We start from the raw sequence: 121,896 nt of genomic DNA, 5'->3' as shown, positions 1-121,896 counted from the left end.
TACCTTAAGCTTTTTTAAAAAGCCAGTAACCTTGGACTCTAATGTCCCAAAATTGCCAGGTAAGCATTTCTTCATTTAAAATGATGACGTACTTCCATGATTCATGCAATGGCACCTAGTCATTCAGTGACAAACAGAGATTGACATATACCTATAAACATATACCTATAAACATATTATTTAGAAAACATCTAAAACCCATTATGTTTCTATCAGATACGTACACTTTAATTCATTCACAGATTATGCTAACTATATATTTAGCTAAGTACTTAAAATTGGCCTCAGGTGTACAATTTTACAGATCGTAATTGAATCTCCCCAGTGATACCCTTGTGTATCTTATCTAGCTAGGGGATGCCACTGTATTAGCATCAGGAATTAAAAGCAGCATGAAGTGAGCGCAAAGTAGGGACTTTCACCCCTCCAGGGGAAAATGGCAGGCCTAGTTTTTTTACTTCTCTCTTCAGTATTTCATGAGATTTGTTCTTCTTTTACTAAGAGGGTTGCCTTTCCCTTCTGATACGGAAAACCTTTCTCTGTTACATTTTGTATTCTTCTGTTCCCCCTTTCTCATCTCTTACTCCCCTTTGTTTTCTCCCATCATTGAACCTCTTCAGATCATCTGCATCTAGAGAAATAACAATATTTTTATCTGCAGCTGCTTCTATGCTTTCCACAAGAAAAACACATCCAGGACACCAGGACCATAAAAGAAGCACAAGTCAGGGAAAATTAAGGCTCATTTCTCTTAGTAGAGTCTGTAATACAGCTCATGATTTATCTGTATCAGCAGAACATGCTACTATTTTCTTAGTATTGAAATACGTCACTTTAGATGCACATTATCACAGTACCTCTGCCAGGGTTAAGGATACAGTTACTTATTTAGGTGACTGTACCTGTTAAGAATTCTGTCCTAAAGAAAATTAACATAAAACCTTTTTCCATCTACTTTCTCTCTTGTGACATGCTTTAGGATCAGTAACAGAATTTCAGCTGCTGAATTTTCACGTTAACAGGGGCTCTCACCTTTGAAAATTTTCACAGGACTAATAATGTCACTCTTTCATAATAAAAATGCCTTCAAACTCCTTTTCCCTCTGGATACCACAGTGTGTCTTGAGCTAATTATGATTAGATACTTGGACTCCAAAATAATATTTTTTTTTCCCTTAAATGCTTTCTGATGAATACAATGAAAATTATATTCCGTGCAAAGGTGTGTAACATTTTGTGTTACGCAGCAGTGGAATCTGGCGTCTTAGCAGTGATTAAATACTATAAACATATAATGTATGTCATGGCATGTATTGGAAAAGGCATAGTTCAGGGAACACCGTTCTCACTGGAATAAGTGAATAATTTAGAAGAATATTCCCCCCTTCACCAAGATCCTCCTTTATGCCTGTAGATATCATAGTCAAACCTAGCAGCTGTCATTGCATTACTGACTGAATTCTCTAAAATATTTGTCTTCATTTGTCTTGCAACTTAGAAAGTCTTGTTGTCAGAGTATCATACTGCTCTTGAAAATGATTGCAATGGATTAAAAATGTAGCATTAAAAAACCCCAATCCCAAAGACACCTGATTTTTTTTTTTTGCAATCAACTACAGTTTACAATTATGTTAAAGGATGAAAGAAAGACAGACATTCCCTAAAAGCTTATCCACCTATTTGTGCACTCTTTGTAAGTTTATCATTTAATAATATTTTCATTATGTCCATTATTGCAGTCTGAGTTAGTTCTGCACTTCAACTGCATTCTCAGTAAAGAGATTTGCTACAGCTTTTTTGTGTTGTCCCCTTTTTCTGCACTTTGAGACTCTCTGAACCTCTGTTCAGAAGTTCTGTTTTTAACTGTCAACATTTAGATGAATATACACAAATATTTCTTAATTTATTTGCAGCTGTAACTGTTAAAGCTTTCTTACATTCAGTATGTTACATTTTGTGTTCTTTCTGTACACCAGTTTGGTATGGGACAGACTTTATACAGGGTATTGCATGGCTCAATCCTAAATATACTCATCTGACAGCGAAGAATGGTGGATCCCAGCTTTGTCTCTGCCACTACCTTGCCAATTTGATCCTGGCACCTTTATATACCTCATTTTATTTAAAATTAATTAAAAGACTCCTTAACTCTATTAAAACATATCCTGAGAATACATTCATGTTTGCACAGCACTGGGAATTCCTTGATTTCAAAGCATCTAGAGCACAAAATCTTTTTCACAGCTATCTTTATAGTGAGAATGAAAGAGCAGCAGTTTTACTCACTGGCAATTCTGCATGTATCTTTCTGTCTGCCAGCATTTTCTGTTTCACAATGTAGATTGAAGGCGTATTTTTAGCCATTAAAAAGCCAGAGTCATGCTGTTTAGAATTTGTCCTTGAGCCTTGTGACCATTTAAAGCATACCTATTATTATTTATTGCATCCATCTCTAAAATAGTTCAGCCTCTTTCTTGTTGCTATCTCCAGATGGTAATTATTAACTCGAAGAAAAACACCTTCAAAATCTCCTAGTTTAAAAGGTACACAAGAACCTTATGAAGTGCCTTACTAGATAGAGCAGTGACTGAATCCCTTGGTGCCAGTGTTTCAGGAATCTGACAGAATCTTTTGGGATTATGCCTTCAGAAGTCCATGAATCAGAGGCAGGTGCCAGTTTATAAGAATAAAGTATCTATTTTGACTTTGTGAGAATCCAGCTTTCTAATCTGACAGGAAAGCAAGTACCTAACACTCATTCCAATCAAACTGCATCTGAGTTTGAAACCAGTTTCCAGAGAGATGCAGTGTTAAGGAAGGACCTTGCAGCCAGACTGATAGCTTACCCTCCAGCCTATGCTGAGATGCACTAACAAACCCCACTTGGAGGGTTGATCACTAGTGACCTGCATAAATTAATCTCTATCTGTATAAATTAATAAATAATCTCCAACAGTCCAGGGTTGCTATCCACTTATATTCTCCAGATGATTCCTAATGCCTAGAACAACTTTGCTTATGTATACACACACTTAGGCACACACACATATATATACATACATGTATATTAGGGTATATATAAAAGTTGCATTTTATATAAATATATTTTACTCACACAAGCATGTATATATAAAGCAGTGATTTCCTGAGTAACTAGAGCTAATAAAAAAAAGGAGAGAATAAGTAAAAAAGAAAAAGAAATCCTTATAAAACATTTTCCAAGATAGTATTTCATGATTTTTCCAAGCAACTATGATTTTGAGCATATAGTGTTACTGTCCTTGATGTTCCTGTGGAGCATTGAAATAGTCCATTAATTACTGATTAGTCATATACATAGTTTTGGATAAGGTCAACTTTCTTCCCAGTGCAAATGTTACTGCCATGTGCAAAATTGAAAAGAAGATGCAACTTTTAATCTGCATCTTTGAGCTCTTTGTTTTTCATTGTCATTTAATACTGAAAATAATCACTGAAAACTAATCACTGAGAAATGGAATTTCAGCTTTTGTATTTTATCTTCTGATGCTTTCACATGTTCAGACAAGAAAGATTAGTGTCAAATATCTACTATTTTTAAAATACTGAGCTGTACTGTGAAAGTGCTGTTTGCTACTACAGCAGTCTGCTTGTATTTTTCTTTAAGTTAATTGAAAGTAAATAATATGACTGAAGTAGTATTCATGGAAACAGTATCACTTTCTTTGAGGTAATTCCTTTCTGCAGCCTGCTTCATCTATGCACCGAGACTCAGAAAATGTACACTTCCCCTTAAAAGGATCCTCTCTGGGATGAAATAAATAAGAATGATTTAACATTTCATCTGAGTAAGTGTGAAGTACTCCCTGTGCCAGCTTCTGGTAAGCTGGAATCCTGCACAACATACAACTGCTCCATAAACTAACTGTTCAGGCAAGGACTGTCTTGTGGTGTATGGCCAGCAGGGATATCTGAGACATGAACCAAGCTCAGGGAGGTAGAATATGATTAGTATTTCTCAGGCAAGAGTCAGAGCTATTCTTTCAACACCCCAGGAGCATTTATAGCCCCACCATTTCAGGTTGCTGTGGCCAAAATCCATTTGAAGTACAGCTAACGGGCAGGATTTTTTCTTTTTTTTTTTTTTCCCCCCATTTCTGTGATCCCTGTTCTCTATCTGCACTGCGAAGTAGCTAACAAAATTGACCAGAGGATACATTTTAGTCATTAATGCTTCCTTATAGGATGCATAAGCATCTCATTTAACACTTTCACTTACTATATATTTTCATATCATTCCCAAGTCAATGGGAATTTTCCCCAAGAAAGGAAGGTGCAATTAATCTGCAATTCTGTTTTATCTTTCTTGTATAATCTCTGACCATATTACAGAATCAAATTGGTGTGTCTCAGCTGTCTTGTCAGTTCAAAGTACAGACTCAACATTGGAGGTATAAATGAACAACTGCACTCTGCATATTGCATTTATTTGTGTGCTAACAGCATGTAGAAGTCTTTGGTTACCACACCATCCAGGTGTCTTTCATAATTTCTAAATATTGTTTTAAACAAGACTCAAATGGATCTTGTTTAGTTCTTCACTTCCAAGTGCTGACTGATGCTGACAGTCTTTATCTTCATACAAATTATGTACCCTGAGCAGCCAAATGAAAGCAAACACGTAAACCTGATGCTCTAACTGTATGTATTCTTCTTGGATATGCTTTCTTTCCTTTTACATTTTATTTCTTAATATGGATAGCTCTGTTAGTACATTATCCACTGTGTCCTGTCCTGCTTATAAGTAGATTAATACTTCTGCAAATCTCAGGATTATAAACTATAATCATATTGTAAAATGGAGGACACTAGCTATACAAACAAAAAAGGCTGCATTTCATCTTTGTTTAACATTTTAAGGACTATAGTATTTGAAATATTATTAAATAAGAAAATCAGAAAGAATACAAGTTACCCACATCAGTTTAGGATTAGGATTTATTTAAAACAGGATCCTTTGTAACAATGTTTACATAAAGTTAAACCACACGATGCCAAATATATTTTAATGTTTTTAATGAATTCTACTGGGAATTCATTGAATTCCAGTCAACTTTTCTCATTCTGTTAAATTATTAGAAACATAAGCCTGTTTCTTCTGTTGTGTAACTGAATGATGACTTCGCAGATTAGAATAAAAAAAAATCCTAAACACTCTAGATAAATTTCTATTAAAATGCCATTAACGGAAGGCTATTTTTTGAGTTGAGATTATCAGTCAAACTTTCAGTTACAAAATGAAACAAAAATGTTTACCTGGCCTGATTTAGAATAATTTTCTAATTACACTAAAGGAAATAATTTCCACACCTGTAAATGAAGCTGAAAGAAGAGGTTTTATTTATGTTTCAGAATCCTCAAAAAAGGAAACGTTAGGCATTTGTATTACTTTGGGCATTCAGTCTACGTGAATACAAATGAAGTTGCAATGGAAAATAAAAGAGAAACTATCAGACTTAAATGAAATATACATTAATTCATTTTAATAGTTAGATACCGAGGAGCACTACGATGTTTAAAAAGAAACGACAGGCAGTGCAATATGGTCTTCCGTGTTTGTAAAGACAATACACATTGTCAGAATAGGGCCAATGAAGATATGCAGGAAAAAAATTGGCAGTGTTTCATGAAGTAGCTTTAATTAGACTGCTGAAATAGTTTAACTAGTCTGCTTAAATAATTTAGACCTACTTAGTTATTTAGACTAAAGTAGTGTTCTGGAGCATCATGAGCGGTCAGCCCTTAGAAGAAAGGGTGACAGCAGCAATAAGGTGTAACGATCGCTCAATGGCAGATTTTAGTGACAGATTTTTACTGAACTGATCCAGGCTACTTCTATCACAGCAATGCGAGAGTAAAGAAAGGGTAACGTCAAGCATGTGATCTTCATCTACATGAATTTTAACTTACATTTGGTACATGTGCCTTGAGAGGGAGGGTCAGAAAGGAAAGCTTTCTGCCCACTTGTTCATTTACATGGCAAATACTAAAAATGAGAGAGTAGTTTAGGCCTGTGAAATTCACTGTTTTTAACCACATGAAGAGAGAGCATAATACATTCTGAGCATCTCTGAATGTCAACAATGCCACAGAGTAACGCATTATGGGATTTTAAAAACAGACATCCTGGACTGATAGTTAAGTATTCTTTAAGCAATGTTCAGAAGAAGAGTTTGACTTAAGTAAGACCCCCCAAAAAATTCCATTTTCTGAAAGGAGAAGGGTAAGATGATTCATCATTCACTCAACCAAACCCTTAAATGTATCAACATTGTCTTTGCCTATCCAAGGTAGATGTCTGAGCCAATTATTTAAATAATGAAGCAGCTGCCAACTGGTAATGAGGAGTTCTTCACTTAAATAGTATCCTCTTTAAAAATTATCTAAATACTATTTAAAAAGTGATAGATAGATCACTAATGCCTAAAATGGTATCAAATGTTCAAGTAATTAATTTGGATTATTTTACAAATGAGTAGGAAAAATACAGGACTTACTTAGTCTTAAATGTGATGAGGTTATCATGTATTTCTGTAAAATGAGTTTGAGCTCATCTCTGTTTTCCCACATGTACACAAAAGAAGATGCAGTGATGGAGAACCACTGTAAAGACTTCAACTTGCACCAAGCAGAATTTCCTATAAATTATCTTATTTTTACCCGATTATTTACTGCAGAATGGCACAAAGTTTAGTTATCTGTGGACATCATGCATAGAAAGAATACGTATACACACATATGATCACAGTCATGTAAGTATTGTTGCGTATCATATAATCATAGAATGGTTAGGGTTGGAAAGGATCTTAAGATCATCTAGTACCAACCCCCCTGCCATGGGCAGGGACACCTCACACTTTTGTTTTGTTATCTCAGTAAACATGTTCATCAATTTGTCATAGTCATTTTAGCACAGAATTTTAAGGTAGTACAAAAATTAAATTACTTGTGTAGTTTAAAAAAGTATGAGAACTTGAAAATTAAATAGGTAATTCTGGAGACAGTGACTCTAGTGTCAAATTAAAACTTGGAAAATATAAAAGATATATTCCTTAATAAAAGAACTATTTGTAGAGACATAGATTAAAAGAGATAACAGTTCATTTTTGATACCCATCAATGAATACATTTTACAGAATGATGTATTTTGAAATGAGGGTGGTGAGGAACTGGCACAGGTTGCCCAGAGAAATTGTGGCTGCCTCATCCCTGGCAGTGCTCAAGGGCAGGTTGGACAGGACTTTTGAGCAACCTGGATTAGTGGAAGGTGTCCCCTCCTATGGCAGGGCGGTTGGAATTAGATGATCTTTAAGGTCCCTTGGTGGTTGGTGTTACCTGTTGCTTTGTCTCTGTTTTTTTGGAGGCAGTGCAACGCTAAATCAGTAAGTGAAGTGGGTAAAACAAATTTGTAGTTCATCTTCCAGTGTAATATAAAGTCCATTTAAATCAGTTGATTATAAAAGCAATGAAATGTAAAGTCCTCAGTCTGCAGACATATCAAATATTAGACTGATAATATACTGCACTTGGTCATCACTAGATCTTAGTCTCTAGTCTTTTGGTAGGATTTTTTATGACTATCTTTCAAGTAGTTAGAAGCCGAATTGTCTATGCAATGCTTCTCTTTTTTGTAGTTATTTTTCAAAAACTATGAATTCTGCTTAAAGAATGGATCTGAATCTTGAGGCTGTATAAGCATTGTAGACATCTGTTAAATGTCGAAACAGATAACGGAGGCTCTCAAATCTGTCCTAAAATATCTCTGGGTTGTTTTCTTCTTTTATACGTAGTTTTCTTTTTAGAGTTTTGTTTCAGAATTATTTTCGGATAATAGAATTATGAGCTTTGTGAGCTGATGGTTAAAGTATTAGGGTTGAAGAAATACCTGTCAGTGCCTGCAGAAAGGCAGTGGGAGGAAATTAAAGGCTCTCCTAATGAGTCTGTAATAACAATTCACCTTCCCAGTGAGTCTACAATGCAATTTCTTCTACTTCTGGGAAGGAAATGGGGAAAAAAGTTTGTTGGAGAAAATGTCAGTGGGAACAGTGAAGTCATTCTGATTAACAGAGTAGGGAAAAATCGATCCTGTGCTAATGCAGTTGGTGTTCACATTAATGCTCCGAAGCTGACAATGACTGAAAAAAAGAATGTGTGGTTAAAGCAGTGATGCCTGACTCAGGAAATCTGAGTTCATTTCCTGGCCTTGGTGTCTCTTTAGCTTTGTGCAAGAGATTTAATCTCTCTGCTTGCTTTTTTTTTTTCTTTTCTTTTTCTTTTCTTCCTGTACCACAGGGGAGTAATTACGCTTCAGATTGGTCTGAGAATAAATGCATTAACGTGGTTGGTCCATTGAAGCTCAGGCAAAAGGACATACAAAGGCTTCAGTTCTCGTTCCCTTACTTGTTACAAAAGGCTTTTTGGCTATCCACAGAGCAAGTGGAGTGCTCACACCTTGTGTCTAGAAAGGTGAGGAGGCACCTGCAGTACCTGGGCTGGCCTCTGTAAGCAGATCTTACACCCTGGCAGTGTGTCCAACTTCCAGTCAAGAGGTGTGGCAAATGATGCTTATCAGTCACAGGGTGGTTGGGTTTTTTCTACATGAACATAGCCTGAAGCTACTGCACAGCTTTCTTCTTCTGTGAGGGTTGGTAAAGCAGGCAGCCAAAATGTGTAAATATTGGTAGTCAGAACTCCTGAGAAAAATGAAACTTTGGAAATCTAAAGCTGAAGCAGAGCAATACGGGTGCCAAAAGGTTCCTGTATGCAAGAAGGTTCCAATCCATGGGAGATGCTGAAACACAAGCCCCGAACAAGCACGCAGGTGGCTAGGAAAAGCATTTGTGGTATAAAAACTGGGTGAAATGATCCTGAACCATCTCATGTAATCACAGGCATGTAACCTCCTGAACCTCGTGTATGATGTCGTCAGTGCCTTCAGACCCCTCGCACAGGCAGGAAATTGGAGGAAATCAAACTCTCAAGTCTTTCCATGAGCCCTGGCATGGAGAAAGCCTACCCTCCTGTGGATCCGCTGTTGACTGCTAGAGTCCCTCCAGGCTTTTCACGTAGCTGCTGAGGCCCCGTTCCCCTGTGAGTACTCTCCGTGTCCCAGAACTTCCAACACTCCCACCCATCACGTTTGTTCCACCAACGGGCACACCAACCGTAAGGGCACACTCTAAAACGCAGCCAGGAAGCCCGCAGGCCTCACGGCCTTGCAAACCCCGGCAGCGCTGCCGCAGCGGGGCCGGCGGGCACGGCCGAGGCGCCATGTCCTTGGCAGCTCCGCTCCCCGCCACCGCGCCACGTGAGTCGCTTAGAAGCAGGACGCGCCCGCGCAGCGCCCTAACGGACGGCAACGAGGGGCGGCGGCAGTGGCGCTGACGTCACGGTGAGCCGAGGGGGCGCGGAGGCAGGCGGCGCGGCTCCCGGGGCATGCGCGGCGGAGCTGGCGTGCCGACCCTCCTACCGCGGGCAGGGCAGGGCCGGGCTGGGCGGGGCGGCGCGCGGCCGGTACCTGAGGGCGCAGAACGCTGCGGCCCTGCCTGAGGAGGCGGCGGTAGTGCCGGCCTGTGCCCGTCCCGGCGGTGAGTGCAGCGGCCGGGGGGGGGGCTTGTCGCGCCGCCCTCCTGTCGCTCTTCCCCTTCCTCTCGCGGTGGGCTGAGCGGCTGGGGGTCCTCTGGACGGCGCCGAGGGGGGAGCGGTCGTTGCTTCCTCCCTTTTCGCCGCCGCCGCCCCCCCTCGTCCGCCGGGTCTGGGATTGTTACCTCGGCCAGGGGATGCTGCAGCATCACCGGCCGCGCAGGCCGCAGGAGGCTGAAGAGGGGCGGGCGGGGTAGCTGCCTCCTGCGTGTCCCTGCCGGGCACAGCCTTCACCTTTCTGGGGGCCTGAATGTCAGCTGAGGCTCCCGCAGTGCCGCTGGCTGCGAGCCGTGCCACACGTGTGGCTTCCCCCAGATGGCAGGGCACTCGCAGCGGTGCCAGCCAGGCTGGTCGTGCCCGGGGCTTTCGCTCGGCTTCGTCAGCTGAGCTGATCCCGGAGGTTAAAGGCAATCTGGCAAGGCAGGCCTGCCGCTGGGTTCCTCCCTCGATTCCTGCTTTGCAGTGGTTTATGCGTCTTTTAATACTGTTTAGTGAGAGATACCTGCAGGTATATTGGGAGCCACCTGCTGAAGGCCCTGGTTGCAAAGATCTCTTTGTAGCCCAAAAAAAAGGGGAAGAAGCAAAAGTACCCACAATGTAGTTGTTCATAGACAACAGTTTAAGAAGAAAAAAAAAAAAGTTGATTATCTAATTTAGCTATAAACTGTAAAGATTTCGATTATAACAACAGGGGATGTTGTGTATGACGATTTCGCTTTGATGATGCCAAGACTTTGCAGTCTTCACCCAGTGCCCGATGTTATCAATGTATTCTTTTAAATGTACTTTGACACACAATGAAACGTAAGCACCTTCAGCCTTTAACTTTGAGTTGGAGGAAGTCGAGCTTTTTATCTTCAGTTAAAGAAAGCAAAACTGAGTGGGAACTTAAAGCTGTAGCAAAGAATTACTGTCCAGGCCAGACAACAAAGAGAGAATTGTAGATCTCGTACTCTGTCCAGATGTATGTGGTATAAAGGTATTTACTGCTTTTCAAGGGAATTGGTTCAATTTGTAGGACTTGTGCTTCATATTTATAGTGCGTTTGTTCATGGTGTTTGTGGGCTCTGAGTCCCAATTTGATGCAAAAGAATTTTTCATTATGAAGATATTAAAAACAAAATTAAGTTGGATCTAAGGTCTCGTTTTGCTACGTTCTGATAATTGAGAAGCACTTTATTATGTGAAACTATAACAAAATCTCTGGTGGACTAGTTGAAAATACAAAACTCTTCATCCCATTAATGTGAGGTATTAAATATTTACATTTTTTAGTGATACTGAATGACAATTGACAGATATTTTCTTACACATACAATGATCACATAACTCAAAATTCTGAGGGCCCGTTTTGAATTTAATGATTCCAAGCTGAAGAGGTTATGGCCTGACATGGAAAATTGGTAATAAACAGCTACCTGAATGTTAACCAAGGATCTACTTTAGCATAGAACTTGAAGTAGAAAAAATGTTTTTAAAGTTGAAGTTATTTTTTGCTTACAGTTAGTACTTTTCATTATAGAAATCTCAGTGTTTGGGCTCCAAAATCAGTTCAGTATTGTCTTCTAATTGTAAAGCTATTTAAACAGTAGAAATATTTCATGTTTAGAAGATTTCTTATTTGATATTTTAGACCACTATAGTACCTTGTGGTTTTAAAGTAAAGTAATAATATATATGGTTTTAGAAAAAATAGTAATGATGTCAATTAACATGATGATCTCATTTAATATATTGTTATACTAATGAGTAATCTCATTTAATGGTACTGTTCATGTAAAAGCTCAGTGGAGTAAAACCTATTACTTTTGGACCTGATCATCCTTTAAGAGGGATTGGTTATTTGGAATAAACCAGTTACAAAGAAGTGTTGGCACTGGCTCTCCAGATAAAAAGCCATCATGCCATCAGCCTTAATGTGAACACTGCTCACCTAAAATTATTAGACTGTGTGTATCTCTGAAAATGGAAGACAGATGAAGGAATAAAAGCCAGTTGCAGCAGTTGTGGTGTTCTCTTTTAGGTGCTATTTGAAAGTGTAAACAGCAGCACCATCTTAATTAGAAGCTTTCAGGCAGAGTTAAATTCTGTGCCACCAGGGATACTAAGAAGATCAAAATACTAATGATACTTTTGATAATTAGGTTTAAAATGTTGTATTGTATTTCAATTGAAGCAATAAAAAAGAGCTTATGTACATCTCTGGAGATCTGAACACATGTATGTTACAATAAAATCCCAACAGCATTAAAATAATTATTCTAGAGTTGATGTTTAGCTAGTCAGTGTAGGTCTTTGCATTTCTTCACACCTCTGGGACACGTATCTATCTCACTGTTAAACTTCTATCAAATAGGTGTGGTTTTGGAAGGCATCCTGAGAATATTGTTTCTTTCTTGATCCAGAGTAGCTTGATTTGCAGAGATCTGGATTTTGTTCACTAGCTATTCTGTATTCGAAAGGAAGGATTCAGCTGGAGCAGTTCTGAAAATATCCTATAGTAAGTGAAGCAAGAATGTCTTGGGGTGGGGAATGCTTATCCCTGGTCACATGGGGAGCTGGTGTCACAAGTTCTCAGTGAAATGCTTTTTTCACTACAGTTTGCTGGGATTTTTATGAGCACTTAGTCCGTGATGAGTTGAGGTAGTCTGCTGCAAAGTGCATTTTATTGGCTTTGATTGAAGCAGAAGTATGGTTAATGTTGGCAGTGTTTTTGCTGCAAGGAGACTCCTTAGCCAGAGGAAAATGGCTGATAAGGTTTTACTTTTATGGGGTGGCTGAACAAGTTAGAGATCTGGAATAACCCTTAAATTGCAAATAATTTCTGAATTCATTCCCTGAAGCAGAAGAACTGTGCTTTTAGGCTAATTAGCCAGATGGCTTGTGACACACACAGCACAAGATAAGCAAAGTGTCAAGGGAGAACTGAACACCCTGAATTCTCTTGACTCAATATTGTGTACTTTGAGCTGGAGATCCAGGAATCTTGTCTAGATGGATATGGAGATGTGAGCACAATGTTAATTTGTGTGATCTTCCACTCATGTTCTTTTTGTGAATCATATTAAAGACAGTTTTTACTTAAATGTATTTTTTATGTTATATGATGAAATTATTACACAGATGTGTTGATCAGTATTTTTTATGATTTGAAGGAAGTTATGTTTTTTAACTAACCTTGATCTTGATAACCAGCCTTGCATAGGTGGAAACTTGGCAAGACCAAAGCTACTGCCATTAGTAACAGGAGACTTGAATAAAGGAGCAGAATCTGTACTCCTGCATAGCCTTGTCCATCAGTAAACAGAGTTTAAAGAAAAATCCTAATCCATCTGAATGTAAATCTTTCAGTCATGCAAGCTCTCTGCAATCATAGTTTATAAAAATAATACTTTATCATGACTAATTTTGAGATCTTGATTAAACAAAACATGATATATATCAACTTCCTTTAAATTCAAGTGGAATATAAGCACAAATGACTGTCTCTTTGTAACTGCAAGCTAATGTGGGAGAAAATGATCACATGGACAAACTGTCACAAGTAACTGAAGTTATACATGTCAGTTTCTTTGAGACTCTTTTTTTTTTTTCAATTGCAAATGTGTGAGGCTATAACAAGTATGCATCTTCCATACTGCAGAAAACTAACCTTGATAGGTATATATAGATAAAACTTTGTGTATCAGAAAATCAGTGATAAAATACAAAACACGCTTTAAAATACTTGCAGAAGGTTGCCAGTCTGTGGTTACAAAATACATTGATATTTATCATGCTGTGGTGAACTTACAAAGTTGTTTGGTACTGAAATGTTTTTAGAGTTTGGTTTTGAGATTAGGAACAAATTTATAGAAATTAAATCATAGGCAGAGGCTTTAGGTGTCTAGCACTACTGAAATTAACTTCAGTAGCAGCCAAATAGTACTTTGAAGGTGTGGGTCAACAATAAGCCAATGATAAGTGTCAACCGGAATCTGTAATGTGCCAGTATATGTCTGTAGTATTTTTGCTTAAGGGTGAATGTTGAAGAGAAGTCAAACTTCAACTCAAAGAATACAAGTAATCCAGTATCTTCTTGAAAGCATATAGATTTAAACAAAATGATCAGTACAACTTGTATGCTTGGTAGCAAGGAGAGCAGAAATAAGTGGCCAATTCTTCCAATGTAGGGAATCTACAAGTAGTTTTCCCTCAGGAATCTGCACAAGGCAATGAAATAATCTTCAAAAGAATTATTAGTAGGGCTCTGGAATTCTGTGCTTAAGGTGCTCATAGGTGGAAAAAACTTGGGGTCTCCAGGACAGGTTGGACAAGATAGCAGAGGAGAGATCTGTGGAGGGTTCCTAAACAAACTAGGTAAAATTCAAGAAATCCTATGAATTGAACGTAGTTGAAGATTGAAGAGGTCACATTTTATGCTTGCCTCATTCATCCTCTTCCTGGTGCACTTTTTTTTTTTAAGACTGCTACAGGTGACAGTGTGACTTTTTATTCATCAGCTTTAGAATAAGGTTGGCTGCTAGAACTGTATGGCTGAGGGCTTGGAGAATTGAATCTGAATGTTGAATTTGATCCAAACCAGTTTTAAAGATTTTCTTTGTCAGTTTCTTTCTTTCATATTTTTTTATATATATTTTTTTTTCTTTTTTTTTTAGTCCAGCAGTGGCTGATGGTTTGACATGTTCTTGTCCCAAGGTTGTGATCTTCTGAAAACTGAACTATGTTGAAGCAACATTGGCAATATGTAGAAAAGAAATTCCAAGAACTGTTTTCTTTTATCATCCTTCTGCTTCATCTTGTCTAGTCTTGCTAAATTATCACCTGTGAACCTCTTCAGGCTTACTGAAGATATCTCAGTACCAGCAAGTTTATGAATAGCATGCAGTCTCCTTCAATTATCTCTGCTTGTCATTCGGCTTAACCTATAACCAGAATTCTTTCTCACGCAGTGGTGGAAAGAATGAGCATGTGTGGCTGGAGGGAAACCAAGATCTTATGTATTAGTGGTGAGCATAGCCTTGTTGAAAATTTAAACTAATGGGAATTTTTAATCTGAAGGTACATCTACATATATAAACTGTTCAGCAGTGGTTCAGACGAGTAGTATTGTTTCTGTCATTAGTCATGATATCATCAATACAAAAATATATTGAACCATATCTCTTTGTACCATTGTAAGTTGGTTTTAGCTCAAGACAGCTCGGTGTTCTTAGATGGAGAAGCTACTTCAGTTGAATAAATAAAGTGGAGGAGTAGGATGGACAAGGTGGCAGTCTCAAAAAACCTATTTCCATTTATAATAGGTTGTATTCAAAGTTTCACTTGGCTTCCAGCCTGCCTGTTCTTATCAGCAAGAAAATCCTGCTACAGTAGCATGCATTACTAAGTAGCAGAAAACGGTAACTGGATGCTGACTTTTTAATTTGTTACTGAATCAGTAGCAAGGCAAGTCTTTCATAGTAGAGTTAAGAGATGGGAGTAGGGTGTTTGAGTCAGTTGGTGACGCTGAGTTCTGGGAGAAACGGGAGGCTCCTCTCTTTTTAAGTGAAATATTTGGCAGACAACAGCATGTAGTTCCTACTTGTTTGCAGAATGACATTGCTTTTATGTCTGAACTCAGAGATAGATTAATCTGTTTTGTAGGAATAAATTTCAAAAGATTGAATTTGCCAATGTGAAATGCTGTTGCTGGAGGAATAATACCATCAGCAAAAGCAGCGGCGTGTTTCTGCTGTCAGTTGTTTTGGTGCTGACATAATCATGAATTTTTGAAAGGAGAGATTGATACCTACCATGTCCCTTCTAGAAAGTTTGGATTCTAGACTGCAGTTGATGTTTGGGACTACTCAGTCATTATTAACTACAGCATAAAATTTATTTTGCCATTTTGATGTAAATATTAATGTCAGCTTTAAAACTTTCCTTGAAAGGCAGCTATCTACATCAGATGGGAAAGATCAGAGTATTTTGGATATGTATGTAAACACACGCATACATATACACAACTATGGGTTATCTTCCAGGATTAAAATCCTGACAAATACAACCAAGTGTTAAAATGGCATAGGAGAGTAATGTAGATGTGCTTTATAGACACAGTAGTTTTCTTTGTGGGGAGAATAATGCTTGAATAATAGTTTAGTTCTCTGTAGCTGTATGACTTTGTCTTTAGGTTGCAGAGCACTAGATCTGTAAGGCAGACACATAATGTGTGTCTCTTCTTAGTTTGGTTTTACACTTTTTCTTTATTACCCTTCCAAATTTGGTAGCAATTTAGACTGAATTATGTCATCAAAGAATTAGAGCAAATACAGGCTCTTTGTATCTCTTCACCAGCAAAGATTTTGAGAATCATACATTTTTGCTGTTTTAAGAGCTGTTAAGCTATTCTATTAAGAAGCTTGGTCTTCATGACTTGTTTGATAAGGTTGAATCTGTTGAATTCATTCTGTTCACAGAAGGCTGTTTCTTCTGCAACATAACAAATGAAGTAATCCACGTAATTCCTTCTTGCTGGAGTGTTTCTGCATTGGAGGTATATTAGTCATGATTACGTCTGTTTTTTCTGCTTATGATTTATTAAAATTTATCCCATCTGCCTCTTACAATGTTTTGAAAGCTGTTCTCTGTTCTTGGAATCGGCAGACTTTATGTAGTGTTTTTTATCAGCTGTACCTTGTGTTCTCTGGATTTCCAATGAAAGCCTTACCATGTTCTGGATCTTGTGTTTTGAAGAGGTGGTTATGAAGGAAGTGCATGGTATTTATAGTGCATGTTATTAATAGTTTATTAACTAGAAAGGATATGCTGCATTTAGATGAGTGGTTGGAAGAATGCACAAAAGGAAACTTAAGGAAAACCCAGTGTCCACCGCTGTCTGAGCTGCATTTAGTTCTTACTAAGGGCATTTTCCAGAATTTTGACCGAGTCAGAATAGACCTATGTTTTGTCTCTGCTGTGGCAAGAAGCCACAAATTCCCTCTTTGAAGAGGGAATTGCGTATTTCCCCCAGGAGGATGTGTCAGATGATTGGCAGCTTCAGAGAGTCGTGCCTCAGCAGTGCTTTATTCCAGTTGCTAGCTGACCTCTATCCTTCAGAAAAGTTAGGCTGTCAGCACTAATGCAGAAAAGAGTGTTGTTGCATTTCGTGTCTCATTTTTGAATTAACTATAATAACCTCTATTAACACTTAAGAGAAATGTGAAAATACACTGTTTCAAGTCTCTTTCTTCCTTTTTGGTGGCCCTGATACTCTCTTTTATTGGGAGTAATATAGCACTGCCACCAACTATCTTCTTCCATCTTATTTTTTTTTTCTTCCTGAAGCTGTGCTTTTGCTGCAGCTGGCTAAGCATCTGCACCTTTCCTCCCTTCTGCTTTATTACATTAAGAATGCCAGAAATCAGGACATATTTTACCTATATGAGAAACCATAATGAAGGCTTTGCTTGTAGTTAAAATTTGCATGACTTTTTATTGAAAAAAAAATAAATCTTACGGGTTTTATAACTGAAATCCTGTTTTGTTTCAACCTTTTTGATGTAAAAATTTGGGGTTTGAAATGTATAGGCTCTATTTTATTAATAAGGAAAGGTAAAGCGGGCAAATTTTTACAAAGCATGTTCTGGGCAGAGAGCACTTAGCCCGTTTTATTTCCTTGAGATGCCTGATACGCAATGTAAATGGCATTATGGCAGAGTGAATTGAGAGTGTGGCTGTAAGGGATGTGGATGGAGTTTTTGATTTTGGAAGTATTCTGGTAGCTGCCTCCTACAAAGAGAGCTGAATTTCCCTATTTCTTTTTCTCTGGTAAGTGCTTGTGTACTCTAGCCTTAGAAAGCATCAGGAAACAGTATTCCGATGCACAGCAACACCTTTAAAGATTGCAAGGAATGTCACATGTTTTTTGCTGTATTGACTACAGATACTGTCCGATGTTAGAAATACAGAAACCCTAATCTCTTATTATGTCTTTCTTTTTCTGTCTTTATCTCAATTCATTATCATGCTCTGCTTATATTCCTTGACCCTAGTGCCTTCTGACTGACAGTAAATAAAATTCAGCACAACAGCAGCTTGGATAAACTAGTTTGATTGGTGTTTGTAGATCAAACTGTTACAAATGGGGAGAACATCAGCATACCTAAGTGTGAAGGAGGAAGTTTAGAAAAAGTGTTACCTCTAAGCTCTCTGAGATCTGGGAACATAATCTGTAAACTTCAAATATAGAACAAGATTATTTCAGAGATAAGGTACACTAAGCATTGAGTGTCATATGTTATGACTATGGTACCTTCAAAGAATAGACTGTTAAAGAAGTTAGTAGTAGTCACTATGCAGATTGGATATAGAACAGACAGTAAAATTCATGGATTACTTCATAAAGCATTGGGAATTGATTTGACAGAAGTGTTTCAGAGGCACTGAAGACAGGAAAAGGAAGGAAGGATTTTACTGCAAAGCTGATAAATCTTACTGGATCTTGGAGATAAGAGAAAGCAGCTTTTTTACCTGGAGCCAGTCTGTGCAGGGTAAGCAACACAAAAGAATCCGATAGTTGTAAACTTTCAGAAGTGTAATCACTCGGAAGATTTAACTCATACACCATATACAATTTCCTCAGAATTCATCATCTTTAATTCTTCAGAACTTGTCCTGTTCAGAGCAGGTGTTTGCTGGCTAGATCTCATGCCGTTTTTTTTTCAGGTGGTAAGCTCCTGTGGACCTCTTAAAGCTGAAAATTGGCTTGCAGCTATGCTAGCATCTTGCAGTGTTCCTAAGTACTTGCTAAAGACGCTTTCTGCTGTATCTATTTCAAGGTCCTCCCTGGAATATTTTCCCTTATAATTCACTACATCCCTATATTGGTATAAATAAGGTATTTTCATGTAACTGCCCATTTTAAAATTTCATTGAGAATGTCACAGTAACATCAAGTACTTAATGGCAGAAATATTAACAGAGCTTCATAGCATTTATTCTGTCAGTCTGCCAACACCAAATACCTCCTTTACCCTGCTCCCCCCAATAAAGCAAAAACCATCCAAAACCTGATTAATAATTGGTTTTTGCTGATACATGGATAATGATAGGCATGATTTCTTTTGGGGTAGGTAAGGAAGCTTGTGTACCGCTGTAGTTGCCAGGTTCTTACAGACCTACATGAAAGCACCATTTTTGTTATCCAGAAGCAGCAAGGTGGTGTTAACTATCTTGGTTTTCCAGCACAATCCTGTTACAAGAGGATTGTTGCAAATGTATCAATCCTGTTACTTTAAGTTTGTCTCTGCCTCAAGAAAAATATTATTCATACTGGGAAGGAAGTTGCTCTAAGGAAAGTGTTTTAAGTTAGCTACTCGGTACTTCTGCTTAAGTGGTCTTAAAATCGAGAAAAATAATGAAACATACATCTGAAACTGATGACATAGCAATAGCTCTGCAGAATTGCTCATCTGTTGCCAGTCTATCAGATGCGTTTCATCCAGCAGCTGTTTATTCCATGCTGCTGCGATAGTAGGAGAGGAGTTTGGTCCCACTCAGAGTAATCTGTTTGGAACTTGAAAATGCTGTTTAGCAATCTGGCGGTGTGGATCATAGGGATCGCAGTATTTTAAGGTGTCCAAACACTGAAATGTGTGAACCTTAAGCTGTCTTCTGCTGTAATAATAATTCCAAAATGTGTAGGGTGGAGTTTCAGATACAAAGCTTAACTTTGCTGAGAAGCTGATATGTAGGAAGCTGCCTTTCTGGTGGTGTTGAAACAGACTGTGAACAAAGTAAAAGTGAATGTTGTGTTTGCTAGCTGACACTAACATTGGAGGAGCTTGTTGAGGTGTAAATAATCCAATGCAGAAAGCACAAAGGAGAGAAAGAATGAATATCCTTTTGCTTATCAGCAGGATCTTGAATATCCTTGAAGGTAAGGATGTAGCAGTTTTTCAGTTAACTTAGGTTATACTTCAGAGAGGGTCTGTGGGTTTAATTCCTTTCCCTGGGTCATTATGTAAGGCTTGGCTCTTTATAATTAGCTTAATTCCTGATTAGGCTTGTGTGCACTAGATAATGTATTTCCCAAGGCAAAACATACAAGACTCATTTTCTAAAAGTCTGGGTTTTTTTTTTTTTAAATGTATAGATTGCTGAAGTCTAAAAATACTTCTATTTTCTTTATAATACGGCAGACTACAACTTAAATTATATTGAACCTGAGTTTTGTGGGATGTAGAAATCATACTATAAGTTGCAGGTACTGTGCTGCTGGATAAAGGAATGTAATGGTTAGAGTAGTTTTATTTCTAATAATAAACATATGTCAAGATTGAGGATGTTTAAGAGAATTTAATAAGAAAATTTCCCATTTTCTGGGAAAAGAAACATCTTCCAGACACCGTACTGTTAAGTTTTGGGTTTTTTGTTTTTGGTGGCATTTTATTTCAGGGAAACAAATGCAACCTAAAATTGAAAAGGTGAGACAGTACTTACGCTTAAGTAGCTAATAAAACACAGACAAGTATTACTTGTCTTTTTAATTTAATTATCTGAAGTGTTTTAAGCAATCAGTACACTTTTGAAGATAATGCTTTGTCTTTCCCTAATCAAGGATAAATGAGCAAGCACCCTTCCTAGAGAACTGAAAGGTCTTCTTTTCAAGTTCAATTTGCAGCATTTGGTGGAGGATTAAAGTAATCTAATTAAATGGCCTCGTTTAAATTTTGCAGTCACCTAAGAGATGGTAGACAGATGTGAAATGGGAATTATCCATAAAGCAGGAAAGTTAAATTAGCAACTTTCTAATTTAACTTTTTTTAATTTGGAAGATTTCTTTGAGACTTGAAGATTTTTGTTAGAGTTGGGGTATCTTTTGATGTATACCCAGTATAATGCTTGTTTTGAATGAATTCATCAAGATATTAAAGGCCATGTTTAATGCATGAGGTTTTTTGTTTTTTCTTTTTTGTTGTTTTTTTTTTTTTTGGAAAAGGTATACTTTATTGCCTTCACTGTATATATTTGACAAATATCTGACATTTGATATTAAAGCATAATGATTTTTTTATTTGCAAGTTATATGGGTATACTGTAGGCAAGTTTCTTTTTTATGATTACAAATACCCAAGCTCTTTTTTATGGTTATAAATACATGACTGATTTGCTGTGAAATTTTTTCTTTTTTTTTTTAGTAGGTGGTCATCATACTGTTTTTGAGAGAGGTCTAACATTAGACACCTAAATCCACATACACGCACTTATGTATAATGAGTTTGCAGTTTGCTGTTGCAGGGAGTGGTGGGGGGAAAACTGTTGTGCTGCTTTGTACACCCAGGTGAGGGTGCCTCTGGTGTGCAAGAACTTTTTGAAAACTCTGGATTTGTCTGTTTCTAAATGGAAATGCATTCCATTTGTAGTGTGTGGATTCTGACATTTTCATTATGTAGAAGCCCCTAAATAGCCATGTCTCTGTGTTCTTCTTCGTATCTTTTTAATGTGTATCTGCTTACAGAAGTACAGCTCTGGGGCATCCTGTTCATTTACAAAATCCTAAGGGTACTTCAGTTTGCATGAATTTAAGGCCACTTTGATTTCTATCTTAAGTGTTACTTTGTGAGGCCTTGCAGACTGGGGAGTGACTCACTTTAAGGTAATACTTGCTGTTACACAAGATATTTTCCGTACCTTGAATAAATATAATGTTACTTGCTGTATGTTGATTCTCATGATTGTTGTGGTTAAATTTTTTTTTTTCAGTCCTGCCAGGTGTGTGTAGGTCTGTGAAAAGAGAAACATGGGTAATAGTTTCAGGGAATAATGTGTGAATAGCTGTGTCTTTACACTGTTGTAAGACCAGCAAGTGGAACATAGGAAAACATGAAGTATAGGCTAGCAAAAGCGATATTCTTTTACAACTGTCTTGGAAAAAAAACAGAAACTTGGTCTTGCAAATAGAAAATTTAATACAAAACTTGTCTTAAGATGTGGCATTGAAACTTGGAGACTTCTCAAGGCCTTACCTGAATTGCAAATCTTAATAATAACAGACAAGTTGTTTGTATTGTATAGTCAGGCAAAATGACAGGCTAAGTACTGTACAAAAGGGTGGTACAGACATTCTCCAAGTAGTAGGATGGATAGGTAGATGAGGGAGGAAGAAACAAAAAGCAGTATAACAAAGGAAGGCAAAAAGATATGTCTATAAAGCAGATATGGCTTTATAAAATAATATGAAATAGACCAAAATGGCATGAATGTAAGTTGAGATATTCATTAAAGAATGTAGTGGAGTCTCTGTACTCCAAATCAGGTTTACGGGAGTGAAATTCAAGATACAAAGGAGTGTGTGCATGCTGTGATTGTGCCTTAATTCATACTCTTGTAGCTAGGGTGATGCATTCATGTATTGCCGCACAGAAGTAAGACTTTAGAATTCACTTACTAACACTGACCTAAACCAACTGTTGCTTTATACCTGAAGTTTGTACATGAATAAGATAATGACCAAAATAGACTATAATTTTCATTCAGAGAGGAAAAGCTACCTAGGAATATTCATCTTGAATGTGGGACATCAATAAGATCTAGAAAAATAATGCTATGGTGAGGATTGTATCTCATACTACAGACATTGGGGAAACTGGAGGGAAAAATCCCAAACAAACATTAGCTCTTAGTCAGATTTTATATATAGTTTTTGCAGTTTTACATTGCTGGCCACAGATTTGTGTTATGTTCTATTTGTAGGATTTTTTTAAAATAAAAAGTAATTTAATAATCATAACACAGTTGAAAAATTCAGTTTACTGCTCAAAATAGGTAAATGGGGGGGGGGAGGGAACTAAACCCAAAAATACCCACCCAACAACAAACCCAATCCCTTTTTAAGCTTATTTTATAGATTTCTAAGGGAAGGGAAAATAAATAAATAAATAGATAAAGGGCAGTTTATCTAGAGAATGAAAGCTGGGAGCTGGGTGTGACCTGAATAACAATTACTGCCAACTAACTGCTGGTGACTGGTATTTCTCTGGAGTTCACAAAATTTGCATGGGCTAGTTTGTGTCACCATACAGGTAGAGTTAGGCACAGGAATGTAATAAATTTATAGATGCAAATGTATATAAAATTCTTTTGTTTAATGTGTGGTTGATTCAGGTATGATATTGTTGCTTTTTCTTTTTTTTTTCCCTTAGATTCAAGCACCCTGTACGGACCAATGTACCACATAGCTCATGGAAGAAAAAAATCAAATCAGGACATCCTTGGTTTCCAGGCTACCGAAATATGGAACGAGAACTTCAGGAAGTGTTTTGCAACCTATGCCAAATGGGACAGCTGTTAGTTTAGCAGGGAATAATGGTGGCAAAAGTTTCAGCAAGCACAATGGCACTGTTCACATGTCTTCGTTTTCTTTCAACTGGAAAAAGTCAAATAAATACCAACTTCATGATCATAATGGGAGAGACACCAACTCTAGAAATAACTGTAATGAAAAATTAATTGATTCTCAGAAGTATTCTCAATCTCAAGGAGCATTGTGTAATGATGTGCTCAGGGTGGGTTTGAACAGTACTGCTTCAGTTACATCAAAAGCAGCAAAACAAACCAATATGTTTGTATCTTCTACTGAGGAATTAAACCCAAAGTCTTTGCCTGGACTCTCTAGTTCAGCAAAATTTGCCAAAGGTACCCTGTCAGGAAGGACCTCGTATTCTGGACTCAGTGCTCCAAAATCACATTTAAATGGATTATATGGAAATAGGACGGTGGTAGGTTTGCAGAGACCTAGAGCTAATTCCAGTTCCACAAGGACAAGTTCAGGAGAAGGCTTGGCACAATCTACAGACAACAGCAAGGCTTTTTCCTGTGAAAAAATGGTAAGATCACAAAGTTTCTCACATTCCATTCAGAATTCTTTCCTTCCCACTGCATCTTTAACCAGGTCACATTCTTTTAATAAAGCTGTGGATCTTACAAGGCCTTATCATACTCAAAATCTAGCTGCCAGGACATCTCAGAGGTCAACTTTGTTGTCAAGAAATGCATGTCAGTTGGATGTACCCAATGGAAATGAACCTGTGAAGTACGGATTTGCCAGACCCTACTCTGGTATGTCAACTCCTTGTTCAAAGAAGCCCCCACTATCAAATGGATCTGGGTCAGCACCTTCTTTTGGATACAGGTTAAGTCGACCTTCTCTGCTGAAGCCTGCCCGGCAGCGATTTGCTGGAAATATCAATAGCAACAACAGGACAACTCCTGACACATGCATCATGGAGAACTCTGCAATTTCAACAAATATTAACAGAACAATTGAGAAAAACAGTGTTATAGAGAGCAATGCTCAACGAGCAGAATCTGATGAGGGTTTGCATGAAAGTATGGGAAAACATGGGTCAAAAGTCATGTGTATGAGCGATGATGGAGATGAAATATCTATATCTTCTTTGTCATCCTCTGAAAAAATTGATTTGAGTGAAGACTTCAGTGATGATTTCATAGATATAGAAGACCCAAACAGAACTATACAAATACCGGAAAAGGAAAACTGCCATCAAGAATCAGATCATGGGAATATAATGTCAATCGAACCATTCACTTCTCTCAAGGAAAGTGGAGGATCTTGCTGTAATACTGATGAGTGGCTTGATATAAATGTGTCTGGTAAATACTTTATGTTCTGTTCTGTTTGAAATTTTATGTACTAAAGCAAGATCCTGTAACTGTAATTAAGTTGTTTCATATAATTGCCCGTTGCTTGTGAATTGTTTCAGAATGGAACTTTGCTCTATACTGGCCCATTTATTTTCTTACAGTGCCTTTTCTCCACGATAGTTCTCCTTCCCAAGCATGACTTTAAAGAACTTTTTTCTGTGGGATAAGAATGAAAGATTCCTCCTTTAACCATGCTTGTGGTATGGTTGTGGGTTTTTTCATATCCTTGCTTTGTGATTCACTTCTCTGGACTGGTGATCTTTTAAGAAAACTTTTTTCTCTCCCTTCCGCCTCTGTAGGCAGAGAACAGCTGTAATGCTGCTGAGTAGTGGGAATAAGTCTAATTTAAATCAGTTAAATTTTAAATGGCAGTGTCACTATTGCCCCTTCCCCCCCATGCATGCTATATTAATTATTTAAAAAATAGTTGAAGAGACAGATGATGTTTTTAAAAAGCCGTGTTTTCAAAACAATGATGGGCTTCCCACATACTTGTTTTGAGAGAACTTACATTTGAAAGATTGGATCCAAAAGATAAACTTTTGGTCCCACCTCTTTTATGTTAAAAACATACTGATTTCTAGAAAGTAGCTTTCATGATGGGTGAATTAGTGCAATGTAAAAGGCCAGGAAAGATGTAGGTTGAAAGAATACTTAGTTGTAGCTACCAAACCAGCTTGAGCTTTTTTTCCCCTCTAGGATGAGTGAACAATACTGTAGAATGCTTTCAGATGGTCTGTTACAGTGTAGTTACAGACAAGTACCAGTAATAGACATCTTAGTATTCATTTTTGAAGTATTGGATTGGTTTTGTTACCTCAACTATTCCTATTTTCTCTAAGCAGTGGATGACAACAGTGAAAGCACAAAGCATACTGCCGAGAATGCGATTTCTCCAGAGATGAATTATAGAGCTGGTTCTTCTTTTGAGCTTTCTCCATCTGACAGCTCTGATGGCACGTATATGTGGGATGAAGAAGGATTGGAACCTATTGGAAGTGTCCATCCATGTGGAAGTTATGAGTCTTCAGAAATGAACAGCATAGTACGTATTTATATGTATAACTTGCTTAAATGTAGTATTTCGAGTTGATTGCTTAAATCTCTTTTGAAAACTGAATTAGTGTAGTTTGGATTTTTGTTTTTGTTGTTGTTTTGTTTGTTTTTTTTTTACTTCAGAATTGTTTCTTCTTTTGTCTGTAGTTGATAGGTTTTTGAAACTTCTTGTTTAGGAAGTTTGTTCCTGGACAGGTGACCTTGAGTCACACTTTTTTTTTTGTTTGTTTGTTTTTTCCTTAGTCTCAAGTTAGGGCAGAACAGCTCCATCCTTACACAGTCTCATGGTGGTGCTCACAAAGAATAAAGAAAGGAATTTCCACAAATGATAGGTTAAATATCTCCTACCAGTCACTAAATTTAGGAGTGAAAAAGCAAGAAAATAGCTATTGCCTGTCTGACTTGTGTCATCTTGTTTGTATACTGTAAATGCATAGGACCCTTCTGAACTGAAGTTTATTTTGATTTCTCAGCTTGTTCAAGCATAGAATCTGTAAGGTAGATACCCGACTGTAGCTCATATAGCAGGACTCTTTGTATGTCTCAGATGTGATACACAAGATGCGTAAGAACCTTTTTTCTTAAAGTTGTAACAGATCTGTAAGAAATCAGTCTGAGGACTGATTCAAATTCAGCCTTAAGAAAGGATGGAGAGTTGTTGCAGTGCTGTGACCCTCCGGCTGAGGTGAGGGAGCCAACCCTGGGATTTTAGTGGGCATGAGGAAAATAACTTATCTGTCTGTTCTTCATCACTTTTCACTGTTCATATTCCTTTACCTGAACAGACTTTTGAATAAAGCAACTCATATTTTAGTAACACAGTATTAAAAATTGGAGCTTCTAAGAGGAAAAAAAAATGGTATAATCAGTGTCATGCTTCATGTATTTTGAGCATGTTAGATACTGTGACACCACTGTGAATTTAGTAATGTACTTTTGGACTTGGTCAGGGTTTGTGGCACTTGCTTAGACTTTGATTTGTACTTTTAGCTGGGTTGTTTGCTGTAGTCCCAGAGCAGAATAGCAGAGCTTTCTCCTGAAAATTTGACATAGCTATGTAATTATATTCTTGTGTAACTGCATACAAATAACTGATATTTTTTCAGATACTTATGGTTTGCTTTCTCTTTTAAATAAATGATGTTGAGCGTCAGTGCTTACAGTCTAGAAATGGTTATTAACTTTTTGTTGTAATTGTGGCCAGCTAGGAAAAGCAGTTTGAGACTTGCAGAATGAGTTCTGTAGTTTTACTGATATTGACATACAGGGGACAAAAAAGGGTGCTGTAAAAACAAGCACCCTTTCTGCAAGCACATGCATGCACATGCCAGCAAAAAAGTTTTTAAACTTTGCCCTTGAAAAATAATAAATATAGATATTTTGATACATACAGTGTAGTTTGTCAGACAAATAAAAGACACTACTTTCCAATGTTTTGGACCCTGTGTATCAAGGGGTTTGATACATGTGACCTCCATGTATCTGTATGTGAACTGATAATGTTCTGATTGACAGAAGCTGTTGAAAGCCTTGTGGAGCAAAGGTACATTAGAAGCTTTTGATATTTTTGTTCACTTTTTTGTTTATTTCTTCCTCTACTGAAAGTAATTAACTTTTTAATGAGGGCTTAAAAATGAAGGAATGAACTTACTATGCTTTGTGGAAGCAGAGGAAGGAGGAGGTTTAAAGACTTATGGTTGAATCTAGAAAGTTGTTGTGTTTTCTATCCATTTTAATTTTTATCCTGTTAGTGCTATTTCAGAATCACAGTGTTTACTGTGACTTTTTATCTAAATGAGGGAAACATCAATAATATTTTATTTTTGTAAGACATAAATGTATTTTCAGTTGGGTTGGGTTTTGAGGGGAAATTGTAGCTCTGAAATGTTTGTTGAATTGGCTTTTAGTGGTGGTTGAGTTTGGTTTTATTTTTTTTTATTCCCTATGCATGTTGTTTTTGGTAGAAAGCATGATACGTTTAAATTCTTTAGCCTAAAGATTGAATAATTTTTTTAATCTGAAGATGCAGAGGAATTTCTGATGCAGTTAGTCATTATATCTGAAGAATTATATTCTTATGTAGGTTAATGTAACTTTTGTTCCTTGTTTTTCCTTTTTTTTACATGCAATAAGAATAAAGAAGGTAAAAAAATAGAACTAAAGGCATTGAGAATAATCAGCACATCAGATGCTTTGATTGCTGGGAGATATGTGATCAAATTATGTGGTTTCTATCTTCTGGTGTGGTGAAGGTAAAAGCAGTTAGTATCTGGCAAAATCCAGTGGTTAAGCATTAGAATTGAGAATTTTGAGTGTTTTTGAGCTGATGCCAGTTTAACTGGCCCTTGGAATTAATGTTTCTAGGGAAATCTGCAAAACATATAGTTGGTTCTAGAGTTTCCATGGCATCAAGCTGGAGTGAGTAGAAGCAATGTGGCTGAATTCAAGTAACTAGATGGTGAGTAACTGGTACTGGTTAATGCACAATCAGCCTTTTTCTTATTTCCATCTTACTGTTACATTGTTACTGTATTGACCTTAATATCAACAACTATTAATATTTTTCCTAAATTTTTCCATAGATGGCAGTGCAGCTCTTCCTGGGTAATCTTAGATTAGGAATGTTTTGACCATTTTTGAAAAGGCAGCTTCTGCAGAGGGACGTTAGCTAGGCTTCTGGAGTGACAAGAAGAATAGGAAGATGGTGGAAGGAGCTTGCTGGCTACTCAATCTTTTTGTTCCTTTTTTTTTTTTTTTGGGAGGGAGAAGAAAAACAAGTATCTTTGCTCTCAGTAGAGCTTGGTTTTAAGGGCATGGTGTGTGTAGGGAAATAAAATAGAATGCGGCCTCTTTTAGGACAGTCCTTATGTTTTTCACTAGCTGGCCAGATAGCTATGGACCAAATGCAGAATCCGGTGTTGGAGGCTTGAAAGTTATACAAATCTTAATAACCTCTCATAAGATGATGCCATGGGAACTGACGGCTAGGTAGGACGTGCACGAGGGGTGGTTTTTTTTTCGTCTTTTTTTTTTTTTTTTTAGACCTTGTGAGGATTTTTTTTATGTGTGTGTGTAACGGAAAACAACTTATTCCACTATTCCAACTTCCGTTTCATTTCCAGTTTTGAAGGCAAAAATCAACTGGTTAACATTCTAAGAACTGAACTCCTTTCAAGTCTTCAAGCATTCATTTCATTTCATTGATATTCCTTGTATTTCTTTCGACAACTGATCTTTGCTGCTGAGCACCAAATCGCAGGTGGAATTTCTGCTAATTCTGTGTGAGAAGACTGGTGCTTAGCAGAGCAACTGTGATGGTTCTGTAAGCCACTGACATAGACAATATTTGTCAATACTTATTCTCAATATTTAGCTGTACTGTTTGCTCACGTTCTCTGTTTCAGCTACATACTGAGCTGCTTTACTGTTTCATGGCAGGAAGCTGGTCAACAATGTGAGGTACAGCTTCAGATGTGTTTTGTGTGTTTTTTTTTTTTTTTGCTGGTGTTTTTTTGGTGTTTGTTTTGGTTTTGTTTAGTTTTTAATATAGGCTTTCATCAATTTTGTCACTAACTATCTTCAGCTCAAGTTAAAGGTATAATTAAAATGTTTTTGCGTTTCACTGCCACTGAGTGGTTGTAATCAAATCTTAGATTACAATTATTCAAAACCAAAAAAGCCTTGCAAACAAAATTAACAGTTTGATTACAGAAAGAGGAAAAATACCCAAACCCAAACCAACAAACAAACCAGAAACCAGAAAGAACCTGAACAAACATTAATGTGGATCTGCACATTTTCTGTGTTTCTAGGCTTGAATTGTGCTCTTGATTGTAATGCAACTGTCTTAATGAAAGAAACCTAAACCACTTTGATTTATAGAGCCAGGCTGAAGTCAAGGTTGAGTTCTTATTTCCTATAAATGAATTTCATTAGAGGGCAAGACTGTATTAGTATATTGCTTGCTTGTGCCTGAGTAGGGTTAGCATTCCCTTAGTAGAAGTCTGTTAGTTACGCATCCGAAGGACTGAATGTCTGATTTCTACGACAATTTTTGTAATAACTGCTTAGGACTGAAATAATTTTATTTCAGAAAGTGGGAAACAAATGTTTTCCTCTTTCCTAGAATGCGAACATGTACTATAGTGTATCATCCTTGCTATGTTTTTGCTTTCATTAGTTTTGTCTGGAAGGATGTTCAAAATACATACAAGCAATGTATCCTAAAACATGCATCCTAATTGAAGTCTCATTGCTCCTTTGCTTGATGACTAATGAAGCTCTTTTGCTGTATCAAAGTTTGATCTAGTTTGTTTTCTCCTGTCCATTGTATGAAGTAGACACATAAAAACCAAATTTTTGTACATGAACTTTGATTCAGAGTGAAGCTTTGAATATTTCTGGAAAGTCAAAGTTCTCATTTACGTAAAAAATAAGATAGCTAATACAGTTGTGTGCACTGTTCTGAGGTATGTTAATTTTTAAAGGCACTATGATTTTCTAGTGTATAATAGTTTGCAAGAAGTAAAAATTCAGATTGAAAATATTCCAGTAATTTTGGCTTCTTTCTTTCATACACTCTAGAGAGTATGGTTGTGGTGTTCGGGGTTTTGTTTTTCTTTAAACCAATGTCATTTGGGCATATAAGTTTAGAACAGGAAACTGTTTTGAGTGTTCCCTCATTTATCAGGTTGTAACAAGACCCTATGTTAGAAAAAGACTAAAGAGAATCTTCTTACTCCTTGTTACTGTAGACTTCGGTAACAATATGAGTCTTTATTTACTGAAATAAATAAAACAAGTGTTTTGGGTATATACAGAATGAGCATCAATGTAATTATCAGGATATAGGATTCTGGAATAATAATTGAAATCTGGTTTTAAGAGATAGATGTGCTTTAGTTGTTGAGAATTTAATTACCCTTGGAGTGAAATCTGGATCTCATTGGAATGAATCTGTTTTGTCATTTCTTGGCATGTGGCTAGAATTATTTCTGGAGTGTGAATTTATTATGTTTTTCTCTTCTTCCTAGGTAATTTTTGAAATCTCATAATTCTGTTTTCTTCTATTTTTTCCCTTTGTGATTGAAACTTGGGAAAGGGCAATTCTGAATTTTTGAAACTGGGCAAAATGTTTTCTGGTTTGTGAAGCGTAGATACGCACAGTGAAATATGCTGAAATTTGCTCCACTTAAAAAGGAAATAAACTTGCTAAGGTAGCATTATTTAGTTCAATCACTAATTTCTCACTGTGTAAGAAATTGTGTAATTTACTGTGTTAATTACCTTAATATTTTAATATTTTTAATAATTCACTTTTCAAAATGACTTTATAGTAAGCTTTAAATTGCCAGTTTGATTTCTCAAATGGCTATTTGTTATGTGAACTCAGACTTGTGTGTATTTCCAATACATTTACTTCTACACAGTGAAGTGTCCTAGGTATTCTACCTATTCTTTAGTTGCACATCCTCCTCAGGGGGTTAATACCAAAGCATAGTTCTCGTTGCGTGAGAGGCTAGGCTCTTAAAATTTTGGGTAGATTTGTTACAGCTGTAAAAAAAAAAAATGTAAGCTTAAGATAATGTAAAAGTATGGAATAAAACAGCTATTCAGATATACAAGGATTGATTTTGAAGTAGCATTTGGGAGACTTTTATGAAGTGTGAACCCCTTAGAGGTTGCCATTTGAGACAAGATATATATTGCCCAGTGTGGATTTTTGATAGAAGTATATAATGGGAGTGCTGAAAATTTTTTTTAAATGGCACAATGCTAATTCCATACAGATAAATATTGAGTTTCCATGCGGTGCTATCTAGATTTTGTAACAGCCATTGGAAGAATTTTCAGCACAAAATGCTTCTGAATTAAAAGCAGGTTTTATAGGCTTGAACATAATTGTAGACTGAAAATGAGCTGCATTCTTACTAAGTTTTTCATGAAGATTTTTTTTCACTGTAGAAGTTAAATTATCTGAACCTTCTGGGAAGTGACTAAGAGCGAACTCTGAGAGTGTCAGTCTGTACTTTGTATTGTATCTCCTACATTTCCCTCTGTGCCCAGCATACTGGAGACCATTTTTATGGACAGAGCTGTATAGCACATACCATCACTAATGTGGAATAGCAGCATGGAGTTTTGTATTTTCTGTGCATTTGTTGCATTGATCATCACAGAAATCCTGTCCTGTGAAGGGCAGAGTGAGTAAGTGGTTGTTCACACTCCTTCATCTGAAAGCCTGTCTTTTGGGTTTGTAGGCCAAGGTTTTTCTTCGCAAGAGTCACTGAAGTAGCCCATGAAGTCTCCTGTGAGATTGTAGCTCACTGGTGCATTCTAGAAAACAGCAAACAGCATGTCTGAATTTTACTTGTAATATAAAAGGATGTTTTGTAAATATGTTGTCTTGGTAAGCTGCCATTTCTCCTTAGGATGTCTGTGAAAGAGCTTTGCCTTACTCTGTTTTCTAAAATTCATGAAGTGATTCAAACTTCCTGCTCAGAAATACAGTGGTTCTGGGATTGGAATCTCATACAGATGTCAGCCTTGAAAGGTGTTTTTCACTGGCATGCATCTGAGTGCCACTTAGCCGAAGCTGGTGTTGCTGGTAGCCTCTGGTTAAGCTCATAAGGTCATATCTAAGTTCCATGCTCTTTTGTCCCAACATCTTCATGCCATATTCCAGAATCTGACAAAAATGATGCTGACTCTTAAATTGTACTGTTCTCACTTAATAGTTTTCATTAGGTTGATATAATTGCTTTTCTTTTTCCAATATTACAAGTATAAAAATCTCTGGCATTTGTTTTCCATATCATCAGTTTCTAAAAAACTTTCAGTTACGACTGAAATCTTTTATTAGGAAAACCAGTAGACTGCTTCCAATTTCAAATCCTCAGAAGTCAGTGTCACAGTTTTGTGTTTAGTCTCCATTATGAGCAGATATTTGTGGGCATACTAAATTAGTGGGAGAGGATCCTTAATGTATCCACGGTTAAGCTTTTAGTCTGAAACTGCAACTGCTATGTAAAAAAAAAATCTATTATTACTTGTCAATATGGAACTAAGAGTATAAACTTGCTTCAGTACATTCTGTTAGCAACGTTCCTCAACCAGTCTTTCAGCAGAGTTTGCTGGCAGATGGTTTTCTGCTTGTAGCAGGGAAAGGAAAAGGCATGAAAGTAGCAACTGATTTCAAGGTGCTGTCTTCAGAGTGAAAATAGCCACAACCCTCCCATTGCTGCTCTAGTCTCCAACTTCAGAGCTTAACTATTGCAGCAACGGGAGGTAGTAAGAAACTGAATTACTTAATGAGATGGCATTTCTGCCTCTGTCTAATATGATATGTGTCCCTGCTCTCAAATACTATTAAGAGGTTATGTGACTGTATTACAGTGCACAAACCTCTTGTGATGTTGGTTTGAGAAGCATGACATTTTTGTGAACAAGCTTTTATGGCAAATTACCTTCTTTTCCTTTGGGATTGGAAAGCTTATATGCCTTTGAGAGCTGCTTGGTTCAGAACTGACACAGTAAATCTTCTCATGCTGTTTTAGCTGCTAAAATCAAGGCAAGTTCAGTTGTACTCCTTTGTTTCAGTTGTGGCAGCTGTTAATGACCACTTTGAATTTGGATGATGGAGAGAGCAACAGCTGTTGTGTTGGTGTGTGAAATATGAGAATAAATACTGGTAGAAATTAGCTTCTTTCTTTTCATCACCTTGTAAGTGGTGTTTCCTGGGTAAGTTGGTAACTGCATATTAAGTGTTAAATTTTAATGTGAGTTTAAGGCTATTCCTTTTTAAATTTTGTTCTTTATTCTAGCAAGTACCATAGCTTTTTCAATAGCAGAAGGACTTCAGAGTTACTCTAGTGTACTTTATATAACTGTGTTGCTGAACTTCTAAGTTTTGCACATTGTTTTCATTATTCCTAGAAAATCTTCAAACCATAATGAGCAGGTAAACATGTGCCCAAAGAGAACAGTAGTGTTAAAGTTGGTGCATTTGTCAAAGTTATGAGTATAAACAAGAAAAGCATTTTCTTAAAAGTATGTAAACCAAATTGACACATACATCGAGAAGCTCTGAGTTTCTGGACACTTTAAAGATAACTGTGTGCTGATCTAGGTGTTTTTAATGACGTTTCCTTTTTCTTTATACCTAAATATAAGTTATAGGAGCATTGGTGTTAAATCTTTTTCAAATTGCTTTTTGTTGTCAAGCATCAGAAATTTAGGAGAGGGGCAGTTTTTTAAACATGTTGGGGTCAGTTGTTGTTCTAGTACATACAGCTTTGGTCCCTCTGGATGAAATGTGTGCACCCAATTTCAGTCTTAGTGTTCCTACAGTTCTAGGTATGTGAAGCACTTCTTTTCAAGAACACTTAATATTGCATTGAGGCTGCAATCTGTTATAACTTTGTCATCCCTCTTGAGACACGAAATTTAGCAAAGCACTGTTCTTCCACATATGAGGTGGTTCTCAGTAAACGGCATTTCAGTGTGTTTTATATTCTTGGTTCATATTGAAATGTATCAGGATAATGTAGTGAGAATATAGTTTTGGAAGTGCAGGTGACGGGATGCTTCTGGTGGTATCAGCAGTTCATTTTGAGATTGGTCAAAATGGAATTACTCAAAAGTAGTTAAGATGTAGAATAGAATCATAGAATAGTTAGAGTTGGAAAGGACCTTAAGATCATCTAGTTCCATCCCCCCTGTCATGGGCAGGGACACTTCCCACTAAACTCTGCCACGCAAGGCTCTATCCAACCTGGCCTTGAACACCGCCAGGGATGGAGCATTCACAGCTTCCCTGGGCAACCCATTTCAGTGCCTCACCACCCTTACAGTAAAGAACTGCTTCCTTATATCCAATCTAAACTTCCTCTGTTTAAGTTTCAACCCATTACCCCTTGTCCTATCACTACAGTTCCTTATGAAGAGTCCCTCTACAGCATCCTTGTAGGCCGCCTTCAGATACTGGAAGGCTGCTATGAGGTCTCCACGCAGCCTTCTCTTCTCCAGGCTGAACAGCCCCAACTTCCTCAGCCTGTCTTCATATGGGAGGTGCTCCAGTCCCCTGATCATCCTCGTGGCCCTCCTCTGGACTTGTTCCAACAGTTCCATGTCCTTTTTATGTTGAAGACCCCAGAACTGCACACAATACTCCAAGTAAGGTCTCACAAGAGCAGAGCAGAGGGGCAGGATCACCTCCTTCGACCTGCTGGTCACGCTGCTCTTGTTGCAGCCCAGGATACAGTTGGCTTTCTGGGCTGCGAGCACACACTGAAGCCGGCTCATGTTCATTTTCTCATTGACCAACACCCCCAAGTCCTTCTCCACAGGGCTGCTCTGAATCTCTTCTCTGCCCAACCTTCAGCTGTGCCTGGGATTACTCCGACACAGGTGTAAGACCTTGCATTTGGCATGATTAAACTTCATAAGGATTTTTTAATTTGAGGATTGTTTTGTTTTTAGTTAGAAACAAATATATTAAGCTGACTGTTTAAGAATAGAACTCATTAATCCTGTGAAGCAAGTCTTATTCACATTCCCCCAAAACCTAGCTAGGGTATAATTCAAATTAACTACACATAATTGACCTGATAGCAACCGTGCCCATGATATTCCTCTGAATTTTGAGGTTATGGTTTGGTTTCTTTCTCAGCGGGAGTTATTTGAAGCCTCTCAATTTTCCTTTAAGCTGAACTTCACACTGTTAATACAACTGCAAGTCAGTGGAGTAAGGATCATTCTCAGTTATTTTTGACAATTAACGGGGTGTGTAGCAATTACATATTGCTTTATAGTGTAAAGTGGTCAGTTATTTGAAGCAAATCTGTAAAAGTAATGCTAAACTTCTGATATTGGTAGACTTTCTGAAAACAGATTGGAAGCAATCTGTAGAAAAGACTGATTTTCCTCAGCCTCTACTTCTGTGCTACTACTTATGCTTACTGCTGATGGCTTTCCATTGTTGTGCTCCATAATAGATGGGAAACTTCCTGCTAAAAAGCTTCTGCCTATTTCAGAAAAAGTTTTTTTTTTTTTTCCTGGAATTCTGCAGGAAGATAGTCAACATGCTTCCCTCACCTTATTTCTTTTTTGTAGGTTGATTACCAAAGGCTAGATGGCACTGAAGGAATACTTTTTGTAGCAGTGGGGTTTAACTTGAACAGCATGTTTGGAAAGTGCTGTGGTTTATGAACTGGCGAAGTCTTAACAGAATAGTTAATATTTCTGGTTTTCTTTCTATCATGCTGTTAAGTTTCAGATTTCTGACTGGGTCTAATGGCTGGTTTTGTAATTAAAAAAAACTTTAAAAACCAAAGCTATAGTGGGTAACAACTTCTGCTAATAATTTCCTATCTACATTCAGTAAACCTAGGTAGAACACACAGTGCCTCTATAATGGTGTTTTCAAGAATAGTAAATCGGTATTTAAGACTGTTATGTCTAATTGTAAAACATAAAATATCTTTGATTTTGAGAATAAAGTTTGTTGCATTTGTTGTCTTGGCAACCTTCTGTTAGAGAATGTGAACAAAATGATGAAATACATGTTTGGATTTTGGGCTTAATTATCTTTAATGTGACTTGCAATGTACAGTGTTTAAAATAACTCCATTCCTAACCAGTTTTTGGTATCCTGCAGAGCTCTCTCTTTAACCTCTGTGGTTTTCTCTGTTTTGATAACTTTGTTTTTACAGTGTTTTTTTTTCTCTTCAGCCTATAGTATGTTATGTACCTTCCTATGTCTTTTTCTTCTGTCTGTTTTCTGCCTTCCCTTAACAGTTCAGTTCTTATTTAACATTGCCTTTTTGGAGAGTCATATTGAATTCCTATGTCTTTCCTTACTTCTTCTCTACCTGGGCTGTTGCAAAATGCGGAAAATAGCATTGACAAAGACCCTGGAAGTCTCCCTCTTCTCTGTTGTCAGCCTTCAATCATATTTGACGTTTGCAGTCATCTTTTATCTGCCCTCCAGATGGCTGACTCAGTCTGTTTAGGGTTTAATTTTAAAAGCTACTAAATTTTTTCATTCTTTAAGTACCTGAAAATACCCTTTTTTAGCTTCTATAGTGCTCTCAAATTCTGCAATTGCTCCTTGATTTTTTTGGGGCACATTTTCCCTTTGCTCGTGCTTATCTTATGCTTGTTGAACTTTTTTTCTGTGGTCTTTTTCCTCCTCAAAATATGTGTGTGTGTCTATAGATATTTTATTTTTTTTTTAATGAAAATCCAAAATCTTTAAATTTTAGCACCTCTGCATAGGAGATGCAGCATATGCAACTGCATAGTAAAGGGGTGTGAAAGTGTCTGGACTTTCATGCATCTAAAACTGTTATTTTTTTCTGAGCATATAGCACATCTAAGTTTTTGCAAAAGTGTGTTTGAAATAAGAAACAGTGCCCCTTTAGTATAGCATAAGACTAGTAATGCACTTTGACACTATAGAGACATAAATCACTTCTAGATGCAAAATAGTACAATTTCTTCTCATTTCAAATGTTAAAGCACAGAGAATCATATAAACACAGTATATTTTCACTATTTTTCCCAAATTATGCCAGCTCACTGCAGTGATCCCTACTTTCAGTGAAGTCAATGAACTCTTGGAGAAAATAAAAGGCATTCTGTTTTGTAAGTGCGACTACATGTTAATTGTAGTGTTCAAAGTTCACATTAGAAACATCCAGCTGGGAGATCTTAACAGCTGCAGAGACATGACTACTAATAATAAGGTAGTAGTATGTTTCATCTGGGATTTATAACTTTATATCCCACTGTCAACTGCTACATCTTCTGTTGTTTCGAAAGGCTTCCCCCATCTCCCTGAAGAAATTACTTTGATTGCTCTTTTCTCCTGTGTGGTATTATGTGAAATCAACATTGTTAAATTTATGGTAATATAATCATTGCCGTAGTATCATATTCCTGTTAAACACAGTATCATAGCTTCATTGTCATGCTGACATAGACACCAAACATTTCATTTAAATAGGATTTCTTCAGTAGTAAAATGGAGGTGACATCTGACCAGGATGTTTGACTTCTTTTTATGTTTTCCCCTATGGAATGTCACAAAGACATGTCAGCTTTAAATGATTTAGTGAATTTGACAACTGCTTTTCTAAATTTACAGAGCAGTTTGTTGTAATACAGAGATGCTAGTTTTTTTTCAAAGTATTTTTTTTTCCCCCCATATAATACAGTATTTTTAAAATGTTGTTTCATGTACTAATTATCCAAAAGACCTATAAAAGTAATGCTGGTATTTGGGAGATTCTGGCAGAAATCTCTTCAAAAGGCTTTTATTTATGGAGTTATATATATTTTTTTATTTTATTTTAGGACAATTTAAATGTCATTCTTTAAGCCATTGCTTAAAATTGATATGTTAATTAGCTTAACTGTCATAAACTTAAATGTCAAGCTTTCTTCTAGTCTGTGTCCATTAGATCTTTTTAACATAACAACTGAAGAAAAAATTTTGTGTGGACAAACTGCTTTATTTCATTTTTCAACAGTTTCAAAGAAACTGTTTATCCTGTTACTAAAAACTGAAAATCAGCTCAAGGTAGATGTAGGGAAAAAATAAGCATAAAACATTGTCCATAAAGACTTACAATGTTCAAAATAAGTAAAGCCCCTTTAACTAATGGAAGCCATAACCTTAATTTCATAGTGGTCATTACTGATACTTGCTATAATAAGTGTTCAACAAAAGGAATGCGTTGTGGTACTGCAAGAGTAACTACAAGTTTGAAGTCTGATCTAACCTAGTGGTGATTTGTTTGTGCAAAGAGATTAAAGTATGACTAAATAAATAGAACATGCTATAATGTGCTGTCATTCAGCAAAGTGACCTGTAATTACTGCTGTATTCATAGGTAAATAACTTTAAGATATATACTGGAAATAACCTAGCGTGTTTATCTTTCATAATATCCATCCAGTTTTAACAGTGAAGTTTTAAAATAAATTAGATTACCTTAATGTCAGATAAAGCTTCTATAAATGCATTGTCCATAACCTTGGAGAGTATTGTATGAATACTAACATCAAAACTAGGTGTGTTGGAAAGGTATTTATATACTGATGCTGTAGATGACGCATTATCTCTTGCTGCCAGCTTTTGAGCTTCTAGATGTGCTCTCTGTAGTTTCATTCGTCTTCCCAAAGTGGTGATATCTATCCTGTAATATTGTTGTTTGTAGTTTTTAAGGAGGTATAGTCTTCTGTATTAAATAATCTATATGCATTGCTCTTATAGTCTTTTTTGAACAAGAATTAAAAGATCAAAATAGGATATAGAGCAAACCACAGTGAAGAAATTTGAATGTGTATTCAATTTACTCACTACAGAATACTTGGCATCTGAGCTTTTGCTTCCATTTTCTACTGGCTTCAGAAATGCATAGTATTATTGAAATCAAGACCTAACTCACTAAATTGGTAACGAAAATAATTGTATATTTTCCTTTAACAGCTGATTTTGTAAAGGTAGAATAAATTAATGAGGTCTGAGATCTTAAATTGTGGAAAAAGTTAAAATATTGTTCCAAATATTCACCAACAGTTCATGACTACCTCAGTGCAATTTCCTTTCAAGCAAGATAGCATACTTTGGTATGAAAAGAAGGGTACTGAATTGGTATTTTGAGACTAGGCTTTTCTCATTTCTGTGAACACTGAAATTTTGAGGGTTGCTTATCTGGAATTGCTTTGCATTTTGCACTAATCCAATGCCCAACTTTATTTCTTTTGAATTCTAATGTAATATGCACTGTGTTATAAACTTTCACTAGTGCACACCTTGTAGGTTTAATAGGGAGGAAATGTAGGTATCTGTCCTTCTAATTTGGACATGTAATTTAGTTTTAGTTGCATTATATACTTAGTTTAAGAAATGGGAAGGCTAAGGATCGCGTATCTTGCATAGGACTTTTAAGCTAAATTGAACATAAGTTGGTGGGCTGAAAAATACTGCTCTTCAGTGGAAGAGAGAGCTTATGCTCATAGTCCGAGGAATTTTTAGAAAGAACTTTTAAAAAATATTCTTAGTGTCCATCATAATGAACTCGAGTAGAATTTATATTGAATATTAAACTTTTTGTCTTCAGAGTTTAGTATTATTTTGCATCTTGAGAAACATGTTCTGAATGCTACATGTCCAACAAACTAGGCAAAAAAACCCCTCAAGCTATTGTAGGTGAACTGCCGGTATATGCTTGATTAACCTTTGGTAAGACTTGGCACCTGTGGGCAGTCACTTCAGTAAGAATTTGCAGGACATTAAAATAAACTTGCAAAGTGTGGTGTAATTGTTTGCCAGCCTTACCTTTGCCTCTGTTTAGTCTTTTATCACCTCTTTATGCAGGGCAAGTGTTAACTGCTGTTGTAGTTCTCTGCTTGCTCAGTGTATGTGACTACTTATGCCACTAATCATACATGAACTGCTTCTCACCTAATGCTTTTCCTGCTCTGATGCTGTAAGAGAACAAAGCACTACTACCTCTGTTAACCTGAAAAAATTCTGGAGGGAGATCTTGGACAGCATTGTAGCTTAAGATTTCACAGTCCCAATTGTAGGTTGTGCCATCTTGAAAATCTTGTGCTAAATCAACCTTGTGAAGCTACATGCCCTTACAGCATGCATTATTCTTTTCAACTATACAAATAAAATAGGATTCATCTCTTACTGTAACTTTTAATAATTGCTGAAACATGTAATATTCTGTGGAGCTGGAGCTGATGCACTTCTGAAGATTTTGTTTCCTGCTCTGTTTTAACTCATTGCCCAGAGTCACTTCATGATGATAATTTGTTCAGCACATATTATTAACAATATTACTGCTGTGTAGTTAACTTCAATTCATTATACAGTAGTAATAACAATAGAAATCTGAAAATACAGCGTTTTTGTACTGATCTGTTGATGAAACCACGTTATCTTGCAGCGATCTCCAGATGATGTTGCTGACATGTACATTTACATTCTGTTTTCCAAGTAGATAACATTGGGAATAACTAAAAATTGAATTGACATGTGGTCTACCTATTACGAAAACTTCACAGTTGTGTTTTCCCACATGGAATCGCTTCAGTGTGGTGCAGGAATGTGTAATTAGGGAAGCATAATGAAATGTTCTGTTGACAGAAAAATGTATGGCATCTCAAATGCTGACCTTCTCTGACATCATTAGACTTGCGAATTTGTGATACAAAGAGAGTGAAGTGGCTTATCTAGGTTTATTAGTTGACATTCTGACACACTATGTTTTTATATTGTACTCGCTTTAATGCTTGTGCGTAGCAATAGCAAAAGTTTTCAACTTCCTTAGATGTTTGTGGCCATTATTTGTAATTTGTCATGCTCATTAATTTTCCTGCAGTAGAAGAAAATAATGCTTGCTCGCACTAATTTGGAAGATCAAAGCATGACAGAGAAACAATGTGTCAACTAAAAAACCAAAGCTACCTCTCAATCACACTTATATTTTGCAGGATTGTTTAAAAAATACATACTAGTTAAAATTCTTCTAGTTCCTGTATATATTTACTACTTTTTGTTTTAATTTAAATTTTTTCCAGGAAATTTGTTCTCCCAGATATTCAATCCACATTTCATTTAACTGGCTTCCATTTCTGTGAAGCTTTTCCATAGTGTTTTTTATTGTTTCTCATTTTTTTTCAAGTAAATACTTGGGATGCTGTATGTAAACAAAATATTTCAGGTAGGACTTCGACATACGAGAAAGCCAGATGGTTCTGTCTCAAGTATTCCATCTGTCCTTTCTAGTGTTTGTGCTTTACAAAGTACATATTAACTATTTGCATGTCATACTCTCCTTTCTAAGTCAATAAATAACTTCCCTGGCAGAATTGTAGAATGTTTAATGTTCTGTGTGTCACAATATCCAAAAACCTTAAAATATACTTAGCTTTTTTCACCATTTGGAACAAGCTTCCCAAGGGAAGTGGTGGAATCACCGTCCCTGGAAGTGTTCAAAAAAATGTGTAGATGAAGCCCTTAGTGACATAGTTTAGTGGTGGCCTTGGCAGTCCTGTGTTAATGGTTGGGTTTGATGATCCTAAAAGTCTTTTCCAACCTGACTGATGTTGTGATTCTATGATTTGTAATAAGATATACTAGTCCTTTGTGAACATTATAGGAAGACTGCTAAAGAACACTTAGAGCAGCAGTTGAGACATTCCTGTTGATGTTCTTCCTTTTCAGCTATGCATCTCTCACAAAGTGATCTAACAGTAGCCAGCAAAGGGATACCTTTCTAAGTGAATATTGTTTTGCAGTGTATTGGTAGTCCGTATGGAAGTATTTGGTTAAGTATTTAACAATCACTTTATTATCCAGTGTGACATAATTAGTAAAACACTTCATTTACTTTATGTTTGGCAAATTTTTCAATATTGTTCCCACATATCATCTGTAGGTGTAGCTATTAAACCCAAGGAAGAACTGCCTTTCTGCTTTTAAAAAAAGATACAGATGTGAAGTTCCTGAATCTGTTTCTGTGCCTTGAAGCAATGCCTTTTTTTTGTGGGATATGGAAAATAGAGCTCAATAGTTAAAATTTTCCTTAGACCTATTTTGTGTTGTAATCATTTAGTATTAAGTCCAGCCTTCTTTGAGTAAATAAGTAAAACGCATTCTGGGTTCTCCGGTCAACTTCCACACTTTGTTGCCTGATGTAGCTTTTCAGTAGCATGGTGCTGGCAGCATCCGATTGCTCCATAAGTTGGAATATTCTACAGCCTTCAACTCTTGAGTTTTTCCTATTTTGGTATTAAAGGAAGAGGGGTTGGTTTCTGCCTTTCTAACACTGAATTGGCTTGCCCTGACTACAGTCCTTTAATGCACCTGACTAACTACACGTAATATGTATAATTTCATTTAGTACTATCACACTTCATTGCATTTTTCTTGAACTATTAACACACACACATGCATTGTGACAGTTTGTTAGTTCCTTTAGAAACAGCTTTATGTGAACCACAATCTTAAAGATAAAAGGCAGCAGAGGTTAGTGCTGGTAGTAGCATATTTTGTTTATTGGCCCAAAAAGTCAAGGTGACATATAGGTTCCCCCTCTTCCTTTCAATGTTATGGTAATATGGTACTAGAGCCAAAATAAGCTGATAGAGCATCTTCTAAGTGAGCAAAATAATTTTGTTTTAAAATGCTTCCAACTGGGGGGAAGGCAGGATATTAATGAAAAGAAAAATCTGAAGTATTCCATAGGTGTGAGGCACAAAAATGTTTTAATCCATATTTATTTCAGCTAGCACTGTTACTGTATCATATTACTAGATGTGTGATGATTGTTGTTTGTATAAATTGTCTCAGGTAAAGTTGATCTTGGCCTCTAAAGAGAAGAAGCTGCTGGTAATATTGGATATGTGTACAATGCAAATGTAATAAGCCTTTGGAATAAGCTTTTTATGGCAGTAGGGTAAATGAAATATCATGAAAGCATCTGTATCTCGTATTTTCTTTCTTGCAGGATATCTTGAATAATCTTGATTCATGTGATCTTGAAGATGATGATCTCATGCTTGATGTGGACCTACCAGAGGACCCACCTCATGATAAAGGTTAGTAAATTAGCCAAGCAATCTTAATGTGAAACTGCAATATGGACTTAGGAGATTTTTTAATTGTATTTTTCTGACTTCTGATTTAATAAGACAATGTATTATTAATTTTTTTTCTGTAAGTAACACCTCTTTTCTGACATGTATGAAATGTAATATCGCTGTTCTGCCAATTACAACTCTTGCATTTGAAGAAATCTCAAGTTAGAAATTTTCTGCCTCTTGTAAAAATGCAAACTTGTTGCACTCTGTTTATTAAAATTATTTTGGTAGAATAAATGTCAAACTTTTAAGTTAGTCCTTCAGTTTCATGCTTCAGCTGCATTTGAAAATGCTAGAACAGCATTTTTTTAGCTTTGAATGACAGCCTTATTTTTTTATTATTCTTTTCTCCTACAGAATGACAATATATCCTAATATATTTTATGCAATTCAGAGTAACAGAAGCCTGAAGATTTACAATATGTTTTTTTCAAGATGTTTTTTATGCACTCTTGTGGTTAGTGTGTGTACTGGCAAACTTTTCATAAAGAGGGTAGTGGTAGCTAGATGCCCTTAAAATAATACAAATGCGGACTAGAATGAAGTAGGTAAGGGAGATTATTGTCATGGTTTCTCAAATCCTGTCCTGGAAAACCAGAGACATTTGCTTTTGGGCATTCCTGACCTATTAATAAAAATTGTTACTATCAAGTGATATGGGTATTAGCTTTATTCTCCAAGCTCAGTGGAGGCTAATATATTTTGAGGTGAATAGCAACATTGAATGTGGAGCACTGCAGCATCCTACCCTGTAATAACAGGTACAAGTGAAGACTCCTGTATGTATGTTGGATATGAAGCCAAATTATCAGTAAATAAATACAGAATGTACTATGTACCATGGTGGCACATCATGAAATGTGAAATTAATATCTTAAATCTCAGAATAGGTTTTCCAAAGGACTTCTGTGAAGGGTGCTTATTGAAAATAATGCTAATATTCAGCTTTTCTGCCCAGATAAGTGTACAGTTTTTATCTTTTTACTTTTGTAGTTTTCTAGAACAGTTAACAGTCCAAGCCTATGGGATATTCTTTCAATAAGGGTAATTCTAATTCTGTTGGGGAAAAACTAAGAAACATTTTTAAAGGGTAGATCAATTTCTTATAAGTTTCCTTGTTCATAAACATGCACTGCATCTGCATCAGTAATTCTATTTCAAATTACAAATTTAAAGAATATGTGCATTTTAAAGGTGAATGTCACAAAAAGAAAAAAAATTAGTTTCCCATTTAATCTAGACACAAATGAGAGATGACTTTTTTAATCCACTGCTTTCTAAATTTCATCAATATAATAAACTTAAATCCACTTCTACAGCTAAGTATCAATAATGTTTGTATAGCTGGAATATGCTTTGTGGCTGACAACCTGCTGTGTTTTTTTTTTTTTGTTTGTGTTTGTGGTTTTTGTGTTTTTGTTTTTTTTTTTTTTTTTTTTTTTTTTGGGGGGGTGGTTTTTTTGTTGTTTTGTTTGTTTGTTTGTTTGTTGTTTTTTTTGTAAGTTGAGTTTCCGCATAAAGTTAATATGGCATAAACTAGGTGCCTCTGGTATAGTTGTTTCTTGAAAGTACTGAATTAGCAAAAAGCATCTGAAAAGACAAATTCAAAAGCCACTTTCAGGCTTTCTTATAAGTAAACATGACTGCATGAAAAAGTCAGTGTCTCAATGTCATTTTATAAAGCTGGGAATCATAATAATGAAATCGCATATAAAATTATCAAGGGCTTGTTTTGAGTAGACCCAGTTGAATTTTCATGTGTTATGAGCTGTAGAAGGAAGCTTGGAAAGGAAAATAAATTTTCTGTTACTTTCGATGAACAAGATTATTTTCTTAACTAATTTTTTGATTATCAAAGTAGATGATAAAAACTGAATTGTAGGTATGAGTATTTGTTACAATAATATTTAACAGCGTTTGTTGCCAGCACTCTCGTAGTTATGTGCAACTTCAGTGACATTGCCTCTTAAGACTTTCCAGGTCCTCAGAAACCCTCCTTGTTTCACTTTGGAGTCTGGGATGCCGCTTAGACGCTATTTATAGAAACAGCTCTAGCTCAACAAGTATGCAGTGAGTGAGGATGGCAGTTTTAAATCACAGGGTAAAACTGGGCTCACTTCCCAACAACACGCAGGCTGGGAACTAAGCAGGAAGGAAGGCCTGTTTATGAACGTCTTGTGCGCAACTATGTCCGAGTAGGCAGCCGAATAAAACAATGTTTTCCTGTGTAGAGTTTTTCTCCTAGCAAAGAACTGACAATGTGAGCAAAAACTCCTTGGGTAAGTAAAGGAGCAAGTGTGATGGCAGGATAGCAGCTTATTACTTTTTTTTTTTCCTGTGTCTGACTGCATGGATAGCCTTAGTTTTGGCTTTGTTTCTTGTGGTTTACAAGCTTTGCCAAATACAGCTTTTGTTCCCTCAAGAAGTTCGTGGAATTTGCTCTGCTTTGCTTTGCAGAAGTTAGTGTTTTAAAAAGAGATTATTTTGTTTGTTTTTTTTTTTTTAAATTAGGCTTTCTGTCCAAGTAAGTAACGATTAAATGTCTCTGAAGTTGAAAAAAAAATACCAAGATAAATAGGATGAGAGATGTATGTATTTTAAAAAATGAAATGTTCTGTTTGGAATGAAGTACTGGCCTTTTTCTAAAATGTCATCTTTCTGTGTTGTTTGTTTGAACTTTTTAAAGGCCTGAAAATCCGTCAGTAAGAAAAACAGGAAAACATTACTCTTTGATTTTTTGTGTTTTTTTTTCTTCACCATAGCTCTGCCTCCTCCAAATGATTTTCTGCTTAAACTGAAAATACTGTTAAGGTTGATTTCTATAGTTTCTGCTACAGGTTACTGTTATTCTTGTAACAAGTTCATATGCTGGTAGAAGTGTGACATTGTTACAGAAATCTGCTTTACAGTTCTAAGATACATACATTTTTTAAATCAGTTAAAGAAAATAAAACCCCACAGATTTTACACTGTATGTTACCAGCACATACTCAAAATTTTATTTACAAGGTCTTAGGAACAAATTTTACAGCTGCCTTTTTTTTTTCTTTTAACCTTATGTAGAGGAATGTGAAAATATGAGCCGTTATGACAGACAAGACAGAAATGCTAGGCAACATCAGGAGGGATTTTGGAAAAGAGCACCACAGCAGCGATGGAATACGCAGGATCACTATCATCTTGGCCATACTGATCACTGTATCCATGGTAAAAATGATTTAAACAGGTAAAGAACTACTCTTTTATTCCAAATCATTAAAATACTGTCATGAGCAATCTATTTTGGCACTAACAGGTCTCAAGTAATACTGAGTACAAGACATTTTCTGAATAGTTTTATGTCTGTAAATACATGTGTGAGTGGGAGCATCACTGAGTTTTGTAACAATTTGTTTTCAATATTTTTGTTTCTGTCAAGGTTTTTAATCCTAGCATATGTTACTTGTGTTTATATGGTATTATAAATGCTTGACTAAATTATATGTTCTATGCAAAAACATTACACTGTCTTATTACTTGAATTTTGTAAGTTTAGAGAACTTTTTACTTATTCATGTGCTTTAAATTAAATGTAATCCTATAGTTCTTACAGGCTAGTTTGAATGACAGTTTATAGCAATATTTTTTAGGGTACTGGAGTTACTAGTCCCCAAGAGATGTGTGCAGAGTGGGGAAGAAAGCCCAACATTTAAGTGAAATAGCATTGGCATTTTCTGATTTATTTATTTTCTGCTGTATGCCACGGTATGTGAATATGGCCCACATTACATAACATTTCATTTTTTACTAAATGCTCTCTAGCTCTAGTTTGCAATTGCTGTGGTTTTAAAATATATATGTTTTTTGGTTTGTATTTTTTCCTTTTTTTTTTTTTTTTTTTTTTTTTTTTAGGGGATCAAACTACCTAGAATCTCCTGTTGGTCACTTTGAAAGCTATGGAGCACCAAATTTTTACCAGGCTCCTAGGCAGGTGGTGGGCTTACCAGAGACTACTGTGATGCTTGATGAAATGACCCTTCGGCACATGGTCCAAGACTGCACAGCTGTAAAAACTCAGTTATTGAAACTGAAGAGATTACTGCACCAGGTGAGCTGTTTAAATGGAACAAAAGCAGTGACATACATTTGAGAGTGAGCCTGGATGGCTATTATTCTGTTCAGGCTTATTAGGCTATTGTAATTTCTGTTATACACCGAATTACAGTGTTCAAGAAAATGTGCACTTTTTACTTCCGTCTAAATGAGTACTTTTTCTGCTTTTTCACTACTTTACTAACTGCAAAAAATATTAAATATTGGATTACTGTTCTGCTTCTCTGAGGAAATAATGCTAAATAAGAGAGAAATATCAGTGGATGTCAACACAAGCTTTTATTTATAAAATATTGTATATCCTTAATAAGATCCTAAAAAGCTGGGAGAAAAAAAATTATTAAAAAATGCTAAAATCAATCCCATTGATCAAACTTCTGTTCCGCAAGTCAATGCTAATAGCTTCTTTTTAAGAAGGTATTTGTTTTTCTTACTCTTTTCATCTTCTTTGTGTGTTTTGATAAGAAGCTGAGTAAATCCTACAGGGTCTTCTCTATTAGAAGTGCTCAAATTTAACCTTTCCAGTGTATGAAATTACTGAATTGTTATAACCTTTTAAGGAGCTTTTCCATTTCACTCAAAACTTGGCAAATTGTGGGAGCTGGTAAACTGCTGGACGACTCCACAAGAAGTATGGCATTTCAGCTACAAAAATTGCTTAGCTATTAAAAAAAAAAAAGTCGATGAGACATTTTGGAGTCATAGACAAATTAGCATTGAAAAGTATCTGTATGATGTTCTCTTTAACACTAGATATACTTCCATTCTTTTTCTAACAGGATAATGTAGTGTGAATAAGTTTGTGTCTTAAAAGTAAGGTACTAAAACAAAACAGCAAAACAAAAAGCAAATCAACCTAGAGGCTACTTAAAGGGTATGACTGTGCCTGCTAGAAATGTGACCATTTGTTTCTTGTGGTAACCAAGAATGCTGGAGATGTTTTTCCACTGACAAAATCAGAAATGCAATTGGAACAAAAATTATGTAGTGTCAAAGGAGAGAGGGTGTGTTCTTAGAACTTAATGCCTCGGTAGTGGACAGCGTGAACTGAGACTCCCAACAGCCTCACGCAGACAATTAGTACATGAGGTAGCAATAAACTCTTTATCCAGAGCTTTAACCCAAGCACAATTAAACAACTAGATAGATGATCTGCCCATGTGTAGTTCATTATGTAAAGGTGTGCATGTTGCAGCCAAATAATGTGTTGCATGCAGAATGTTGAATTTTAAATCTCACTCTAGTTTATAATAGCCAGATTTCTATAAAACTTACAGAAAACAAACCTTCTTGCCTCAGGTAGCTCAGATTAAGCTTTTTAAAAAAAAACCTTAAAATCGCAGAAGAAACTGTTACCTCCCAAGGTGTATGTTCTTCAGAATTTACTGCTTCTCTTGCCAAAAGCTTGATCTTCTCCCCTTCCTCCCTGTAAGTGTGAGTTTTGTAACAATAAATATATTCTTCCCTTCAAACTTTGCCAAGCGTACTTCTCTATATTTTCCTGACCTAAATGTCCCCTTTCTTGATTTGCTGCTTCCAAAACTCATCAATGGACTTTGGAATGTTTATTCTACTCTTGTGTACTTTTTAATGTGTTATCTTTTTGCAGTTACAACTTCTAGCAATATTATTTAATTTGGATAGGTAGAAGTAGAGCTGTAGTCACATCTTAGGCATGAGGGCTCACAGGAGCAGTTACAGCAAGATAGTAAGATACACTAATTAAAAGCAATTTTATACAATTATCTAATCAACGGTATTGGGGCTTACTATAGAACATAGCGTGTAATGAATATATACCTAGCAGACTCCTAGGGAAACTTAATGTGCTATACTGGATTCTTGCTGTGATGGTAGTTCACATAACTGTATATAAATTATCTTGACTATTGCTGCAACAGCAAGGGTTTGGTGTTGTGTTGCCAATTCTGCTTGGAAAAAATAAGTAGTTCTTTGAATAGTCTAGCCTTTTCTGAACCCCGTGTGACCACAGTACACATGCTGTTTACTTACTCCTCACATGCTGCCCTCTTTCTGTATCTTCAAATAGTGAAACCAGGAATAGGTGTTTTATCTCATGCAGAGGTTTAAAATTTTCACTTCAGTAAGTATAACCTCTGACAGGGCAGTAATGTTCACTCTGTAGGAGTTGGTATAAAAATGTACGTTCTTTTTTTGCACTAAATGCAGTTGTAACTGTTTACAGGAAGAGTTGAACTACTGGTGAATGTTCTCGCTTAATATTTAACTGGAGCATTAACTTTATATTGTAAAAAGAAAATGCTTTGGAAGTCTAACTCTAGTAATAATTGACATCTAAATGTTAATGCCTCTTAAACATTGACTGAGGTACTCAATTTGCATGCTTAATAGAAATAAGTTTTCTTCTGATCTTAAAAATATCTTCCTGCTTCCTCCTCAGTTTTTTAAACCTGCTACTCAACTTGCCTGATGAGGCTACAGAGCTAAAGTGTTAGAACATCCTTTTTAAAATAAGAATTGTACTATTTCTGGTGCCCTAGAGCCTTTGATCTAGGCAAGGATTGACCCATTCTCTGTAGTAACTTCCTCTCAAGACTGGCAGCAATGATTCGCAACCATCTGTCTTATCTCAGATAAGCACTTACTGATATTTTAAGGAGAACTGAAAGATGAAGAGGTTCACAGGGCCATGAGATCTGTGAAGCCCTTTTTTGGGGGAGAGGCAAGTTTTATATATTTCTTTTCAACTCACCATTCATGAATGAAAAAAATTTTCAAGTACAAATCTTTATTGTAACTTATCAGGTAGGACTAGTCCATTTATATGAAGAGGTATGAATGAATGTGTAATCTATAGTGTGACATTGTTAAATGTACCAATATGTTTTTGCTGAGGCTTTAGATTAGTAAGTCACATACCTTTGAAGTACATATTCATTGTGTTCCCTTTTTTTTGCATCTGTTGAGATCTGCAGGAGATACTTATCTTTGTTATAAGAGGCCTGAACAAACAGATTTAATGAATGAAATACGAAGGTTTGTGTCATGTATTAAGTTGTATGAATTGCACCTACAATTGTTACTTTTTTCCTTAGCCATGAAGTAGTTCACCTCAGTGACTTAACTATAATTGAAAGAGACAGAACCAAAGAAATAACAAACAATAGCAGGTAAAATTGGAAAATTTTGAGTTTAAACGGTTAGCTGTTGGATCATTGTTGTAACAGCTGGGCAGTGGAAACTGTATGACAGTTGTCTGCAGCAGTATTTGAGTGAAGCTACACTCAAAATGCCAAGTAGTGAGCATGTGAATAGCAGCCCCTAATTGATGGACACTTAATTTTTTCTGTGTCTGTAAAAAAATGTTAGCCGAGGCTACTGTTCAAACGAGAAATTTGTACCAAGGAAAACTTTGATTTGGCATTCAAAGGCTAGACCTTGAGAAAACTTTAATAAACCTTGGTAAACTTTAGAAATATCAACTTCTTCATGAACTGCAGATGCTGGAATGTTGAAAGAATTTTAAAGATTAAATTATTAGTATACTGTTAGTAGCATATTTTTTAAAAAATCCTGGGGATTAAAAGGTATCTTAGGCTGTTAGGGAACAAGAAGATAATTTCTGAAAATGCTTTTGCTTCTAATGGGTTACTTTTTGTAAAAGAAGACCTTAAATTACATTAGTATAATGAAAACAATTATTGTTGTTAAGCTTTGAGCTTTATATTTTCTTCTGAGGCAATATGGGAGGAGGTCTCTTCTGAGAGAGGATACCCTTTATCTCATCTCTTCTTCTAGAAGTTCTGTACCTTTTTTTTTTTTTTGTGTGTGTGTGTTTTTGGGTGAAGCCTGAAAGCAATATTACCCAAAGCAAGCAAGGGGAAAAGGGAAGATGGAAAGAAAAGGCAGTAACAACATCTGCACTGTCTGTATGCTGTATAGGAAGCACGTGTTTATAATGTTGAAATATATTCCAGGATCTCTTACAGTCTCTTTAGTCATGGAGCTTGACTTTTCTTTTGATTGTTGGTTTGTTTGTTTGTTTTGGGGTTTATTTATGGTTTGGTGTTTTTTGTTGTTTTTTTTTTTTTTTTTTTTAAAGAGAGGCTCAGAAGATGAGAACATGTAACTGCTGAGAGTTACAGGCCAGTGTGGCATTTTTGAGCTGTTGAACTGTTTATCAGCAAAAATACTGCAGTGCTCAAAGCCCACCAGTCCATTAGGTAAACTGCTGCTGTGTATAATCAGCACAGTAGGTTAGAAAGTTAGCAAGGTTTTTATTAGGATGTTCATGACTAAATACTTGTATCTGATACTACTCTTGGTAAGCCAAATACTAAACACTGTAGTGACAGGTTATTATTTATGAAGTGCAAGTCAGTTCTTTAGGAATTTGGGAAGGTAAAGCAAACACAGAGATATATGTGTGTCATTCATTCTGGAGATTTCACACAAAACACTGGCATGAGACCATGTTAAATACAGCCACTCCAAAATATTAATTTCAATATGTGGCTGTTTGGGTGAGTTGTGCTGTACCTGTGACAGTCACGATGGAGGGTTATTCCCATAACCTTTATGATCTTGGGATGGATTAAAAATGACATGAAGACTTGAGAAGTGTCTTGGACATGTAACATTTGGAACCGGGTATGTAAAAATGTTTTAAATGTAGAAAAATAATTGTCCAGAGAAATAAGGTGCATGACAGCATTATCACTTAGGGAAGAAAGGATTGTTACATATTTTACCTATACGTACAATTAACAACTGTATCTCTAGATTTCACTGAGTTTGTCCTGAAACAGTAAAATTGACTGGTTTCTAAAAATCTAAGCTGATGATACTAATTTTCTGAGTAGGTCCCCTTTGAAAAGAAATGAAGCTGAAATGATATTCAATCTGAAATCTGACTACTTTGATAGTCAAATCCTTTGGATTTCCTACATAGGCACTTAGTATCAAATATAAATAGTAAGTAACCATTACAGAAACCATTGCAAAATACCCTACCAAGAAAATCATCTTAAATTTATTAATAACTACATAAAGAGAACAGGTAGCTGGGGGTGTGTGGAATCCACACACAAACTCCCTTCAAACTCTTTTAGAATACTCCAAGACTAATAGGTTGCTCTGGATAAAAAGCTTTACACTAACTTTTTGAAGACAAGTGTGAAGAGGTATTTTGTAATTGCTTCTGACTCCAGTTTTTGCTGTAACTTTATAAGCCACTTTAAAACATGAGGCATGTGATTACCTCAGTTTGTTACATAGGGATCACCCAAAACTGGACAAAAGCTGAAGTGTATGCTGTTGACTTAAATCCAGCAAAACCTTTCCAGTAAATGTGATTGAGTTGAAAATCACTGTAGACAAGGAGTGACTCAAATGGGTTGCTGATAAGCATAGCACCAAAAAAAGGACTATGAAATAATAAGTTGCTGCCATAGTACTTGACTGTTTCTTAAATGAGCAATGTTCTTGATTAAACATCATATGCAAATACATGTATATATGAATTTATATCTGGTTAAAATAATCAAGCCCGTAACTGAAGACTGTTCCGTAACTAATTAAATGGGAGTGTCTGCAACATTAGTCCTCTGTCAATTTACATACTGCAAGTTATTTTGAGCCCTAATCTGCAAGTGATGTTTAAAAGTAACTGTACTGGGATTATCAGAATGTATGAGGTTTCAGTTGTTTGTTGCAATGTTTTAAATTTAGGAAATAGTTACAAATATTGACAACTGTTTCTTCCTTCTGATGCTGCTGTTTTTCAAAAGCCATTTTCTGCTAAAGCAATTAAAATGTTTTGTTGCTACTTACAAGTAATAGTTTTTCAATGCATTTTGTAAGCATTTTTTTTTTAATATGACTAACAAACTATTCTGAATTCTTGTTTTTGCAAGCATCTTTTATATTTGGCACAAATGAGGCTAGTGCAACTCCTCTGAAGATGTAATTATACTGTAATAAATAATGTTTTCTACTATTATAAAAATGTTGGTGAGGTAAAAAAAACAACTGGTAGCAGCATTTTATAGTGTCTATTGCAATGTCATGATATCTTTTTATAAAGCTTATTGTTATTTTACCTAGAGGTTAAAAGTATATGTTTTTTCAAAGTTTCTGAAATTTGATGATATCTTAGTGTATGATTTCTAGGCTACCAAAAATAGCACATGCATATAACCAGTTGCTTTTATCTTGTAATTCTGTTGTCTATTTGCGAATTCAAATCTTTGGGGGGGGCCTTTTTGTTTTTTTTTTTTGTTTGGTTAGTTGGTTTTGTACATGGATAACCTTTATCCTGATAATTTCGTCCTCCCCAGTCTCATTTTAGCAAAACGATAAGCAGGAAGGAAAAAGCCGAGCAAGACCATAGCTTAATCTTAGCATTTGTTCACAACTGGATTCTTAAAGTCCCGCAGTTAGTGTTAGAACTGAATTTTATTTCCATTGATCTGTGTGCATTACATGTGTTAAGATAATTAAGACAGTAGTAAGGGAATTGATGCGAATGAACTTGTTCTTGCTTTGCTAGTGAATATTAGTCAGGTATATTGTTGGAGTACTTGATTTAAATCACCAGAGAATCACCAGAGGATAGTAACATACTAGGTTACTCATAACATACTCATACACACTCTTCTGTGTTTTTTCCATTCCTTTGATTAGTCTTTCACAATTATAAATGAGACCATCTATTGTAGCTTTTCTTATGAGTGCATGTGTTTGCATGAATAGTTATTTAAAATAAGCAATGTTGATGAATTGTAAAATATAAGAAATATAGTTCTTTTATATAAAATAAAACAAAGTATATGTTAATCTGTAAATGATTCTATGATTCTAATTACTCATTTCCTCGAGCATTTTATAAATATTTTTAAAATGTGTTTATTATTTTGCAAATTATTTAAAAATACTGTATTAGAAGTTGTTCATAACATAGACTGTAAACTACTGCTTTGTCAGCCTGTCATTTGCTGGTGATCTGCCCAGAAGGGACAAACTGCTACTTGTGAATTGAACGCAGCTGTGTGTTGGACAGAGTAAGCTGAAATATTTGCTATGCTAAGGAGTCAGAAGCCTTGAAATTTGACTGCTCTCACAATTAATAGCATTTAAAAGGAAGGGGAAAAAAAAGGCCAAGAATTAAAAAGAAAAAGCAAAACCCCTCCAAAAACCAACCAACAACAGTAACAAAAAAAAACCACAAAGCCAACACAAAAAAACAAGCCAAATAGAAACAAACCAATACAAATAACTGCAAATTATAAAATTAAACCTAAGTGAAATTAAATTAACTGTCTGTAGTGTGGTAAAAGCAATTTGGAATTGTATGATAGTTCTTGGTACTCTTACCATTTAAGACTGCTGTTGGTTCTGTATATTTTGGTTGCAAGTAATTGGTGACTATCGGAAAAAGTAAAAATTAAATTGTTAAAAGTTCATTTAACTTAATTTTTTGCTTTTTTGCATCTGGGCAATCTCAGTGTTTCTCCGCAATTTAGTTAAATTTGTCAGAAATATTTCTTATGGATTAAAAAGGAAAAAAAGATACCTCACAAAGAACATATATAGTCTATTGTTGGTTTTCCCTTTAATTGATCCTTAGCATTTGAGCAGCAGTTTTACTCTTGTGGGTTTTGAGGAGTTGCTGTCTAAGGCTTAGAGTGGTTTTAAACAGGTTTTGAAACATGCTGCTCTCATATTCTGCAAATTCAGTGTTAAGCAGTGAGGTCATTGGGTAAAGATACTTCAGTCTGTGAACCTGAAAAAATATAAAGTAAAAGATTTGTTTATTTTGTATTTAAGGAGGTAGCAGATGGAGATGGACAGAGAGGGAGGTGGGGGAAAATAAACCTTTTGACATCAAGGAAATGGGGTAATGATATTCCATGACCAAAAAAATAACTGTACTGTCATTTGATATCACAGTGATTAGTCAGGACATCATGGGACAAACCTGAGAACATATCACAAGAATAAACCATCAGTTTGTTCAGTCTGTGACTTGACTATGCAACCTACCTCAACCTTTTGAGGCTTGAGTGCCACAGGTTTGAGTACTGCACATAATGGCTCTGTGTTCGTGTTTGTCACTGGAGTGTAAGTGCTTCAGGACATACCTATGCAATCATCTTTTGGCATCTTTGGTTGTTATTTCTATTTCTACTTGCTGTGCTTAATTTCAGAATTCATGGCTGTCATGGCAGGGGAAAGAATCGTTTTGTGTAGTTAGTTTTTATAATTGATATTTAGTTCTGATGGCTGTGAATTCGTTTTGTATTAGTCTGCACAGTAGCAAATGTTGCTTTTTTGGTTAAGAATTCCTACCTGAAATGTTTTGGCTGTATATTTTGATACTGCTCAGACATTTGAATAGATGCTAAAGGAAACAAAGCTTTTAAAATCACATAGCATCACCGTTCCTTCCTCGTATAATACATTTGAACACAATGGCCAAGTTGTGCCAGATTTTTGTGCAGAATCATCATACTTTGATATATCTGCAGCTGTTCCTTGAGCTTTGTGAGGAAAGGCTGTTCATGACCCTTATTTGGACACTGTACACATGCTGCAGCAAGGGAGACTCTCCTGTCAGGGGAGGGAAAAAAAAAGGAAAATTCATGGTGGCAGAGTTCAGATATTGTGACTGGTTCCACAGAGAGGTGATGTATCTCCATCTTTGACAGCAAGTTTGCAAGGGAGTTGTTTCAGCAAGTAATTTGATGTCTTGTTCTTGGTTGTATTCTCTGATAGAATGATGAAAATGTGTCACTCCAGGATATTCGACTCTCAGTTCCGTCAAGTCCAGAACTGCAAGAACCTGAAACAATTTTTAAGGTAAATAACACCAATTTACTCTACAGGATAAGAGATACAAACCTGTTTGTGTTTTAGAAACACAAAACAAAAATGTGTATAACTATGTAGTGTTTCTTAAACACTTTAATCTTTCCAGTTTTGTTAAAATAGGTTTATTTGACCTTTTAAAATGCACACTTACAAATGCTAGCACAGTTTAGATAATTAACATAACTTATGTTTTGGTGTTTGTAGCAATCATGTGGGGATTAACAGTGTAACTTCTTTCAAAAGTTTTCTGCCTACTTGATAAGTGTTAGAATTTGAAAAGAAAATTTTTGCTTTAAAGTGGAATCCTACAGTATTACTCAGTTACTTACTCTGTTTCCTTATGTTTATTGTAACTTCAGTTTGAAATATCTTTAAAGTAGATTTTTCCCTGAGATAATGCAGGTATTGCAGATGTAACCAATGTGAGCTCCACAGTCAAAGATGAGTTTATTTTTTTAGAATGGGTATTAAAGGGAGAAGCAATCACAATGGATGTTCCAAAAAGTATTATCTTTTATGGTCACGGACTTGTAATGTCATGCTTTCTACAGTGGTAAGCTTTTCTAGCATTGCTTGGCTCATATTGTAAACTCAGTATAGAAAGATCACTGATCCCGCACTCTATGCGAGGGGAACAGTACTTGCTGAAGAGCCAATGGAATTAGAAGTACTTCTTGAAAGCGAAGAACACTTATTTCTGTTTGAAGGTCATCTGTCCAAAACCTGTTTCAGGGTTTAAGAGGCTTGCCAAAGCTATAGATCCATATACATCATCTTTTAGCAACCCTGGTTTCTATTAACCATGTTAACACTTAAGCTGTCAGTTTTCTTTAACTGTTGTCTGATGTATTTGTTTTGCCTGTGATTCTACAGTCATCCCCCTCAAACTCTCAGAATCTTAGTCTTAATTCCTACAGGAAAAAGTATTGCTTTTTAACTTCTTAACAAAAAAATGCTAGGATTAACTGACTTCTTGAGTTGTTACTTCTTAAATTGATATTGGGATATGGTTTGAAAAAATTCATATCAAATCGGTCTGGGTATTGTTCTAAAGCAGTAACTAATAAAATCTTTGGTGAAACTGAAGTAGTAGATGTATTCTACTAGATTGAAGTATGCCCCTTAAATTATGGCCTAGCCATAATGGCACAGTTATAAAATACATTGAAATGACATTATGATGAAAAATTGTAAAAAAAAAAAAAAAAAAAAGGGGGGGGGGGTGAAGGGAGTCAATATTGCATATTTACCAATTTTTTGACTTCTGAACTTTGCTACTAAAAAGTCTTCAATTTTTAGTAGGATATATTCAAATCAGTTATGCTGTTTTCTTGCAGTAAATGTACTTATGCATATGTTGCTAAATGATTTTTTCTTGTTTCTGTAGGTTTATATTAATGATTTTTAAATAGCCATTCACTTAACCTTTAACCTACAGTATATCTTCTTGTTGGATAATGAGAACTATAGGTAGAGTTTGGTGGCTAGGGTTGTTCATCTACCTGATGCCAGTTGCTTGTACAGCAGATTAATTACTGTGTGAAAAATACAGTTAATTTACTTACTCTGAAAATCTAGTGGGTCAGCTCAACTCAGTCTCTTATGGGGACTTAACAGTCAAGTTTCATCATTCTTCAGGTTATATGCCTACAGCACATCTCACCACATGAATAGGAAAAGGAAAGCACGTGCTAATGTTACTGCCAATCCTCTGTGAACGCCTGATGTAATATGTCCTGTAGAGGTATAGATTTAGATTGTTTAGCCCTTATAGAAACCCCTGTATTGCCCACTGTTCTATTGCAGATGGATGATCTGCTGAATGAGATCAGGCAGCTTAAAGATGAACTGAAGAAAAAGGATGAAACAATCAACCAATTAGAGCATCAACTTGTAAGTATAATGCTAACCGCTTAACGAAATCCCAAGCGTGCACTACAGAGTGTAACTTCAATAGGTAATTCTTATGAAGGATTTTAGAAGGCTGAATGTCTCATTTTTTCTGTATGTTTGCATTATAACAAAGGTAGATTTGGGTTCTGTTTAGAATCATCTCACTCATCTGTCTGTGAAGGTTCAGCTAACAGACTGATTCTACATTTCTAGTGTGTAATTATTGAAAGGCAACTTAAAGAGTGTGGCGCCTCAGAAATTTAAGTGAATCAAAAACACTTACCAAAAATAAACATTTATTTTAGATAATTTCTAAATATACTTTTGGAAAAGAAGCAGTTGTACAGCACTGTAAATACTAGTTTCTACAGTTTACTTGTATTGTGCTGAACTGTCAAGTAATACATGGTATTTGAATACTGGGCCTTGAATGTGCTTTTCTAAGAGACTTATTTTCTAATAAATTCTCCTTTTTTTTTTCTTTTTTTTTGGGGGTGATTAAGGCTACTAGGTCTAACTGCCAGAAAGACAGTCAAAAACCTTCAGGGGCAACATGCATGTATGCTGATAAATTTACGCAAACCTCCTGGAGGAGGAGTTCTGTGAGTAAAACGTGCTGTTTCTTCCTGGGTGTGATTTTCTGCATTTCATTCCTCAGTTCTACTACTTTTGCAGCCGCACAGATTGGCCTTGCTTAAGAGATTCTGTGCTGTCTGTGAGTGGTATCCTTCCTGCTCTTCATCTCTTGCATTCTTTTGCAACCCTTTTATTTAAACATTTATTACAAACATTCCTTTTAAAATAAGAAGTCTTCTCTTAAAATAGTCTCCCATTGCGCTATGTAAGTTACAGTCAGTCCAAGCTGTATATCTAATCCTATATAACATATTTTCCTATATCCTTATTTTAAAGTCATAGGTATGTGTATTTGTTTTTTCTATAGTTAAAGTTTCATTGTTGACATTCTCACATTTACTGAGGAAAAGCAACAATGTAATCTAAGTTTCTGTCCATGAGTGTAAAAAGAATGGTTAATCTTTTATTTTCATATTTTTAAATTTTTTATTTTTATTTTTATCATTTATTTGAATAACTGGAATCATTCAAAAGATAATTGGTTGAAAATAACTTTGGCAAAGGGCATCTTCATTCCCATATTTTGTTGCATGGGTCACGTTTGCTTCATGTATCTTCATGGAACACTACTAAAATGCCTAAGATGGGGGAGGGACAACATATTTAGTATTAAATAATAATGGGGAATTAGCTTTGAATGATAAAGAAGCATTTTGTCAGTTACCAGCAAATAGTTTTGGATCTTGAAACTACTGCTCTAGCTAGAGAATTCTAAGAGATTTCTTTAAAAAAGGCTTAAAATGGGTTAGATATTTGTTTTTACTCTTAACTTGAGTTATTTGATGTAAGGTTGTAGTGCAAATAAATTACCCCTGCTATCCTTTTGAAATTACACTTTTAAATATGTAGTGTTAAAATAAATACCACCATTCTGTATGTTCACCACTTGCTAGCATACAGCGTTATCCTACTGACACCATGCTTTCCAACAGTCTTCTGCTTGATAAGAGCCCAATATAAAAAGATCATAACCTTAAGTAGCTTTTAGTTCCCTTTGACATCTCTGTTTCAGAATGTATGTGTAATGTCTTTGCTTATTCTGTTTGTTTCTGTTTTCTTGTTACTTTGGAGCTTTGGAGCTCTTCTGTTGTTTCTTTTTCCCAAGCTTTAACTTCATATATGTGATCTTCATTAGAAGTTTTTTTCTTGTGGATATTATTACTATTGTTGTTTCCATGTTCCTTTTTTTTTTTCCTTATCAGATTTCCCACATAAATTCAGAAGCAGATTAGTAACCATTGAAAGTTAGTTGCAAAGTACAGAGCATTAGTTTGAGCAACCTGTAGTATTAAATGATAAGACAGAGATATATTGAAAGAAGATGGGGAATGTGAGTTGGATCTTGGGTAAAAGGAGTCATTTAGCCCAATTATCTGTTTTGGTCAGGTTGCTCAGTGTATTTCTTTAACATTATTCAGTAGTTTTGTTTAAAAAGACACTTTTGTTCAGGCTAAGGGAGAGGTGATTTTTTTTTTTTAGTTTTTTTTTGGTTTAAATCCTCTATTGTTTTCATGGTTTGGTGTGTGTGTGCATGTGGGTATCTATATACACATACATATGTATATGATCCTCATACCTATGTGTGTAGGCATATGATCATTAGATGTATATTGTAAACATCTCTATTTTTTTATCTAAAGTTTCACTTGAAAATTGCTAAAAGAATTAGGAAAATTCATGAAGTATTGACAAATCTTCAAAATACATTGCTTTTTCAGGAGCTTTTACAAATAAGTAAATGATACCTGAAAAGTTGGGATTGCTTTTATTAAATGTTTTATTTTTATACTTGCAATTTTTAGGCTTTCTGTAAGCAAATACAAATTGATGCAAATACAAATTGATACAAGCTCCTTGATGTGGGATTTCTTAAAGTAGGATGGTGATCTTGCTGTTGTAGCCAAGTTTCAGTTCTTGACCTCAACTTTCTGGTTTTACAGTTTCTCTGATAACATGCATTTGTGTATTTGTATGCTTCCTTGCAAGGCTTAATAGAAGGAGAAATACAGAAAAAACCTTGGCATGAAATCATTGTTGATCTATAACCCAATGATATAAAATGTTGCTTGCAGCAGAAAAAAGAGACAATTGGCTCTGTTTTCTTGAGGTATGAATACAATACGTGGAAACAGCAGGAGACACTCAAGTAAACTGTATCTTCATAAAATTAGTTTCACTTTATTGACATTTCTCATTGGCTTAATATAATGGACTTGAGAGCGCACCGGCTGGGAAAAGTTAGGTTTATTAGTCCTAAATGTAGTATGAATCATGAAATGTAGTTAATGTATATGAAATCATGAAGTTTTTATACAGGGTACAGTTTTGTAAAACCAAATTGTAATTGAAGTCTTGGCAATGAGAGAACAGCTCCTTTGAAGCTTTTATAAGCTTTTTTTTCTTCTTTAAGCTTGGTAATAGTTATCAAAGTTGATGAATATATAACTATTTCATATTTTCTTATAATTGTTGAACTGCCAGTCACTTTAAATGATGGTAAATGTTAGGAACTTAATTTAGTTTGGTATTCTACCTTCCAAGATTGTGACGGTTACCAAATTCTAGCAGAGCTGATAACTACATGTTGATTTCTGAAGCCTTGGTAAGTGTCTAGGAGCACAGAGTAAATTACTGTTTCAAGAAATACTTTAAATGCTTCCAGAAATGTGCTTAACAAACATTGTTAATATGTAGTGTTTCATAAAGAATAGATACTAGAATAAACTAGTAAATCAGCTACTAAGGGATTTCAGTTAGGAGTTTAAGACCATATGAGTGGCAATTTAATGCAATTCTACAGTCCATTTGAAATAGCTAGTATTTCTGATCACTTCATGATTCTCCCAGTAAGTGGGCAAGTGAAATCATTATATGTACTCTTTAAAAAGTCATCTTCTTGTCTGTTTCTTTATTACCAGATATTTCTAGAATATTGCCCATCCTGATGTGATTATAAACTTGTCTGGAAGTTTAGAGTCTTAGAGACCAGTTTTTGAAAATACTTTTAAGGTTGTGGTTTTTTCTTATGTAAGGATAAATATGTACATAAATAGAAGCTATGTAACTTTAGGGTTCATCCTTGAAACTGAACACTTATGTGATAAAACTTAGTGGCTGAAAATAAATGTCAATTAATAGGTAGCTACGTATTGCCTAGATACTGTGTCTGTTACATGGTGTTTTTGGAAGTAGTGTCCTCACAGTATGGTCAAAGTTTACGTCATTTCCAACTGTTTATATAGACAGTGAAAGAGAGAAGCATTATTTTTAGTTAGCCATCCTCAGGATAAAAGCTTGGCAAGTATTCACTAACAGGGTAGACCATGATGTTTCTAGAAGAATTTCTTACGAAAGGATCACTTACATGGAATTCACTTCCAGTAAATGGATGTCAATCACTTAACTATCATGGAAGAAAGAAAACAGCACCAAAAACAGGAAGAAGGTATTGAAAATAACTTACATTGAACTGAGGTCCTGAAACTCCTCCTAGTTCATGGGTGCTCTCTTATGCCCTGTAACAATAGTTTAGTGTACAGGAAAAGCGGATTTTGTACTTCGTACTTGAGTAATACACAGTGATGAGAATAAGCTTTGGTTCCTAACTGTTCGTTCTTTTCTGTTGTAAAATGACAACAAAAAACATCAGTTCACATGGAAGCATGTATATTCTTTGCTACATTTCTTCATACTTCAGCGCTCAGCTATTCTTCACCTTCCACTTAGCTATTGTTCCAGTTTGTCATTCCAAAGCCTTTTATGGTGGTTGTTTTGATGAATTTTTGATAATACTTTGGCAGTCTTTGTACACTGTTGTCATTTTGGTTTTAGTATCTCCTTCCACCTTATCATTGAAAGTCCTATATGCTTTGACCCTGCAAATATGAATTTAAACTTCCAGGTTTTGAAGCCTAGTCACTGTATTAGTGTTTATGTTCACATTTAGACTAGGTTTCTCTCATTGTCTACTATTTTGCTGTTTTCTTGCTGATCCGTTATAATGTACATTCTTGGTGAGACAGAACCACAGCTAGACTAGGTCTTCATGTTGTGCATTTGTTTCTTGCACTGTTACAGTGACTGAGCATAACATGTAGGCCCATACACATAAGAGAGGTCTTTTAAGCCTTTCACAGGCAATTCATGTTGGTTAAGTATAAACCTGCACATAAGACCTGTTTTGGTTTGGGTTTATTTTATTTTATTTTTTTTTTCATGAATACTTCAAGAAAGACTACTGCATATCAGAACTGCTCATTCATAATCCCTTTCTGGGTGTTAGTTTTAGCAAGAGGAGACTGCTGCAAAAACTTTTGGTTTTTGGTTTGCATTGTATATCATTCTAGGTTTGTTCATGATGTGAAGCTATAAGGTTGTAAGACAAATGGATATGAGATGCAGCAAAAATCAGCTCTTGCAAGTGCTCAGAGGTTCCAGCTGTATAGAAAAAGATGGATCTTTTCTGTATTTGTTCCTGCAACAGAAAAGACTTTTAAAGCAGTAGCTGGTTAGGATATTGGGAAAAAAGCAAATTGCTGTGCACCAATAGCTTAGAAATCTTGTCCTTTTCTGGCAGAAGCAATTCCTTTTGTTCATGTGGTTGCATATTCTAAGGTTGAGGCTTCTTCATAGCAATAGTAAACTCTGGCCTTAATATCTTCATAGTAGCCATTAAAACAAAACACATCGTTTCCCCCCCCCCCAGAGTACCACCCTCAACCTTCAGAACTTCGTGATATGTTTAGCAGCGTTTCTACAGTTCATCAGGATCTGTGAAGAACATTCATCATTTTGTTCTGGTTTGTAGGCTGCATTATTTCAGCTTCTGTTATTTTTCTACTCCCAAGTCTCCCATTTTGCCTGATGGTTAAAATTTTGAATCACTTCTTCTTTGGAATGGTTTTGTTATTTAACAATTCTAGCATTTGGGAAATGAGATCAATGGGATTTAAGTTTAGTGGCTGGATACACATAACAGCTGGGGGGAGGATCTGTTCTGACTGCTGTCTTGTGCTAAAGTGCAGTTGGAAAAACTTGCATCAGATTAGGCTTCAGAACCCAGAAGAATCCCATCAAATGTTTTGGGAATGTTTATTATAGAAGCTGAGGTAAGTCACATTCCCATCTTTCAATTCTAACAGAACTTGCTTATGAGTTTTATAGACTCTTTAATAAGCATAAAGTAAATTTTCATTCAGGTTTTCCTTCCTTATATTTAGGAGGAAACTGCCACGTTTTCTGTGTATTTTGAATATCTACCATAATCTGAAGAGGTGTGCTTATTAGTGTGTGTTTCTTTTTTCCTCTTCTTTGGATTTCTTGGGAACCTCAGTTCATATTTGACTAATGAAAGGGGGTGGATGTGAGTTTTTTAAAGGAGAAAGCTTTGTAAATTTCCTGGACTCTTGTAAAATACTGTTAAAAGTCATTTTTCAAAAGCCAGGCTTATTTGCAGATACTTACCTCTTCATGTGCTGTATCTGTGGGATCAGTAAAACCTTTATCATTTGTGGAATCAGTGTAAATCATAACAACTGTCTTAGTAAATTCCCAGTCCTGTATTTAGTGGTTATTATTTGGTTCAGTTGATGTTGATTTTAATTACCTTAATTGGTACACAATTAAACAGTACTTATGGTTTTTATTTTTTATTATTACTTTTTTTTACAACTAAGACATCTAATATTTATTTGACATATGCCTTTATGGAGCAGTGTAAACTCTCAAGACAGCTGCCAGAGAAAGAGCTAGTTGTTCTTCTCAGACTATAGAATATTCTTCAGCAATCAGGAGAAGGGGACTGAACTGTGTCTGGAGAGCATGTCAGTCTAGCTGACAAAACACTAAAGAAGGCTACTTGCACTTTCTTTGTTTAATTCTCTAGTCAGAGTAATGATTAAATACCATGAAGAACTATTGAGAACACTGTACTTAGTTTGTGGGGCTTTGAAGTGCCAGTATGGATGCTTAAAAATTACTGGAATATATCAAGACATCTAAATATTTCTGTGCTATTATAATAATATCATATCTGCTATGTAGTGCAGCTGGCTTGTACTTGTCTTAATCGCTCTTTTAGAAAGAGGAAGGGAGAGGATGTAAAATTTTCCCCTTTTTTCTTAATGCATTAAAGTTATCGAAGAACTCTGTAAAGAGCTCATTGCCAACTCAAGTCTCTACAAGATGAGACCTATGATCATAATGTGCTTTTTACTATCTGAAGATTCAGTTATGTTTAGAGAATGGAAAGAATTTGTTGTTGTTCCTGACATAATTTAGGAGGGAATGTGAACAGGCCTGAAAAATGAAGTGTTTGTTTGCACAGCACTGTGAAAATACAAAGCTTTTGTTAATGTCTCATCAATCATTGATTGATTAAACTTGTGCTGAGGAATATTGCTGTATTTAACACCTACTTAGCTGATGGAACATATATCATTTTGTCATATAGCTTGACTCAAGCTAGTACTGCTGTTCTTTCATGCAGTAGTCTAAAAATTGTGTTGGCATTAATGGCTACTGATGGAGGACTGTAAGAACATGCTAGGTAATCAATATCTCCATCTAGAGTTAATTGGATTAAAGAACTGATTTCATTTTGGATTTTACTCTAGTGATTGTTTTGTGTCTGCTTATGGAGAAGAATAAAGAAGCCTTGTCAGATTTTTTTTTTTTTAATTTCCTGTTCTGGGTTAAAAATACGCTGGCTAGCAAATTCCAAGACTTGCTTAAATGCATGTGTTAAGTTACATTTTAGCAGCGCTGGCACTTGGAGTAGTGGTGGATAAAATCTAACTAGATTAGGATAACTGGAACATCAGTGTTTAAAATTCTCCTAGGATAAATAAATGCAGAATATCTCTTAATGGAAATAATATGGTACTTAACATTCCTTTAAAAGAAGCATGGAAATAAAATACTTTCTTATTGTTTGTCCAGCTCTGGCGGTATGATCTGCAGCAGATATGCCGGCAGAGAAACTGGAGAGGAGGGGCAAACTTTGTTCCTGTTTTCTTTGATACAGGTGTTCCTTCACATATCTTATGCCTGCTGTCTGAAAGAGTAGCTATAACTGGTTGGTGCTGATATCTGCTTGTTACTGGTAGCTAGGAGGCAATGGCGGTTGTTATTGTTAGCACTGATGTTCATAAAAGCAGAAGTTTTCAGCTGCTAAACAGTGAAGGGGTTATAAAGACTTAAACCTCTTGCTTAAATGGGAAATCAGGGTTGTGATTTAAGAGAACAGTGGCAGCTTGGATAGGTTTCTTTTAAGGGTATGGAGAACATGGAAGACTGCATAAAATTACTTTTTCTTGGCTTGAGATTGCAGCTGCTGCAATGTGTCACTTTAGTGGTGATCTGAAACATCTGACAGGCAGACCCTGCATGGCATTAATGTGTTAGTTCTCTGATCCTGTAATAGAAGGCCCAAGCTCCAACAGCAAAATGCAAGGAAAGCAGTTATACATTTTTATGTCACCCCTCCTCTTTCACATTCAATAATACTAACAAAATATGAGTGAAGTAGACTCTAAAGCATGAGGACTTGCTAGAAAATACTTCTGTGCATTAGAAGCTATTCTAAACTATAACTGTGTGGGTTTCCAGTATATTAGTATTAAGCAACTTAGTACTTGGTGAGGCATTTTGAAAGCTGTAAAAATAAAATTTTTAGCATGTGTTTTTAAAATGAAAAGTTCAGCTTCTATACTTTTCCCATGAAAACATCTTTAACAGAAATGGGTGCGTATCTGTTGAACAAAAATGGAGGTATTCTGTAAGATTTCTGACTAGTTTAGGACATCATAAAGCCTTTTGTGGTTTTTTTTGTTTTTTTTTTTTTTTGGGCTTCTGATCTTCAGTAGCATGTAGCATTTGCTTTAATGAAGTAGAACAACTGGGAAATATAATGATACATTTCTGGGGAAAAGGAAAAAGAATGGTGTGGCTTTTTGGTGTCTTGTTTTATCCTGTTCTCTTTTTTTATTATACTTCTCCCCCTCTCTCTTTCTGCACAGGGTGGGTATTCTGCTCCCTCCTTCTCTCCCTGGCAGGGCTCATTCCAGGGCATCCCTCGGACTGTTCCACCGCACCGCAGACAGAGTGAGTCTGTACCTCTCACTCATCTCCCTCACCGTGTTCCAGTAGAAGCTTCCCCTTTGCACGCACTGTTCATCTTGTAGTATCCTCCTTTCTCAGGCAGATTTACAGGCATACACAATAGTCTGTGGCTAACCAAAATGCTTCCTTCAACCAGTGTATAAACATCTACAATTTATGTCTTCATAACAGTTATTAAATGCTGACTTACATCAGCAGTTCTTCAGGCAAACCTGAATAGGCCCTTGTTTCCAGTCTTGTCTTACCATAAGTCTTGCTTGCTGCATTTTCCCTTTATTTTCAGTGGCTGTATTATGCTATCCTGTTTGTGTATGTGTTCTGTTTGCTTATAAGTCTGCACATGTGAATATGTTGGATATATTTACATAAATGTCGTGAACATACATAAAAATATTGGTGAGAAAGTGTTTTCATCACCTCTCATGAGAAGTTTCCTTAACTTTTCAGAATGGCTTCCCTAAAACTAATTTCCCCTCCCGCCTGCTCGGTATTTGTTGTAAAAAGGCTTCTAATACATTGAAGTGGCTGTTGCAAAACTTGCATGATTTATTAACATTCCTTATGTGCTAGCTACATTGTGGGCTGATATGAAATGCGTTTGTTCTCTTGGCTTGGATCTGCAAAACAAAAGACAATTGCTGATTTAAAAATTGTATGCTTACATAGACATAGCGAAATGGTAAGTCTGACTTTGTGCTTTGGTATTGCATTATAAATAATTGTTCGAAGAAATATAACTAGTTTGTAAAGCTAAAGTTATATTTTTAAAATGTACTGTAATTTGAGAATTACAGTTTGTTCGACTGCCTAGCAAAGACCAAGAGTGTATTTGGACAAGAAATAAAGGAAAAGGTAAAATTACGGAAACAAAGTAAGATTTCCAGTCTCATTGGAGATCTGAAGAGTAAGCTTAACCTTGGAATACCGAGCTTATATGTATTTCAGACAGCTATGATCCTAATTCACTTCAATTACAAGGAAAAAAAAAACCCAAAACAACACAACTTTGTATTTTGTATATTGTTTCAAATACTCTCTTGATATTTCTGTGACAATGTTCATTTAAACAACTCATCAGGAATGCACAGCCTGTCTCATAGGCTTTTCTCTATGCAATGGAGGGATGTGCTTCATTTCCTGTAATGTTTAATGTGGGAACCTGTGTGCTGTGTGTTAATGAACATAGAACCTGTAAGATCATCTTGTCTTCTGCTTCTGGGTAGAGGCCAGCAGTATCGCAGCCTGGCTGTTTTGCTGTCCTGTCAGCAGAAAGTCTGAGTTTTAAAAGACCAGTTTTAGACCTGAGGAACATATGAATGTCATGGTTTTGGGACTTGTTGATCCAGGAGTCAGAATGGGAGGATGGTGTCACAGCCGCTAGATGCGTGCCCCTGAGTGTCACATCATTCACATCAACTGCTGTACTGAAGAAGAAAACTTTCCTAATCTCTTACCAATTATTTGAGCCCCCACTAGTCATTCCTCCAATGTTGGAAGCAGCTTCTTTTTCAAGGGTTCTGTGGTGATCTTCCATTACTAAAGGAGGTTGGATTTTTTTAATATACATCTTACACATTACATTTGAGTAATTACACATTACATTTGAGTAAAGGAAATGAAGTAAATGAAAACTAGCCCTTGAGTAATTAACCTAGACTGGTTAGCCTATTACTTAGTGTAATAAATCTCCTATATCTGAGCATTCCTAGCCTTTTTCTTTAAGTGTTAAGTTTGGTCAAAAGATACAGAAAATAAAAAAAAAAATAAATTAGGAGGTTTCTTGGACATTTGACACTTTTGCAAAATCAGTGATTATTGCTGTGTGAAGAGTCCCATAAAGTAGAATATTACTGGAATTATCACTAGCATCCTTCTTTCACATTACCTCTTCCCTTGGTTAAGTAGTTTTAGGTCTGCTGGTTTTTGAGCGATATGGAATGCCAGATGTGGGATTTTAAGACAAGAACTGAGATAAGTATTGCCATTGAGGATAGGAAAACAGCCTTGAAGTCAGTGTTAGTATTCTTTTGCAGTAGTATAACAAAGGTGATGGGAACATGAAGTAGTCTCAGCTTTTGTTTGGCTGTGTTTTCTGTCTGGAGGTCTTGAAATTCAAGGTTTTTTTTGTTTGTTTGTTTTTGCTTTGTTTTTTATTTTGTGTTTTTTTTTAACCTTCTGGATCCTGAACCTGATACCAACTGCTCTTGTGAATACTGCAGGTTTCTTTCCTGTGTTGTTGAAGGCTGATGGATACATAGATCACTTACAAACACTGTAGATTTTGAGGGTATAAATCTGTAAACTGTTCATATTGTCATATATAAACAACTAAATATTAATTAATTACTGCTGTACAAACCAATTAATATAACCCTGCTATGTAATACTACAATACTATCATATATTTACAATTCTTTTCTGTTAGCACGAGCTATAGTGTTAGCATACCTACTGTTTAAGTGCCCTATGAATTTATCACTGTGCTTTGTTAACACACTTCAGAATTGGATGTATAAGAATTATTTTTTAGTATTTCCACTTTTATTGACTTGGAATCATAGAATCGTTAGGGTTGAAAAGGAACTTAAGATCATCTAGTTCCAACCCCCCTGCCCTGGGCAAGGACCCCTTACGCTAAATCATATCACCCAAGGCCTATCCAACCTGGTCTTGAACACTGCCAGGGATGGAGCGTTCACAGCCTCCCTGGGCAACCCATTCCAGTGCCTCACCACCCTTACAGGAAAGAATTTCCTCCTTATATCCAATCTAAACTTCCCCTGTTTAAGTTTTAACCCGTTACCCCTTGTCCTGTCACGACAGTCCCTAATGAAGAGTCCCTCCCCAGCATCCCTATAGGCCCCCTTCAGATACTTGGAAGGCTGCTATGACATCTCCACACAGACTTCTCCAGGCTGAACAGCCCCAACTTCCTCAGCCTGTCTTCATATGGGAGGTGCTCCAGTCCCCTGGTCATCCTTGTGGCCCTCCTCTGGACTTGTTCCAACAGTTCCATGTCCTTTGTATGTTGAGGACACCAGAACTGCACACAATACTCCAGGTGAGGTCTCACAAGAGCAGAGCAGAGGGGCAGGATCACCTCCTTTGACCTGCTGGTCACACTCCTTTTGATGCAGCCCAGGATACGGTTCATGTTGTTTCAAAAGCCTTGGAAACAATTCTGCATTTTGTATTTCATAAACACTTTCATAATAGTACATTTCTTCTTGTCATTTTATGAACAAAATTGTGTGTGGTTTTTATTCCTATAATTCCCATATTTGTCTTGAATTCAACTTCCTTTATCTTTCTCTTGGTTATGGGATACAATTTGATGATATAGCAATTTTTCTTCAATACAATTTAAACCTTGCATTTGTATTCTGGAGCTTTTATGATGCAGCTCTAGAAACACAGCATTTAGAATACATATTGTTAATGAACCAAGCATGAAATCCTGTTGTAATACAAGGATATTATAATGCTCTTCTTAGGCCCCTAGCCCCAAGTGCTTCTCCACACAGAGACACTGATGAAAACTGTTTTGTTACTCAAGCATTGCAGTTGTTTACATCTGCGCTTACTGTGCACTTCATGAAAAAATATTTTGTCATTTTGCATGTAAGCAATTCTGTCAGGTGACACGTAGCCAGCAAGAAAGCTGCTTGAATGCACATTGACTATAAATCAGGTCCAGGCTTTGCTTTCTCATGGTTGCTTTTTGGTTTGGGTTTTTTTTTTTTGTTTGTTTGATTGTTGTTTTTTTTTTTTTTAAGGTACCTTGCTTAGCACTGTGGAATATTTCCAAACATTTATTAACTAATTCAGGTTCCACGCAGGGTGTACAAAGTGCTTATGTTAGCGGAACCAAAGCAGTTTCAGAATATTATCTTGGAAGTTCTATGACTTGGGTTAAAAGAGTGACAAATTATTAAAAATTTCCTGGAATTACTGTCCTTTATATGTAATTATTTTTGCTCTGAGAAATCAGTGTTCAGCTATATGAAGAAATTTCTTTTAAGAAAAGTTCCCTTCTCCCATGTTGGGTAGTTGCAGATTGGACTGAAAGAGAAATGTCTTTTATACCTAACTAAATCTATATTTGCAAACAAAACTTTTACATGTTAGTCATATTTGTTGGGGTTTTGCTCCTATATCTGTATCTATGGATGAAATGCCTGCCTTGTAGTTACGTATTTCTTTCAGTAATTTTTCCTTGAGAAAAAGTATTTTTATTTAAGTTGGGATTTCTATACAGATTATGCAGGAAAAAAATAATTCTATGCCATATTACCAGTTATTTTAGTACCCTCATGCTGTGGTGAATAGTGCTTTAAAAGAAAAAAAATTAGGGTAGTATTGTATCGATACTTGAAGTTACAGTCTATCCTGTGGAATCCTATTTTACAATGTTAAAATATTGGTATAATATAGCTAGCTAAAAAGGAGAAAAAAAATAATCCAAAATTAAGGTGTTGGCAAATACTACAGATTTAAGGTGGGAAATCATGGTGTTTGTCAGAGGTAGAAAATAAGAGTTTTCCCATTTGGCCTTTCTTTCTCCCATTTAGCAAGGGTGTGCCTTCAAATGAAGGCCTGTGAAATAACAGCCTATCCTGTGCCAGTGCAGTGAGATAGGGGATGTCAGAACTGATGAGAAAAGGAAAAACCTATGTAGTAGGGTTTGTGTGCCTTCCTTTCACCTCATCCTCTACATCTCCCTTCCAAAAGGAAGCCATATTATTTTGGAGTCTCTTCAAGGCTGTGAGTCATTAGGAAGATGGGCTACTGAACAGTACGGGCAGCATGGTCAGAATCTGTCATGCAGTGTTTCTTGTGATGTTGTTAATTTTAGATATCTAACGTGTATGTGTGTGAATGCAAATATTTTTGATGTATACAGTTATACACATGAATTTTAGTTACAAGTCTAAACAGTATTTAAAACATAAGAGATTAACTGTGTTAAAAGACTTGAAGTTATAAGAGCAAAGCTTCTTCCGTGCAGGTCTTGCTATAAATATAGTCTGTACTTCATTATTTAAACACTATTGCTACCTTTGTTTCTAGAAGGTGGATTAAAAACCAATGGGGAACATGGTAATTGCAATTTAAATGGTGAAAAGTTGCGGTTCTGTCATGGCAACTGCTCATTTGTTTTGTCTTGGTCCTCTGACATCATTGTCCTTGTTTTTTTCTTGTCTCTGCTTTCCCATTATGCTATTGGCAAGGAGTTGAGAAGTTAGTCCATTACTTCTGTGATAAAGCGTGGTACAGTACAACTTCAAATTTCTTCCCATCTCCTCCTCACGCATTTTCATTGGGTTGTTTTATTTTGCCCTATGCATGATGCATGTCTATTGGAGATGTGCATGTGGTTCTAGATTTCTCATTGCTTCACTTCCCTCTTTCCTCATAATACTGCAGGGAAAAAAAAATCTTTATTTTATCTAGAGAGGTATTATGTAGGGAATCAAGCTGGGAATTGATGTTAGACATACAGAATAACCAAAGCAAAACTGAAGGGAATCTTAAAGTAGTGATATTGCAATAAATATCACTGTCATAACCACATTGATTTAACTTCTTTCAATATAGCATACTTGTCTCAGTTTTCCAACACAAAACTAACTCAGTCTCAGTGGTTCAATAAATGTGTGATAATGGTAATCCTCTCCGTGGATATGTTGTCATTTTTATCTGGATGATGTGACAGCCAGTTCAGTTTGAGAGATTTACTTTCTTATTTCTCTGAAGTAAATGTGGTAGGAACTATAATTTAGTAATTTTGACTGGTGTATCAGTACATGCAAGTGTTTGGCGCTCTTACCAGTACAGAAATGTCTGTTGCTTTGTTATGCAAAAAAAAGGAGCATGTGCACAGTGTTTTGTCTAATGTACTTTCAATTATGGAAGATCTGATTTTCTTTAGTTATGTTATGCCTGAAACATTTTACAGTCCCACTTTACATTTTAAGAGCATCCCGAAGAAATGCAGTTGTTTGTCCACCTGAATATTTTCTTTATGGGACAAAAATAGAAGTCTCGTTAGCATAGCAGTCTACAAGGAGTCATGGTCTGTCCCACTCTGAAATATTATCAAAAGCACACTCAGAAATTAAAATTATAAACTTTAAGACTCCCATGAAATAAAAGACTGTGCCTAGAAGGTGGAATGCTTCATCTTTCAGTCCTTCTTCCTTCTTGTAATGGAATTCACCAAGTATTAGTCCATGAAAAACGTGTATATAAGGCAAACGTAAGCTGTGGATGAAGATAATACAGTTTTGGTATTGGATACCTTATGAACTTTTGCCTGCGTATTTAGGACGTGGTGGTTTTCACCTTTCAGTGTCATCTTGAACGTTAACACATGTAACAATTGGAAGATACTAAAATCCGCAATCGTGATAATTGGACAGACTTTGACTAAACAGAAATACAAAATTAGAAAACAATACGCTATGTAAAACAACTTAGTAAAAATGATACCAGGGCATTAGTGTCCTCGTAATTCTGAGCAGCTAGCTGTTCCCTACCTTTGAATTGCTAAATTCCTGGATATTAAGCTGCTTAGACCCTTCTAGGTTATGAAGAATAACAATGAAAATATGTATTTGGCTATTTTTATATGCAAAGTTGTGCACATTGAAAAGCTGAACTGTTACCTGGTTTTTGTCAGAAGAGTTCAAAATAACATTATCAAAAACTTAACTGCTTCGCTGTATTTCAGTTGGTTTTGTATTTAACTCTGTTTTCCATACAAATCCAGTATCTGCTGTACGTTAGAAATTTTTCATTTTGCTGATAAGCTTAACTAGGGTTATTTGATATGAAGTTAGGGTTTGTAATGCTCAGATAATTATCTGCATTGTTTGAAGACTAGCATTTAGAAACCTTTTATAGGTGAGGGGGGAAGGTTTTCTGATAATTATTTTTACATATTAGAATTTGATACAATACTGTTTGCTATAAATGTACTAATTTTAAACTTCAAGTTTGATTAGAAAATTTTTGTTGAGTATTTTTGTGGGAATCAGCCATATGTTGCTTTGGTTTCTGCATTCATTTTTAACAATTTTGGTTTTGAAGGTGAGGTCTCGAATAAATCATTTTGCTAACATCTCTCTTTTATCTCCTAAGCTGGAAGGATCAGGACTTCTGTAACCCCTACATGAACACTGAAAAATGACAAAAATATCAGGAGAATTTAGGGGTCTTTTAAGCTGTAACTCTATGTATATTGAATTATTAATTATGTTCAGCAATATCTTCACCTAGGATTGCTCTGTTAAGCTTATCAAGGTGGTGTAAGGAAATCACAAAGTTAAGCTAGTTTTGGTTACATAAGAAATGGTGTTCTGATACTCATTTGACACCAATTTTGAAGGCTTTATTTTATTTTTCCTTCTCCTCCCTGTTTCCAAAACAGTCATATTCTGACTGCTCTTACACTTAACCTGTCTAACATCAGCACTTGCTGATGTTAGTGGTCCAGCTTAAATGTTACCTGTGCTAAGAGGTAGGACTGGTATATTCCAAGGGGAAAACCGCTAATCAAAATTAGCTTGGAAAACATTGATATTTCTTTAATTAGCATTGAATTTTTTTTCTTGATGAAGAATTTTGAGGATTCACTTTTCAGAAGTAATCCTGCCAAGGAAAAGATGAAAAGTTTAAAGAATCCCTAGGCTTGCTATTGTGCTAGAAATGTAACAGGACTCTGGCATGCATAGCTATCATTACATTCTTCCTGCTGATCCTAAGAGCTAAAAAGACCGGCGAAAGAATTGTCTTTCTCAGTTAGAAGTTGTGAATAATTCAAAAGAGCGGCTGAAATGTCATTTTTAGTCAAATCTCTCAAAGAGAAACATAGCTTCTTTTTTTTTTTCATTGACTATATTTCACTAGTAAACAGATATAAGCCTATGTATATATAGTAAATCAGCTGGTAAGAATTTGAGTAGTTTAGGGATAAAACTGGCTTGTAGTAATTTGGTTTCCCTGCTTTATGAAGAAAATGAGAAATTCATCCAAACTTGAAACTTGCTAAAACTATGGTTTGAGTTTTAATAGGTTTGGGGTTTTGCCATGAATCACTGAATTTTTTTCTGTTTCCTCCAAGACCTGTATAGAAGTTGCAGCTCTAGGATGTGTTTGTGAAGCTAGCACACATATTAATATTTACAGTCTTTTTACAGGGAAGAGTAAAGAGAAAATAGAAATGACCCATAAGAGGTACTGGCAGTTCTCTTGTCTGATACATGTCTGATTAGATTTTATCTTCACATAAAATGTGAAGTCTTCATTAAGTTATCTTTATCCCTTGGCTGTCAGTGCAGTAGTGTATGATCTCTAGCTTCACGTGCACTCTGTTTTACTGCTTTGCTGAAGGTGGTTTCTTTATCAGCCTATTTGAAATCCATTCAAAATAATGCACTTGCCTAAGTCTAATCAGTAGCCTAATTACAACATAACTGTATCAATTTTTCTGCCTTCAGTAACACAAGGAAGATGCACTATAAATTCATGAGGTCCATTAAACTCCTTTCTTGCTCGTACAGTACAGAACACTGCTAAAAGGTTTTGGATAGTAACTTGGGTAAGCAGTGAAGAGAAATTCCAAGATGGATACAGTGTAATAGCGATTGCATTTGCTTATTAAGCACTTGAGTCAGAATTGATCAGTACTTGCGTGCCATTCTTAAGCTGTCTTGCAGATTTAGGTGAAATCATCAACCATGCCTTTTACATGTTTCTTTTTTAAAGCTAATCAGTTTCTTTTTTTTGTCTTCATGTTGTGTATTTCAGTGCTGCTATAATTTATTCCATTGAAGTTACAAGTCACATTTGTACACATCCCATGAACCATCATGTTTTGCCAAAGTCAAAGTTTTGATTTTAATTAATCAGATATACAGCCTTTATCAAGCATCCAGTCAGCGCACGTTGGAGTCAAAATATTAGCTGATGTTTTATTGGCCTAATGTATTTTTGTATTATTTTCTCTTTAACAGCCTCAAATACTACAGCCTTCCAGCAGCCTTCCCAGTTCCACAGACCTCGCCCAGGGAAAACTAATAAAAATACCACATATCGAGGCCCACAGTGAATATCCTAAAGATGGTCTGCATGAAAATAGTAATCATCAGAATCAAAATGCTGCAGATGTCTCTCTCACAAATAGCCTCAATAATGTAAACTCTTTAGTGAGCATACAGTTAAGCATGAAAGATGAGAATGCATCGTATTTGAAAAACAAAAGCACTGAAGACCTTGGAGAGGTGGCTAGTAATAAAGATGGTACATTACTGTCTCGTTCCTGTTTTCAGACCTCCACACGAGCTGATGCTAAAGAGGTACAGACTGAATTAGCTCTGAAAGGTCAACCCTCATTCACAAACCAGGCTTCTCAGCCAAAGACTTCAAGAATCGCAAAGCCCCCAAATGCTTTAGTGCCTCCTACAATGGCCGTTCTCGCACGATCTGCAAACCATTCCGCTGCTTCCAAGGAGCGTGAGCTTCTACCATTATGTAGTTCAGCTCAGCTACAGCCAACATCTGGTCAGGATAACCTAAATGGTAAACAGAGTCAGAAAGTGTCTAAACTTCGCCCACCAACTACGTCCTTTGTCAAATCTAAGCAAGTGAGCAGTCAGAAATCCACACTAGTATCCACAGAGCCTCAGAACACCTGTTTGAAGACTAACATCCCAAAGCCACCGGTACAGAGAAAGGAAAACATTCAAACACAGAGTACCAGTTTGCATTCTGGGGATAGTTTGTCCTCTAATCGGCATTCCCGCCTCCCTAAACCAAAGACACACTGAGAACATCTCATTGAATGATGCCATACATTAAACTACTATGTTATGACTGCCTTTGAGGCTGCTTTATCTACAGCCTGCAAATCCTGAGTGAATATTAAAAGTAGCATCTTTAATGTTTGCTTACTCATCCTGGTATGTTCAGAGGCTCACGTTATGACCTGTGCAGCTTCTCTATATTGCAGGCCTGTATTAAAGATTGTTATTTCCCAGTGTTCTTAGAAATGAAGCAAATACCGAAGTCTGTGGTGGCCATGAATACCAGAATGCTGCACTATGTATTTCAGGATGGCAGAAATAATTTCTTACCTCTGTTTGTTTGAGTTATGAGACAATGAAATTACTGTTTGTTTTAACTTCTTGGTTCTGAGTACTCACTAGGTTAGAGCAGTGGAAAATTAGACTTGCTAGCAGATGTTTTACTGGCCATAATTCTGACTCTGTATTCCAGAGGCCTATGCAAAAATTCTTGTATTTATCTTAAGACTGACATATTTAATGTTATTTAATCTGATGGGTTGGGTGGGTTGTGTTTTGTTTTGCTGTAATCTGAAGTTGCTCTATTCTTTATCCTGTTTTCACTGTTCACAGACAATAAGCAGATTTCACAGGGTGAAGTGAATCTTCTCTCTTAAACATCATCATTTATTAAAATACTGTGGTATGTTTTTAGTCTGTTGAATAGACACATTACTGGGTAGATTTTTGAAACGCAGTGCTAAGGATACTTGTGCAAAACCTTCCAAATTAGGCTCTTACAAATTGGTAAGTAGGGAGCCTCTGGGAATAAGGGGTCCATAACACCTGTGTCAAGGTTGCACAACATGCATTTTAATTAATGTTTTTTAACTTTAATTGTACTACTTGTATTTATTGATTTCTTTAATATTGAAAGACTCTGAAGTACCTGACTTGAATTTTGCACAAACTTTGCCATATGTGTAAGAATTTGAAACTATTTTACAGAATAAAACTTGTATGAAAAAGCAACTAATTATAAAAATATGAACCCCACTTGTTTGCTTTGAGCAATCCTATTATGTTCTAGTCCAGAGCTGGTACTCTTAAGAGTTTGTCAGAGATGTCTATTTTGGGTTGGGGTTTTTTTGTTTGTTTTGGTTTTTTGTTTTGTTTCGGTTTGGGTTTTTTTTGTAATTTCTGAAGAAGTGTATGATAACTGGAAAGGAACTTTTGGGGGAAATAAAGAAAAAATAAAAACCAAACCACAACAACAACAAAAAAAAACCAAACCCACACCAACCTGTTCTCTAGGAGAAATATAATTTCTGAAAGTGATCTGGAAATACATGCCCATTGTGGTGCAACTGTGGGACCATGACATTTGTGCTGTGAGTTCAATATGTGCATATCCAGTGAAGCTTTCCAGACACTTAATGTTATGTCCCATCTGCAATTTTGTCTTCTTTCCTCTGGAATATTACTATCGGTTTGGTTGGGTTTTTTTTTCTTTTGTTTGGGTTTCCCTCCCCCCCCCCCCCCCCCCCCCCCCCCCCCCCTTTTTTTTTCCTGTTCTTGGATTGGATTTAAAATCTGTGGTAATAGGCTCTTGCAATAACTTAGCTCAAAACTGGTTCTTGGACAGCATATCATGTCAGTAAAAGAAACATATTTTTTCTAGGCTTTGGCTATGCGATGTTGAGAGATAGCAGTATTTTCTTTGAAAGAATTAAATTGAATAGGTATAGCCACTTCATAAATAAAATCTACTATCAAATTCTGTAATATAAGCCCTTTAATTAGGGGGTATCCTGGTGGATACCTGGGGGGGGGGGAACACGACACGACATAATTCTCACCTGAATTTCTCAGTACCTAATTAATACCCAAGAAAGTTTTTGCACGCTGTAAATTCTTTTATCTAACAAATAAATGGAAAAATTAAAAGCTTGGGGGTAAAAACAGGTATGGAGGAAGGTCTATTTCAAAACTGATTATATCAATCTGAAATAAGAGACCTGCAGGACTTTCTGCTAACTGGGGCAAAGACAATGCAAGCAAGAAGTAACCAGGGTAACATTGTTACAGTTGATACAGGATCAAAATAACTACAATTCAAGATTGCTGTAACAATTTTTCTCCAGGAAAAAATCCTTCCTTGAAAAGCACTGAATTAGATGGCTTTTGCTGTAAGTATTTACTTTCAATAAGAAAATAAAACTGACTTTTAGCTGGTCTTGGCAGCTAACTGTGTTTCTTGGAAGTTTAAAATTGCTTGAGGGAATGATCAGACTCCTGGTTTATTTTCTGGTCCATATAGATTTCTGTGGAAGGTGGGATTTTTTTACGTTTACTTTTCTTGAAGAGAAGCTGCTTTTATTTTTAGTTTTGTAAGATTTTTGGTAAAAAGGTTATTTTCACTTAAAGCTATTGACAGATGTTTCACCATGAACTCTTTTGCTTCTTGTTCTAGAAGTATCAGCAGCCTGAATTAATGATGTTAAAATTTTATGTTTACATTTAAAAGTATAGATATCTGCCTGCACCTTTACTGAAAATTAAGGAATGAATTAAAGAGATGATCAGTGTTTTCATAAAAAAAGATAGTTTGTAATTATTTTTTTCCAGAAAAGCAAAAATGTATTTATTCTGTTGGGGTTTTGTTTGTTTGTTTGTTGGCTTTTGGGTTGGTTTTTTTTTTCTATGTTAAGTATAATTTTTTACTTTTTTATAGCATTTCCGCATTTTGTTCTGACAGATTAGTGAGCTATTGAGCTGGAAACAGCAGGATTTGATCACGGATGTGACAAATGCTAGCCTGAATTGTGTTTTTATTCATCTGCTGCGTTCGCATCCCTCTAAAGACAGCTACGTATTTGGCTCTTCAGACTTTACCAGGAAAGGCTCTGTTGCATGTATAGTAAGTCCAGAGTATGAGCAAAGCTTGTCAGTAGATGGGCAGCTGAGAGAGAAAAATTGAAGTTTGAAGTTTCACTTCAGTGAAGGACAGGGGTTGGGAGGAGACGGATAAGAAGGCTCTGTGTAGAGCTTGTCAAATGGGATTAGGCAAGTATTTTCCGGTAATGTATCTGCTTTAATGAAAGGTGCAGATACATAATCAGTACTGGTGCAGATTATCTTAAATGCGTAAATTAAATTATTTGATATCCTTAGGGATTTTTTTTTTTAGGTTTCTGAAACTGGTTTATTGCATTTTTCATTGGATTTCTCAGTCTTGTGCAATATTCACGAAAGTATTAAACTACTGTTCAGTATGTGTGTACAGAGGCAACTACACATTGTAACAAATTAATAAACACACATTAAAAAAGCGAACCAGAACTGCACTTTAAATGAGCTTAATTGCTTGGAGTTGTGCCTAAAATAATCTAGATGCCTCCTGCTGTCTAGTATTGCTGTTTCCAAGGTATCTTCACAACATTTTCACAGAATCGATAAGCACTGTAGCATGTTTAAAAATATTCATATAGTATACTGAGTTTTTTGTTGTGCAATGACTTAATTTTACTGTGGAATTTTCATACTCATGATGCAGCTGGATTATTACCTTCCCCTTCCCTGAAGCTAGCACTTTCTACTGCAAATCAAGGCCAATGGCAAAAGTTCCCTAGGACTAGCATAACCCTTAGAGAATAATGTTCCCAGTATATGTTTTTATTTGAGGAAAGAAGTGCAATATTATCTCCTGGACCTGCCCTGAAAATATCATATAGCACTGATTTTTTTTCTTTTTCCACATAGTTGCAAAAAGAGTGGATTCTTCAACTTTACATCTCATAGCAGTGAAACTAAACATAGCAACTAGACTGCATCATAGATCAGTAAAATTCATTTCATCCTTGAACTAAATGCTGATTTGTTGTGATGATGCTAGAAAACTGAATGCCATGTGCGTGATTTACTTTGCATGTCATATCCATATGCACATTCTGAAGTGTCATACTTGGGTAGGTTGCATGTTGGGGGAAGTACTTCTGGTTTTGCACAGCATATAATACTCCTAATATAGACATTTTCTTGCCATACAAATGGAATCTGTTCTTGAATTGGGCTTCTATAGCTATTTCTTGTTACAGTGCTTTTTCTAAGCAGAGTTGATTTAATACATGATCCTGGTGGTAGGTCTCAGTATAGTCATCTCGCAACTATGCTATCAAGGAAATTTAGTCACTGTTGTGGTAAAGCTGCTCACTGCCTACTTAACTGTAAAAGCACCACAATAAAAACAATATAATTCCAGTGTCAGTGAACTCTTAAATTCAGTACTAGCTTAAACAAGAGGTACCCTTACTATCTGCTTCCTTTGTTTCATTTTTTTTAACCCAGGCCAGAGTAAATACTGTATATTGGATATTTGCTTGTAAAGTTGATTAAAAAAATCTGTATGTAAAAATTCTTTCCTCAGTGTTGCTCTAGTGAATAAAAATAAAAGTCATAATTCTAATAAATATCTGTGTCTCCTGTCTGTTCACTTGTGTGTTTTTTAAGTCATTGACTGAAGAATTACAAGGCTGTAGACAGGAAATTTTGGGGAAGGGGGAGATTATGCTTATGGTTATTGTGTTTGCTCATGGAATTGTCTTTCTCCAACAGACTTTCAGGCTTTTAAAATGGGACTTTTTTATTCAAGAAGAAAAAAAAAAAGGGACAAGCTAAACATTTTAATGTATTGTTTCCAGATGAAAAAATCCTGATGTGGCTAAAGTATGTTATTTCACCTGTACTGCGGAGTTGAGAAGAGTATTTCATAGGGTTTTCTTATGTAATTAACTAGTTAAAATTATTATTAAAAGATATTACTTTGAGAAAATTATTTCCCCACAGGAGTCCAAATCAATGCAATGTCTGCATAAATATATACATTCATAAAAGTTTCTTAATCGTATACCAGTATTTTGACCATGGTTTGAATGGTTTATTATTCTTGAGGGAAGGACATCTGCTCCACTAACTTCATCTAACTTTTTTCAGTAAATGAGAGTTCAAGCTTGAAATTTCAATCACAATTTGGGGATTGGTAAAGGGCAGTCCTGTAGTTTGAAGTAAGAACATTTAGAAAATGCTGCAGACACTTCTAATCCTTAACCTAAGGCTTTATTTTGAGCTTCAAGATGATCCTTAAAGACTTCCACAGGCTTTTGGGGTGGGGGAACTCCTGCGTAGGGTTGTCAAGTCCAAACAAGTTTTAGGTACCTTCTTCAATCGAGACCCAAATAGGTAATTACATGTTGTAGGTCCTCTTGCCTTGTAGTTTCTGCTGGATAAGTGTGCTCTTTATTACTTGGTGGACTAGACTGTGTTACTGTAGTGGATAAGTCTATCCACCTAAGTGTGATCATTGGGTGTGAAACAGCTGATGCAATGACTATGTAAATAGTATCCCTAAAAGCTGTAATTCAGTTTCCCTGTCTTTCCGGCCCTCTCCCATCCAGAAGCAAATGCCTTGAGGCAGTGAAGAGCAAATTTCTGCTGACTGGACTGAGAGCATGGTCTCCTGTCATGCTTTAACCTCAGGTGCGTGGCAACTAAATACCATGCGGCCGCTAGCTCACTCCGTGCCTCCGTTCCCTGCCGGTCTGTGGGATGGGAGAATTTGGAAAAGGTAAAACTCGTGGGCTGACATAAGAACAGTTTAATAATTGAAATAAAGTAAAATATAATGACAATAATGAAAAAGGAGATTAAAAATAAAAATGAGAGGAATAAAATCAGAGACAGAAAAGTGATGCGCAATACAGTTCCTTGCCACATGCTGAGTGATACCCAGCTTATCCCCAAGCAGCGATTGGTGGCTCCTGGACAACTCTGATTTATATACTGGGCACGATGTGCAGTGGTATGGGAATATCTTTTTGGCTAGTTTATGTCAGGTCTTCCATCTCAGCTCCCTCACAGCTCCTTGTGTCCCTCCTCACGGGCAGAGCATGAGAGACAGAGAAGTTCTTGATCAGGGTAAGTGCTACTTAGCAACAGCTAAAACATTGGTGTTTTATCAACATTGCTGCCAGACTGAAGCCAAAACACAGCACTGCGTCAGCTACTAGGAAGAAAATTAGCTCTATCACAAAGGAAACAAGGACATCTCCTGACATTGGAGCAGATCTGCTTCATTGTCATTGGACAAAATATTACACGTGAGGAGAAAGATGAGAAATTTATGACATTTCCTTTATTTTGTAACTGAGAATTAACACCCTTGGCACCTTTCCTTGTACAGAAATGGTTTATCTTTAAAAGTATGATTGAACCACAAGAGTAGTTAATATCAAAGCAAAAGTAACATCAACTAGATTTATGCAGCTGCTGCTTTCCCTAGGTAATGAATTAGCCTATTAGTTTCAAGTAAGAATTGTCTTTTAGCAGAGGACTCTGAATATAAATGTCACAGATCTAAAAATGAGTTAATCGAGTATTAAGTGCTCATTGATCAATGTGAAGCATAAGGCATGGTTTTTCTGATAGTTGTAGTTATTTTCTGTGAAATCAGAGGCAGTAAGAGTCCTCAGGGCTAGTACATGGGCTAGTTCTGTATGCTTGCTCAAAGTCTTCACTTAGTAGAGTGGGAGTTCTTAGTATGAAGCTTAAGGCAGAAGTAATTGCCTTACATAACAGACCAGACACTCCACTTTAAGAGCATTTTCGATTTGCTTATTCCAAAGCAGACCAAAACCTTTACTTTAAAGGAAATTACTTTAAAGTACTTTAAAGCTGTTTAAAATTATTCCATCCAACACAGCCTCTGAAAATCACTTCAGTTGTTGAATGCATTTCATTACAGAGGTTGGCTTTTAAAGCCTATTACAATGCCAGCCTCTGAAATGGCCCAAACTGGCAGGCATTTAAAAATAATTGCAGAAATGGGACACTTCAACAGTTACTTTACTTGGGTTTTTTGTTTGTTTGTGGGTTGCTTTTTTTCTTTTTTTTTTCCTGGAAATTCTTTAGAAATGCAGCAATTTGGGAGAAACATAGAATCATAGAATAGTTAGGGTTGGAAAGGGCCTTGATCATCAAGTTCCAACCTCCCTGACATGGGCAGGGACACCTTACACTAAATCATATCACCCAAGGCCTCTTCCAACCTGGTCTTGAACACCACCAGGGATGGAGCATTCACAACCACCCTGGGCAACCCATTCCAGTGCCTCACCACCCTCACAGTAGAGAATTTCCTTCTTATATCCAATCTAAACTTCCCCTGTTTAAGTTCTAACCCATTACCCCTTGTTCTGTCACTACAGTCCCTAATGAAGAATCCCTCCCCAGCATCCTCGTAGGCCCCCTTCAGATACTGGAAGGCTGCTATGAGGTCTCCACGCAGCCTTCTCTTCTCCAGGCTGAACAGCCCCAACTTTCTCGGCCTGTCTTCATACAGGAGGTGCTCCAGTCCCCTGATCATCCTCGTGGCCGTCATCTGGACTTGTTCCAACAGTTCCATGTCCTTTTTATGTTGAGCACACCAGAACTGCACACAATACTCCAGGTGAGGTCTCATGAGAGCAGAGTAGAGGGTCAGGATCACCTCCTTCGACCTGCTGGTCACACTCCTCTTTTGATGCAGCCCAGGATACAGTTGGCTTTCTGGGCTGCAAGTGCACACTGCCGGCCCATGTTAATTTTCTCATCAATCAACACCCCCAAGTCCTTCTCCGCAGGGCTGCTCTGAATCTCTTCTCTAAAGAGAATCTAGATTTCTAGAACATCTAGATTTCAAGGGAGCTTCACAGCCTTGATAGAATGTGGTTCTCTTGATGCCTCTCCAATCAAAACAATTGTTCAGATTTTATTCTGATGAGACCTAATAAATCATTATCTTGGGTGTTACAGGTAGAAAAAGAGGCACCCTTGAAATCAGCCTGTGTAAGTTTTCCCGTTTTCCTTATGATCATCAGTATAGAACTGCTTTCCTGCGCAGACAGTGGTAAGTCTGAGGATGGTAAATACCACTAATTTAGCTACAGCACAAGTTATCAAACCTATGAGCCTTTAAAGACTTGCATCACTTAGTCTGATAGATTTCAGTGCTTAGTAATATGAAAGCCCAGCGATTCCTAAAATTCTTTGCTACATTTTAATTGCTACTCAGTTTGACAAACCATAGTAATCATCCAAGCTACCTTTAACCTCTGTGCCTTAATTTCCTTATATATAAAATGAGAATAATATCAGTGGCAGCAAAATCAAGACTATGCTGACAGCATGATAAAATTCCCTGAGGAAGTGAATCCTCCCTCTTTTTCTTGACTATTACGTTAATCTCCCTGCATTTGCCTGCTTAGGAGTCTTCAAAGGCCTGAGCTAGATACAAAGCTCAGGTTTTTAATAAAAAGAAAATCTTGAAATAAATACTTACAAGGCAAGTTTTGTGGATCTTATTGGAACCATTTCAGTAATAGTAGATCCAGTGCATTTACAACTTATTAGGGTTCCACAGCAATTACTTGCAGGAATTCATAAAGTGTAAATGAGAGGGAATAGCGTCTCTGAGTTACACGCAGCACAACAGAACAGTACTCTGAAGCTCTGTAAGAAAGTTCTTATGGCAATATGTATTTCAGACAGTACACCGACAGTATCATGGGCTAGCAGGAATCTGTGTCCATATCTTCCTGAAAGATCTTGGAAGTGTACATTATGTTTATACAAAAAGTTGTGAATTTATGCAGTAGGTTTGGGGTTTTTTACTCGCCTTCGGCAAACTGATTTGAGTGACCGATTTCTGTGTTCTTCAGGCTGCTATTGGCAACTCTTGGGTTCAGACTTGGGTTAGAAATCCTTTCAAGTTCTACCGTGTAATTTCAGCGGATTGTTGCTGTGTTACTTTTTTTGTACTAGGGTAGCAACATAGAAGCCCCTAATCACAGGTGAGAGCTGTTTGTGTGAGATCTTGTATCAAACAGCAGCAGCGAAGCAGTTACTGCTGCAAGATACGCAGCAGAAGGCTGTCAAGCCAAGTTGATCCTGCCAGGATCTGAACTTCTGTTTCTGAAAAGTCTATGATGTTCAAACCATATGCTTATAAGCTGTTGCAGATTTGGTGTCACCATGCAGGGAAGCTTAATAATACACAAGCTCTCTGCTAATAACACTCCTGTGTATTTTATGCTGGCATTCAATTTCTTACTTCAAAAGAGTTGGTTCAGGGTGATGTGTGTGAGCATTATATTAGTGGCTGTGGAAAACTCTGTGTGTGGCATTTCTGGGACATGCAGGATATTGAAAGACTACTGTGTAGTTATAGTTCGTATTTATACATGCTAAATATGTATTTCCTTTATGCTTCTAATAACACTTTTTTGAGCTGCTTTGAGGGTGTGAATTTTCTCAGGGGATTATCTTTGACAGTTATTATTCTGTTGCGCAATATTGCCTGATTTCATAAAAATGCATTTCTTTTAAAGGAGAAATAGGGTCATGAAGGTCATTTTCACACCGCAGTATGCAGTTCTGCTAACACAGAACACTGCAACACCTGTGTTTTGTATGTTTTCCAGAGTCTTATCCTGGAATGTGACTAGTATAGGTACAAACTAAACAAAGAAATTTGAGGAGGGGAGTTAGAAATATACTAGTGGGCACAGCATAAATGTTGTAGAAGGTCTTTCCAGCTGTTAAAATATGTAAGAGCATCGGTCTCTAACTGCTGTAAACCGAATACCACTTGCACGAGCCTTACCAAACATGCTTTAGGCAGTGTTTGCAGGGTAAATAACAAGGTCTAATAAAAGTAAAGCACTTGGTAAAGAACTTAGAACTCTACTGACATAAAAGGACAAGAATTAAGTGTTATTCTTTTAATTGTAAATGCATAAAAAGCAGGTAGGTAAAAGCAAGTAAAATGAACTGCTTTGTCTGGAATAAATCCATAGAAACATACTTCTGTCTACTCCCTCTCCCTCTTCAGATTGGCATAAAAGAGATCTCACGTTTTCATCTGTTTCAATAGTGAAAATTTCGGTTTTTGCCTTTCCTCCACTCATTTTAATACAGACAGACGGCTGGACTTTTGCTCATGTGAACAGGAGAGGGCAGTGCAATGCAGGCAGCGGAAATACAGCACGGTTCTAACCGTGGAATTTGTGTCTAATTTCTGTATGTCAAAACATCTTCCTAGGCATAGATGTGCCTATGCCTTTTTGGCTAACATACCAATCATTTCTCTCCTTATCCTGCCCTATTTGCTTTGATGGGACAGCCCTTAAATAAGCAATAGTGATTTATTTTTTTTCGGTGAGCCGGAGCAACCTTCCTCAGTGAAAAAAATGCTATCATCTGTTTGGAGGTGCAGGAAGTAAAACAGACATTGATAACCTCAATCGAAGAACCTGTAGAACTTGAACAGGAATAATTTAGTTGTTTTCCCTGTTTGGACTCTGTGACAGGCTGGTTTTGTTTCAGCCTGCTGTATTTCTCATTCAGCTCACTGACTGCTCGGGCTGGAAATCCACAAGGGATCTGGGAGGTAAAGACTAAATGTGCAAATGTGTTTGCAGCTCCAAGCCCTTGTAGAAATCTTTAGCTGCTCTTTCAGTGTGCAGACATACCCTGCAGAGAAACTCCTTGCTGGTGGGAAGCGGCGTTGTCTTTGCTATACTGCACAATTTCCTGTGCTGATTGTCACTTTTAGAATATTACCTGAGGAGGACCTATGTGTGTTTTCTTTCCTGTCTAACTGAGCATAATCTTTACCGCATATAGCACAGGTTAAATAACCAGAAATCATTATCACTGTTGGGTCATCACTTTTCAGTGAGCTATAAATGAGCCTGATTTTTTGAGTATACTTTAGTTACATCTTTAAAGTAAAAAATTACGCCTAAGGTTCCTTGAATTTAGTATCCGGTAGGTAACACTTCCTCCTTAGACCTTCAGCAGCAGAAGTTATCACTTGCATTGCCTGCTTATACCACCATATTTCATTTCACAGCAGTCTTGGTTGTCTGTTGTTTTGTTAGGATTTGCACTTGGATATGCAGAGGTTATAGCAGTGAGCAGCCTGCTGCAGCAAGCCTTCCGTTCTGCAGAGGAGGAGGCTTTTACATATGAATATGTTGAGAACTTGATTTAATTTGCTTACCACTGAGAATGCACTGAAATCCAATAAGAATATTTAATGTGGAACAAACCTGGGGACAAACTTATTTCTTTGGCTTTTATTTTTATGAAACATAAGGCCTGTTGTGATCATATTAATTTAAAGATAATGTTTCCACAAGTAGAGCATGAATTAAGGTTAGAAGAATTTATTAATTATATGTTACCACCCTGAATTAGGATAGAAAAAAAAGCAGGCAATTTTTCAGGGAATTAAATTGGTGATGCATTAGACCTGGGGCTTTGCATTGTGACTTGCTTGTTTGTTTGATTTGTAGCTCAGGCTACAAACTTTGGGCTCAGCCGTTTTTTTCCAGCACACAAGGAAAAAGATTCTTAATGACCCCTAAAATGCACTTGTTTGCAAATTTCCCTTTGAACCTTCAAGTACATTAAGTCCATGTTAGCCTGTCACCACATTCTCATACAAGTTTTTCAGTTCTTATTCACGTAATTTTTCCTGGCCTCTCTTCTCTGAAAAACTGGTATTCTTATTTTGACTGATGGCAAAGAAATCCCTCTTAAATGACAATTTATGCTAATTTTAACAGTAAGCAATCAGGTCTTTGTACCTTGGGTATAAGCTCCGTGGAAATACAACATGGTACTCAACAAACATGCTTTCTACTGCTAGATCTGCCTGGTGATCTCAGGATAGGAGTGCTTTGAACTATTACCAAGAGCAATTCGTTTTTTCAGACTGCATCCAGCAGAGGGAGTTTTTTGGTCATCTTTGGGTTTTTTTAATGTAATGATGGCTTTTTCTCCTATTTTCCACTGATGCTATAATATGAATTATGGTTGAAATGTGCCACTGAAGCATGAAGAACAGGAAAGCAGTGCTGACTTGTGCCACTATAAAAGGCTTGTCAGTAGCTGTTGCAGGCTGGAAGGAAGCTGCATTACTGAAGCTGTATGAGAAAGCTTGTAAAATCTCTTGGAGGAAGGACTGGCTGTGCAATGAGCATGTTTGCCATGCAGCAGAATACAGTGCAGGCTTACCTGAGACTGCAGCAACCTCAAGACCAGAAGCAGAACACCTACATTAATAACTATGCCTTTCTCATCTACATGACAATTCACAGTAGCTCAGGTTGGTGCTAGTTTAGGCACCTGTTAACCACATCATGTTCCAGTATATATGTGCCTTCCTGTTTCTCTTTGTTTCCCTTTTCTGCCCTTGCAAAATAAATCACAGACAGCAAGGCAGAGCTCACAAAGGCAGTTCTTTTTGAACTTCTAAAGAAAGCATGCGTAAGCAGAAGGTACCTAGCCAGGCTTGAACCCCACTGTATGCATGTGTGTGTATTTTCTAACACAAAACGGGGCAGTGGAAGATGCATTTTAATGTTTTCTGTCTTGCCAGCTGTATCATACTCAAAGTAATGCTGGTGCAGGGTCTGGCAGAAAAGATTGATTTCTATCTAGAACTATTTTGACTGCCTTTCCAAAAGGTTGTTGCTTTTCCTTTGACATCTTCAGTACCACCTGACCTGCCCTGTCCAAGTTGGGAGGAGGAGTGCTGGAGGAGTTAAGCAGTTGGGATGATGCGGCTCTGCAGATGTCACCATATCAGTTTCATCCTCTTTCTTTTTTTCCCCTAGGATGTTTTCATACATGGGTACTGACTCTCACCTGCCATGTTTCTCCACAGTCCCCCTAGCTGTTCACATATATGGCTTCCTTTTATCTGTAATTATATGTAAGTGTATCAGCCCAGTAACATAAAGCATTCTGAATCTTTTCCCTTCCTCTCTTTTCTAAAGCTATCTGCTGACAATTTATATAGCTCAGCTTTTGAGCTCCACATCATTTTACCTGTTTTTCTTGTCAGACCTAGATTACATTTGGTCTTGGCACTTACTTGATTATTGATAACTACTTACTTGTTCCTCTCTTCCACAGTGACCCACGGGCATTACCGAGTTCATCATTTTATGACCTAACTACAGAGGACACAAGCCTTTCAACAGCACAGTGCAGGTACACAGTGAATTAACCTTTTACTAACAGAACCAAGGAAATCACTTTTCAGTCCTGAGTCTGCTCCTCAGAGATGTTTCCTTGTCATCTAAAGCCATATTGTCAGTCTCTGTGCTAGTGAGGGTATGGGAATAATTAATTCTCCTCAGCTTTGGGGTTTGAGCTGGTTTGTGGAGAAACTGAGCAAACACTGAATTCATTTTAAGTCAGCTATTGGTAAGTCTCTTTAAAGCTGCAGCTTTGATAAAGATTCCCCTTGTTTTCTTCTTTAATTTGATCCATTAAAACGTGCTGTGATAATTGTTCATCACACCTTTGGCACTTGGCCTGTGTTCTGACCAGCTGCAGCTGAGCCTGCTGCCATGGCAGGACACCTGAGCGAGCTCCACTGGAAACACCCAGCCCTGAATCCATCAGCAGCTGGCCCAGCTGCTAGTAGCCATGCACAGATCTGTGGCTTTGTTTTCTTTGTTAATTCTCTTTCTTTGGAAGGTAATGGCCATGGGTTAAGCAGGCAGTTTCCCAGGAGGGTCCATTCATTCAGATATATTTTGTTTGATTGGTTTGTTTGGCTCCTTGGGTTCTTTAATTGTTTTGGGGGCTTTTTTTCTGCTGAAGAGCTGAAGCGCCTTCCTGTTGTCAGGAAATCTCTGTCTGTTTGCCCAGGTGATGAATGTTCTGCAGATGTTCTTATTTGCAGGTGCAGCAGTTGTTAAGTTTAAATTGGATGCACACTAGTACTTTGCCTTTCTGTTGGTTGCAATGAGTGCCTGTCACAACTGACCTGACGAATCTCAGATGCTGGACATGACTAGTGCCAGGGATCACAGGAAACTCGCTCCCCCAACTCAGGGGTCTCTCTGACTTTTATGCTTTATGACATTTTCTGTGGCCTGATGTTTTGCAGAAGTTGTGGTTTTGCCTAAGGCAATCCTGAGAGTCCTGTGATCCCTAGGAACACGTTGGGCCTTGTCAGACCAGGAAAGAACCATGAATCAGAGCACGGTCAAGGTCTGGTGTGGATTTCCACATCTCTGGAGATTTCTGGAAGGTGAATTGCAATCAGTAGGCATTATGCTGGTGGGTGATGGACCCCAACTGCCTTCCTCTCAGTGTGGAGCCAGCTATGCTCTGGCTGGGGTTTTACATTCTGGGCTGCCTGGGGTAGTGGGGTGGTGGGGTGGCTGCTTGAGGGCACACAGAGCTTGAATTTCTCCTGCAGGATGGCTGGGATGGGAACAGTCAGGCTGTGCCACAGGGCAGCTGAAGCACCTGGAATTGAACCAGTCTAGAACAACCAGACTCTTGGAAAGGATTAGCAGTCTATGTTACTGTGTGTGTGATTCATGAGGGGCTTGAAAGGTTTCTTGGCACTTTTAAATGCTGTTATTTTCACTCTCTAAATAATGGGAACAAAACGTTACTCAGTTCTGAAAAAGAAAATTGTTTTCATTTTCTTGTCCTTGTGCTTGAGATGCTCCAAGGAAGCCAGTTCAGTGTCCTTTTACTTTGAACAGCATTGTTGTCAAGTGACACTTGTATCTATTTCAGCAACACCTAATTAGGACCTTATGGACTCACAGAGCTTACTAACATGAATGCCCTGGTCAAATGATGCTATTTTTTCCTGTTCAGGTCCCAGCAATTTTTTTGAGCCAAGGTGAAAGGCATAGTGGCAGACTTGGAGGTTCTGCTGATGTATCTCCTGGGATGGAGCTGGAGACAAAATTCTGACCCAGCATCAGCCACTCCTGCTTTAGTAGATTTAATTCTGCAGTCAAATAATCAAGTAATGGTGTGTGCAATATAGCTGATGTTCGGTATCCTGAATCAAAAGATGAAATGGTTCCTGCATAATGTGAGCATTCTGTGTACTTCGTGTATTTGTGTGTTAATGTTTTTGCATTGTATTATTTGCTTCTGCAATGACATTCTTACAGAAAAACAAATGCATTTTGTTTTTCAGTTACAGTGAATTTCCTCACTATTGTCTGATAGCTTATTGCAAAGTTGTGGTTTCTAAACTTACGGATGCAATTGCTTTCAGGTAGTTTCATGGGCTGTAGCACCAAATGCTTTGCTAAAACCCCAAAAGGCGTTATTTTTGACAGCGCAGGGGATATTATGGATGAACAACAAAGATGATTAATGCATCTCTTATAAACACTATCTCTCACTAATCTCTGTGTTTCTGCTGTTGGTTGAATAAAATGCTGCCCACTGAGATTCCTGCTTCAGCTGGTGCTCCTTTGGGTTCTGATAAGTGTGAGGCTTCTGAGCTACTGCTCATTATTATTAATTAAGGATCAGCTCTGTTCTTGGCAACCTCAGGTGCAGCTTCATGAATCAAATGTGCTAAATGTGCTGAGATGATCAATGAAGTGACGGATCTGTTGCTTTGTAAAACCAAAACCAATGCTTTATAATATAATGACTTTGGAGCTATTTTATTTGTAAGTTAATTGTTCTATGATCAACTATAAGAGATGGTCCAGGAAGATCTCCTTTCTTTTGACAACTTTTGCTCTATGATTGTCCTTCACTTCCCATTAGAACAACTGGGAGACAGATGCATGTTTCTTAATTGGTTTTTAATTACTCTCAGCTCTGGGAGGTGGTGACTGAACAGATATCCAATTTATTTATTGATCTCTGTACACAGCTCTGAATTATTATTTTAGCAGCATTTACTACTGAAGAAGAATAGAAAACAAAGTAAAACAGCAACCAAGTTCTGAGCTAGTGCTCATCTGAGTTCCCTTCTGTCTTTTCCAAAAGCCATACTTGGGAATGAGCACAGTTTGCATGAAGAAGCCAAGGGCTAGTTCCATTTGGAACAGAGAACTGAAGGATCAGATCATAAATTCAGGTTGACTAAGCATTTGCTGAAGTTCCTCTACCAGAAAGTCTTAATATCCTCCCTGATAGACTGCAGTGGCTTCTGTGCATACTGTTTATCATGTTGCAATTTGAGACTCATAAAGCTGCTACCTGAAGCTCATTTTGAATATTTGCAGAGCAGTATTTTCTCAACAGAGCTGCAGTTGGACTGGATGCACTATTCAGAGGTGCTGAGCAGTGTTGGCATGCTTTTCCACCCGTATTATTCCCTGTTTTTTGTTTGGGGTTGTTATTGCTGGCTGGTCTTGCAGAGTGTAGGGTGTGCATAAGCACGTTGTAAAGATGAAGATGAAATTATTTGCATTTTTTTTTGTTTTCCAAATGCATTGCTATGCTTGACATGGACTGCATTGGTCCCCTCCTCTGCTATTTAACAGTTTTGTAGGCCATGTGTTGAGTCAGGGCAGATGGACCCACCAGGGCTATTAATTTTACCTCACGGCTCTGAGCCTGATCACCAGTAGCAAAATGATCACTCACCTGGATGGCATGGGTTCCTGTGTGCCACCCCCCTAAGTATAACTGGCTTCAGGGAGCTGAGCTGCTGTCAGTGTCTCTGTTTTTGCCCAAGCCCACTTAAGACACCAGCCACGGATGCATTTCAGGAGGAAAAAAAGCATGTTTTTGGAAGTCACGCTTGTACAGGAGTCATTAGAGAGTCTTTCAAATTACTACCTTTGGGGTAAGATACCCTACCTTTGAGGTAAGATATAAGGCAACAGTCTGAAAACTGGAGGAAAGAGAATCCATATGGACATTGCCCATGCAGAATGTTGCACATATTTTATTTGCCATCAACAAAGCTTTAGTTTTGTGTGTGATCAGCTGTGGCTACCTCTTGCTTGAACGGGAAAAGGGACAGGCAGATAGGGTATCTTCTCCTCACTTCCACCAGTAATTGTTTTCCTGGGTTGAATGCAGAATGAAGATGATGCTGTGTTGGACAGTGGCTATGTTAGTGAACAGCATTTTGTGAGAACAAGCAGCTTTTGCTGCACTGGGCCAAGCTGGGTCACTCTTGGCATGAGCTTGATAATTAAATCTTGGAGGAGCAGCTAAGTTGTTTCCATCCCTTGCCTGCATGTAGTAATTAAAAGACCTTGTAATTACTGGAAATCAAGTGGAACCTGTCAATTTGAGCTCTGTTTTGATGGTGAAGATTTGCACAGCAAAGCAGTTAGTTTCCTTTTACAGCTTCCATAGCTCAGAGCTTTACATGACCCTATGAATAGCCAGTGAGGCTTTACAGCTGTGTTAGACATAATCTCCCTGTCCAGCTGGGGGGTGCGGGGTGGGGAGGTGAACTCATTAAGTATGTTGGACGAGCCTAGATCTTTCATTTTACCTGTAAGTATACGAGATTGCCACTCTAGTGATATCAGAACCTATGTGTCTGTGGAGGGGAGGGAATCCTTGGTTTAAATACATGTGTGTATTTCCTTGGCAATGAGAAAAGCCTACTAACTAAAATAAACCCAGTAACTTCCTCCCCTCATTGTTAAGACTGCAATGCAGAGCTCTCAGAATTAGGAAGCTGCTGCAGTTGGTTGCCTGTGCAGTCTGTTAAGTGATGTCACACTATTTTTTGTTCTGCTGTGGAGCTGATCGCACTGAACAAAATTCAGCACTTCTTTAATACTCAACATTCAGGTCTCACTTATCTGTGCAGAATATGAAATAACTGCCTGCCTTCTGGGCTTTATATGGAGCTCGTTGCCAGGTTTTCATCTTAGGACAAATCTGGGGAGCTTCAAAATCAACTATATGGAGGGCTGCAGAATTAGTGCTACAGATAATTTTCTGTAGAGTCTGGCCAGTGCCTCTAGAGGAGATTACATTATCCTTCCTCTTCTACCAATTGTCCCAAGTGTACCTGCTCTGAGAGAACTACACCTGAAGCAGAGCCAAAGTCCCTTTTTTTCACTGTCAGATTGCAGTGTATGAATTAATTGGAAGGAGTTCAGAGCATGGAAACAAAGTTGAGGAGACCCTGAAGGACAGAGCCATAGCAGAGACTGTGTACCAGGACCCTGCAAGCACTTCTGAAAAGCTATTTTATATCTAAATGAAAACACACAGATTAAATAGATTTAAGGGGACAGTAGTCTGAAGTGTGTGCAAGTGTATGCATGTGCACATTCTCAAAGTAATATATGCATTTGTGACACTGAAAGGAGCCAACAGTACAAACAACTTGTACAAATAATGTGGAAGGCATTAGCATCAGAAAAAGAGAGAAGGGGCTTTGAAGTGACTTAAGGAAAATTGAAATTTAGAAAATAAGTTGAAATTAAGAAAAAATAGCAGGAAAAGTAGGTGTACCTACTGTCTTTTAGGTCCCTGGCCAAGCCCGCTGGTCAACACTGGTGCACATGCATTGGGCAAAAGCTGAAGACTGTGCAAAACATACTGCTGTCCCTTGCCTTGCAATATCTGTAGGAGCTATAAACTGGGAGGAGCAGCTACAATGGCTAGTCATCACTGGGGACAGAAATTCCACATCCTGCTCCTTCCTGACTTTTGCAGAAAAGGCTGTGCAGTAGGAAATCTGGAGAGAGATCAGGTGTAGCTTACAAGTACCCTATACCTTCCATTTCTTTGTGAGTATCCCTCCGCACTGCTAAGGGAAATTACTACCATCTGATACCTGGGGAAACGATGGAGGGAATCACCTCTTACTTACAGCCCATCAGCTCGTGCTGAGCCAGGCTCACTTAGTGAGATACCTCGGCAAATCCTTAGGCTGTCTCATAAACTGGCTTGGTCTAGTCACTGTGTGTATTGTGCTGGCTAGTAATTGTGTGGGAGTGGGCTGTGATTTCTGTTTGATGCTGTTCAAACAGAGATTTTCTTTCACTTGCACAGTTTGTATTTAACAAAAGCGTGTATAAATGGGTTCTGATCAGTGACCAGCAGTATCAGGGCAAAATGAGTTCTTTATCTATTCATTTGAGGCAGCGCTGCTTAGATCTCTAATGCTATCCTTTCTGACTGGATTTTCTTTATCTGTACTCTAAGCAAAGCTCTAGTATTGCACTTCCTTTGGCTTGTATGGTAATTGCATTAATCAGAGGTCCTCTTTCTTGTTATAAAGCGCACGAATATTTTCTCTGGTTTTGTGAAAACAAGCATTCGAGGGAAAACAAGCGTTCGAGTGAAAATGCTTTTTGAGATTACTAATCATGATCTATATGTATCTTTTGCACAAGCATTCTACGTTGCATGGCTGGGAGAATATGTTCCATTAGGCCTCTATCTGTTTGTGGTTTGAATAGTTTCTTCCTGAACAGTCCTCTTCATCCAGAGTAGAGTAGCTTGAACTAGTTTTTCAGAGGAAGCCAGACTTGTTGCAATGAGCAGTTTGCGTTGATTACTGTCCCACTGACCTTTGTTTAGATGGAAAACTCGCCATTTGATTAAAAAATGCAGATCTGTTGCTGCCCGGATTAAATTGCTTCTACAGGTCCATAATTTCTGTCATACCTCAGAGTAATTATATGCTTTCAAGCACCTGTTACAGTTCTGATGACAAGGTTGGCAGACAAACTGTGTGGAGTCCTTATCCCAGAATTTCTCTTTCATCAAAGATGTGCTTGTCTCCTTCCACTCATGATTGAAGTAGCCTTTCCCTATTAAAACTGGGAAACTTGTGTCTCCTTTTGCATGTTTTGGTAATTTTCTTCCCTTCTAGCAGCAGAGGAAAACAAATTCCTGTAGGACCTGTAGCTCGCTGGTTCAAATTGCTACTGTAGTAAGGAATCATAACTTGCCTTCTCAGCAGGTCCTTGAACAACCGGGATATTCACTGACCAACTTTGCAGGAGTGGCCATGGTAGGGTTTCTGTACAATCTTTCCAGGAGCCTGTTCCTGTCACAATGAACCTGGATTCATCCTTCAATGCAGATTTGTCAAGTTTGCTCCCAGCATCCAGAGCTCTAAATCAATCAGGAGGATTGATCTACAAGTAAGTTAAGAAAATAATTGAGCTGTACTACCAGAGACAAATGAGGCTCCAAGACATTGAGAAGAACATAGGCATTGACCAGGGGTGAATAGACATGTCTGCATCTGAGATAATGACCTTATTAAAATGGCCTACTACCTCTCTGGGATCTAGAAAGTATTGTATTAGAAGACATTCCTTCCTGAAAGACCCCAGAATTGGCTTATTCAAAACATGAGATGCAGGACTTCCAGCTGCTGATTTGCTGCCAGAGATTTTTGGAAGATCCACCCTACTTTAGCAGCTGCTTGGCCAGTTTCAACTGTAACAATGCATGATGCAGTGGGCAAAAAGCTGGCAAAACCCCCAAGTCAATCTGTCTTTGAAGAACAAAGCGTCCAGGAGCCTCAACTCAGAGCGACAAGAGCCACCGAGGGAGCCTCAGGTCATCGACAGGACCTGCCCGGGAGCCGGCAGCTCAGCTGACGAGAGCGAGCAGCTGACTCACAGGGGGCGGAGCCAGGAGCAGCGGCACCAGCCATGAGTGGGTAAAATCCTGCCCCAGGGAGCGCGGCGAACAGAGCGGGTCGAGGCAGTTTGTGCGGGCAGACGAGCGGGATGGTGAGCACTCGTCCTATGATCAGGGCCCGGTCCGGGAGCTCTGCCCTGGCTGCCCCGGCAGTGGCAGCGTAGGCACCCAGACAGAGCCGATGAGAGGGGTGGCTGCAGTGCAGAGCTTGGAGTGTAGAGAGGAGAGTGCCTGCCCTGGTTTGGTGAGGGCAGGGTGCACAATGGGCAGGGCTGCACTCGGTGCTCCCTGGTGGAGGTCCTCCTGCAGCAGGGGCTGAGCTGCGGGATGCTGTTAATAGGCTGCGAGATGTCAGGGAAGCTGAGAGGAAGCAGGAATGCTTGCTCCCGGCCCAAACGGGGCAGGGGCCTCGAGCTTCACCTCTACCTCATGAAGGAAAGAAGGAGGCTGTTAACCTGGGAAGCTGGGAATTAGTGACCACAAAAACAACAAAAAAAGCAGGAAAAGGACAACCAAAAGCAAGGGGCTTGCCCCTAAATCCCCTGTCCCCACGCAGAACCACCTTGCTGTCCTGGAGGGGGCTAATGAGGAAGCGCACTCGAGCCAGAAACAGCCGGCTGATGCACTGCTAAAGAAGATCTCTACTGGTGCCGCTAGGAAAAAGCGGCGAGTCGTAGTAGTAGGGGACTCTGCACTGAAAGGGACAGAAGCACTCGTCTGCCGGCCAGACCCCGTCTCAAGGGAGGTGTGTTGCCTACCGGGGGCACGGATCAGGGATATGGCAGAGAGGCTGCCTGCTCTAGTAAGTCCCACGGACTATTACCCACTCCTGGTAATACATGTGGTGTGCTAGGGATATAGATAGCAGTAGCCTGGGGAACATAAAGAAGGACTACAGAGCCCTGGGGGAGGTGGTTAGGGGCTCTGGAGCTCAGGTGGTCTTTTCATCAATTCTCCAGAATACAGTGGAGGACCTAAAAAAAGCTAGGAGGATTGGCCAGGTTAATAAATGGTTAAAAGGGTGGTGTCATAGTCAGGGGTTTGGGTGTCTTGAACACAGGACCCAAGTTTGTAGGCCAGGTCTAGTGGGGGCTGGTGGAGCTGGTTTCATAAGGGAAAGAGCAGTTTTGGTAGGAGGCTTGCCAGACTGGTCAAGGAGGCTTTAAACTAGATGTGTTGGGGGAGGGGAGCATCATTCCATCCCAACACACCCAGACAGTTGCCAGAACCTATAATAAATGCTCAGAGCAATGTAGAGATATCTCAGCTGCTCCAGCCAATGAGCCCGCTTCAGTAGGAGCTTGGCTCAGATGCCTCTATACAAATGCCCGTAGCATGGGGAACAAACAAGAGGAATTAGAGATGTGTGCATGTCTACAGGGGTATGGTATAACAGGCATCACAGAAACATGGTGGGATGGTTCCTATGACTGGAGTGGTGGAATGGAAGGTTACAGGCTCTTTAGAAAAGACAGGCCTGGCAGGCAGGGAGGAGGAGTTGCCCTTTATGTTAGGGATAGGCTGGAGAGTATGGAACTCTGTCTGGGGACAGGTGAGCTGTCAACAGAGAGTTTGTGGGTCAGGGTTAAAGGGAATATAGCTATGGCAGACATTACTGTGGGGATCTGTTACAGACCGCCTGATCAAGGAGAACCTGTGGATGAAGCACTCCATAGACAGATAGAAAAAGCCTCACACTCACAGGCCCTTGTTCTCATGGGGGACTTCAACCACCCTGATATCTGTTGGAAGGACAGTACAGCACGGCACAAGCAATCCAGGAGGTTCCTCCATTGTGTGGAAGACAACTTCCTTCTGCAAGTAATAGAGGAGCCGAGAAGGAGAGGTGCCATGCTTGACCTCGTGCTCACCAACAGGGAAGGGCTTGTTGGAAATGTGATGCTCCAGGGCAGCCTTGGATGCAGCGATCACGAGATGCTCGAATTTGAGATCCTCAGGACAGTGAGAAGAGCGTGCAGCAAGCTCACTGCCCTGGACTTCAGGAGAGCAGATTTTGGCCTCTTCAGGAACCTACTTAGTAAGGTTCTATGGGATACAGCCCTAGAGGGCAGGGGGGCCCAAGACTCTTGGCTGATATTCAAGGATTACCTGCTACAAGGTCAGAAGTGTTACATCCCAACTAGAAGGAAGTGCAGCAGGAGGGCCAGGAGCCCTCCTTGGATGGATAAGGAGCTCCTGAGGAAAATTCAAATGAAAAAAGAGGCTTATAATAAGTGGAAGCAAGGACAGGTGGCCTGGGAAGAGTACAGGGATGTTGTCTGGGAAGCTAGGGACCAGGTTAGGAAAGCTAAGGCCCAGTTAGAATTAAACTTGGCTAGGGGTATTAAGGATAACAGGAAGGGATTCTACAGGTACATAGCAAATAAAAAACAGACTAGGGAGAATGTAGGCCCCCTCAGGAAGCTCTCGGGAGAGCTAGCTACACGGGATTTGGAGAAGGCTGAGGTTCTGAATGACTTCTTTGCCTTGGTCTTCACTGGCAAATGCTCTGACCAAACCACCCAAGTCTTGAAAGGCAGATGCAGGGACTGTGAGAATGAAGACCTTGCACCCACTGTAGGAGAGGAACTGGTTCGAGACCATCTTAAAAAGCTGAACTTGCACAAGTCCGTGGATCCTGATGAAATCCATCTGCGGGTCCTAAAGGAGCTGGCAGATGAAGTTGCGAAGCCGCTGGCCATCATATTTGAGAAATCATGGCAGTCAGGTGAAGTTCCCGATGACTGGAAAAAGGGAAATATAACCCCCATTTTCAAGAAGGGGAAAATGGATGACCCAGGGAATTGCAGACCAGTCAGTCTCACCTCTGTGCCTGGCAAAATCTTGGAGCAGATTCTCCTGGAAGGCATGCTAAGGCACATGAAAATCAGAACTGATGGGCAGGGGTAGAGCAGTTGATGTCATCTACCTGGACTTGTGTAAAGCGTTTGACACTGTCCCACACGACATCCTTGTCTCTAAATTGGAGAGACATCAACTTGATGGATGGACCACTCGGTGTATAAAGAACTGGCTGGATGGCCGCACGGAAAGGGTTGTGGTCAATGGCTCAATGTCCGGCTGGAGACCAGTAACGGGTGGTGTCCCTCAGGGATTGGTGTTGGGACCGGTCTTGTTTAACATCTTTGTCGCTGACATGGACAGTGGGATTGAGTGCGCCCTCAGCAAGTTTGCCAATAACACCAAGCTGTGTGGTTCAGTTGATACACTGGAGGGAAGGAATGCCATCCAGAAGGACCTTGACACACTTGTGAGGTGGGCTGATGCTAACCTCATGAAGTTTAACCATGCCAAGTGCAAGGCCCTACACCTGGGTGGGAGCAATCCCAGGCACAGCTACAGGTTGGGCAGAGAAGAGATTCAGAGCAGCCCTGCAGAGAAGGGCTTGGGGGTGTTGGTTGATGAGAAACTTAATATGGGCCGGCAGTGTGCACTTGCAGCCCAGAAAGCCAACCATATCCTGGGCTGCATCAAAAGGAGTGTGACCCTCAGGTCGAAGGAGGTGATCCTGCCCATCTACTCTGCTCTTGTGAGACCTCACCTGGAGTATTGTGTGCAGTTCTGGTCTCCTCAACATACAAAGGACATGGAACTGTTGGAACAAGTCCAGAGAAGGGCCACGAGGGTGATCAGGGGACTGGAGCACCTCCTGTATGAAGACAGGCTGAGAAAGTTGGGGCTGTTCAGCCTGGAGAAGAGAATGCTGTGTGGAGACCTCATAGCAGCCTTCCAGTATCTGAAGGGGGCCTATAGGGATGCTGGGGAGGGACTCTTCATTAGGGACTGTAGTGATAGGACAAGGGGTAACAGGTTAAAACTTAAACAGGAGAAGTTTAGATTGGATATAAGGAGGAAATTCTTTCCTGTTAGGGTGGTGAGGCACTGGAATGGGTTGCCCAGTGAGGTTGTGAATGCTCCATCCCTGGCAGTGTTCAAGACCAGGTTGGACGAGGCCTTGGCTGATATGATTTAGCATAACATGTCCCTGCCCACGTCAGGAGGGTTGGAACTAGATGATCTTAAGGTCCTTTTCAACCCTAACGATTCTATGAGTCTATGATTCTAACAGAATGAACTGTTTTGGACGCTTCAGTACCTTTTCCCACATCTGGGAAGCTTATCAGAATAGAGCCCTGTGCAATGAAGCATGAATGGGAGTTGCCAGAGTCTTTCTCAAGGTCTCTTTTGAACGGCTGGTTTTGTAACAGCCAAACTTCGTATTCATCATGTCCTCTTTCCTGCTCTAACAACACCCCATTTCTCAGCCTCCCCTCCCTCCCTCCTGCCAGTTGGTGAATTGCAGAAAGGCGTTGGAACATTTCACAAGTAGCTTTCAAAGCCTTTTTTAGGGATTTTAACTGCTCACTTCCTGCTGTTCTTAATGGAGACAAGCAGCTAAATCCTGAACTTGAAAACCTGAAAAGGTCAGGGGAAGTTAAACTCCAGGTATGTGGTGTTCCAACATTGTCCCTGTGCACAGTAGGAGCAACTGTGACAGTGTGTTGAGTATACAAACTACCTATCTACTGAGCCTTCTCTTAAGCAGCTCTGTGGTACCTAATATACTAGCATGGCCATCATTCATCATGCTACTGAAAATAACAAATCTGCAGGGCCAGAACTGGTGCAATCACTGTGGGAAGAGATTGCATGACACAAATTTATCCAGGTAGACTTAGTCCTGGAGAATACATGTTGGGCAATCTTAGATCTCCACTTTTGAAAACTGAATATGGATTTGCTTTCAGCTTGGTTTTCTAGCTGAAAAGTGTCTTAGCCAAACATGAAATAAACTGGAAAGCCATTAGCAACTGGATGAATGGCAGAGAGACCTTTTCTTGGTCTAAGCTGGAAGTTTTCTAGGGGAAAAATATTTACATCTGTACCTTGTTGGAATGGAGTAACTTGATTGCAGCAGCACTTGAATAGATCCACAAGGATTTTATATGAAAGGATCGAGTAAGACAGTTGACGTCACTGAAGAATTTATATCTCGAAATGGTTTAATTTTCTGTTTTTTAAAGAATTACCTTAAAATTCCAGGTTGAGATGCTTCCTATGGGATTTCTCTGAAATTGTTAAAAAATATAATGCCATCTCTGTTTAAACCAGCTACTGCTTTTAGCTGACAGATTTACAGTGCATTGTGATGTATGGCTGGTTTTACGATCCTAATTAGTCTACTGAAAGAGTTAATAGATATCCATTTCAGAGGCTGCTTTCAGCATCTTCATTGCAATGTAACTTAAACTTGTGTGAGGTGTATTTATCTACGTAAGGTAATCAAAGCATCCTGCAAAGTGCTAATAAATGTTTTTAAGATTTTCCCTGTACTTGGTATTATTAATCTTTTTCATGTTTACATGTGATTCACCAGTTACTCATGCATCTCCTTTTGGATTTTGAATACTTGGGTACTTCCAGTGATATCTGTATTTGGTTTTGTTGTTGTTCTCAGTGCTGGAGTGAAAACAAGTGCTAGAAGCTTATTCCATCTTACTTCATAGTGTTTTTTTTTTTATTTGCATACAGTTCATTCCATTAATGGACTTAACAGAACTTAGTGGAAGCAAGATGTTATATTCTCTCAAAGATGGGAACAATTAGAGGAGGAGGATGCTGAAGCACTTTAGTTACGACCAGATATGAAGTTAGCGATATTCCTGGACCACATCTCAGACCTTTCAGATATATTACTGGTGGAGAACCCTGTGTATTTATTGTCATTATGAAATCATGCTGAGAACTTTTATAAAAAATGATAAGACAGGAGAGAACAGATTTTTACTTTTTTTTAGTCTATCAATCATGCACATTTCTTAAAAGAAAAAATGTGTTGTTGATGGGTTTAGGTTTCTCATAGCTTGTCTGTGGGTACAAACAAGATGGTGATTTAATACTACGTCAAAATAATATGCCTAAAGGTTGAAGTGTTTAAACAGGAAATGTTTGGTTTCAGTATTCAGCCAATCACCCCTTACTAGCAAGCTACTGATGATATCCATTCACAGGAAGAGATTGCTATTCAGTCTCCATGGGGAGGGAGTTGAGGGTCTTGAGCATCCAACCAAACAACTTGGCCGTTGTCAATGCATTACCCTGTGGAAACAACTAGGTGTAACTGTTTTGTGTTAGCTGCATACGTATGCTTCTCACTTGCTTCTGCTGTTTAGTCCTGGGTATAGTGCAGGTACCAGCCATGGCATAAATTGTCTGTTTTCCAGTCTTGGAAGTACCTGTTACCATGCTTTTAGCTGCTGCCACCATTGTCATGGCTGAACTGTGTGTTAGGGCTGACAGCACATGTGAGAATTGTCAGACACACCTCTGAAATGGTTTAAGATTAAGGTCCACTTTCCCTTTTCTAGATGTTATTTTACTTGTTCTCAACCAGTGGTCTTTGCTTTCCCTGAGTTTTGTTTCTGTAAACTAAATTGACCAAATTATGCTCAGGTACCCAGGCTCGCTGATTAGGTTGTAAAAAGGTACCAACTGAATAAAAGCCTTAACAACATTTTGGACCATTCCCTTGAATTTACAACTTAACTGTGGAGTGGCTGCCTTAAAGGATTAGGAGTGTGATACACCAAATTTACCACCTTTAGATTACTGTCTTAAGTGATTAAGAACTGAGCCTACATCAGTAATTAATCTGCTTTGCTGTATGAGGTCTGGGTTCATTTGCTGCTTTGACCTATGTATGACCTGTGCCAATCCTTTCATGGGTAGTTGTTTGTAGCTTAAACCTGTCTTTCTGATCAGTTCAAATGCTACCTAATGCATGATTTTTATCACTCTTCAGCCTTGCTACTGTGACGAGCAATGTCTTTAATTCCACATTAATGAATCCGTGTTAATGTGTACTCATTGTCCACAGACTCCCACTCTCCTGCAGCAGCTTGAGAGCATGTGCAGCCATTTAACATCCCAGTGGCTGCAGGAGGCCCAAGGGAGCTTTGCCTGCCTACGGCTTTTTGATGGAAGCTTTCCAAAATACTCTCATTTCCTGCCATTAGTTGACTCTTCAGTATTTCTTTGTTGTGTCTTTCTTGAAACAGCTTTCAGCTCAGATGTGCTGTTAAAGCACATGGGCATCTATCACACATTAAGCAATGGCCCATTTGCTTTGTAAGTTCCCTTTGGCTGTGAAACTGCTCTGTGCTTGAGGTTGGCTTTCTGCTTCTTACCGTAGTCTGATGATCATGCTGGAGAACTGCTGCAAAAGAATTCTGGGTTTGCTGGGGTGAGTGTGAGAGTTCAATGTTACTTTCATAGCTTTGGAAGTGGTACTGTGTGGGACATACTGCCAGAAGAGATGAGAAATCTGCACCTGGAGCTATGTCCAAAGGACCGGAGGGAGTGCCTCAGCAAGACATGGGCTGGTGGGACTGAAGATCTAGGTGCAATATAAGACAGTATGTCAGGAAGCGAGCCGTAGCATGTTTGAAACAAGCTAATAGGTTGTTCTTGACCTAAAAGGTTATATAGCTACTTTGGAGAAGTTAAAAGCACATGAAAATAAATGTATATATAAAAATAGAGAGCACTCTATTTCTGAGTAATATGAAACATCAGTCATAATCCTTGTCTCATGCTTTGCATTAAGGTTTAGTACACAAACACCTTAGTCTGTGATGCTAGGACTAATAGTACTAACAGTGTTTTAAACACTTGCCTCTCCTTGTTTTAGCTGTGACCACTTCCTGAAGTAAGGGGTCATTTTTCTCTACAGAAACCACACTTTTTTCAACAACACTAAACAATAGTTTTCTGGGTTTCTTTCTGGAAAAGGTAAATCTCTCTGGGTTTTATTTTGAGAGATTTCAGTTTGTGTGCTTTTCTGACGTTACATCCTGGGCTGGAGTTGAAAAATGGATGTTCATGATCTGATCCCCTGACTTGTAAAGAAAGAACTCTTCCCTGCACCTATTTACCAGGTTTTAAAAAAATAGAGCTGTGAAGCTTTCACTCTTCTTACTGAGCTGTATTTATCTGAGTAATTCTCCAGTTTGTGCTCGATCTTCTGCCCCCCCTCCCCCCCGCATCTTCTCAAATCGGCTTAGAGCAGACTTTAGAGAGGCAATGCTAAGAACAGGCCTGTAAATGTGTAGTCAATGACTGTTCACTCTTCCTTCCCTTTTGAAAATGGAGCTGAGCAGCAGCAGGGATAGAAGTGAACACTTCTTAATGAAAAGCCATTCTGAAGATCGGTGTTTAAAGGAAGTTGGAAGGTTGGACTTGACTGTCAACTACCTCTTGTACCACAATTTTATATGTCATTTAGAGTGTGCTGATTGCCAAGAAGTAGTCTCTGAGCTGAGTGGATTTTTTTCCTTTTTCATTTTCAGGTTTGTGTTTATTATTGCAGTAACAAAGATTGTGAGAACAGCTTATACGTGTCATTCCATCACAGTGAAGCCAGAATGGGTTTTCATTACTCTGTTTTTCTACACGTTAATGTGACAGGGCAGCTGTTTCAAGCAGGGCGTATCCATGCCTGTGTATTTTCTCACTTAATGTTTAGTGCAGTTATCAATTGTGAGTTTGCGATGGTTTTCTGGTGTAAGGTAAGTAATGTATTATTGTAGCTCTTTAGCTAGTAATTACAGCTGAAGTTGTCTAATGAACTGTCCTGAGGACAACATAGTCCAATGGCTTACCTACACATGCAATGGAATAGAGCTATACTAGAGTCCAGACCATGGTGGATTGACAGTTACATCCTAAAGGTAGAACTGGCAAGTGACAAACACGCATGATGCTGGAAGGATCCGTGCTGGATCTGTGTCAGAAATCTACAAGAAGAGTTAAGGTAACATTACCAAATCTAGCAGAAAAATGAGGAAACAAACACTGTTTCACACATGCTCTGTTTGCCTTGCTATGAACTCAACCCAGAAGCACACACTGTTTTTCCATAAGAAGCTAAGGCTCTGTTATCTGAAAGCTGGAGAGAGTCTTAAGAAAAACTTTCAGCTGGAAAGGCTTTGAGGTGTACTCGGCAAAGAGTGAGCAAAGCCTTACAGAGATGCTGCTCTGTTCATGGATTCAGTGCACCTCAAAGGTAAACTGTAGCATCTGCCCACAATTTCCAACAAACTGGTTGGTGGCTGGAGCAGGAGAGACTGAAAGTGCTATTTTTTTTCCAGCCTGGAGAAGAGAAGGCTATGAGAATTTCATATTGCAATCTAACAGCAGGGAGACTGTATGAAGGACAGAGCTAACATCTCCCTGGAGGCGTTTAATGACAGGATGAAAGTCATCAGAGGCAAATTTCAATGAGGGAAATTCTCATTAGGCATTAGGAAAAACAAATTGATCATAAGGGTGGTGAAATATCGGAATAGGTTATCCTGAGAGCAAGCTCAGATAACAAACCTGACCTCCAGAAGACCTTGCTTTGAGTGGGAGGTTGTGCTAGAGGAGCTCTAGATATGTTCCAAACTATCTTTTTCTATATTTTTTTGCTTCAAGCTTTCCCCTGATAGTGCTGTAAAACCAAGCCACATACTGATAATTCCTGTGCCTTTTGGAGAACCTGTATGAAAATTTCAGTTGATGAAAAACACTGACAATTTTAATTAAGCCTGCTTGTGCCTTCTGAGCAGTCCTGAGGAAGCAGATGTTGCAGAGAGGGTGGCATGCTGCTGAGACTAGTGAAAGCAGGCTCCAACTACTCACTGTGTAAGTATTTTAGTAAAGGTGCAAAGTTTGCTGATATGAATCAAAGTGCTCCTTGAAACCTGGCAAATAATGAGTCCCACAATACTCTTAGCCCCTACCAGCAGGCGGCAACCACCCCTGACAGAGTTAAACACATCCCTCTGGCAGCCCCCACAGCATTAAACATAGCTCTGTGCTGCCTGTGCCTCAGTCTTGTTTCACACTCTAAGTCCAGAAGGAGGTTAGTTTTTCTGATGTTTGCAGATATGCAGTAAAATATGTCAGAATCATCATGGAAACCATGCAAAAGGGAAATTCTGGCATGGAAACAATCTCACATCTTTTCTGGATATGCTAAAACTATCTTTAAATAGCTGGGCTGAATATGACAAGCAGTGCAGAATGGCATGGGTTAGTTCACCATGCTGTTCCATAACACTGCCTTTGAAAGTTTCTTTTTGCAAGTTAGTTTCATATTACTATTTCCTTTGTTCCTGTAGATAAAGTTATATGGAAGCTGTTCGTCTGAACAAAGCTCCTCAGTAGCAGGGGATAGTTATGCTCATGGGGCTGAAAGGATCTGTGCTGAATCTGTGTCAGAAAGCATCAGGAGGAGTTAAGGTAGTATTACCAAATCTAACAGAAAAATGTGGTGAAAAAAACCCAAACCCAAGCAAGGGCAGAAAATAAAACCAATAATTCCAAATCAGAGCCTAAATCATAGCAAACCAAGAGTGTTTTGCTGTACTGTGTTCAGCTCTAGGGCCCCCAACATACAGAGGTGGACCTGTTGAAGCAAGTCCAGAGGAGGACGTAAAGACATTGGAGGTAAATGATCTTCAAAGTCCTTTCCAACCCAAACCATTATATGATTCTATGATATTAGCTGTGGACAAGTTCTGGTCTGCTGGGATTTCTTTTTGGACATACAGGTATGGATGGGACAATGGATGATAAGGCAGAAACCATAACTAATACCATTTCTATGTTGCTGATTCTGCATTTAAATGACACAGTACTTAACAGTTGTCAGCTATAGAGAACTGTTGACTATCAGTCCATTAGCCTGGAGAAGGCTGTGTGTGGACCTCATAGCAGCCTTCCAGTATCTGAAGGGGGCTATAGGGATGCTGGGGATGGACTATTCATTAGGGACTGTAGTGATAGGACAAGGGGTAATGGGTTAAAACTTAAACAGGGGAAGTTTAGATTGGATATAAGGAAGAAATTCTTTGCTGTTAGGGTGGCGAAATGCTGGAATGGGTTGCCCAGGGAAGTTGTGAATGCTCCATCCCCGGCGGTGTTCAAGGCCAGGTTGGACAGAGCCTTGGGTGACGTGGTTTAGTGTGAGGTGTTGCTGTCCATGGCAGGGGTGTTGGACCTAGATGATCTTAAGGTCCTTTTCAACCCTAACTATTCTATGATTCTATGGTTCCTCTGTGATTCTGTGATTACCAATATGATACAATGTCCCAGACTGGAAATAAAATATCCTTTGGAACTTGTCAGGTTGTGTTAAACAGCTGAAGCTGTAGGCTTTTGAAGGATCCCTGCAGTTGTGCAGCAACTGGGACTGGTCCTAGTGTCCTTAACTCCTAAAGCAGCCATTCAGCAAGGGAGCTGGACAAGCAAACACAGACCAGACATAATAGTCTTTTCTTAAATGCTGCCCAGCCAATGTTTTCAAGATGTTGATTTACTTATTTTGGTCTATGGTGCATAAACCCCACTATTGTCTTCTAGAAAGAAATGCATCACAGAAAGCTCTTTTGGCTGGTGGATGAGAAACCTTTCTCTACCAGTTACTTTAAATTTGTGATATTTTCACTGGGAGTGTTAGGAAATGTTATTTGAAAATAATTTGGTGCTTTGAAAGTGGGATGAGATAAGTCCTGTGTGGTTAGGAGTTGTTTTAAAGATTTTCTGGTCTCTGGTGCTCTAATGTAACTTTCATTGTTTAGTAGTGCTCTTTTTCCACGTGACATATCTTCGGAACACATAGGCAATACTTAGTGGTATTGTTTATTGCCAATGTGCTGGGATGCTGTGAATATCTATCTGGCTGTTAGATATCCTGGCAATACTCTTGTGATTGAAACTAAAGTTGGTACTAAGAGGAATGGATGAAAATCTTTTGCTTTTTCATATTTAGAAATTTGGAGGGACACAAAACACACTGTAATAGCATTTGCTTCATATTGTCCCTAAGGTTTATAATTTTAAACTTGATACATTAGGGGGGTGCTGGTTGACAAGAAGCTCAACAGGACCCAGCAATGTGTGCTTGCAACCCAGAAAGTCAACTGTATCTTGGGCTGCATCCAAAGCACTGTGACCAGCAGGTCAAAGGGGGTGATCCTCCCCCTCTACTCTGTTCTCATGAGACCCCACCTGGAGTGCTGCATTCAGCGCTGAGACCCCAGCAGAAGAAGGATGTGGACCTGTTGGAGCAAGTTCAGAGGAGGGCTACTAAGATGATCAGAGGGCTGGAGCACCTCTCTTATGAAGACAGACTGGGAAAGCTGGGGTTGTTCAGCCTGGAGAAGAGAAGGCCCCAGGGGTGCCTTAAAGCAGCCAAGAGTGCCTAAAGGGGCTGACAAGAAATCTGGAGGGAATTTGTAAAAGTGCATGTAGTGACAAGGCAGAATGGCTTTAAACTGAAAGAGGTGAGATTTAGGTTAGATAATAGGAAGTTTTTCACTGTGAGAGTGGTGAGGCACTGGAACAGGTTGCCTAGAGAAGTTGTAGACGCCCATCCTTGGAAGCGTTCAAGGCCAGGTTGGATGGGCCTTTGAGCAATCTGGTCTAGTGGAAAGTGTCTCTGCCCATGGCAGGGGGTTGGAATGAAATGACATTTAAGGGCCCTTCCAACCCAAACCATTTTACAATTCTATGATTTTAACCACACTTGTGGCTTGTCATCAGGCAATGGCAAATAAATAAAAAGTTATCTTTGTATAGGGCAACAGAGGTGGGTGTGTGGTGCAGTGTTTTTCATCTGTTGTTCAGGCATCTCACCACTCAGACACACTCAGGGTTCTGAACACTGTTCAGTTTTGTTTTGTTGGGTTTTTTTTCCTCATTGTTTTCATAATGACACTTAATGTTTGACAGCAGCATTTATCTTCAGGCATCCTGCTTTTGTCCCATCATTGTGCTTATAGGCTCAACCTATGTTTAAATCCCTCTGCATATATTAATGACAGTTTCCGTTTTCTGGAACTGCTCTGCATGCTGGAAGAAATGAGGGTGGAAAATGGCAAAATTGGTATTCCAAGCCACGTTTTGCTGAGATGTACCTAAATTGCTTCTGTAGGACTCAGTTGAAGAGAAAAAGAGGAAAAAGGCATGTGTAAACAGGCATTTGAGGGTGGGCCAGAATCTGGGGACACCTGGGCTTAACAAACAATGTATCTGTCGAGTGAGTGCGGTCAGGTTTTGCTTCTATATATACCCGTTTTGCTGCCTTTTTTGGCCTTAGTCTCAGGAGTGATAGAAGACAGAAATCTTGTTACTTGAGAGGATTTAGCTTTGTCTTAATTTTATTGCTTAATATAAGAATAATATGCAGCTGGAGACAGTCCATGTGATACAGTCAAGTTGTGAATGCATGCATAATTAGCCGTATGTGGGCTATGCCCCTACAAAGCTCATTTGACTTTCAGACCAGGATAAGAGCAAGATCACGACTGGCCATAGCTGTCTTGTCTCCCTGTCAGTAAAGTTCCCTTGTCTTTTTGTGGCCCTTTTTCTGTGGTGTCTTTGCAAATGTTCCTCTGCCAGGGAAAAAAGAAACCTTGAACTTATGCTTATGTTAAAGATTTTGGTTTACAATTGCACTGTATTTTCCGTATGGAATTTTTCACTCCCTCTGCTTTAAAATGCCAGCATTTTCCTTTCCTTGAAACTGTCTCCTTTGAAGAGCATTTTGCAATGTTACATATAAGAATGCTACATAAAATTAAATGGCATTGTATTCTCTCAGTGTATTGTTTTTCTTGCAGCTCAGACTGGGTTATATTCTAATCGGGAACAAGGCAATTACATGAGCATCTAGTGCTGTCTGTACAGTGTTATTTTTTATTATAGGCACAATAATAGGCTCCGCCTTCTGCCAAAGGCCCTTTCTTTACCACCCTTCTTACCTTCTTCTGTTTGTATAAGATTAGTGAAGTATAGAGAATGTTTAATTAAGTTTAATTGCATGACAGCTTAAAAGTGGGAAGGTAATTACTCATTTAATTATTGTACTGCTTCGTGCTTAAAGTGTGTGTATAATTGCTCTTTTTATAAGGACACTCAGCTTTGCAAGCTTGCATGAAATTATAACAGCCTCATACCTTTAGCTCCTGTTTAAAGTGAAATTATCTGTAAAAGCAGATAAGTTCATTCTGTTACCCCAGGCATTCTCCCTTTGTTTAGTTTTGAGGGTGTCATTCTCCTGCCATGACATTTCTGTACTGGGAAGGTCTGTAACATTAATCTTTTTCAAACACGTAACTCATTGTCTTTTGTGTATTTTTCATTAACAGTTGTAGAACATGTTGAGAACTTGGGATTGCAGACATGCCAGTGTAAATTGTTATTTTCTGTACGGTTTTCCTTACTTATTTCTGTAATGGCAACCCTATAAATCATGGAATTTGATTGCATGAAACTGTCATAGGTTAAGAGACTCCTAGTTACGAGTACTGATAAAAGGAGACTTTTCCAGCGTAAGGGCTCTCAAAGGTATCTAAACAACTGCCCTTCTTTGCAACAGTCTATTTATCTTCCACCCTTAATACTAGCAGTAAGGCTGAGATACTGAGGTTTTGACAATCCAACTCCTAAAGCTGCTAACTGTGATGTCCAAAAGATGATTTCCCTGTAGAAGTCACCTGAGTGGAGAGAAGCAGAGCAGTGAAGGAGAAAGTCAGCTATTCAAACACAATCACTTTTGTAATTGCAATGGGACTCTGTCTGAGGTAGTTGCAGGCTCTGTAAGATTATCTTTTGTTTAAATAGCAAGCAGTTAGATTACGTGAAACCCCAGTGCAAAAAGCCTCTCTGTAGCCATTAGGCAAGCTAAAGTATTTCCCTAACTCTCTCAAATTTACTGTCAAATTAATTTCTGTACTGATGAGTTTCTCTTACCTTTCCCAAGTGGGAGAGAATACATGTGTGTAGGGCAGGGGATTCTTATGGTAAATTAATGCATTTCTTTGGTAACTCTGATGTGACAGATCAGGACTAAGATGATGCCAGTACTGTGTGATACCTCCCTGCCAGAGAACTAAACGGCTTAAGCTGCACAGGCCCAGAGAACTGCATATGTGTGGTTTGGGGCCCCTCAACCATCTTTAGCTATTCTGGTTACTGCTTGTATGTCTCCAGACATTCTTTCTCCTTTTGAAGGTAACGAGACCTAGATAATTCTCAGGCCTGTCCTCTTGGAGTAGCCCAGAGCCCCTGTGGGATCTTTTTCCTGTGCAAGGGAAACTATTCCTTGCCACTGTGAGCAGCTTTCAGCCTTCTCTTCCTCACGGTATCTATATCCCGGTTGCCTCTCTGACTTCATTCTAGCCTTGGATACTCCCAGAGCTTCTCCATCTTTTCAGCAAACCTCCCTACAGTTCAGGCTTTTATTTCCAAGTCACTACTTGAAGAGATGATTTGGCCTTTCATTAACCCTTTAGGAACTGGAACCATTCAGACCATATACTTCTCATTGTGTATCCTGTGGCTGTTATGGAAAATGTCAACAAATAAGGTTTAGTGTTAAGGCAGTACACACATTTGTGGCTCAAGTATTGGAATAAAAAAATTTCAGTTAAAATATGTACATTTTTTTCTTGCCTAGTCTATTTATTACTGTCAGTGAGGAAAAATACATGCTATTTTCACACAAGCAAACAGAAGAGTGCAAATTTCGTGTCTGGGTATTTCAACCCATGGTTGCATAATTCTTACCAGGGGAGTGCAGAGGTAGGATTTGGAGGGTGATAACCTGAGAAAACAAGTTTCTTTGCATGGTCTGTAAAAGAGAGTGTGAAGCTGGTGTTAAAAGTACAGTGGGGGAAGAGAAGGGTTCCAAACTCAGCAGGACTCCTGATGTGTTTGTTCAAAGAAACTACTGCTTTGCACAGGGCTATGCCAGCCTTTGATGAAGTTCTCCAGAGCTCTTGGGAGAAGCATTCTTGATAAGGCAGCTTCATTTAAGCACTGACTGCTGGTGCCATGTGTTATAGCCAGTTGTCTGCTCCCTGCAAGTCAATGTCTTCCAACTCGTGATGAGGTTCTAGAGAGCTTTGTGGAGAGAGCAGCTTTGTGCAATGAAGCAAGTACCCTGTCTTCTATAACGCAGTAAGCTTCTGAGCCAGCAGAGTCTGAGCATAAAGTAGGGCCTAGCAGAGCATAATGTTTACAGCCTTGTACTGCTGTTTAATCCGTGTTTTACTAAGAGGAGCTGCAAGGAGGAATAGACTGGAGCAGAACAGAGAGACTCAGCTGTGGCTAAGTGAATTTTTTACATTAATCTCCTGGAAAAAAAGCACCACCACAGGGTGTGTAGATGTGTTTAGCTAGTGTTAAGGTAATGATATATATCAGGCAGAGTTGAACAAAATGAGTGAAATATGAACGTGTTGACATTAATGCTGAATTAACCTTATACGAAGAGTGTTTTGGGAATAATGGAGTCTTCATTTGAAGAGTACCAGATAAGCTTGATTTTCTTCTCCTAGCTGCCACCTGAACTTCCTCTTCTGATTTGATTATTGATTTGGAAAAGCAGATAATAAAGTGCTAATTTCGTTAGATGTGTGACCTGTGGTTTCAAAGACTGGAAATTTCTGTTGACCATCCAGAGGCTGTAGTTCCCCAAATGGGGACATTTTATTGTTACATAAGTGCTTTCTGCTGTATTTAAAAGGAGCATCTCTCTTGGGGTACAGCCATTTATCTGAAAAGTAGTTATGGGAAATAGGCGTTGCCTGATACAGGCTGATACAGCATTACTGCAAAAACAATCATAGGTAAAGAGCTGTAGATGGAAATGTGCTTGAATGCTTTGCTAAATGGAGACCTGAATCCTCAATTTGACTTGTTTGAACAAATGATTTTTATTTTTTTTTTACAGAGGCAAAATAATTAAAATATTTCTTAATTGGTGTTTTGCACATAATAATAATGTCCTGGTGTCAGTAAAGCTAATAAGGATGTTATCTCCGGAGATGCTTTCTCTCAGAAGTTCTGTTGGCACTTGTGGTTTATTATAAAATGTGCTAATCTTTCAGGCTTTTTCTCCTCATTCAGTTTTGCTGTGTTTAGTGCAAAAAAAGAATTAAAAAATTAAATTAATGCTTACCTCAGTCTAAGTAGCAATAGGGAAACAATGACTTTTATTTCTTTTTCCCAGGAAATTAAAGTCTTACGCTTCATGTTGATAGTACAAAAAGAAGTTAATAAATCCAGTGCCAGTGATTTTGTCCCTGCAAATGTCACACAGTCATATCTATAGAATTAGGCATTAATAAATGTTTTTATCATAATTATACATACTTTCTTCAAAAATGTAGAAGTGTGTTGGAAAAAGAGAGGTCAAGGAGAAATGGTTCCATGCAATTTTGGTCTTTGAAAGCATCAAGCATAACTGAAACTTATAGAAGTCTTCTGGAGGTAGGTCCAGGTACCTATTGGTCTGAAAGAGAGTAAGAGATAGGATGTATGTGGTGACAAGCTTACTTTCCTGGAGAAAAGGGAATAATCTACACAGTTAACCAAGACTGTTATTTCTGAGAAGTGAATTAGCTTTATCATTTATGTTCTTATTTTACTTTTTATTCTGAAAGATTTCAGGGACACCTGATACTCTGAAGTTTTCTGTTGATCAATTACATTTGTGTGATTCTCCCATACTTAAGAAGCTGAAAACAAATTAATTTATCCTAAAACTTATTGGATACCATGGCTTAGCAAAATTGAATGCAGAGGTGTTGGCCTTCTTGGATGTTGCTAGCCTAAAGGATAAACATTGTTCCAGTGTGGTCACTGGTGCTTCCTTTCTGATTAAGTGTAGGTTCATCAAAGTTATAAACCTTTAAAAAAGTGATTGTGCCTTTATCTAGCTATAAAGTAGCTCTAGATCTCCTGAAGTGGCTTCTGTGTTTCTAGGCTGGTCCACATGTTATTTTGATCTCAACAACTCTCTGGGAGTTTCACTTCATTTTTAATAACAGGTACTCAATTCTGCTGGGCAAATTCTTGGTTTTGAGACACAGTGACCACCACTAGGAGTGCATCATGACTGCCCTGGCCTCCCAGGGTTCTTGTTTGTCAAGCTGATATACCCAACATGGGTACAGGACCCCAGGAAGGGAAAAAAACTGCAAAGGTAGGAGAAGGGTTAGGAAAGGAAAGCTCCCCAGCTTTCTATGTGAGGGAGTAGTCTGGGAGAGGCTGGCAGAAACTGCTGTGCAGTATGTGCAGAGGAGGTGATTTGTTGAAAGAAAGATGAGGGAAAGCAAGGTTTTCAAAGGGCAAGTACTTATAAAGATTAAATGTTACAGAGCTTGATCTGCAGCTGGTAAACAGGAAAATGCCAGGGTGATATTTCCAACTTGAACGTCTCTGCAGATTAATGGTAATTAAAGCCGGGCTTAGTCTGCTTGGGGTTTTCTTTTCCTTAAGTGTCCACATGTTTATCCATTAGTGTTAAGAACAAAGTATATTAATACCATGTTTAAATGTCTTTTGTATTTATATATATATAAGTTCTAGTAGGTTATGGACAAAGCCTGTACTGTGTAGTCCAATTGCTCCAGTATGGCTTTGTACTTGCTATATATAATTGTTATGGTTTAAGCCCAGCCGGTAACTCAGAACCACGCAGCCATTCACTCACTCCTAATTTCTTCCTAACCCAGCTCATGGAGGGATGGGGAGGAGAACCAAAAGAATATAACACCCACGGGTTGATGTAAGAGCAGTCCAGTAACTAACGTATAACACAAACCACTGCTGCTATCACCAATAATAATGATGATAAGGCAGATAACAAAGGGAGAGAATACAAGCGCTCACCACCCATCGATCGATACCCAGCCCAACCAAGCAGAGATCTAGCCCTTCTGGGTAACTGCCCCCAGTTTATATACTGGGCATGATGTGCTGTGGTATAGAATACCTCTTTGGTCAGTTTGGGTCAGATGTCCTGTCTCTGCTTCCTCTCAACTTCCCCTCCTCCCTGGTAGAGCATGAGACTCAGAAAGTCCTTGGTCAGAGTAAACATTACTGAGCAGCAACTGAAAACATCGGTGTTATCAGCGCTGTTCACAGGCTGAAAGTCAAAAAAATAGCACTGAACCAGCTACTAAGAAGGAGAAAAATGACTGCTACTCCTGAACCTAGGGCAATAATATACTGTGTTTAAACTTCCCCACACAAACCATCCAAAGTCACTAACATCAGTTACAGTGGTAACACAAGTCACAGACAAGTTGGGTATCTGTCTACAAAATTCTCTTTTGCTGTAGAACTGCTTAGGAGCAGATGTTTTCTGGTTTGTTTGGTTTTCTTCCTTCTTCTACTTCCTCTTCTCGTTTTCTCCCTCCAAGAATATTTGCATTGAGAAAGAAAACGCTGTCTGGAAGATGCTTTTTTATGCAAGGATGGCTTGCACTTGAGAATATAGAATTCATACAGTTGCATGTTTACTTTATGTGTGGGTACAGTTGTGACCTGTATGTTCTCACTGAGTAGCAGCTGGGACACTTCATCTCCTTGACCTTGGCCCTGATGTGATTACAGCTGAGTTTTTGTATGCACTTCTCCCCTGCCTGCCCCAAGTATGAGGAGATAAGACCCTGCTATCCTGACACAGCTTTCTGGCTTATATACAACAAGCAATCACAAGGCGACTGCATCAGAAGATGAAATCTAGGGACAAAGATTGTAACCTAAGCCACTGTATTAGCATAACATTGCATATGTATATATTCTAGCACCATCTAGCACATTTCTAAGGTAATGTCTATAATAAAAAAACATAAAATGTGATTTTCATGTAACAAGAGGTAAAACAATAAGTGAGAAAGAAGAAGAGAAAACAGTAATGTAGGAGGAAGAAAATTGTCCCAACTGTAGCCTGGCTTTACTCAGAATACTCAACTAGTTCGGAATAATTTCCTGAAGTGGCAGCCATTCAGCAATTCATGAGAGCAGGGAGAAAACCAAACTCTATACGGCACTATTGTGGTGGGTTGACCCTATCTGGATGCCAGGTGCCCACCAAAGCCGCTCCATCACTCCCCTCCTCAGCTGGACAGGAAGAGAAAATGTAACAAAAGGCTCATGGGTCAAGATAAGGACATGGAGATCACTCACCAATTACCCTCACGGGCAAAACAGACTCAACTTGGGAAAATTAGTTTATTTCAATCAAATCAGAAGAGGATAATAAGAAATAAAATCAAACCCACAAATTTAAAACACCTTCTCCCAACTCCTCCATTGTTCCTGGGCTCAACAATACCCCTGATTTTCTTTACCTCCTCCCTGCTCCAGCAGTGCAGGGGGACAGGGAATGGGCATTGCTGTCAGTTCATCACATGTTGTCTCTGCTGCTTTTTGCTCCCCAGGGGGAGGACTTCTCATAGTCTTCCCCTGCTCCAAGGTGTGTCTTTCCCACAGGCTGCAGTTCTTCAAGAGCTGCTCCAGTGCGGGTCCCCTGCTGGGTCACCAGTCCTGCAGCAAACCTGCTCCACTGTGGGCTCCTCTCTTCATGGGGCCACAGCTCCTGCCAGAAGCCTGCTTCAGTGTGGGTTTCTCATAGGGTCACAGCCTCCTTTAGGCATCCCCCTGCTCTGGTGTGGGGTCCTTCCTGGACTGCAGGTAGAGATCTGCTCCCCCATTTACTTCCATGGGCTTCAGCGGCATAGCTGCCTCTCCATGGGCTGCACCACAGGCTGCAGGTGAATCTCTGCTCTGGCACCTGGAACACCTCGTCCCTCTCTTTCTGTGATGACCCTGGTGTCTGCAGAGCTGTTTCTCTCACATGTTCTCACTCCTCCCGTCTGACTGCTGTTGCTGTTATGCAGGTTTTTGTCCCCTCTTCTTAAATGTGTTATCCCAGAGGTGCTACCACTGTTGCTGATGGGCCTGGCCTTGGCCAGTGGCAGGTTGTCTTGGAACCAGCTGGCATTGGCTCTATTGGACATAGGGGAAGCTTCTAGCAGCTTCTTACAGAGACACCCATGTAGCCCTCCCACTACCAAAACCTTGCGATATAAACCCAATACAACTATCTAGTGCTTTCATTGGCATTCAGTGGCTTTAAGAAATGCTTTATGATGACGCCCTCAGTCACTGGTTCTTTGTCTGCTAATGTGTTAGCAGCAGCAACTCTATTGGTAGCCCTTGTATCAACCATTCCCCACTTTGCTCTTAGAGAAGGTCAGATTTAAGATTTTAAATGCTTAATCAAAGTTTTGCCTTATGTGCAAATGTAGCCTTCTGGGACTGTTAGATCCCATTTATTTCCCATTTCTGCTAGTACAAGTGGCATTTGGAATTAGGCACAGTCTGTCTGTTAAGTTCTACTGATAAGTAAGGTCATACCCAACAAAGTGTTTGTATTTCTCAGAGAGTCAATTTATCCACTTTGCTGTCTTGATTCTGATGGCTGTGACACATCAAAAAGAAGAAAGGTGGTCTGAACCACAACAGTGCAAAGCTAACATTTCAGTGACCGGGTCTATTCAGGAGGTGCAGTGGAGTCTACCTGTTTCTTCCCCCAGGTGATATCCTGTCCTACAAGTGCAGTGGTGCCCAGTTCCAAGAGCTAAACTGACAGACAACTAACCTCATAAAACCATTTTCCCCTGTGAAGAACATCAGCATGCTCAGCATATATGGTTTATGAGTCAGACTCATTAGAGTAATTATCTGTTGGTGGGGAGGAACATCAGTGGATTGACTCTAGGCAGTTTTAAATTACCACCCCCACCCCCCCCAAACAAAAAGATAGAACTACACAGTTGTTAATACACAATTACTCACCTTATGTGATGTGAGATGTGAAATGAGACCCCTGACAAATAAAAAGGCTGTGATTTTTTTTTTTTTTTTTATTTTTACTGAGGATATAATATCTCCGGGATCCATCTTGTTCTCACTGAATGCAAGAGTCAGGTTAAGGGCAGGGAGATAGCTCAACAGTTACTAGTATAAATGCTATAAATATGAGGTTGCAAGACAAGATTGTGTAAAGTATACGATATGGCTGTTGTTTTTTTAGGGGCAGAGATAAACATCATCATAGCAAACAAAAAACCCAATCATATGGTGTCAGATTTAAAAAAAAAAAAAAAAATCCCAAACCATTATTTTATGGTGAATAATAAAACTAAATCCCTACTAGCTTGAAAAAACAAAACAACAACAACAGAAAGAGCAACCACAACCAAAGCCCAACCAATCAATAAACCAAACCCTCATCCCAGCATAGGAAACCACCAAAACAAAAAAGCCCAACTCTAAGCAAGCAAGTTTGGGGATCTCTGTAAATCAGTTTCCTCAACTTATTTCCAAACAAGCAATTGAAGACCTCAGTGGCTGTCCTGATGAGCATTTAAATCACTAAGCTCTTATCAGCAAAGAGTAGAATAACTTTTCTTTCAGCGGATTTATCCTGTCATTTCACTTGAATTGAGCAAAATCCATTTTCACAGTGTCACTTTCCCAGGGTTAGTGTAGTTGTTGTATATTCTCTGTTTCTCTTCTTGAGGTGGGAAAGGCTTCATTCTGGAGCAGTCTTCCATGAAACTTGACCAAATTGTTTCACAGTAGATCATAGCTTGTCACTTAGTTGTGCTGTTGGCCTGGGGCGAGATTGCCTGGTGCTCTGCATTTAATGACCTTGTCTGTACTGCTGCCCTCATTCTTACAGGCTTACCCAAGAAAGCACGTGATACTGTGCTCTGATTTTGGTTGTCTATTGGCTATTTTACATGAGTGTTAATAGGAATTTTGGTTTCAAAGGAAGTTGTTAGTTTAAGTGTTCTCCCCCTCAGTGTCTTGATGAGGGGACCTGCAAACTCAGAAAAATATGGCAATGTGTGTTTTGGCAAAAAGTAAGTGTTTGAGGGCATTAAGTTTTACTTACCTGTGGATAGGTTCCTTGGTAATTTGAGGCATCTTGTCATTGATTTCTTTTGTTTCAGGAAGTGAAAGCATTACAGATAGTTATTTTCTTGCAAAGTGCTAGAAGTGGTAACAGTAGACAAAGTAATTACATTGGTCTACTTCGTCTTTTGGGCTAGGGTGGGAGCACCTGAGTGATGTCTCACTTCTGGGACACAGGTTTTAGAACCTTGAGCCTATCCCAAAACAAGAGCTGTGATCCTATCCATCACTCCAAAAAGGGAGAGAATGTATCACACTTGACCTGAATATGCTACTTTATGTGCCCTTGTAGTCCCTACGGGTCTTTAAAAGTTGCCTTTTCTAGTACATGTATGTCATAAAGCAGTATCATACCAAAGATGGGGAATGAAAGTCAAAACCTTCAGCTTCAGAAGCATAACCATTGCTTATGCTTCCAGACTCTTATGTCTGACCAATGTCTAAAGACCTCCTTACCTAGTGTATCTTCCAAAATTGCTCAAATATGCTGAATGTCATCTTGTTGTTTCTTCTCTTAGTGCAAGTGAAAATGTGGCAAGCTTCCAATTCCTAAATTCAAATAGAGTGTGAGAGAGACTTATTTTCTTTTTCTGTGGCATCTCATTCCTTATGAGAAAATGAAAACCACTATGTATTTAATACAATCAGGAACTGGAAGCATATTGTCATCTTAAGGTGTTTTTTGCCTTTGAGACTAGCTGTTCTGGTCACACTTGTGGTTCAATTCTGTAACATCAGACTTTACATTGTGAACTGTACAAAATTAAAAGGAGACAAAAATACATTCCTTTCCATGAATTGTAAATATCATGATGCCTTTCTAGGTATTCTTGAATGGAAAAGGAGTAGACACAAAGGTCTTCTGGTGTTCAGGAATACCAAAATTGCGTGGCCAATAAACCTGCAACCAGGCATCAGATTAATCCATGTTCTACAATCAGATCTAAATATTCCTCTGATATCTTAGTCCGAAAAAAATTCTATTTCATAGAATCATAGAATCATAGAATAGTTAGGGTAGGAAAGGACCTTAAGATCCTCAAGTTCCAACCCCCCTGCCATGGGCAGGGACACCTTGCGCTAAATCATATCAGCCAAGGCCTCGTCCAATCTGGTCTTGAACACTGCCAGGGATGGGAGCATTCACAACCTCCCTGGGCAACCCATTCCAGTGCCTCACCACCCTAACAGGAAAGAATTTCCTTCTTATATCCAATCTAAACTTCCCCTGTTTAAGTTTTAATCTGTTACCCCTTGTCCTATCACTACAGTCTCTAATGAAGAGTCCCTCCCCAGCATCCTTGTAGGCCCCCTTCAGATACTGGAAGGCTACTAAATAAAATTAATACGAATTTTTGACTATGCTCATGAAAGTATCAGTCTCCGAAGAGTAAATATGAGGTCTCCACGCAGCCTTCTCTTCTCCAGGCTGAACAGCCCCAACTTTCTCAGCCTGTCTTCATATGGGAGGTGCTCCAGTTCCCTGATCATCCTCGTGGCCCTTCTCTGGACTTGTTCCAACAGTTCCATGTCCTTTTTATGTTGAGGACACCAGAACTGCACACAATACTCCAGGTGAGGTCTCACGAGAGCAGAGTAGAGGGGCAGGATCACCTCCTTCGACCTGCAGGTCATACTCCTTTTGATGCAGCCCAGCTTTCTGGGCTGCAAGTGCACACTGAAGCCGGCTCATGTTAAGTTTCTCATCAACCAACACCCCCAAGCCCTTCTCCTCAGGGCTGCTCTGAATCTCTTCTCTGCCCAACCTGTAGCTGTGCCTGGGATTGCTCCGACCCAGGTGTAGGACCTTGCACTTGGCATGGTTAAACTTCATGAGGTTGGCATCAGCCCACCTCACAAGTGTGTCAAGGTCCCTCTGGATGGCATTCTTTCCCTCCAGTGTATCAACTGAACCACACAGCTTGGTGTCATCAGCAAGCTTGCTGAGGGCGCACTCAATCCTACTGTCCATGTCAGCGACAAAGATGTTAAACAAGACCGGTCCCAACACTGATCCCTGAGGGACACCACTCGTTACTGGTCTCCAGCAGGACATTGAGCCATTGACCACAACCCTTTCCGTGCG

General features: G+C 38.1%; 1 protein-coding gene across 6 annotated transcripts; it reads left to right on the top strand.

The window, feature by feature from the left end:
- Positions 1–9,543: 9,543 nt before the first annotated feature.
- CCSER2 (coiled-coil serine rich protein 2) lies at positions 9,544–77,522 on the top strand. Of its 6 annotated transcripts, none has more exons than XM_057421536.1 (12): positions 9,544–9,626; positions 22,869–24,339; positions 25,236–25,435; positions 42,978–43,068; positions 46,174–46,336; positions 47,002–47,197; positions 55,960–56,043; positions 57,862–57,948; positions 58,452–58,550; positions 66,603–66,687; positions 71,937–71,976; positions 75,723–75,931. In XM_057421536.1, exons 2-12 carry the CDS (start codon positions 22,908–22,910, stop codon positions 75,784–75,786), a joined length of 2,541 nt encoding a protein of 846 aa, XP_057277519.1. In that variant the 5' UTR covers positions 9,544–9,626; positions 22,869–22,907; the 3' UTR covers positions 75,787–75,931. The 6 variants fall into 6 exon arrangements, with proteins under 6 accessions (XP_057277519.1, XP_057277517.1, XP_057277520.1 ...); XM_057421534.1 differs by having other exon boundaries at positions 25,233–25,435; XM_057421537.1 differs by lacking the exon at positions 71,937–71,976 and having other exon boundaries at positions 75,723–75,952.
- Positions 77,523–121,896: the final 44,374 nt, after the last annotated feature.

Source organism: Pezoporus wallicus, unplaced genomic scaffold (genome assembly GCF_028554395.1).
Source record: "Pezoporus wallicus isolate ANWC-B61680 ecotype Strahan unplaced genomic scaffold, APGP_CSIRO_Pwel_v1 contig_4816, whole genome shotgun sequence".
NCBI lineage: Eukaryota > Metazoa > Chordata > Aves > Psittaciformes > Psittacidae > Pezoporus > Pezoporus wallicus.
Note: the sequence above shows the minus strand (reverse complement) of the source record. Positions and strands in the feature narration are given on the sequence as shown.

Bases quoted from the DNA above. Each gene is read 5' to 3' on its own strand.
- CCSER2 (XM_057421532.1), top strand. From the start codon at position 22,908: ATGGAAGAAAAAAATCAAATCAGGACATCCTTGGTTTCCAGGCTACCG. The intron at 57,949-58,451 runs GTAAGTATAATG...GGGGTGATTAAG, and splicing joins ACCAATTAGAGCATCAACTT to GCTACTAGGTCTAACTGCCA. The intron at 58,551-75,722 runs GTGAGTAAAACG...TCTCTTTAACAG, and splicing joins CCTCCTGGAGGAGGAGTTCT to CCTCAAATACTACAGCCTTC.